This window comes from Pseudoliparis swirei, chromosome 6 (assembly GCF_029220125.1).
Source record: "Pseudoliparis swirei isolate HS2019 ecotype Mariana Trench chromosome 6, NWPU_hadal_v1, whole genome shotgun sequence".
Lineage (NCBI taxonomy): Eukaryota > Metazoa > Chordata > Actinopteri > Perciformes > Liparidae > Pseudoliparis > Pseudoliparis swirei.
Genome location: NC_079393.1, coordinates 17,762,864 through 17,884,759, shown reverse-complemented (window position 1 = coordinate 17,884,759; position 121,896 = coordinate 17,762,864). Strand labels below are relative to the sequence as shown.

The 121,896-nt window shown below is 40.9% G+C and overlaps 4 protein-coding genes across 5 annotated transcripts; 1 reads left to right on the top strand and 3 right to left on the bottom strand.

Annotated features, from left to right (window-relative positions):
- Positions 1–1,319: 1,319 nt before the first annotated feature.
- slc1a2b (solute carrier family 1 member 2b) lies at positions 1,320–30,358 on the top strand. The gene is made up of 11 exons (XM_056417571.1): positions 1,320–1,462; positions 17,941–18,080; positions 19,637–19,789; positions 20,981–21,231; positions 21,611–21,758; positions 22,370–22,496; positions 22,690–22,923; positions 23,014–23,208; positions 23,997–24,131; positions 24,295–24,483; positions 26,308–30,358. Exons 2-11 carry the CDS (start codon positions 17,951–17,953, stop codon positions 26,309–26,311), a joined length of 1,566 nt encoding a protein of 521 aa, XP_056273546.1. The 5' UTR covers positions 1,320–1,462; positions 17,941–17,950; the 3' UTR covers positions 26,312–30,358.
- A 1,289-nt stretch (positions 30,359–31,647) lies between these two features.
- Positions 31,648–46,458, bottom strand: cd44b (CD44 molecule (Indian blood group) b). The gene is made up of 8 exons (XM_056416808.1): positions 46,047–46,458; positions 37,387–37,552; positions 36,747–36,889; positions 36,576–36,635; positions 34,807–35,244; positions 33,895–33,975; positions 33,662–33,740; positions 31,648–33,487 (listed from the first exon to the last, which is right to left on the bottom strand). Exons 1-8 carry the CDS (start codon positions 46,111–46,113, stop codon positions 33,274–33,276), a joined length of 1,248 nt encoding a protein of 415 aa, XP_056272783.1. The 5' UTR covers positions 46,114–46,458; the 3' UTR covers positions 31,648–33,273.
- Positions 46,459–55,236: 8,778 nt separating this feature from the next.
- pdhx (pyruvate dehydrogenase complex component X) lies at positions 55,237–85,174 on the bottom strand. Of its 2 annotated transcripts, XM_056416056.1 has the most exons (11): positions 85,035–85,174; positions 82,297–82,380; positions 78,827–78,927; positions 70,863–71,020; positions 69,376–69,474; positions 63,966–64,146; positions 63,073–63,220; positions 61,465–61,523; positions 60,628–60,786; positions 57,056–57,120; positions 55,237–56,173 (listed from the first exon to the last, which is right to left on the bottom strand). In XM_056416056.1, the coding sequence occupies exons 1-11, from the start codon at positions 85,171–85,173 to the stop codon at positions 55,918–55,920; spliced, it is 1,449 nt and encodes a 482-aa protein (XP_056272031.1). In that variant the 5' UTR covers position 85,174; the 3' UTR covers positions 55,237–55,917. The 2 variants fall into 2 exon arrangements, with proteins under 2 accessions (XP_056272031.1, XP_056272032.1); XM_056416057.1 differs by lacking the exons at positions 55,237–56,173; positions 57,056–57,120 and adding an exon at positions 57,130–57,450.
- A 3,328-nt stretch (positions 85,175–88,502) lies between these two features.
- On the bottom strand, positions 88,503–95,787 carry ehf (ets homologous factor). The gene is made up of 9 exons (XM_056416058.1): positions 95,679–95,787; positions 93,210–93,348; positions 92,591–92,848; positions 91,585–91,629; positions 91,399–91,443; positions 91,234–91,296; positions 91,008–91,046; positions 90,728–90,923; positions 88,503–89,183 (listed from the first exon to the last, which is right to left on the bottom strand). The coding sequence occupies exons 2-9, from the start codon at positions 93,283–93,285 to the stop codon at positions 89,084–89,086; spliced, it is 822 nt and encodes a 273-aa protein (XP_056272033.1). The 5' UTR covers positions 93,286–93,348; positions 95,679–95,787; the 3' UTR covers positions 88,503–89,083.
- Between the last annotated feature and the right edge of the window lie 26,109 nt (positions 95,788–121,896).

Sequence of the window (121,896 nt, the reverse complement as noted above, 5' to 3'; positions counted from 1 at the left end):
GTCCACACAGAAGGAACACCCCGACTGGGAATTGAACCCACGGACCTCTGGCTGTGAGGCGACAGTGCTAGCAACTACACCACCGTACAGCCCTGAAAGTGTGTTCACCTCATGTAAACAACTGATTTTCAGCTGGCGCATGTGCAAAGGGGAGTCCTCAATGAAACACATTTATTTTGAGTTGATATGCACACCATCTAACCTAAATAAATCTAATAAATGAAAGTATTCATACATTTTGTGTTACACCCATTCAATCTAAATATCTTCGTTTTTTGTTTAATATATTTAAATAATAAAATATAACAAAATGTGTCACCTCAAAGAAGGGCTTGAATCGCTTTTGTGAGTGTAACCTAAATAAATCTAATAAATGAAAGTATTCATACATTTTGTGTTACACCCATTCAATATAAATATCTTCGTTTTGTAATTGATTTATTTAAATGTATCAAACAATATTTAAATGTGTCACCTCTAAGAAGGGCTTGAATCGTTTTTTTGAGTGGCGGATCTGTAGCTGTTTGGAATTCCCAGAAATGTATGAGAGGTGCGCTTCTCTGAGCCTGACCTAGTTCCAATGTCGGCGAGGTGGAAGGTGAGGAGCTTTCAGATCATCAGCTGAAACCTACCTCTTAATTCTACCTAAAAGACTGCCGTGTTGCCCGGCCTCTGGCAACCTGCTCCTGCTTTATCCCTTTTACTTTCATCTTCTCCTCTTTTCTAAAGGTCACTGTGATGATCTTGAAGTATGTCAGCGTTTTACACCTAAATGTCAAACATGGTCATCGGCCACTATTTTGATCATCAATCGATGAATGGTCATTTTAAAATCTTAAATAATTGACATTCTTGATGAATGATTATTTTCAGTTGAACCGTATAGGAATTAGACCTGCGCTACATAATGTAGCAGATTAGAAGATGCATTGAAATTAATTAATTTAATTTAATGCATCCAACAATCCCGAGCCAGTGCATCTAAATAAATGATTACATCAAATCCAACATGACCTGCAACCCTCTGCATGTAAATGCAATATTTCACACGTAATCTCTGTGGTTAAACAATCTGCAAACACCTCTTTGTGAACAGGTTGTGCATCAACTTCGTAAGTGCATGTGTGAGAGAGTGGCAGACAAGAGAGATGGGTTCGTTATTGGCCTACATCATCAACCAACGGGAGTTGGCATTCCCATGCTGTGGAGACAAAGAGGGGCGAAACGGGAGGAGGCGGGTGGGGGGGAGTAAAGCACAGAAGAGCGAGGTGAGGCACGGCTCATTCAGTGGGATCGTTCGAGCTGCGAAGCTCCTCGGATTTAACGAACAGAAAAGCCCTCCGTTTGGTCTGAGACGCGCTCCTGTCCCGGACCGCTGTGCGCTCCGCAGACCCCTCTGACACCGAGAGACCCTGCAAGGGGACACCACCGATAACTTTTTGCATCTTGCTTTTCAACAAAGGTAAGACGCTGTTTTTTATTTACATTTTTAGCTTGCACACAACAATCAATACACGCACAGTGTTCATGGTGATGAGTATATCCACGGTTTATTTGTCACTGTAGGCTATTTGTTGTTTTTCATAGGCTACAGGTTATGGTTTGATAATTGAAATAATTGCTTTAAACGAGAAACGATGCAAGCGTGTGGGTAAACCATTTCCATATAGCCTACGGTTCAACACCAGTTTGCAGACCCCCCTCTTGATAACCACATTTTCTTCCTTGTTCAATATTCCATAGATGCTCATAAATTAAGCCATAGAGGTGACAACCTGCAGTGAAAAGTCCCGGAGCGCTGAGGGTCCACAATATATCTCGCGCTGCACATGCTGCACTCACTCACATCTTTCTTTATAGCCTCACAGATTACTGCCTCAACCGTGCATGCAATACATAAAAGTGGAATTAATTTTGATGTCGATAAATGGAGTTTACCATTATTCCTGCTGTTGCATCACAGGGAATTCAAAACGGGTTATCTGTGCGTTTGACAGCAGCCCCGTGCAACACGTTGTACCAGTGCTGCAGGTACATACACATACATACGTACACACACACACACACACATACACACGTACACACCCTCTGTGTGACAAGCTAATCCTGATCTCCACGAAACCGAAGCCTGCAGACACACGGGGAACATCCTCATAGGTTCAGAAGGAAAGGAAGTCGCTTTGAAGTCCTGTCGGTGCCACTGTGACAGGGACGGTGCCCCTGTCTACATTACTGGGATTGTTATGACAAACCAGTCAACAGTTATATCCTGAGTTCAGAACGTGTCTGGCTGCATTACATCAGTTCAGGTTTGCTCTCACAGATCCAATGTACGAAGTCAATATCGAGAAAGAAAACCATCCGCATAATGATCTGCTGTAGTTTATGTCTTTTCTCCAACATTTTTTTTAATGTACCCACGAGAGATCATTATATCAAGGTGTTTTATGTCTGCCCAGAGCAAGAAAACGCTCCAAAAAAGAAGAAAAGAAACGCGTCTTCCGACCCCATCGCCACCCATCTCTTGAGCCAATCGTTGCAGCCCTTTCTCCTTTTATATTAAAACGCGAGCACTGTAGTTCGCGCTCGCACGCACGCGCACACCATTTTTCCAATCACCAGCAATGTCACCATGGAAACAAACTGTCGTTTGCGACTTCAGTTATTTCTCTTTCTTGGCTCGTCACTTACTACAGGGTGTGTGTTGTCATTTTAATAGGTTGCATAAATCAAAATAAATGAATGAAAATACCTATTTTAGATATAATTACTTGTAATACCCAAGTCTCTTATTAAGGAAACACTTCTTAGATTGTGGAGGAAAAAATCTAATCTATGTTTTAAGTCTGTGACGTCAATATGTAACTGTTACTTATAGTAACAATTAATGTTGGTTAATATTTAAAAAAATGTTGACAGTTAATGATTGAAAGTCCATTAAACAATCATGAATATGTTTACCCCATTAAGCATAAATGCATCCGAGTAATCATGCATGCAAACACGCACAATACCACACAGAGAGGTTCTCACTCCCAAAGACAAAACCCTGCAGCGAGGGTGAAACAAGTCAAAATCATATTTCTCAGATTTTGTGTTAGCCATCTGAAGATGCTGCTTTAATTAGGCTTGACATCGCTCGGGGTACACAGAGCAGAGTAGATGTTAGCATGGACATGTGTGGTAAATATAAGCTGTTCTACTGTGAGGTACAGAGACAGGTCGGGGGAGGGGAGTTGTGAAGATTTATGAGCTGTGGTTAAATAACATAGAAAGAAAAGGTATGTTGAAACCCACTGATAAAAAAAAAATAGATATGCTAACCGATAGCCTCTTCATTGACTTGCTTTACTAAGGAATTCAAATTTGCCTTTTTCTGGATTAATTAAAGAAGATAGCTGTGCTTGAGAATTAATAAGAGGAACACCCTTTGGATGGATGTGTTTGTAATACTCAGATCACTGGAAGCGCAGACCAGATGGCAAACAAGTCATCATTAAGTATTAAAGAAAGAAATTAAAATGCATTGACATTGCAGAGTAAGCTGAAAGATGAATTGTATCCTATGCGTTCACATGCACGAGGGTAGAATGTGAAATGTGGTCATGTTTTCATGAGCTATACATTTATATATGGCCAACAACTCAGAAAGCAAGCAGGCGGCAGATAGTTCCTGCCTATTCTCCTCGCTGCCTTCATATTTTGTAAATTTCTACATAATGTTCTCCAGTTCTGTTTAGCGCCTGGGAAAAACAATAAAATCCAAGAACAATGTAGAAAACACTTCAGTCTCTGCCAAATAAATTAAGATTTACACTGCCAGAAGTGTGAGATAGAGTGGGCGAGTGGCTTTTATGTGTGGGAGTGACAGAAAGATATACAAGAGATGGCGAGGACAAACAGTAAAATATAGAACTTTCTCTTCAGTTGAGATAAACGACCAAATGATGGAGTGACCGAGCGAGGTAGAAGCGGGGGTGAGGGGGGTTCTCAACTCAGTACGTAAAAAAAGCCACACAAGCAGTGTGAAGACGGAGAGCATATGTTACCTGTCTGTGACTGGCCACCTCACACCTCTCCTCTCGCTGCTGCTTGGAGAGGATGCAGAAAGAGTGAGACAGTTAGAGGGTGAGAAAAGAGATGGGAAAATAAAGGGAAGTGGTGGCAAGAAAGAAAAAGGAAGTGAAAAGAACAGTAAAGAACTGGAGAAAAAAATAGAGGGACACCAGAGTTCGGACATCCTCAGAGATGTGTGTGTGTGTGTGTGGTTGTGGGTCTCCATTCATGGAGCTTCTCTGGCAGTGTGTGGCATGGAGTGCTTGAGTAATCCTCCTGGGAACACGCACAAGCTGCCAACGTACCATCCAGCTCCTCTTTTCACTCTTTACTACTCGGACGCTCGTCTATCTCTGTCTCTTTCTCTTTCTCACTACTCTCAAACTCTTTCTCTTCGCCGTTTCTTTCATTTCATTCCTTCCTAATTGCCTTAATATCACCCAGTTGTCTTTGTCCGTGGACTTGATTTCTCTCTTATTCCTTTGCTTTTTTCAGGTCTTGAATTGTGAGTCATCTCCTCCTCATCACTTACTCCTGATGTGATGTGAATATTCCTTACATATGGGGTTCATGCTCTTTTTTCTCTTAGTTTCCTATAGAATCAGTGTTTCGGTTCTCAGAGAGCACAACAGAGTGAGGCTCTCCCATGGGTGGACCGGACAAAGAGCCCAGCTCTCCTTCTGTATGACTGCACAGGAACAGAAACCCAGGCATTCACGAGCGAGTCTGCTGCCGGGCGGCAACACGATAGATCTCCGCTAGCCACGGTCCAGGCATTTCTTCTGTTGTGCTATGAGATAGTGGCGATCATTAACCTGAAATTATAATCGGTGTTGATGCATAAGGGGTGAACCGTAACCTCAAACAGTGGTGCTTGTTTGTCATGTGGTAAAAAAAAGTGGTGAATACAGATGGAGATTCAGTTGAGGTGAGTTTATTTCATTAAAACACCAAATGTTGTCAGGAATTTGCCATAATGAGCTCATAGTGCAAGACAGACCATAACATAAAGTATCAGCTGTTTACAATTCAAGAGCTCACATACTTGCATATAAGAAATAGACAATTAAGCGTGTCAAGTTAAGAAAACAATGAGCCAAAACCTTTTTATTGTAATAGATTATGAACGTGCTTTTCAAGCAAAGCGATTGCTTTGTATTTATTGTAATATTAGAATATATGATTTTGACTCGCATCTGGTGGATACCAAGTCCACAAGATGAACACATTTCCCCCGTAACTAAGATAAGAGCTGGTCACCACAAACGGTTAATAGGGACTATTTTTTTTAAAGAGCTCTCAAATAATGATTAAATGATTCAATCTGTAGTTTTCTATCCTTCTCTTCAAAAAGAATCAACATAGTTAATATCACATAAAGACATTGACGTGTAGCTACTGTATGGGGGCCCCCAGAGGGCATTGTGTCAGTGTTTACTGTGCTACAGTGAAGGCCTCCTCCCACCCAGCCCTTCACTGCCCCTGTCCTCCTTCCCGAAAACAATCCCCCCAAACCACCCACATCCCATTGGCACCTCCTATATCGGAATTCAGGTCAGCAGGGGGAGTCACGACATTGCTTTGAAAGTGATTGGTAAAGGGAAGAAGGGCCAAACACAAGGGGGGGGGGGGGTGCTCTTGTTTGTTTTCTCTTGGCACCAAAGACCATGCCAGTGAAAACAATCAGCCCATTGTGCAGCAACAAAAGATTCACAATTAAAGCACATTCAGAGATTTGTTGAAAACAAAAAGAGGACTTCATCTGAACAATTGTCACAAGATGCGACCTGACAGATTCACACTGGTTATCAGATGGAGCTCCCTGTGTGAGCCATTGCTCTCTTCATGCCTCAGCACATGATATATAAGAACAACAGCAGTGAGATAGTTCACTTTCACTTCAATGAACGAGAGCTATATGATTGACTGTTGCAAATATGAGCCCATGTGACCTAATGTGAAAAGCATTACAAATATACTTACAAATATATTGATATAGCTAGTTTATATTTCGCTTCTTTCGAGCTTTAAAAACAAATATTGTAGTTGCTCAAGCTGCTTCTCTCCTCATATTCTGCTTTCTGGAGAAAAGCTTTTATGACAGTGGGAAGGATCAACAAATGGGGAATAAAGAACAAAGGGATGAATAGAGGAGAAACAAAAAATGTGATGATGCCTAGAGTTTTCATATGCAAAGATGTAGCTAGATATCTTTTTTTCACATTTGATCCTCCTGACCTTAGCCAAAATCTAATCTGACCAGGGATACAGAAAAGCAATAAACCCAGTGGCATTGCCCACTTCACCCACCACCCCTCCCGGTTTCACCCATCTTCCTCTTCCTTTGCCCCTTTTTACTATTCCACAAATCCTCAATTAAGTGCGTAATGGGCCTCTGAGGAAGGTTTGTGTGCTTCTTTGTCCAGCTTTGGGGGATAGGCCGGCATTAATGTTCCTCTTGAGTATGTAAATAGCCTGAGCTGTGGGAGCGCAGAGCTTATTGGTGGAGAGCTCCATCACTTTCTAACATTTTATAGAGCCCAAAAAAAAGGATGAGAACTTCAGCACCAAATACAATACCCACCCTCGAAGGAGTAAACCCAACACCCATGTCCACCTCCCCTTTATTCCGGGAAAAAAACCCTCAGCTCTCTCTCCCCCAGGACCCTTTACCCTCGCCCCTTCTACCCTCCACCACCCCCAAAATGGCCCTCACCCCTTACCCCACAGAAGCCCGACCAATCCTCCCTCTGTATGTGTGTTGCTCCCCACGGCTCGGCCTATCCCATCCCGCCGAGCCCAGATGATGGTCCCTACAGTCTGGTTTTGTTTACTTCACCCACTTGTCCAGCGGATCACAAAACAATCCCCTTCATTGCATGTTTGTTAGCCCCCTTTTCAGAAGTAGAAGAAGAGAGAGAGAAGAGGGGGGTTCACAAAAACAAAAACGAAGGAAACAATTAAATTACCCCTCCTCCCAATGAACCCTGTGTGAGCTTTTTCCCAGCTTTAGTTTCTGTGAACTAACTTGGAGGCCTGTAAAGTGGTCCATTATTCAAGGAGGGGTGGCGGGTTCCAAGAGCGGCTCGCCTCAATGGCTAACGAACACAGAGAGGGTTTTGTTAGAGGGTTTTGGCTCACCACGTTATGCACTGGTTCATTAAGAGCTGAGTCCATCTATCTATCTATCTATCCATCCATCCATCTATCTATCTATCATCTATCTATCTACTGTATCTTGCTATCTTATTTTCTATCGATCTATCAACATAATACATGATCTGTAATGTTTTTTCTTTACATTGATGAAAGACAAGTTTATGAATCAACCTTCATCTGAAAAAGAGAAAACATCATACATGTAAAAGTTTATTTCTCCATCCCACTGTCCATCTTTTTACTCTTTTTTTTTTTTACTGGCTATACTAGCCCATTGCACAGACTGTACTATTTATATCACTTTGCACACTGTAATATCTGTACAATATCTGTATACACCCGACTCCCTGTGAACATGTTCTCCCTATTGGTATTGTTTTTCTACTGTGATTCTACTGTGATTTGTGTATGTATGTTTGTGAGTTAAGTGTATAAGCTACTGGATGACCTCAATTTCCCTCGGGATTAATAAAGTATCCATCATCATCTAATGTCAAGTTGAATACATTTCGATGTATGTAGTGTATAACAACAGTTTCACGTGCCCTCTTACTGCACACTGCACAGCATCCTTTTGTCTCCAGATCCCGACATCACTGGGAATCCTTTCTCGTCTTTTAGTAGCAGAGGATTACAGCGAGCCAGGATTTTGAGGAATTTCCGTTGTCTGCTTTACATCTCGACTGAAAGGGGTTTACCATCTTCTGAGTGGGCTAAGAGGAATGTGCTCTGGGGATTTCGCTGAGACTGGGATCAAACAGGGGAACTGGGTTGAAAGTGCTTTAGCCTAGAGGTTCTCATAATGAACGACTTCCATAATTAGTTGGTGGAAAAGCGAGTGCCATTGCTCTTAATGGCATTCCAGTGCTGTGTGTGACTGAAGGCATATTAACATAGTTTGACAAAGTATGCAATATTCGTGACATGGAAAGAAAAACAATGAAGTGGGGAGCAGAAGAGGTAAAAGGCAGAGATAAGCTTTTATTGTCACTGCATTTAAGGGATATGAGAAAATGACTCATACGTACATGTGGTTCTGAAAGAACAGTGTCAGTGAAGTGGTCCTGAAAGGAAAGCAGGCTCGAGTGTTAGAGGCATGTCATCATCCTTAAGCTTACAGCACAGGCGGAAGTTTTGCTTATTTAGAGGTACTTTGTATCATTGGATGTTTTAAGACGATGTTTGCTGCAATCAAACAGTTGACCCAGAGCAGGTTTGTCATACTCAGGTGTTGTTTGTATCTCAGGTGCATAACAGATGAAGGTACTCTTTTAGTTGAGGAGGTGTGTTGTGATAGCTGTGACATGCTGTGTGCACATGTGAAAGACACACAGAAGGAAAATCAACAAAGGGAGGGAAAGACGTGCTGAAAGTAAGTAAGTAAAATGTATTTTTATCACACTTTATAGAGACAAAAGTCACAAAGTGCTTGACAGGAGTGAAATAAATTTAAATAAACACTTTGCTGATGTGCTTCCCCATTGTATGCTGGTCATCCTTGATGTGATGTGTGTTGCAGATACACAGAACAGGATGCGTGGGATAACATTACCACAGGCCATGTCTCCAGCACATAGTCTCCAATTTCTGGTTAATGCCATAAGCATGACCTGATTCATCCAGTATACCATCTGGCACATATTTAAAAAAGCACAATAATAATTCAAACCAAGCAATACTGTATGAAATGAGTTGTAACATATGTCTATGAAAGTAGGTTGGAAGAGATACGCAAGTAAAGTGTATATACAGGTACTCTCCTTTTAGTGCTTTTGTGAGGTGAACTGTGTACATTGCATATAATACTTTCATCATACTGAAACAGTTACATGACACTATGAAGGATTTTGTGAGTAATGTGTTTAAAATATATATATACAGGACTGTCTCAGAAAATTAGAATATTGTGATAAAGTTCTTTATTTTCTGTAATGCAATTAAAAAAACAAAAATGTCATGCATTCTGGATTCATTACAAATCAACTGAAATATTGCAAGCCTTTTATTCTTTTAATATTTAATATTTTTTTAATTGCATTACAGAAAATAAAGAACTTTATCACAATATTCTAATTTTCTGAGACAGTCCTGTATATATATATTGTGTGTGTGTGTGTCTGTGGTCATGTTGCTTAGCTGGTTGATGTAATGAGGTGTGTGTGTGTGTTTGTGTGTGTGTAGGAATGCCCTTCCTTCCATCACTGCGGGGTGGTGTGAGGAGAGCGGGGCACGGCCTCCGCTGCAGACTTGGCTCGGTCCCTATCGACTGCAGTGGTTCATTAGTGAGAGAACAGCCATCCTCCTTAGCCCTCGTATTGGCAAATCCAGAGAGAGACTGTAACCCCCTCACCCTGCCTTGAATACCATGGGACTGGACCAACTGAGATGTCTGACCACAGCCAGTGTGTTTGTGTGTGTGTGTGTATGCGCAAGATTGCATTTACATGTTTTGCGCTGACACAAATATGCGCAAGAGAGACGGGCTAGACAGTGAGCGCTAAGTGCACGTATCGTTGGTGTATATTTAAATGTGCGAGTGTGGCAGGTGAGTCGAGTGATGTGTGAAACGTGATTTGTGCACTAATCCCATTTCACAGAGCCAGCTGCCCAACACAGATGTTAGCGCTTCATGTATCCATGGATAACCTGACAACACGTCCATGTAGGCGACTGTATATGTGGAGACATGCTCCATCTCATTCTCCACTTTGATTGATTGATTAAATCGGACCTCCGTCCAACCCTTTCTTTTCACCATCACCTATTTTTTTAATGTGTTTGACATTCCGTTCATTTCTCTCTCTCTCCACTTTTATCTGCCACACCTTTTCTTTTCTACCCTCCCCCTTTTTACATTCCCCCTTCTCTCATACATTGTTACACATCTATCTGTATTTGGCATTCCCGGCGTTTCACCCCTCCCACTCTTCCCCATGTCTATTATATGCCTCTCTCTCTCTCTCATTCCATGTTCAGCAATGTAGCGGGTATACCATTGCGATGGTTGCAGTAGGGGGTTGGGTGATCCCGCTTTACTGGCAGATTTAATGAGCTCCTGTCGGGATCGGACTGAAGCCATCAAAAGCTGTGTGATGCGATACAGCCATCTCTGTTAAACAGATGTGCCTTTGCTTATGATAGCATCGCTTCATATGCAGCCGGCCTAAACGCATGAGCAGCTAGAGGAGAAAATGCTTTAATAGGAGTGTGTCTGCAGTAGGTGTGTAGCCCTTGACTATATGTATGATCTTTCATCTGTGCAGCCTTGAGAAACAGGTGGGGGCTGGGAGAGAGGACACCATCTTTTTGATTTCAACTTTGAAAGACACCGCTAAAAACACCATCCCAGTTAAGGCTCTTAGGACATGATGGAGGAACACCTGAGAGTAACACAAGCTGAGACATGGAGTACGAATGCCAGAGAGTTTGGAGTTACACACTTTGAATGCAAGACCAAAAAAAAGAGGAGAGGAGATCTAAAGGAGGAGAAGAAGAGACATGTGGGGATGAGTACGTGTTCGCGATTGAGTGCCCAACTGTGGATCCGGCTGTTATGTTGGTTGTTGAACGATTGGATCAAACGTACGCTCTCTGTAGATTGTATCCAAATAAATGGGACGCACCCAATTCAGCCCAATGATGCCCACTCCCCCACAACAATAGGCCGGTAGCGCATAACACGTAGTTACAGTGGGACTGGTCACATCTGAGAGACCTACGAAGCCGACAACACTCGCCTCAGGATTCACAGAGGCTCTCTCAAATGACTGCCTCATTATGGGCACAAAGAGTTGAGCCCAACAAAGTGAAACCTTAGAGGATGTTGAGTATGGCTCAATCAGGAGTTGCCAGGATGCTGATGCTCCCTGATTATGAAATACAATTTCAAAGATGTGATGGCAGCATATGAGCGTGAGTTAGTGGTTCAGTTGTACCATACAATGTAAGCAGCGTTTGGCTAATTGCAGCAAATGATGGACAGTAACTGAAAAGCAGGTTTGTGATCTACAGTAGAAAGTTTAAAGACAGACACAGACATCAGCTTAATAAGGACGGTTTGCTCCCAGAGGTCAATGTACTTTATTTTAAGGTTTTACACGCGTTAGCGTCAGGGATGCAAACCATTAGATCACTTTGGATCTGTTGTGGTAAAAGCAGCTCCTTCCACAGTCCAGGGCCTCCATCAAAAGGCGTCACCGAGTATATAAAACAGCAACTAAATCATAAAGGTGTAGAAATTAAGGGAACAATTTATAATGTGCGAGAAATTATGCTACTCACTCTAAAAAAATGAAACTTCTCCAAGATATTACTTGCATCATGTTTTTGTAACTTAATATTTCCTTTGTTCTGCTCTATTCAAGCAAAAATCTGATGACACATTTACTCACTTATTCTGCATTGGACTGTAAATGAGCAAATTGTTTGGTATTAAATCTGATCATCTTTTAGAATTAGAGTTATTTGGTATTCATTCATTATCCATTCAGCATTCATTCCAAAAACGTTGAGTTACAGCATGGAAATTAATTGAAATCTGCTCCATTCGATGTGAAGTTCCTTTGGCTCTGTGCCAGGTTTTTTTTAACACCGCTCTCTCAGTCCACAGTCCACTTGGAAGTGGTTCAACACAGCTTTCAAGTAGACCACAGAGTGACTCTGCACACCTGCATTTGTCTGGGGTCACTCTGAAATAAACCAGATGAAGACGATGAAGCGTGTGATATTGCCTGTACTATTTGATTTAGGAAGTGCGTGCCCTCGTATGAGTCGATTCAGAACCGGTTCTGATACATGAATATGTGGAGATTATGGACACACAAATACAATTATTTTCCTGAGCAGTTGTAGATGTGAAAATTCCCAACCACTAATATAAGAACATATTCTTCTATTTTTAAACGTGTGTCTTTTCGAGATGAACTGACCAAGAAACTGGAAGGTCAATTTCATTTGCGCAGTTGTTTAAGAAATGTATACTGGAAAAGCCCGGGGCCAGTTATGGTTTGATATTTGGGGTTGAATCTACACAAAGTTATAAAGCAGCTTCCCGATGAGAAAGCTTGTTGCCATGGTCTCTCTTTTCAGAGGGGATATTGTGTCTTAGCAAGCAGCACTATTCTTTGTTTTGCTACTGAACAACAGTGAGTTACACTGCTGATGGAATAAACCAGATTTGCATGAAAGTCCACACATCTCTCTATCACTATCAATCACTGAATCCATTCATCCCAACTTCCATCGAGGGGTACATAATCGAGAGGCGGAGAGTGACAAAGCTTCCCTTTCTTCAGAAGCTGGAATTTATCTCCCACTTCCTATGCGCCGCGCAACCTGAAGTGTTTGCTGAGAGCTTCATTTTGGGGGGACTTTTTCACAGCTCCTAGGCAGCCAGTGTGAGCTCATTTCTTCCCACTGCATGGCAAGTGGCTGTGAGGCCCGGAAGGGGGGGGTGCACAGATATATCCGGTGCCTGGCACTTCTCCAATTGTCTTTACCTCACAGTATATTGTGACGCTCCAGTCATGAGAATGGCCATCAGGCCGCTTGAGAGACCAGCAGGAAACGTCATTTACGTGCATGGTCCCGACAACCGGAATTAGATGAGAATAACACACAAACGGTCACTGATGCAAACCTGTGAATCATTATGTAAGCACATGTTGTGGATGGTATGACAGAAGCTCATTAATTATGCGAGATGGAACCCAGAGGAGCTCTTTTTGTAAATGTCCTGCAGTTTCTACATGCAATCAAAAGCTTAACGCAATAATACGTCTCTGTCTATGAAGTTACATTTTATCTGGTGATGTAAAAATATAGTCTCTCTATCCGTCTGCGAATCTTTCAAGCTGAATACCATTTCTCCACGGTGTGTGTGCAGGCCATGTGTTTGTGTGCGGCTGCCCGTTTGCCCTTCTCTCTAAGCCGAAGAGTGTTGCTAGGACAACCCCTCGTGGTCCTTGCTGCATCCCAGCGTCCCTCAATGCCAGCACTCAGGGAACTCCTCGCACTGGGAAGGCAGCATAAAATCGGGATAATCGCTGTCGATTATGGGATACAATGGGCTGCAGCTTCTGAAAGATTCATTCATCCCGGAAAAAGAGACTGTGGAGGGGGGAGAGAAAGGGGCGCCTTGGTCCCTCCGGTGCTCTCCCACGGTGGGCACAGGCATGACATCAGTGGCCTGAAAGAACTGGCATTCTGGACATGCCCACTGCCCTCCCCCCTCGCTATACCCTCATACCCCCTCCCATTTGAACCCCCTCCCTTCTTTTCTCGCCCCTGCCAGTTGGGATGCAGCGCTTGGCCGGGCGAGTTGGGGCCACTGCCACTGTTTGCGCGTGAAACAAAGACCCTCAGAAGGAAGAGAGAGGAAGCAGAGAGCTTCACATGGTATCAGCCAAGAGCAGGGATGGTTGCCTCAGCCTTTCCCTCACAGGCCCCTCTTTTGGCTGAGAGGTGCTGGTGTGACCCCAGTACCCCTTTCTCCCCCAGTGTTCCTCTCACTCCCCCTCGAAACCCCTTCTTCTCTGCACTACTCTCCATCCTGAAAATACTCTCATCGCTGCGAGCGCCCTTTCAATGAGTGTGACATGTCAAGGGATTTAGGATGAGTGATTTCTCATGACACAACCTTTGCCGACAGGGACGGGATTCCTCTGGCTTTTGTTGTGCAGTTGGCCATTTGTTTTAAAGAGGAAATAGTTTTCCCACACATCTGCCTAATTAGAATGTGATACTGCTCAATAGGATGTCCCATGCTGCTGGGAGACTGGACGGGAATCAGCGTGACACCATCCTTGCTTGAATCACACTGATCATTTGTGCTTTGGCGATCAGCACTTGGAGTTTTGTTGAATCGTGGGAATACGTAATCCACATGTTGGACACTGTGAGACTTGAATGTGTGGATCTTATTTTTACAGAATATTTTAAGACTTGTTGTGTGGCTTATGCTAAATAAGTATACGTGTATGCCTAATGTACATCTGACGGATTTGGAAGACTGTGACATAACCATTTACAATACCCTAAAGAGTGACATAATATGGTGTAGCAAGAGCAGCACACATTAACGCTCGTCTGCTGTCCGTCAGGATGACCTCAAAGCTCCCAAACGGCAGCATAATCATGATAACTCTTCCATCAGTCATGCCTTTGTCGTTTATTCCCCTCTCGTCAAAAGGGCTACTTCCAAAGCACTAGTCTCCTGTGCGCCATTAGCAGGCATCATCGTGATCATCTCAAGCCGGCCTCACTGTCCCATGGAGCTCGTGAGTCTGGGAGCATACTCTCTGAGGGGATTACGGTGTCCAGGGAATGGAGGGTCCCTGAGGGATTTGACTCTTAAGCTATTGACTCCTCCCTCCTCTTTTTATTTGTGATTATTTATTTCTATTTTGTGGATGTGTGTGCATGCTGTGTGTGTGTGTGTGTGTGCGTGCCTTGGTGTGTAGCTGGTTGTGGGTGGTGGTAAAGGAGTCAAGGGGTGGGGGCTGATGGGGGGTTGTAGACTTTAGGATGGGGCAATTCAGGTTCCTGTGGCTGGGTCTGTTTCCTGAGTTGGTTTGACTCGCTCCTCTCTGGATGCTTTGGAAGAACTCGTGAACAGCTGAGAGCTGCTCGCTGTCAGCAGAGCGCCGGTACTTCCAGCCACAGGCTGTGCTCGGGACATTACCTGCTGACATCTGGGAACTGTTTTAGATGGAGCAGTCGGGATCCCACTAACGATTCCTTGAGCTGATTCACTCTGAAACTCAAAGGCTGGAGATTTGATCCTGGTGAATGTACATAGAACTTAGCTCAACTCCAACAGAAATTAAGTAAGTACTTGTATCTCATTTGCCGTTCGAGGCACAACATACTTTGATTTTCTTTATTGATTCAATGCAAGCCATTCTATTTTCTGTAAAAGTCAATGGTAAACATGGCTAGCTCCTATACTTGTATTAGATAAAATATACAGGAATATCTCTTTTGGAACTGAAATACAAAAACATTTGTGTCTGTATATCTGGGTTGAAACCATCTGTTGATTAGTTAAGGCCAGCTTTAATACTTAATGGCTTAGCGGTCCTGTAATGTGATTCATTTGATATTGCCCTCGGCCAAGATTAACCGATTTATAAAATGATCCCATTAGAGACTGAGAAGAAGAAACTATTTGGATGTGTGTGTGCATGCGTGAATATTCTTTAAATCATTAAACCTACTGGACTTTTATGCTTCTAATTATTTTCTATATTCACAGTTTCTAAAAGCAGCGTCCCAGTGTAACTCGATGGATTTCAGTTTTATTCTTCATGGCATGAGAGAATTCATTCCAAACTTGTTGACGATGAAAGCAAAATCAATGTACACAAGAATTCCCCATCGAGTCAAATTATTATTTCACATAAGAAAAACACATACTGATGGTAATTTACTGTTCTCTGCTGTATTCGTACATTTTAATTTTCATCCATCACTGAGTCACACAAGCCCCCTTCTCATCTGTCCTACGCCTGATGAGAGAGGTGCTAATGAGGGGATCATGACAGAATAATTTCCGTCCTCTGTGACGTCCAACGTCTGCTTTCTCTCCATCGTAGTGCTAAAAATAATGAAAGGGAGCGAAACGGCGAAAAATTCAATTAACAGCACTCATCACTCTTGAATTACATGGTAATGGTATTTTTTCTGGGTTTTATTCCTAGGGCTTTACTAATTCATTTAGCCATTATCTGAAGTATGAAATGTATTTTCTGTATTTCACACTTCATTTTTAAATTAATAAGAGGAGACAGGACTGGTCCATCTGTGTGCCTGGAAGCTGACCAGGTGGTCTTCCTATGGCCAAGCTTACAAAGCTGCGGGAGGTGTGTGTATGTGTTTGCGTCTGTGTGGAATTATTAGTGAGTACTTACACAACAAAAATAACACCTTAAAGAGCCTCTGGTTGTGAGGACGTTTTCTAAATGCCTCTTGAGGAGTTGAGTTGTCTTGCCTTTGATTGTCAGCTTTAAAACCTGCCAGCCTCATACTTAATATCTATGCAGTGTCTGACTTCTTCGTGGACATGGGGGGGGGGGTTATAAGGTAAAAAAAAGAAAATTGTCCCCATTGAGACTTTCATTTGTGAGTTAGTTATACGCCATGAACTCCAGGGGGTGGGGTGAAAGGTCAGTCACATTATCTCTTCTTGGCTTTTCTTTGTAATTCATCACAGCAGACATGTGCATGGCCTTATTGAAGATAAATAGATACACATTTAGATATTATCTCAGACAAAAAGAACGTCAAACCGAGCAACACAATAGGATATATTATTCCTGCATATTGTTGAGGAGAGAAAGAATATAAAGCTCTTACTGAGTTACTGAACAACTGCCTAACTGGCATGTGACACACACAGCTGGCTCTCTTCTCGCTAACACACACACACACACACACACACCTCGCCCACACAGCAGGAAGCGGCACTGTGCTGCCTGTAATGATAAATCACCTTTCTTTCAACTAATTACGCCACGTGACTGAGCGCCCTCTCCCTACTATTGTATCTAAGATTTGATGTGCTTCTAAATTCACAGTCACACAGTCACGTCTGAGTTAGTGAATGTGTAGGTGATTGTGACAGGTTTCTAGCCGTCACTAGTAGGTTCTCCCTATAAGCACCACGGAATGAGCAGTCGGAGTGATATTTGGTAATATATTTTATTCTTCCAGACCACAGACAGTGTCTCTGCTCAGCACTCCCCTCCCGTCTTCAGTCCATCCAGTTCCTTCAAAGACAAAGCCTCGCAGATACACAAAACACAGATTGTCATCAGCTGGACTGATTACCCATCAGACCAGCTGATGCCAATCAGACACCGTTCCCTGAACCACCCCCCCCCCCCCCCCCGCTGCACCCACTCTGCAGCCAAGCCTAAACACACCCCGCTGCCACAGTGATGAATACATCTGAACAGGCAATAAGTTTGCTCCTTCTCTCCGGAATCAAACAGTTGTACTGTCAAGTGGGCATCTGTTTCACTTAATGGATGTCCAGATACACCCTGCTATTATACACTGAACCACTGTATTTTATTAAAAAGCATAGACAATGATGATCACATGATACATTATTTAAAGTTGTAAAGTCCCCATAATTGAACTGGGTTTGAAACTTGTACTCGGGATGCAATCGTCTTCACTGTTTGTTCTGTGTATGTGCATATGACCTTTTCAGAATGATAAAAGGTATCCTGGAAATGATTTCAGTCAGTCAAATTGCATAATGTCCACATTAAATTATTTTAAAACCTAAAAAAAAATGTATATATATGTGTTCAGATGCTATGTGTCTGAAGTACTGCCCCCAAAGGAATGCGATGTTGCGAGCAGCTTGTAGTCAGCTTCCATCTGTTGACTATCGGCTCGAGCAATCATGGACAGTGTTGGAGTGGCAGCTTGGCAACACACTTGAATGCTTAACATTTTTTTACCATGCGCTGTTGTCTTTTTAACAACATGAGACATATATTTTCAGAAACATCATGCAAGCCCCAAATTAACAGATTTCTGTATTATGGTGATCTATCATATGGTAGTCAATTTAATGCCTTGTTTTTTCTCCCGTTACCACAATAACAATGTGATACATACAGATTAACTATCCTGTTTCGCCCGTAGTGTGCTTTTGAAAGGGTCCAGCATTTTGTTCATCACAGTTTAATGTGTGCCTTTTCTCTATCACAGTGCCAACAGTATGCCGAAACAAGTTGAGGTGAGGATGCACGAGAGTCACCTGGAGCCCATCGAGGCCAGGCCTCAGTCCAAATGTGCCAAAATCTGCTCCAAGCTGTTCACGAACCTTCTGCTCACACTCACCATCCTCGGTAAGTCGCCTTGTGGTCGGCGTATCAGTGTTCTGGTAACTCAGAGCTCAATTATGCAGCCTGCTCATAACATGAGGAGGAGATGCCATCTGTGCTTGCTCAGTGTAACAGACAGTACGATGACTGGGTGTCCTGACCTTCCCCAGCTCAGAGCCACCTGTTGCTATCAAACACTCTGCAGCACTGGACATCAAGACAACATCCTCTGGTGGTGCATGAACATAATGTGATAATAGCATTGCCTCACTTTGCCACAGGGGTATTTTTAAAGAAAAGGGCACACAAGTCGATCAATGTCTGGTTCTAAGCATTGAATCAGATTTGAGTTTGATCTGCACATGGTACTTATAGTTTGCTGTGTGTGACTGCCGTGTGGTCCCTCACATGTCATGAACAAGAATAGGCTATGAGCCTGGTAAAATTGTATACATGCATGTATGCGTGTACCGTATATTTAACTTAGCTGTGTGTGCGCCTGTCTGTGTGTATCCTGCTTGCATGGATGTGTGTTTATGTGAGCATGTGTAATGTGAACATCTCACCCCACTTGGCAGGACTCTCGCAAGGCAAGTGAGCCAGCATGATCATTGATCATCTGTCACTTCGCAGATAAGAGCCTGAATGGAAACTTCCAAATGGGCCAAAGAGAAGGCAGGAAATCAAGTGCCATCCTAAACCCTTGGATGTGCAGAATCCACAGGATGCTGCAAGATTGAAGCACAGAGGACAGTTTACAATAAATGTGTGTGTCATTAAACAATTTCTCGGGCCTGTGCGATCGTTGGCAGTGGTGTGGCAGTAGAGGAAGTGCAGCCCCAAGGGGGCACGCTGGAGTGTGTGAGATGGACAGACACAGAGGACAACTACCGGACCTGTAGTTGCTACAGAGGGCTTAGAGCACACAGAGGTCATCTTGACCTTTGGAGGCAGAAATGCTGTGTGGAAGGAAAATGACTGTTTGTTGGAAGAAGTATTTCACGGGTCAGCAGTGGCTTCGTTAGGGAGAGGCTGATCTTTGGAATGACACTGATTGTAAGCTGTAGAGAGTGAACGGAGGCCAGAGGACAGGTTAGGTTGCAAAGAACCCACTGGATGGCAGAAATGTGTCGTGAGTCTCTTTTATTTGCCCTGCCACAAAGGGAAAAGAATCCTCCAAAACCATTTTGGGTTTGGTGAGATTGCAGATGTTTCAGCAGGGAATCTGACACGCTGCCTCCTCCCTACCGCTTCAGAGAGATCTGATCGTAATCCTCCATGAGCTTTACTCTCTCTCAGCAGGTTTTCATCTCCTCAGCCCACTGTAATCCCTAAGCACGACAGCCATACAGCTCCTAACAACTGAGACATTTATTATGGAGATAATCATAGCTCATTTGCCATTTCATGGATTATACCTACGATTTTCACATTAGCACATATTACACCCATGAGAAATTACTTTCATTTTTGTAATGACTTCTGACTTCTCAATATCTGACTTCATTTCCGATTGTCTTCTATTTTGCCGTGATACACTCTTCCGGTTTCACTAACTCACACTCCTCCTTCAACTTCAGGTGTGATCCTGGGATGTATATTTGGGATGTTGCTTCGTGTCGCCTCCCCGATCCACCCCGATATTGTCATGGTGATTGCTTTTCCTGGTGACATCCTGATGAGGATGCTGAAGATGTTGATCCTACCACTCATCATCTCCAGTTTAATCACAGGTGACTGATCTCTTATGGAAAATATATCTATATCTATATTAATTAGGGCTGTCAATCGATTAAAAAAAATTAACTAATTAATCGCACATTTTGAAATTGCGATTAATTCATCGCAATTAATCGCGCTTAAAAGTGTTTTCCTTCTTTTTAAAGACAAAACTTCACACAGAGCTGTGTTTTCAAAGAGGCGCCTACATATACAGTGCCAGCGAGGTATTTAATATCGTGGATGATAAATTGTTTCTTCAGTGAAACATCAGATTAGTAAAAAAAAAAAAGTATATTGAGACCCCATTGGTCCTGTCATCTTTAACACTGAACAGCAGAACCAGTGGCCTTGATAACTGACTGACATTCAAATATGTCACGTTAACCCTCTGGAGGCTGGGGGCATTTTATACATTTTACAAAATAAATTAAATTCACCGTTTAAAGTCTTTTGCATGTGACACACCCCCACGTGTTATACATCAAACATTCCAGAACAATCTCAGCTCTGAAATGAGGCTCATTGTCCTCGCGCCGTGTCCTCTGGTTCTCTGACTGACAGGCTGCTAAATGAGCCTAACCTGTGAGGTGGGCGGTCCTTTGTGATTTACTGAGTGTTCATTGGTTGTTTTTTTTACCGAAATGTTGACAGACAAACGGATTGACAAATCACGGTGAAGGTTTCGTGTGACGAGTTCTTTCCGCGCCGCGTCACCCGACACGTCGCCCTCCGTTCCTCTGTGTATCAGAGGGGGAGACGGGAGGAAGGAGCGCAGGAGGAAACCCGACTGATTCATCCACGAGTTTAAACTGATTTCTGCTCCTTATTTTCGCGGAGAAATAATTGTTTTAAAAACGGAAACAGTGTCAAACCGTACTGCCGCGGTTTAAAAAAAATAAAAATAAAAAATTGCGTTAAAATATTTTAGTGCGTTAACCCGGCCAAATTAATCGCATAGATTAACGCGTTAACGCTGACAGCCCTAATATTAATACAACGCTATTGGATATTGTGGACCTAGTCTTCATCTACACCTTCCTCTGCTGTATTACAAGAATCATGCACATGATCAAACACTATTATGCAAACACCCGATGGTCTTTACATCCAGGCTTCATATCTTGCAGTATAAAGTCAAGATTACCATTCGATAAGTCAAAGTAACTACCAGGTGAACATAATCGTGCTTGTTTTGGATGCAGGTCTGGCTGGTTTGGATGCCAAATCCAGCGGCCGCCTGGGAAGCAGAGCTATGGTCTACTACATGAGCACAACTATGATTGCTGCTGTACTGGGAGTCATCCTGGTGTTAGTCATCCACCCTGGCAACCCCAAACTGAAGGAGAATCTGGGCCAGGGAGAGAAGAATGATGACGTGTCCAGTTTGGATGCCTTCTTCGATCTGATCCGGAACCTGTTCCCAGATAACCTCGTGCAGGCTTGTTTCCAACAGGTAATTGACGATAACACGAACAAGATGATTCACACAATTTAATGCTAAGTGACAGTCAGTGCAGGTGCTAGATGCTTAGAAAGACTGGGGTATATGAAAGTCACTGTTGTGTGTTGGATGGATGGCATCACTTAATATGGTATCGAATGTGTCGGCCGAATTCAAGTTAGAGACTCACAAGCTTGTATGTCTGGAAATAGGTAGACACGGACTATCTTTATATAGCTGATGAATTGTTAATAGACGAATCCAAATGCACCTTGGGTTGTAAGGACACACCATAGAAGAAGCAGTGGCCGCGTGTCATAGAAAACATCATACCTCATTTCAGTATTGTTCATCAAACTCAGGACTAGTATGTTTTCCTCCTTTAACTCAGATCCAGACCGTCACGCAGAAGGTAGAGGTGGTAATTGTGGAGGATATCAATGCAACATCTGTCGAAGGCCTGCTGGCTAACATTACCAAGGAGCCTCAGTTCATCGTCAACAAATCCCTTCAGTTCAAGAGTGGCATGAATGTTCTGGGTACGTAATAACAGTATGTGAACTATTACTACTAAACAAAACCAAAAAGAGTCTACAGAGATGCCTCATTGAGGCTGAACTGCTGATGTTTAGCATGAATACTATTCTGCATGTTAACCGTCAAAGTTCAGCACGTTAGCTTGCTAACATTTGCCCATTAGAACTAAACATAAGCTGATGCCGATCATGTCAATAGTTTTGCAGATATTTGGTCATAGAACAATGTATACAACAGAGATTGTTGTCATGGCAATGCACCCCATAGCTTTTGAAACATTTCACCTTCAGGACAAGTCAAGAGATCACCAAAGTAAATTAGGATTTATTCTTGTGGCAAAATGAATATCTCTATCAAATGTCATTGAAAATTCATCTGGTAGTTGTTGAGAATTTTCACTTGGGGCCAAAATGTTGAACTGACTAACTCACCGATTGTTTCCCCTCGTGCCACACTGGCAATAGTTACAGTATTATATTTACAATTTTGCAGTATAAAATATTTGGGCAAAGCCACATTTTTGGACCGAACATTTCTTATCTTTCTATAATAATCCCCTCATCCGTCCACGCTGGTATTTAAAGTTTGATACATTTATTATTTTCTGTCACAGGTATGATTGGTTTCTTTATTGCATTTGGCATCTGCATGGGCAAGATGGGCGAGAGGGCCAGACTCATGCTTGAATTCTTCAACATCCTCAATGAGATTGTGATGAGACTTGTCATCTGTATCATGTGGTCAGTATCACTTAAGAATCTCATTGACTCATTTTGAAACTCAGTTATTTTTAGCCAAAAATAACTGTTAATGTCTTATTTTAAGTCATTACATGCTAAAGCATAGCTTTGTGAAACAGAAAACCAATTGCCTCCTGACAAATTATTTGTCTTCTGTATTTAAAGTAATAACTAATGCTTTTCTTTGTGTCAGGTACTCTCCCTTTGGCATTGCCTGTCTTATCTGTGGTAAGATCATCTCCATCAAGGACCTGGAGGTGGTGGGCAGACAGCTGGGCATGTACATGGTGACAGTGGTTGTTGGCCTCATAATCCACGGAGCAATCTTCCTGCCCACCATCTACTTTGTTATTGTCAGAAAAAACCCCTTCACCTTCTTCCTGGGAATCTTCCAGGCCTGGGTCACTGCCCTGGGGACAGCATCCAGGTCAGCATCAGAATACATGCACAGTTGGTTCTTGTTATTTCTCCAGTTGATACAAAGTATAACTCAGCTTCTTCTGCCTCTTCCCTCCAGTGCTGCTACCCTGCCCGTTACCTTCCGTTGTCTGGAGGAGAACTTAGGTATTGACAAAAGAGTCACTCGTTTTGTCCTCCCAGTCGGTGCCACTATCAACATGGACGGAACTGCTCTGTATGAGGCGGTTGCAGCCATCTTCATTGCCCAGATGAACGACATCTACCTCGACCCTGGTCAGATTATCACTGTCAGGTCAGGAGACTCTTATGATTTGTTTATCCTTGAGCCTCAGATGTATATTAGCAGTTGATGTCATTTACATAAGGCTATGTATTAAATGTCAACACTAGTGTTGCAAAATGATGAAATCGTTCATTATATTTCAACAACCCCCACATGAAAGTACGCTTCTTGAATGGACTTAACTTTATGTTTTTTTGTCATAACTATACAAATTGTAATTCCCCTCACTTAAAGAAAGTTTAAAAGGAGCCCTGCAGATCCCGTTTACCAAACAGGCTCTTAATAAATCAGAAAAAAACACAGCAGCAGTGGAGGGGTGGAGGGAACAGAAAATCCTCTCTGGCTCAAAGCACCAACATTAGAGAGATTGACAGTCGAGAAAATAAACCACCAGGAGGAAGTGACAGCATGTGGCGGGTTTCATGCTACGCAGGAAGACTGACACCAATCTGTAAATATCTTTCCCACATGCCTTTCTGATATCAGAGTGAGTCAAGGATGGACAACTTTCAACTTGACATTTACATAACATGCAAATCCACAAAAACCTTGAATTAAACAACCCATCTCTCACATGTAACCCTCTCACCATGTGTGATGGAGGACCCACTCTGGTGCTCTGCAGCTGCTGCTCTTATATACAAGTACCATAGAGAATGTATGTCATGTGAAGCTGTGTTCACGTGGATTGGTGTTTGAGTTGTGGCAGAGTGCGAGGTCAGTTTTTTGGGATTCAATTTAGGTGTGATAGATTTAGACAACGTGACTGACTGCTGCTTCGCTGTGATTCCCTCCAGCCTGACAGCCACCTTGGCCAGTATTGGAGCTGCCAGTATTCCCAGTGCCGGCCTGGTGACGATGCTCTTGATCCTGACCGCTGTCGGCCTGCCAACCGAAGACATCAGTCTGCTGGTTGCTGTTGATTGGCTGCTGTGAGTTTGACAAATCAAACACATATCTTGTGTTACATATTGATTCTTCTCTTTGCTTCTACATACGGTTTAGTATTTGAATGCATCTCGGAGTCCCAGCTGGTTTATTCCTCATTTGATAAAGTGAAGAAGAACATCTGTTTGTGCTTTTCTCCGTCCTCAGTGACCGATTCAGGACCTCAGTGAACGTGGTGGGTGACTCCTACGGTGCAGGCATCGTGTACCACTTGTCCAAGGCTGAGCTTGACGAGCTGGACAAACATGCGGCCAAATCCGACGGCATTGAATTGGTGTCGAAGAACCAGTCTTATTGCGACGACATGAAGAACCACCACGAAAACAATTCCAACCAGTGCGTCTTAACCTCTACCGATATCGCAACCTCTAGTGCCGCTGCTAACAATTCTGTCGTAGTAGATGAATGCAAGGTACATTTAATGCTTTCGACATAGAGACTTGTATTTAACCCTCTCTGCTGTTGCACGCTCACCCTGCATGTTGGCTTGACTTGTTTCTTTCATTGCATCTCTGTACATAATAATGTTCATACACCCACTGTGATTTTAAATGGAGCACGAGAAACAATGCATGTGGACATATGTCTTCATTTTTCTTGAAGAGCAGCTTTTGTGTTGAATGAACGTCCAAATATTTGAAAGCACTCAAGCCGGAATGTTTTCAACATGACACAAACGACACAATGTTTGGAGTTCAGTGCGTGAACATGAGGGATAGATCAGCTCCTGCTCTGTAGTTAGCCTGATCAGACGGTCACCTGTTGGGGGATTGGCTCTGATTCAAAGGCAGATCCAGTTAATCCTCATCATGACCCTGAGGAATTATTTAGCAGTCCTCCCATCTATCAAAAATTCACAATGCATCCATTTTCTTTTTTCTTGGATAATTTTAGTTCTCATTTTCCTTTTGTTCAGCTTAATATCTGATTTTGTTAAATATGCTTTATCTTCAAATGAAGGGGATTTTAATTGTTAAACAGGAAAGTGTGAAAGCTAATAAGTAGTTAAATTCCCTATATATACACTTTGAACCAAGCTGCCAGTGAGTCATTCCCAGCAATTTTTTTCTTCCATTTTGACACCAGCTATTTCTGTCCGTTGTGAAATTGAAAGCTGTGACGCAATGTGTGACAAAATGCTCTTTGAATCCCGTCTTTGAATGTGATCCGGGCTTTTAGATTAATATGTGTGGGTTCAGAGGGCTTGTTCCCTGCCACACACACACACACGCACACGCACACACCAACATGCACACAGACACACACACAGACACACCCTGGCGGAAAAGGGCTACTGTTGAGCCTATTCATTTATTAAAGAATGAAAGGTGTTGCCTAGCAACACTGGCAACCTGTCAAGTGATCTGTCTATAGTAAAAAAAGTGGTATCCTCCTATCTGGATCTCTATTTATTAAAATACATTTAAATGTGACACAAAGGCTTGCTATTTCAAGTAACCACAATGCCATTTCTTTCTGTGTTCTGGTCTGTTTAGCCTGTAAATAGTTTGACTTTTCTAACCCTGTTTTCAAAGATACAACCTAATGTAGAGTGCTTGCAAAATAGCTAAAACCTAACAAATCATTCCTTATGTAGTTTGTGTATGTTGTTTCCAAAGTAATCTGTCTATTTTGCATTAATTCATTGTATTTGTTGTATTGCCTGTTTTTGGTCATCATCTCCACTCTTAGGACGATAAGCATGATCATCAGAGCTCATTCAGGATTTCCAGTATTCTTCCATTGCTTTGTTATATTGCAAAGTAGCTATATTACCGAAGAGGCAATGTTTTAATGCCAAAGAACCAACGCTACAGCACCCAAAATTACAGAAAATACTGTCCTAAATGGTTTCCTGGCTTTACATTTATACAGTATTTAGTCATGTGTATTATCTCAAATTATTACCTCAACATGTGACAACTAGGACATAGCATTGATTGGTAAATGTGCTTTTTTGATGCAAAAGCAAGCAATAAATAATGGTCAACCATGCTTCATGCACGTTGTAAGCCTGATCGACCAATTACAATGCTTGGCTGAAACTTAGATGGGAGCACTGAATCCGTAATGCAGATCCAAAGTTTTATGAGAAGTGAACTGTGTTTTTGGTCTGTGCCTTGGATCAACTGTTTAGATCTCCCTGCTAACTGCTTACAGGTAACCTCAGCCACTAACGGCTCTGCTGCGGAGTGCACGCTTGTTGAGGAGGGACCATGGAAACATGAATAATGGCAGCACAGAGATCCCCTGCTCCTGGGCTCCACAAGCTTTCCTATCTGGTGAAAAAGTGAATGAAAAAAAAAGTCACACGAACAGAACTACTAATTGTTTTTTTTATGTAGCTTTCTTTTTTTATTAGTCCCTTTAAAAGTTTTTGTAACTGTATCTGACTGATTTATAATACTAATTCACTTAATTCACGTGAATCGATAACAGAGATATACGTTACCTATTAGAGCACAGTTATGTCCGTATAGCAGATACTTGCACAACATACTTCAAGGCTGGGGGAGGAAAGGACGAGAACACAGTTATATACACTCTGCTGAGCAATATATCCTGGTTCTACACTTATGAGATGTTATTAAGATGAGAGGAGAAGTTAAAGCATCATGACAACCAACGTAATGTTGGGACTGAACTTTCTTTAATTTCAGCCCTGTCAGTACCATCAACATGTGTGCGTAACGCCACTGCTTTTCCACATCAGCTCAGTCTCTCATCTAAAAGCATCACTTCTGGTTCTCAAACTGTCAGACGTTCAACTGCATCTGACTGCATTTGCCCAATATTACTCGTTATCCCTGAGGTCCAGCAAACCAATGAAAAGGTGGGAGGCAGGGAGAACAGTTAGGAACGGGATAACCGCACTGAGCCTCATAACCTACGAGCAGTCACAGTGGAATTATAAAGCACAAATCATGGATGCCATTTTTTTGTATCCCCTTTTGTTTTTTTGTTTTTTTCTGCTGTAAAGGAAAGGGACTTCTTTGTCCTAATGTAACCTGTTGAGTGAGATATAAATGTTGTGTGTGTGTGTGAAAGAGAGAGTGAGAGCTGAAGTTAAGAACATGACCAAGTTAAGTATAGGGACCAAACAAGCAGAAAATCAATCAACTCAGAGGCCTCCATGACGTCACTCACAACACATTATCCAGCTTTCTAATATTTATGTCCATTAATCGCAGATACTATTACCACCATTTCAGTTGAAGCCTCAAAGCTAAGAAAAGCACTGCTCTAAATATAAAGCGTCACACTTTCTCTTCCCCCCCCCCCCCCCCCCAAAAACATATTTAGTGATGCCAATGAAATTAAAAGAAGATTAGGCGCCAAAGGGATTGTTGTAAAAAATCGACAGTAATAAATAATTGACGTATCTGAATAATCTGTAGCACAGAATGAGATAATATAGAGCACAAACAGAATGATAGAGCACAAATAAATCCAATGAGGATCGTTTTCAGTCAGTGGCATAATCAAAGTCATGCACATTATTGTTTCATGTTACCACTGGTTGTATTCCAAGTTTAAATTTATTTTTAAAAAGAAAATAAGGGACAGTGGAAGCTACTCAGGCTTGTATTTTTACTCTTTTACAGGGGGAAAAAAAGTAACCCTAAAATGTGTACTTCGTCATTGTACAGCTTAAAAAAAAGCCTCATAGCAGCACAACTTTTCTAAGCATTGACCTTGAAAATGTTGACACACACACATATTTCAGATAACATTCCAGCGTTTGAATGATCCTCAACGTGCGTACTCTGCTAGCACAGACACAGTTATTACTGACAGAGGACACGTGGCGAACCACCAGAACTTAATGCTCTTTTTTTATTAAGAAACAGAGAAAGAGAAGTGCAAGGTTTGGCTGACAGATGTATTCTTGGCTTGCACAAACAGAGACAGATCCCTGATATAACCCTTTCTGGGAGGCTTGCCAGCGTCTTGTTTAGCCAGACCTAAAAGAAGGTAAACAACAATATATTTTCGCCACCAGAGCTCAAGACTGTTTCTACAAACCCTAGATGCTGCAGCTGTGTGTCCATATGGCTTCAAAGGTGTTTTTTTTAGGACAATGGACACTTCACATGCATTATGCCAGAATGTTGCCATCTATCAGGTAATATGAATATACTGTATTCCTCTCATATAACCAAACGGCTTAAAAAGACCTGCAAATATAGAAATGAAGCTGGACTACTGGCTGATAATTATTGTTAGCCTGCATGGGTGAGAGGTGAGACTTCTGTGATGTGGCTGAGATTTGATTTCTTTGTCAGCATTATGTCCTTCTCACCTGTCTTAGTTTGTTTAATGATAACCTTGCCTTGAATATGTTCACTTCAAATCCCAACAACAAATGCCATGAAGAGTAACACTAAGAAACGTAACGACACACTTAGCACAGCACTATGTCCTTTAGTTCCTGAAACACACTCAGAAGATGTCTTTCAACTTGGCTTTGTTTTAAGCTCGGCTAACAAGTATGCTTCGATCCAACAACGAGTACACACACACATTTACCATTTTGAAAGGCTCACATACAAACACACGAAAACACTCCTGGAAACTACATTTCTACTTGTAATTAGCGAGCTGCTGAGCACAGCACTGACACACATCGGGCCCTCTGAGTCTGAGCTTTCAACCTTGTGATCAGGAAAAGAAAAGAAAAAACTCCATGAAGGAGACGAGATACACTACAGTATCATCGATGGGGATTGAGTGTTGGACCACTATTATGTCCAAACTCATGGTTTTAGAAGCATGAATAAAATAAAATGATAATTATTTTATGCACCACTATCTTAAATGCATGATATTTTTAAGTGCCTCCTTGCACTTTGTGTATATATTGCAGGTAACAGATGTTTTTTGTTTATTTGTTTTGTTCCTTTTGTTTTCTGTTGGGAGGCGTTGAAATGGTAAATAGGAATATAGTTTCATTGATGTGACATTTTTAAAGTAATCCGTGAGAAAAAAATATATCATCTATGTCCTGAGTAAAATTAGATTAGACAAAATGTTTAGAGAGGAAATCGTGTAATAAATTGCTTGTTTTTCTGTTCTCTAATAGTTGTTAACGAGATGTTTTACTTACCTGTCACACAAAAATATATAAATATCTTTTTTTAAATCTAATGTAAGAGTTTTGAATGTTTGTTCATGAAGATATAAACAGTGTGCATTCATTTCCATTGTACATAAATAAATATATAATTGTTCTGTTCAGTGGCGAAGCAGACTTTTCTGGAAACTCCAGTGATCCTGAAGCAAACGCTGTTTGAGAAAGATAGAGAGAGAGAGGAAGAGAGAGACAGAAAGAGAGCGAGGGGAAGTTTTGGGTTTGAAGAAATGGGGCCAACAAGAGATATATAAAGGTTGCTGAAAAGAGAGACAAATAAAGGAAAAGGTCAAATTTGCCCTGTATGTAGGATAGAGTGAGGAATATAACAGCCTAGTTGTTGATTTGTGTGAAAGAATAAACAACATGTGATGCATTCAGATGCCGGTTACAGTATAGAGCAACATTCCTCAGGTGACTCATCTGAATCATTTTGTCTTTTCAATGAAGAAAACTGGCTTTAGTCTCAGGCTACTCTGTTTACCTGTTGCACGTGCATTTAAAGCTGCATATCGAGATCTTTCACATCATCAAAACGCCACACCTTCACACACATTTGACCGTTGACATGCTATCAACATTATGGAGGTTTATAGAAATCCCACTTGGTAAACCGCCGATACTCCACTTGCCTTTTTATTGCTTTCTACACATAAACTATATGCACTAACAAACACCTGGAGCTGAGTTAAATAGTACTTATGAAATGAGATCTGATTGACACGGTAGTTCAAACAAAGAGCCAGTATATCTTCAAGCTTGTCCTTTTCTACTGAAGTGTGTATTTTTAAAGAAACTCCTAAACAAAGCTGATAACCTGTCATACTCCTACCAACAAACTTGCTTTCCCAATCTTACTTTTATAAGCCTTTCCTCTTTCCTAAAGCTGTTGTAATTTTGATGTAAAGGCAGAGTGTATGTGTGGGGGAGATACACTACTCAGAAAAAAGACAAAAAAAGACATGAATTATTGCCTCGGTCTGTGGTATACATACAAAACTGTTTCTACATATCAATAAGTGTTGTACCCTTTGGTGTACATATACAAATATAACTAATAAATGTTGATTCATAACTAAATCTTGGTCTTTTGGCTGTGTGATTTTCTTTTTTTACTTCTTGTTACATAACTGTCACACACAGATATACAATGTTCACATCTGCTTCTGTCATTCAGTTGGTGTCACGCCAATCTAGCCTTTACTATATTCTATAAGAATTATTAGACCCAAAGCATTCATGTGTCATTTTCGAACACAGGTAAATGCAATCTCTAATAATTTTGATTACTGAGGTGGGGCTGAATAGATTAACAATCATCAAAATAAAGTATGTTGTTTCCAGGATCATGGTCGGGAGACAGACTGCAGGGCAGAAGGCTCGCATCCTGGCTGACATCGTGATGATGGGGTAAACAATAGTAAAGAACCCATAACTCGTTTTTATAAGCTATAACAAACAATAACACTGAGGATACAGGCAATACAACTTGAGTAATCAGCTGGAGGAAAGGGGAAACTGGTGGCTAGTTGTCCACATCGGTAACTGTTAACTTGTCCCAGCTCATCATCGCTTTCACGTTATCAGCTGCAGTCTTGTAGGTATAGGGTACTAAGTTATCTTTTTTTACTGTACTTTCCCTCAGAAGTACATATTGTACTTTTTAATGTACTTCATCTCAGAGGTACATATTCTACTTATTACTCAAGTACACCTCAGTGGTACATAATGTACTTTTTACTGTACTACACCTCAGAGGTACACATTGTACTCTATAATGTACAGCTTAGAGCTACATATTTAACTTTTTACTGTACATATTATAGGTACGTATTGTTTACTTTACAAAGTAAAGGTACAATTTAGAAACCTGACGTCTTTACCTAGACACAGTCATTTTGGCCGAGGTGTGTTGTACATAGTGGTGCCGGTTGTTTTCCCTACCGGTGGGCGTGGTTTTTTAGAGACGCACTATGTTACTCTAAGCATCTCTATTAGCTATTCAGCTTTAAAATAGGCTCCCGAAAACTTGCACACACAAATCATAGTATAGACTTTCATAAAAATTTCAGTATAGGAGGGCTGGCTATCGTATACAAAATTACGAAAAGAACCGCCTTCCTTGTATGACTAACTCAATTTAAGACTGTATGGAAAAATGTCATCTCTCAAAATAGTCGTCTTTATCTCAATCTATGTTTCCTGAATTAACATATTCACACATCACGACCCTGGTGCCATGGAAACCTAACTTCTTCTCATATGGAGAAATGTAACCACTCACACATCTCTGTCATGTCAATCACTCGCTTCTTTTGTCTCCACACATACAGAATAATTAGTGAGTGAACACGACGCTTTCCGGCACATCTCTTTCTATGCACATTTATTTTCATCCATGACATTACAAATCTTTTCAGCAACGTCTTTTGTTAATTTGTCATGACCATGTGAGCAAAAGCAGAAAGAAAAGAAGAAAAAAAACAAGAAATCAGTTTGCAATCGCTGGATGTAATTCTGCATTTTCATATTGAACCAGAAAGAATTAGCTGTCACACAAGGAACAATATTGATATGACACAATGAATGATATATTTCACCAAGGGGAAGGTCAGTAGAAAAACTGCAGCATTTTGTTTACATGTGGGAAATGTACAAAAACTGGCACATTGGCAAGCACAACAGCTTTATTACCCCCCCCCCCCCCCCCCTCCCCTATGTAGACGACTTTGTCACAGCCCCATTTTTATGAAGAAACCGGCTCCCTGTTATCATAGGTGCCATGTAGTTTATCATCTAAAGCTAGGCCGCTGTCACTCAATTGACGCAAATGAGCATACTTTTAGCATTTAAAAGATGATTAATTAATCCTATTCTTTCTTTCGATCTTTGATTTTTCTTAATCAATGTACACACTGTGTATATAGTATGTCTCCATCATTTTTATAATGCCACCTATCCTCAGGATAACATTCGGGACTTCATCATCATTATTATTACCAGCCCAATATAAATGCATACCATAATAATGGGCTTCAGTGGTGCATCAATTGCACAGTTTTGGATGCTATACATCAAGTTCATTCATACAATATTCACTCCACTCTGACTATTGCAAAAGATTAATTCACAAATGTGTACTTCAGAGGTACTGCTTTCTAATTAAATAACCCTAAAAAATGACACATTCCTTTTTTTTTAAAAGAGATACAAAGCCCCTTTCTACCAAACAACAAAAAGCACTTGCAGCTATTGCTAAGGCATTTCCAAAACATACACGTTATATACAGAGACCAAGAAAAGGGGACTCAAACCTGCATACATTAAGGTATTAACAGCCCCAATTGTATTGCAAATGGAAAAAACTCCAGTCCACAGGCAATGTCTGAAATATACAAAGTTACCACAATAAGTAAACAAAACAAGGAGATGAAACATGTAAAACACCAAAGGCTGTTTTGCTCAAAATTAAGATTTTTCTTTTTATCCACAGTATCTCAAATATAATAACCCAGTTCACATCATTAACTTGTCATTTCTCATTTACAGTGAAAGGCTCTACAATTTAGGATCCACCAATATAATAATTTGCCATCAATGTTCTCCCTAAATTAGACCCTCATCCAGCCTTCCTTTGAAACCCACGTCTACCCAGCCCTATCATTAACATGAAACATACAGCTCACAAACACAAAGAACTGACACGTTACACACTCACACACCTTGCTGCATCATGCATGGTTCCACACCATAAATGATGCACATGTTGGGTTGAAAGACCCCGCTGAACCGAGACAATATGGTACCTCAGTTAGACAATCTCTGGAAGTAACACACACACACACATATCCTTACGTGGTGTCCATCCAGTGCTGGCCACCTAAGCAGTTGTTCCACCCAGTGTTGGGAGCCCCAACCTGTTCCATCTCTAAACCATCTCCTTACGCCAAGCCTGCCTCTCCTCGCTCTTTTCTGCCAGCCCCTCCACTATTCTCTCACGCCAGCTGTTCTTTATCTGGCGACTCCTCTAGTGTGATGACGGTGAACTCCTCTGTGTTGCCGTTCTCCTGGATCTTCTCTTTGTTCATGAGGGTCACCATTTCCTGCTCTCTCTCCTGGGAGTGGGAGCTGGATGCTGATGCTGCAGCCCCGTTTCCCTCACCGCCGTCTTTGGACGTGATCATCAGCGTCTGCTGTTTGCCGAACCAGCTGCAAGAGTACATTCAGACACAGTTATTTATGATATATTATTGATGTTTCCATTTTGAACAATGCTAGTGAACCCAGAAAGGCAAACAGGGGGCAATGTTTCGGTCCATAACACGTTACATGACAGCTTTATTAGCACAAGGTGGAAACAAAGAATAGCAATCATATCCATACCTCTTTCTCTTGACAATAGCTGCACACACGAGAAGAATAGCAGCAATGGCCACAATCACTCCGATGATAACCAGCCAGTCTGGAGGGAGCAATGACAAGTTTTTTGTCAAAAATAATTAAGCTGAGTCATTAAGAAATAAAGATTGGATCCAAATAGGAGTGCACATTTCCCATAATGATCTTATATGACTTCAGTGTGTTATGAACGTATGTAAAGTAATGTGGCCGCTCACTCCTTGAGCCATGGTGGTCGGACTCAGGCACAGCAGACCCCAGGTCCCGTCCTTTGCCATTAGGTTGTTGTTGTTGTGGAGCTGCATGTAAATAAAACAAAGGGTAAACATTCAAATCATCTCACATACAGGTCATTCACTGACACATTTCACTTAGGAGAACCTAAACAAAACTAGATGGATTATTTAAATGTATGTGTGGCCGTTTCACGGAAATGGTCTTTGATATCATATTGCATTACATTGAAAATTCATAATCCTCTTTTTTTGAGGCTGCAGGTTTTGTGACACCAGTTATACAATCAATAGTTTTCCTTTAAATTATCTGTGTTCAACTGTTAGTTCTATTTCTGTTATTCGTCTGAAAAATGTGATATGCCATCAATACATACTTTGTTTGTTGAATACATTGGGCCCGATTGTAATTCATCCTAGGGACATATAAAGGGCAATATAACTGAGGCCTGTTTTAATGACATCACAGCTCAAGCTAACACAAGGGGGCGTCATGTGTTCCTAAAGTTACTCCAAGCAATTTCTCCCTGGGGATGAATAAAGTCAAATCTAACTATTTAATCTAAGTAAACCCAATACCTGTTACATCTGATGTCAGGATGAGCTGTTCTTTAGAAAGGTGTGCATTATGAATAAACATTAACTCAAGAATCAGCCTTTTCTATTTTAAAGATGCAGAGGTAGGAAACTGTATAAAATCAAATATTACTACAGAGTAGAATCAACTCAAATTATCTAATAAAGAGTCTATACTAAAGCTGAACGTTACAAGCACTGGGAGCTTTTTATTGCATGGCAATTATACAAGAACACATAACATGTTCAATACTTTGTTTCAACTCAACCTGTGCTTTCATTTGTAGCAGGTATGTGTTGCTTTTGCTGTGTTTTTCTTACGCTCTGTAATGGCATCGACTCTGCCGGGCTCTATTTTCCCTTTCTGTGGCTCATCGTCAGTAGGAGGTTGTGTTTCGTCTGTCTCTCCAACAGTTGGAGACGTGTCCTCCTCCTCAGAGAAGGGGGACATCATGCCAGATCCAGTGGGCTGGTCAAACTCTCTCGCAGTGAAAGTGGACCCCACATTGCTGTTCTCACTCGCTCCAACGGTGTTGTCTTCCACTGCAGGACTCTCCGTGGCAGCAGCTGGTTTGTCTAGACTCGTAGTCGTGGTGGCTGACGGGGTCATTTGGGTCACGTCCCCAAGAGCCTCTTCTCCGGTGGCTGCCGACGGGTCGCCACCCTCACTAACAGAAGCCTCCTCGGGTCGTGTTTTTGGAATAGTCTCTTCCTGGCCCTCTGCTGGTGTTGGGACCTGAGGCTGTGGTGAGGCTTCATCTGATTGGAGAGCATGCACACTTTTAGTCATTACTTTTGATATGTTTTGTAAGAACAACATTAACCGTTAGTTTGCAATATGGCGGTGTCTATCTGGATATTCGTTTTCAGTGTTGTGAAGCCTGATAACCTTCTCTTTTAGGATTCAAACTACTTTTTACTTTTTAAGAAATGTTATAATGCCACAGTAATGTTATAATAATAGTTTAATACAATGCAAACCACATGCTTACAAAAGTGCGTGTTGAGTTGAGTTTATCACCGTCTTGTGTTCAGATAACCCCGATACAGTGGAAATGTTATCCTATACAGTTCTAAAATATATATATATATGTATATATATATATATATATTTACACTACCGTTCAAAAGTTTGTAGTCACTTAGAAATGTCTTTATTTTTCAAAGAAAAGCACTGTTTTTTCAATAAAGATAACATTAATCAAAAATACACACTATACATTGTTAATGTGGTAAATGACTATTCTAGGTGGAAACGTCTGGTTTCTAATGAAATATCTCCAGAGGTGTATAGAGGCCCATTTCCATCAACGATCACTCCAGTGTTCTAATGGTACATTGTGTTTGCTAATCGCCTTAGAAGACTAATGTCTGATTAGAAAACCCTTGTGCAATTATGTTAGCACAGCTGAAAACAGTTATGCTGGTGATATAAGCTATACAACTGGCCTTCCTTTAAGCTTGAAGTTTGAAGAACAAAATTAATACTTCAAATATTAATCATTATTTCTAACCTTGTCAATGTCTTGACTATATTTTCTATTCAATTTTCAATTCATTTGATAAATAAAAGTGAGTTTTCATGGAAGACACAAAATTGTCTGGATGACCCCAAACTTTTGAACGGTAGTGTATATATATATATGTATATATATATGTGAAGTCAAATAATTGAACAATGTCTCGTCAGACAATACAATCAGAGAGAGCCATGACAGATATGACATGCTGCATGTGCTATACAAATAAACAGCACATAATTAGTCTTGTCCCGCTTGCTGCACTTAAGACCAATGATACATTTTTTAATTATTAAAAAAATCCTAGTTGTGATTTTGACATGCTTCTTAAAAGTCATGTTAAGTAACAGGACACTTTCTTTTTGTGAACGATGGACAAGGTTGAATTTCATGTTTTTAGATGTTGACGTCCCATTTCAGTTTGTCCAATGAAAAATAAAGTTACACTGCTTTCAATTTCTATTTTTTGGTTTCACCTCACTGTATAGCAGTGCTTCAACCTTTGATACACGGTGACTAATGGGCACTTAATGTCTGACAGTAGGGTGAGTATGTGTATATGGTACTAACCTGGTGCGTCTGAGTATTCCTCCACCGCGAATGCTTTCGTACAGTCCTCCTCAGGTCCAGCTGGCACGTGGGAACAGGACAGATTTGAAGACAAATAACAGTAGGCCTATACAACAGTTGAATTGTGGACTGCACTAAGAAAGTGTAACCATTTCCTGTGGACATAGTCACCTTTGTCATCATAGCAGTAAGCATCACAGAGTTCTTCAGGAGTTTCACGTGAATGAATAATGAAGCCCGTCATGTTCTTTGCACAGTTTTCATGGTGCGAGTGTCTGAGTATGGCAACGCTCATATTGCTGGTCCAGCCGTTTCTGAATGGACGCGACAACATTGTTATTTTTATAAAAAAACATATAAAATGACAATTTTGTTTTACTTTTGTTGAGACAGAATCCCAGGTTTGAACACATTTCATCATACTAAGGTTTATTGGAGGTCGACAGGGTGGCTCCCAAATGGTGGATCCATATTGTAAAACTGGAACACCATGTTCTTCTTTTCTGGTTTTAAATCTCTAGATGAAGAGCAATAATGAAGACTAAGAGCATTTCAAGTTGAAGGTCAATTGTGGTTAATAATGATGTCTGATTATGAGCAACGGATTCCCTATAACTGAAGTGAAGGCGAATATGGGTTCCATAAATGTTACATCATAAATATGATATTTCTTTCATGTCTCAGAGCTTAAATAATGCATTTTGTATTCAGCAAACATTACAATTATTTATTTTACGTCTTCAGTAAATAAAAATGTCTTCAGCACGACAATCGATGAAGGTAATTATGAAACAAAAGCTTGTGGTTTCACCTGCATGTTTCCATTTTTTTATCATAGGCCTCCTGGACTTGTTCTGGACTCGCCAAGTCGCTCTGCAGCTGCTCACACACCTTTCGAGCCGTGTCAAAGTTCAGGGAGTGGCGACTCGCTCCCTCAGCCAAAAAAACCCCGACATAGCTGCAGCTGCGGGAATTCACTGTGGGGACAGAGAAGGAGTAAAGAGGTTCAGCGTCACATAGTAGGCCGTTGCTTATGTTCTGTTTTTGCAGCACTTGAAATATTATATCCAAATATTTTCTAGCCAGTAACAGGGAACCATAGAAGGACATTTTGATTTGAGAGGACTATATAGCCTCGGATAGAATATAATATTCATGGAATATTCATGAGATATTTATGGCACACGATTTCCGCCCCGTAGAGGAAGAAATGAGGATCCTGTAAATCAAAATTATGAGATACTATTTCAGAATTATGACTTAGCATCTAAAAAAAAAACCTCAGTAGCTCAACACATATACAACAATTATATAGTGAGAAGGCATAAGGTGTAAGACTATAGTGAGAATCCATATGCAGTGGGTTACATAATGGGAATGTGCTATTCAATTTTGATTCATGCATGATTTCCTGATAGAGAAAAACACAGCCATTCACTCAATTCCAATACCATGTTTTCCATTCAGAAGATTAAAGTATTGCATTCGGACCCTGTGCTGATGAGCATGCATGCTTCATATGTATGGTAAGGAACACGTTGATCTCCAGCCTACATGTGCTGTGTCTTTTGCTTCATTATTAGAGACGACTGACTTGTCCAGATGGGTTCTTGAGACAGAGTCTTGAGACGGGCAGCAGAGGCATCGACAGTGTTCAGCTACAAGTCATACAACGTGTGCAAAGCAGAGAACGCATGGCGCCCAAAGACGAGGAAGGTTGGACAAAGGTATGCACTCAAACATACAGTCTGCTCGATGCCTTGCAAATAAATACTCAATCATGCCATAACAAGACAAAATGTAGCTACGTTCTCCAGCACAATAACGGACTTCTTTCTCAAAAGGTTTAGCCCAAACTCAATGCGCTGACAGCTGTGCAACGTTTGCCTCTCGTGTGATGCTCAGCCTGCACTCAAAAAAACGATTCAAGCCCTTCTTAGAGGTGACACATTTAAATATTGTTTGATACATTTAAATAAATCAATTACAAAACGAAGATATTTATATTGAATGGGTGTAACACAAAATGTATGAATACTTTCATTTATTAGATTTATTTAGGTTACACTCACAAAAACGATTCAAGCCCTTCTTCGAGGTGACACATTTAAATATTGTTTGATACATTTAAATAAATCAATTACAAAAATAGATATTTATATTTAATGGGTGTAACACAAAATGTATGAATACTTTCATTTATTAGATTTATTTAGGTTAGATGGTGTGCATATCAACTCAAAATGAATGTGTTTAATTGAGGACTACCCTTTGCACATGCGCCAGCTGAAAATCAGTTGTTTACATGAGGTGAACACACTTTCATGGCTGTACGGTGGTGTAGTGGCTAGCACTGTTGCCTCACAGCCAGAGGTCCGTGGGTTCAATTCCCAGTCGGGGTGTTCCTTCTGTGTGGACTTTGCATATTTTGTTAGTTAGTTAGTTTATATTTTGAGTTGGACAAACACAAATTAATTTAATATAATGAATATCGTTATTTTATTTGAGATGTATTTGATACAAATGAGTTGGACTAACTTAATTACATTTTATTGCACTAATGTGCTAAATTTGAGTTGGAGTTGCATATAATTATTGGATGGAAAACCTGCCAACAATTTAATTGAGTTCATCCAATGAGTCATTTCTTTGAGTGTGTTTGCTTGCAGTAAAGGTGGAACTTCATGGAAAAATGCAAACTACGCCTGGCAAAGGAGCAGATAAACAAGCAGCATGAGTACGTGTTAACATGAAGATCAATTTAAAAATACATAATTTCAGAACACCTGGGGATTTGCCTGATATGAGCAGGTGATCATTTGCATTGAAAATGAAAGAGAGAAACACCACCTGGTGGGAGCCATACCCCTCACACTGAATATTTACCCGTGATCTTGACTCGTGATGTTTACATGGAGGGATTTTAAAAGCATAAAATCTCCATTATGTACAATAGCATAAGATGTCCTGGGAAATGGAAGACGTCATAAACTGTATTATCAACCTGAAATGTTGAATCTGGAAACTGATATGAAAGCTTAACAGATCTTGTTCTTCAAGATAGTCAATAAAATGCAAATGAATAAATGCAGTAGATATCAAAATTGTAATTTGTATAAGCAAAAGTAATTTTAGAAGATTTCAATATCTGCACATATTTAATGTGCAACCATGGTGATGGATGCACAGGATGTGAAAGATGTCTAATGCTAAGTCACCAGACTTGCACAAGAAAATACCACATATATATATAAATAACAAACAGTCACTATGCCAACTTATTCCAGTTAACAACTTCCATTATCTGAAGCGTAATTTGGAGCGTAAATACACAGCCAGAGGATGTAGGTTTTAGCAAGAATGCGTAAGAAATTAGTCAAAACTCCAAACGATGTCTCATGCTGGGGCACTGATTTAAAATATAGTTTGCAATGTTTCTTTTTTCCACCTGCAGCTATATAATCTTGGAATTGTTAAAACGTGTAAAAACTGCTCCCTCACAATATCAAAACTACTAGACCAAATAAGATGCCTGTGCAAGATCATTAAATTGTCCTGCAATGTAAACTTCATTTGTGAAGCTTTATTGAGACTGCTTCAGAGAGAAACTTAATGAGCTCAGTGGTTTGTGTTGTTGTTGTTGTTGCCGTATTAGATTGCATGACATTGAACAGCGTGCACTCACATTGTTATCACATGCTCCATAATGACACACTGTTCAGCTATATAGCCTCAGCAAAGAGGGAGGGGCTCTGTTTAACCGCCAACTGTACAGATTTGACTTTGACTTCTTCATTGTGGCATGTGAATGCAGAAATGCATTACATTACTTATTGGTTCTAAAAGCTACGTGCCAACTACAGATATTTTTTATCTCACTGGAAATGCAACTTTAAAGTAAAGCTTTTGTTGGCGTGTTTATCCATTGGATATGTAGAAAGCTGACTTGTAAAAAAAGTACCCCCCCACCCCACCCCCAACCTTCTTTTCCACTGGCTGTTATGAGTAAACAGAGCACTAGCAGCAGTAGTAAGTTACGTTTTCTGCTGTTCGAGGCTCTTTCAGTTGCTTCTCTCTCTCCATCTATTCTCTCCCCACCCCCCCATCCACACACACACAACTGTAAGTACCTCAACACATGCTGCCACATGGCACAGTGTCCTTGAAAGAAAAGGGGTGAAAACAAGACAACTGTCCTGGCCTTGCAAACCTGCCCAGAGAGATCAAAGGGAGCACAGTTTACCATCAGTGAGCTGAAAAGGGGTCTGACTTGAATATGTGACACAAACATTAGTATGCAGATGGAACGGTCATGGGTGTCTTTATACAGTTGAGAAGCCTGCTATGCCAAAGCACCGACTCTCCCAAAGGCTCCATTGTCACCTAATAGAGTTGAAACCAAGGATACTGCAAAGTCAGAGTGTATAGAACCTAAGAGAAAGAGAGCTTTAATACCACGTCTTGCCAAAACCTCCAGCTGCTCCAAAAGTAATAGACAAGCCTGACTCTCCACTCTCGCTTTACTTTCTCTCTGTTTGTCTATTCCATGCCAGCAATAAAGTACAAATTACCCCCTGCATGCAGATGCTCAAACACATGAGCAGATCAAAAATGCACATGCACGTACACACTTGGATGCTGGCTGATTATTTCCTTTGTCGAGCAGCATGAAGCACAGCGAGAGAGCCCGGACATACAGATTCCTGATATCAAGATTACTACATAGAAAATAGCGGCTCTCCAGTTACAAAAACTCTCAAATACACCTTAGTGAAAATGTTCTCACCGAAGTTTCTCATAACATGAGGAATCCCATGCTAGAAAAAACAGTGTACTGTAAACCCTACACTCCACTACTACTGTAAAATCCTTTTAGCTATAGTTCATCAGCTGGTTTGGAGAGGGGCCATCACTGCTACAATGCTCCAGTGTCCTGCATTATCACACTTGAAGGAAGTTGCTGTCAGCAGGCATGTTTTTCCCTCCACTGGTCACAACACAAGTCCAACCGGCCAGCAGGACAGGTGAAGCATGAGCCATGGTCCAAATATGTTTGCGGACACCCACACACGCGTACACACACACCTTCCAACCAACCAACATCACCCGAGGTGACAAGAAGGGTTCTCGCTATCTGATTTTCTGGAAAATGTGCCATATCCTTTCTCACCTTCTGTCTCCCTCCACCTTCATGTGTACATCCACTTTTGAAAGCAGCTTTCTATTAAATAGAGCAGACATGTTCACTTATTTCCTTTTGCTTCTTAGACCATTTGCCTTAAATTAAAAAAAGAAGGTTTTAATGAATCCAAATACATTAACTGTTTTAGGAAATGTGACGTCCAACATGCTGTTGAAACATTCACACTTGAAGACAGATAAGCCTTTAGTGGAAAGGACACATTTCAAAACCTTCCTGACATTGTAGAAGTATCTCATTGTCTGTTTTCGTAAACATTATTTAGTGCTTTTTATGCTTAAAATCAAGGTATATCACCAGTATAATCTGCTCTTCGGCTTGATGATACAGTGAGTTTGGAAATCCCAAAGACTTTAGTGTTGGCTATATGTGGAGGGAGAGCATGTGGGGGAGTATAGATATGAGCATGACACTCACAATAAGTTTTAAAAAGTAATTAGAAGGTTTAACAGCACTCAAAGAGATGGATGAAACCGTGTAGGACCCCCGCAATATTTAAGACCAGTTTAACCGTGTCCAAGGCACTGGGTAAAGAAACAATAAGGAGTTATATGAGATATCTGCTCTAGGGTGGGTTATTTGCAGTAAAGGGTCGATTGGTAAAGAAGGCAAACACGTGTCTGAGTGTCTCAGGTGTCAGGAGATGGTGCTGAGACCTGCACAGGCACAAGAACTCTTTGTCAGGGCCCAGTCCCGGTGCTCAGGCTCCCTGACCACCCCTCACCTTGAAACATGACACGGGGGCATGCAGGAAGGGTTGTTACGCCAAAGAAGCAAACATGGCTGCATTTGTCCAGCAGTGAGTTGGGCCTCAATGCATGGATTTGAGTTGAGTTTGTGTGTGTGTATGTGTGTGTATGCATGTGTGTGTGTGTGTGTGTGTGTGTGTGGGAGAGAAAGAGAGAGAGAGTAATCGACTGGAAAGAGGAAGCAGGACTTAGAACTACTATAAACTCCAAAGATACACAAGCACTGATCGTATCCATCAGGTAAAGTTGATGAGAGTTTTGGTTGCGTGGAAAGCTCCACATATGTTGTCATTCTGATCAGCTGATCATCAATATTGAATCTCTTAGTGTTTTAGACAAGAAATGGACGATTATCAAATTATTTCATTATATCACCTAACAAGTAACATTTCACTCAGTGATGTTTATGGACGTGTTTTTAGGCAATGCATATTGAATATCTTGTTGGGGGAATAAATACCTATTACAGGGTTATCGGAACACATAACACGTCATGGTACTAGGGAAATATATATACACTACCGTTCAAAAGTTTGGGATCACTTAGAAATGACTTTATTTTTCAAAGAAAAGCACTGTTTTTTCAATAAAGATAACATTAAATTAATCAGAAATACACTCTCTACATTGTTAATGTGGTAAATGACTATTCTAGGTGGAAGTGTCTGGTTTCTAATGAAATATCTCCAGAGGTGTATAGAGGCCCTTTTACAGCAACTATCACTCCAGTGTTCTAATGGTACATTGTGTTTGCTAATCGCCTTAGAAGACTAATGTCTGATTAGAAAACCCTTGTGCAATTATGTTAGCACAGCTGAAAACAGTTATGCTGGTGATATAAGCTATACAACTGGCCTTCCTTTGAGCTTGAAGTTTGTAGAACAAAATTAATATTTCAAATATTAATCATTATTTCTAACCTTGTCAATGTCTTGACTATATTTTATATTCATTTGATAAATAAAAGTGTGATTTTTCATGGAAGACACGAAATTGTCTGGGTGATCACAAACTTTTGAACGGTAGTGTATACTAGGGATGCACCGATCTGATCGGCGCCGATCCATATCGGCCGATATTCCCATTATCGGTTTTGATCGGCGTTCTCAAAACGGCCGATCAAAACGGCCGATCAGATGACGTAACATCTGCGAGAACTATCAGACGTTTCAATCGCAGCGCATCGCAACGGAGTAAATGCGCCCGGCGAGGGCCGGCAGAGTGAGAGGTCCACAAGGGGATCCTCACGCACCGAGTGGCGTCCCCGTCCCCCGAGTTGAATCTCTGGGTCGACTCAGCCGACACTCACATGTCTGAGTCCCTATATACTGATGTTCACGGTAAACGCATTCGATCGGGAGCGCGCAAGGGTTTTGATAAAGTTAGCGGAAGGATTTAAGTGACAACATCCGGTTTTGCAAAGTTAGTGGAAAGAACCACGTGAAACAATATCCGTTTTTCAAAATAAGATGTCGACAAATCATACACGAATATATAAAAGTAAACAATGAACTGATTTTGTATCTTTATAGATCGTTTCTGAGATTTAGCTTAAATTATGCTAACATTAAAACATTTTTACTGTACCAAGGAAGAGTTTATAAAAATAAGTCAGACTTTTGTGTGTTAAGAAAAGTCCTGTATATAGATTTCCCCAAGAGTTCCAGGAAATGAATAATGCAGATGTGTTCCATACATATCTGAAATCCCCTACAATAGCAATCAAACCATTTTAATGTTTCAATTAGGACATTTTTCAAAGTAAAAGTCCTAAATGTTTAAAGAAATCGGTAATTTCTTTAATGTTTGAGGTGCTTTATACATGTATTTCCTCATAGTTCTAGGCAATAATGCTACACAATAAATAGAATGCTTCAATCGACACCATGATCGGTGATCGGTATTATCGGATCGGCAGGTACTGATTTCAGTGATCGGTGATCGGTATTATCGGTGATCGGCAGATACTGATATCAGTGATCGGTGATCGGCACCAAAAACCTGATCGGTGCATCTCTAATATATACTGTATATATATATATATATATATAGAAATAGATATATTTTTATCTGGAAAATGCTTATATACTGCATCTTATTTCAAGAAATCTTGCAAAGCAAATTTTAACTAAGCAAAAAATACCTTGTTTTCATTGTTGTTTTTTCCCTCAGTGAGAGAATATAACTCTTTACAGTCTCTTTATCAGGTGTCTCATTGGAGTCAGTAATACATCTGAACCATCATAAATTATGTTATTATTACACTGGTTGCCGAGGTCATAGAGTTATGTATGATTTCAATGGATAACATGAATGTTACAACTGAGAAAAACAGTCTATAGTCAAATTTAAAAAAATGTCACACAATTTCTGTAGAATCATGTATGCTCATAGATGCTTGCTATTGGTGGGCATATACAAGCAATCTCATAAATAACTCTCCATACATTCCAACTTAGTAAACCAGCCAGCCACAAGTCCAGGGTCCCAGCTCTTAAGGATGTGGTTCAGGCAAAAGATAGAGGTTTAAGGTTCAAAGACTACATCTGCACCAGGATGAGATCCAACCACAATAGGACCCCTCGAGCCAGACACCAATTAGTCTCAACACTCAAATATAGAGGTACATACACAAGTACACACACAAAAGCTCACACCTCCTCTGGAAGGAGGGGTGGATGGAAGTGGCTCCATCCCTTTTCCTCTGCCCACATACAGTGCACATATAAGCTGTTTCGGCAGTCTCCTATTTGCCTTTAAATACTGCTCGGATATATAGCTTAATGCTGATTGTTCTTTGGCGCAGTGCCACAGGGAGTCTTTGTGAACATCTCTCCCACCACCTCCTTAGGGAACCAGACAGACAACCCCAGACCTGTTACATTCAGGACCAACTTCGCCTCCAGAGATATACATCGCTCCGAGCAACAAATCCAACCAAAACCATACACAGAAAGCACATGAGTGAGAGACAAAGAGAAACGAGGGAGACTTCGGGGGGAGAGCGCGAGCGATTGCTGAACATCCTTTGTGTCACAGAATAAAGCATACAGCGTGGCAGCACAGACTCCAGCAAAAAAAGGGAGAAAAAGAAGAAAAAAACTCATTTCTGCTTCTACTTGAAAAAGATTGCTTGTGAAAGCTACGCTGATCATCCAAAACCCTGATAAATAAGGTTTACGTTCCAGCCTGTGAGTGTGTGTGTGAGATTGAGAGTGAGCGAGAGCGCCTGTCTCCTTTGTGTCTGACAGGAGTCTCAGACTGCCAGACGTAAGCGCGTCTGTGCTGCTGGAGCACACGCTCTCTCGCCGGCATCCACTCATCCGTTCTCCAAGCAGCAGCAGAGCACAGTCTCTTTCTCTCACTGTCTTCTCTTTACTACAACGTTCACTCAGCGTTCTCAATACAGTCTGGCCCTAAAATCCGAGTTTTTTGACAGAATAAGATACAAATGAAATCGATTTAAATACAAATATATATGAACAAAGAGCCATCCACTAGGCGTAGGCATAGTCCCCTCACCTTGAAGTTGTTCCGACCTGGAGGAGGCCAATAATCCAAAGGTGACCCCAAAGACAAGCGTCCACATCCTGGGCAAGGCGTCTGTCGATGCCTGGGTGAGTAGCTGGGAGTAAAGGTGTGTTACAGTTCTCCTGTGGTCTTGTCTTCCCTCAGCCAGGAGTGACGGGTGGTGGTGGTGGTAGTGGTAGTGGTTGTGGTGTGTGTTTTGTGTGTGTGTGTGAAAGAGAGAGAGAGAGAGAGAGCAGTAAAAAAAAAATGCAGAAAAGAGAGAGAAGAAATCTGTCAATGTGGAGGGAGTTGCTGAGAGTGTCTAGTAGCTGCTGGAGCTGACTCAGACTTTGCTCTAACTTTTCTATTCTTTGCCTGAAAGACACTGACTAGTGGCACACACGCAGAAGGGCAAGAGTGGTTCATGTGAGCACACACCCTTCTGCCTCTTCCACACTTGCCCCACCTCCCCTCCCGCCCTGCCTCAGTCTCGCTGGCTCATTCTCTTCCCTCTTCCTGTCTCTACATTTATTAATGGTTAAGAAGGTGATCTCTCTCTCTCTCTCTTTTGCTCTCTCTCTCTCTTTCTCTCTCTCTCTCTGTCTGGCTGCTTATCCTCATCTCCCTCCGTATCCCTCCCTCCCTCCATCCCCATCTCCCCCTCTTCCTCTTTTCATGTCCCTGACAGCAACAGTTTCTGAAAGCCCATCTGGTCTTTTGTTCACTCCATTTTCAATTCAACTGATTTTCTTGTCTCTGCTCCCTTGCGATCTCGGTCTTCTTCTTTTTTGCCATGTGTGTGTCAGTGTGATCTCCTGCCACCAATTGAGAGAGGTCACAGAGACACACCTCAACCTCCAAGTTTATATAGATCCAAAACCTTGACAGAGAACTCTAAAGTGGCGCACACATTTCTCCGTGTCTAACATGTGTTTTTACCATTGGCAGCAACATACATACACCTTCATCAGAGAAAACATGCTGAAGAAGCAAAAGCAAGCACCAGTTGCTACTCATTTTAAAAACCTCTGTCCATGAAGAATGGCTCAAGTTATGGTTGTGGGAATCTGTTCCAGTCACACTTTTAGCTGAGGATCCCACATGCTTGTTGTTATCTGCAATATCTCAACTACCTTCCTTTTCCACTTTCTCTCAAGAGAAACTTCCTTACACTCTAAAAATTGGTAATAACATGTCACTCCAGATTGAGACTGGAGGTTTCCAGACAACATATTTTGCAATATCTCAAATAAACCACTGTGATAATGTGTGACTGCTCATCTGTAATTTTCTGATTTCCTTAACAACCAGCCATATATAATTAGGTTCAGCATGACCATCAATGTGGTAGTCATGGGGACAGCCCTTAAATAAACAGTGACTCAGCTTTTAAGGTGAACACAGTTATTATAACACTCAGCAACTTGCCACATTAAGTAAGCATTTCCAGCTCATTTAGCCTGTGAGCAAAGGACACATAGGGCCATTTGGGATACGGGGTAAACCAACTCAAAATCTATCACCAAATATGGCAAATACTTTAAAATGTATAGCAATATTTATGGACCTCTTACAGACTTCAGCTGTAAAACACAAAAGAGTAGCCGGCATGCTATCGGTAAGGCTGTAACATTAGAGCTTTGAGCTAAATGCAAATTTCCATATTCTAACATGTTCAAAATGACGAAGTGAACATACTCATCTCAAGCAGATGGGTGTTCACCATATGCTCACCGTCTTCATTTATTGAATTGAAGGTTACATCTTGGCATTTTGAAACCAGAAATGTCCCAAGATGGTGAAGCTATATTCAACCGGACACTAAATAAGACATTTTTAGTGCGCCACAAAAGGTTACAACTAACTTTAAGTTACACGACAGAAATCATGGACAACTCCCAGACTGGATAACACCGCTGTTGAGACCTTTCCATCACAAGGTAGCCACGCCCTCAAGCACACCCTACTTTATCGCCTATTTGACTCTAAATGTTCCCATCATTTACTAAACGAACATCATGCTGTATTGAAGAAGACATGACTCTATTGATTGAGACTCATTAACTCATGTTTACTGATGTAATACATCAAGTGACTTTCTCATATACTTCTATTCAATTCTCTTTGTAACCAGAGATGTCGCCTCCTGATGGCCATTAGGAAGAATTAAAGCTTAAGGCACATCTGCATTGGCTTTGCTCTTTAGACCTGGAGGTGTCTGTTCAGGACCAAAGTCTGGGACCGACCGAGTGACCAAGAGACGGACATCGCCATCCCTTCAGCCACGCCAGTAGTATGGCTACAAATACCAGAATACACCTGAATGCAAAACCAGCCATCAGAGATCCAAACATAACATCATAATCCCCGTCAGGCAGCTGACAATGAAATAAACATGCAGGAAAAAGAACAAGTGCAATTAATTGTGGAACAATTTTGAATACAATACATTGAAAACAATGTACTCCTGATAAGGACTAGCCCCTCAACTTCCTTTCCTCACTTCCGGTTTGGGAACAAACCACTGATGAGTAAGGGTTCATTCTGAACCGAACCTGTTTAGAATCGGTTCCTTTTGTTTTTGTTCTGTTTATTCTGTTTCTTTTGCATTTCTCTTGCGTTCTTCTTTACTTTTTTCTTCTTCTGGTCCTCAGGCAGCAACATGGGCAGCAGCGCCTCAGAAAGGCAGGAAGCTAAACAAAAGCATTTCATTCGCCACTTCTATTTCATTTCACAAACTACAAAAAATTCTAGGAAAAAATACAACTAATATGAAAATCTATTGAAATACAATATTGATGAAGCATTTGAGAACAATGTAGGGAAAATGATGTGGGCCACATGCTAAGATGCAGCAGCAGCTTCATCAATTTCGTCTTCTTTCAAACTCCTCCAAAGTGATCACAACCAACTCACCCTGTGGAAGCCATTGTGATTTTATTGTGTGGAGTCGATTGTTATCTTCTGTCTTCTGCTAGCTGTCGCCATCTTTTGCCATTGCATTTTGAGTCTCCATTTAATCCAGCTTCACGTTTTGTTTGATTTGAAGAGAAAGTTTGTTTGAAAATGTTTGAATTATAAGGGGGTCAATATGTGGAGTGTATTGCGTTAGCGTGTTTAAATTTTAACCCATTATTAAACTGATTAACCATTTTTTAATCCATTATTAAATTTATTATTAGCTATTTAGCTACTACATCCACATTGAGAATCACATTGAGGGCAGGGTCATGTTTCCTACCCTGTGTTTTCATCAGGCTTCCAGCTCAGCAAATTCTACAATTTTTTTGTTGCCATTTTTTTCATTGTTTGTTTTTTTCAATAATAAAATAATAACCATCTCCATAAAATCCATTGATGAGACAATTTGTCAGATGGTTCCAGAGTCTGTGGGGTCAGAGGGCTAGAAGGTCTGTCTGGACGTCAGGCTCCACCACTCATATCTTTTGTGTTCCATCTGACCCATCTTGTGAGAGAGACCCATCGCTGGCTGACACAATAGTGCTGGAGACGCAATAAGTCCCGGAGAGAGAAGGCAGATTTATTATTTTTTTTTTCAAATTGTTGATGTTGATGATCCATACTTTTGATGGTTTGGTACTTGTATTTGCTACTTTCATTTTTTTTTTTTTGGTTATAATATACTTAAAAAAAAAGGAAAAAAGTAATAATTGTACTTTGTTTAAATTAAACAGAATACATTTTTTTTTTTTTTTTTATAAGTTTTTTTTTAAGTTCAAAATAAAGGTATAAATGTTTTTGCTTTTTAAAAAAAAAAAAAAATGTGTATGTATACATGTGTGTGTGTGTGTATATAAAAAAAAAAAAAATGAAATAATAAATTTGTGCTCTTTTTTTCACCCTGCCCAAAAAGAATCGATAAGGAATCGAATCGATAAGCAGGAATCGATAAGGTATCGGAATCGTTAAAATCTTATCAATTCTCATCCCTACTGATGAGAGCAAAAGGTCAAGTGGTTTCACAAGTGGCAATGAAGACATAGATGCTCTTTGGGTTCATGGAAAGACTACAACTTAGTAGAGATCCTTTTAGACTTTTTTCAAAGCACATATTTCAGGAGCAAATAGACAGATTGTCTTTTCTGATGACGGACTTCACACCCGCTTCCACCAAAGAAAAAAGAGAACAGAGCATCAGATAGAATCACACTTCCTACCCAACAGATACAAGTCACTTCCTGTTTTAGCTGTTGCCATAGTGAAACTTGTTTATCGTTCATCTGAAGCAATAAAGGCAAAGAAATATGCAGATTTACATCATATAAGAACTCCATGTTAGGTTGTATTTGCTTTCTTTTCTATCATAAAAACCACATTGAATTTTCTGTGTAACCTGATACAAAAACTAAGCTTGCCTTGCCTTGATTGACAAATATATGTTCCTTTATATGAAGACTATTGTAAATATGTCTAAATTAAAAGTGATATTTCAACTGAAAATAGTAAAATTGTTCCAGTAAGATCTAGACGGATAGGATGATGAAACATAGAGACAGAAACAGAGAGTAGCACCGAGACTGTGAAGACCAATGATTACCCAGCCCGGCATTGTGTCCCTGCAGGACAATGTCTGCCCTAGTTTCTCTTTCTGGAGAAACAACATTGAGACAAACTGCAAAGACGATACACACCTTTAATGAATAGTTGGGTGAATGTGTAACATCTGATTGATGTTACACATGTGATGATAAAAGCTGAACATACACACTGTCCCATATAAGGTAGACTGAATAAATAAGAAAAAGTACGATTGTCAACACTTGAGTACGTAATGCACACAACTATCAATCACTGTCAGTCTCTTGAGGTCAAATACACTTGTTTACCTTGAAATCATTATGTTCAAGGGCTTGTGTGAACATGAAGATGATACGTCTCATTTAAGTGGGAAGTGGCTTTGAAAGAAGTAAAAAACGCAAAAAGGAATAAAAACAACCAGTGAACCAAGGTCCCAGCATTATTATCTGGCTATCTTTGCTGAATGACATAAAGCATAAAAACAAAGAGAAAAACAGCTGTATACGGGGCATGACTGAGGCCTAAATTAAACCTTTGACTGTTGAGTCAGACAAAAATGTATTTCTATTCAGTTTATTTTGTATAGCTCAATATCACAAATTTGCCTCAGAGGGCTTTACAATTTGTACGACAAGTCCTTGATAGTTATTCAGTAAGGACACATACACAGACGCTCTCACCAGACGCTCTTGTGGTTGGGAATCCGTGTGGTGAAGGTCGACTAATGCATTCCTGTTCGGCAACGTGTCTTTTTCCTTCCAACCAGCACCGTCACTTCGGGCTAGAAGAGAGTGCAAGATGTCCATATACGTACAGAGCCGCGAGATGAAATGAATCATTGGCTGTCTGAATATCCAGTGGATATGAGCATTTGCACAGATGCAAAGTAAAGATGAGAACTACATGGTGTACAGTTATATTGATATTTAATCTGATCCTACGGAAGAACATGTGATCTCTTGGTATGTATTAGACAGATGTTTCTGACAACTTCCTGTTACTACTTCCTGTAACCTGAAACTACTGAGAGGCATTCAGAAGCCTATTGTCCCCGAATCGAGGGGTCTCTGAAGAGGTGAGGGGGGTCTTCAGGAGCGTGTCCTCGTTGTGTATCTGTGGCCGATAGACGAGCTCTGCCACACCCTGATGCGTCTCAGGCTGAATGAGCTCTCCAGGCATCAGGAGAGCATGACCGGACTGCTTCAAAAGGCCGGGCTTTGTGCAGCAACAACAAAGCAAGGGCCTGCCTTGTGTTTGAGTGCTGCGACAGCAGAGCCAGCGTGTTTGGAAAGCGAGTATCACAAAGTACTGTATAGCCATCTGGAATGTCTCGTGTCATCCCCCATCTGGGTGAAATGTTTGTGGATACCAATCAGGTTTATTTACCTGTGCTTTCTTTAAGATCGCTAAAACGGGATGCCTTAAGAAGCGTGGAAAAAAAGAGGCTCTCCAAGAAGTGACATAAAAGGTCTAAATGTAGTAGAACTCAGACAGAGGAAGGAAGTGGAAGTACGAGGTGGTACTTTTACAGCTGGCGTTGCGAGCGAAGTTTGCGTCCCAGTTAAAAGACGACTGAACAGAGAAGTGCTGGTAGTACGGGAACACCAGAGGAAATCCTGTCAACAATGGTTGAACAAACTTGAGCGTGAGATCATGTGGATGAGAGCAAGCTTCTCACCAACCCTGGTGATTATTCACAAAGCCTGTTCACACAGGGAAATATGTGTCTGTGTGTGTGTGTGTGTGTGTGCGTGTGCGTGTGAGAGACTCAAAAGGGACTCCTGAGGGGCAAAATAGACTAAAATGGTTCATTATTAGATGATACAATCATCAACTTATTTTTAGAAGTTGGGACATTATTCATCACTATCTTAAAGAGACAGAAGTCCTTCAAGGTCTGTTTTATTTCATTGAAAGTTTGAGGACTGTTCATGCATAAATAGTTCTACGTGTTGGTGCTGCCCATGAGGACTGGAGGGGGATGGATGGAGGCTTAGTGAAAGGGTGGGGTGCAGACTGGATGACTGTACCACACACCCCGAGCCTGTGTTATTCTTTTGTTAATCAAGAGGTGCTTCCAACCCTCAATGAATGTCTGGTCGTAACCCTTCAAACGAGGAACAAACACCTTTGTGAGACGGCGCATCTCAAGGACGTCCAAATATCAGAAATGCCCACTCGCCCACTTGGTCGCCATAGCAACTGCCTCCATCTCTCTGCACCATGCTGTGTGTCCATGAAACTGACCTACACACCAGCGTCAGCCCCCACACTATCTTCAAGACCACGCGCACACGTAATCAAAACCTCGGTGGGAACAAATCTGATTCCTTCCGTTTGCTGTCTCTCTTATCCAGATGTTAGAAAACACACCATGACACCCAACAGCCAGAGGAGTGAATGTCAGACGGCAGGTAAGCCAAGGAAATGTGAGACTCTGTTTTGCTACATTTGCAGTGCTGATATTGGAAGAGTATTGTTCAACTGCTTTGCTAAATGGTGCCAGCTGTTGTCAAGCTGGTAGCAAAATGCACGGTCGAATAAAGTAACACTATTTCACCATGAAAACACTGTCAACATAGGAATTTTAGAACAGAAAAAAAGGTTAAAGAAAAGAAAGAATAGTCTCCTTCATCCCAAATATTAGGCCTAAAGGATATTAGCAATGACACAAGGAGGCTTTGTATGGTTGCACAAGACCATGACTAACTAATCAACATTTACACAGAAAAACCACTCGTGGTTATCAGTTGGCTCCGAGCTACGTCTGACTGGTTTCCTGTTAGCTCGTTGCTGGGGTAACAGCAGGCTGTCTCATGCAAAAGTGTTGTAAAAAAAAGAAAAAAGAAAAGAAAAAAAACGTCACATAGTGTATTAAGCTCCATTTTACCATGTGTTTCTGAATGTGCTTCGATGGCAGCTTTCACATTGGTGTTGCCTTCCTCAGCAGCGGTTTTAATCTCAGCTGATCTTAGGTTGAACCGTCAACGTACTTTATCTCTTCCCAGCAGCTGGTTGTTGTGCACGCAGATAAATACTCGCACAACGCAGCGATTCAATAATGAGCATGGCTCACCACGTAAGAACACATTTATAGAAGATAACTGGAGTGATGAAAATGTAAGTTTTACAGTGGCATTACATGTTTATCAAATCACAAACAAAAAGAAAGACTTTACCGGAAAACTAAAAACTGCATGTGCAACATTACCGACTCTTCTCCACATTGTTGTATGGTGATTAGGACTCAAGTCTAAGAGGCTGAAAAGCATTTGAATGCAGCTTCCACACCCGAGCCCAGTGTGGCCTTCCTGTATGTGTCCCCACGTCTATCTGGTGCCACAACAGCCACACAACAAAGGCATCCTTGCTCTGCAGTCATAGACAAGTGGTTATTTATGTAAAAGCTGCATTTGAGGGGAAATGATTTATTTGAGTTACTATCAGAAGGCATTTTTTACGACAGTCCTGCCCGTCATTAAATATTAATGCAGTTCCTGTACCTCTTTTCTTTCATTGTTACCTGAATAATCCACAACTGAATCGAGGTCATTCATATTCAGAATTAAAATGTAGAAAACCCATCATGTGAATCAGCAGCTCATAAAGAAAAAACATCAGCCAAGTCTTTTAACCCTTGTGTTGCCTTAGGGTAATTTTGACCCGAATCAATATTACACCCTCCCCCCGCCTTTGGGTCATTTTGACCCGATTCAATGTTTCACCCTCCTGTTACCTTTATATTTACTAACATATTTTACCCTTTGGGTTCAATTTGACGCCAGCAATTAAAACCTCCAGAAAATTATTAGAATTAATATTGTTTTCCAAGTTTAAGTGTGAGGCACTTTATGTTTGTTTGTTGACTACCGAAAGAACACCGACATTAAACATTGAATGGGGTCAAAATGACCCAAAGGCGGGGGGAGGGTGTAATATTGATTCGGGTCAAAATGACCCTAAGGCAACACAAGGGTTAAGAGCAACGTCTTGACCTTTTCAAACTGCTGAACTGCACCCATATGCTCATTGAACCCGCTCGGGAAGCGGTGTCGGGTCTGATATCACACCTCCTCTCTTTCAGCAGGTTCTTCCTTTATCTCTAAAATAAATAATACCAAACCCTGATTACACACATCTAGGATAAGCTCTGCCCAACTGGTGCCATTATATATGTAAACAGCTGTTCTGCCAACGCTTACAGCAAAGATAAACATCTGCTGGCAGAGACTGACCTGCATACTAAGCCCAGCAAATTATCCTAATTGGCTTGTAAGAAATAATGATGTAATCTCTTTAGATTCTAATTCAACACCCCCCCCCCCCCCCCCGCGGCTCCAATTCAATTCAATTCAGTTTATTTGTATAGCCCAATTTCACAAATTTGTCTCGGAGTGCTTTAGAATCTGTACACATAGACATCCCTGCCCCAAAACCTCACATCGGATCAGGAAAAACTCCCAAATAACCCTTCAGGGGGAAAAAAATGGAAGAAACCTTCAGGAGAGCAACAGAGGAGGATCCCTCTCCAGGATGGACAGATGCAATATATGTCATGTGTACAGAAGGACAGATTTAGAGTTTAAATACATTCAATGAATATGACAGTGTATGAATAGTTCATACACACACACACACACACACACACAGAGGCTCTTTGACATTTCACGGTTGAACAAATTGTTTTATTTAAGGAAACCAACAACCATAATGATTTTATTTATTTTGTATGCACATGAATTTAGGAAATTTGTTTTCAGGGATGTCAAAGGTATCCGTTTAAATATGTTAAAATGTATGAACATGAACGGCTAATTAAGCTCTTGAATTCTGTAACGATAGTAAATGGTTGACGTAGTTCAGCCTTATTAGAAACTGCACTGCCATCAGTGATAAATACCATCGCTTACAGGACCACTATTACTAGTGACACAGACTAGCTGCCCTGGGGCTGAAAGAAAGAACTTAAAGTGGAAGAATACCTTCATATATACACAACACTGGTGTGATAGAACGACCGCTATTACATTATGTGGGATGCACCCCGCTCTCCAACTTCGGTTTATATTTGGCACCACTGCTCCTTCCTCTTCCTCTCTAGCAGAAGCCCAGTTTCACGGCTCCATCACAAAGCCTGGTGGTTATCCATCAGAAGCAGGCCACAAAATCTATTTTATACAATGCACCAGCCTACTTTTGTAAGCCTTAATGGAACGCACGCGCAGGAAACAACGTTTTAAGAGCTCTCGGCTTGTGAAAGCACGAGACAGGCTAATGCAGGAGTTTCTTGCATTGTTGCTTTCTTCCTTCAAGCCTCTTTCATACGGCGATCTCACTTTGTCTTTTAGGCGAGGGCCATGCGTTGCGGTTTTTCTAGGTTGCCGCGGAATTTATCGAGAAATCTCGAGGCTAATTCGTCATCAACCAGTCGTCCATCACTGGAGAGCGTCACCGTCATCAGCTGCTGGGTGCTCAGGGTCTGATCGTCCTCGCACAGTCGCAGCTCGGACCTGGAGGTCCCGATGGCCAGGATGCAAGCCTGAGGAGGGTTGATCACGGCGCTGAAGCCGCTGATACCGAACATCCCCAGGTTAGATATACTGCCAATGAGAGAGAAGGAGAACGGATGGAGGAAGGGGCGGGACAGAAGAAGAGACAGAACACACATTACATTGTTAGTCAAGCTCATCACGAGAGGAAATGCATACAAATCAACTAAGCCGCCATGACGGTCGCTCTAAAACCAGCTTCCTGATGCAAAAATTAACATCATCTGTGGGAGTCAATGACTGAAAAATCTGAGGTAAATTAACATAATTGTCTTTTAAGATCTTATTTTACAACATAGAACACTGACCAGTAAAGATTATTAGAGCAGCACCGGCCACCAAGTGAGTATCCTGAGCATCAATGACCCGAGGGCAGTTTGCCGTTTGCCTGAGTGAGAATTGAAGCTCGCGGAGATGGAAGAACGAATGGAGGAAAGACGTAGACATATATCCTCAGGAGGACAAAGAGGGCTGCATCTCCATAGGAAATCATCCCTCCTGCCTGACACAGAAACCCCATTTATGTCTAAATGACACCATTAAGTCTAACGAGTTAAAAAGCCTCCCATTCAATTCTCTGCAATTGATGTCACAGTAACTGATGGTACTTGTCACCCAAGATCACGTTCAGTTCAGGCTCGCATGAAATGTAAAATATGCATAATATATTAACCATCTGTGGAACTGGATCAAAGTCATAAGAGGGGACATTTATGAAGGCTGTGTTACCGCTGAGCTCCAAAGGAAATTGCGAGATTAAATAGAGATAAAATGGCCTCTGTTCCCACACAAAGAAAGTGAGCTTATTGAATTGAGAACAATTTACTGCGTTATACTACACATTAAAGTGGAAAGACTGGAAAACAACATTATGTTTTATAGTGTTATGACTTTTCATATGCCTCTTCTTTCACCAATGTGTCTTCAGTTTACCTGAATGAGCCTCCCTGGTACTCCTCTGGCAGTAGTTTCCCATCTCGAGCCTTCTGGGCCAGTGCCTATTGAAACATGACACACCACTCAAACACTTAGTTTGAGAGAAGGCAGAATATATGCAAGATACATACAGTCACTGTGACATATAAGACAAAGCTGGAAAACGAGGAACACAAACGCATTGACTACCACCAACTGTTCATCCACTGTGTCATATTCATTGAATGTGTTGTAACTCTGTAATGATTCCTTCTGTACACATGACATCTATTGCTTCTGTCCATCCTGGAGAGGGATCCTCCTCTGCTGCTCTCCTGAAGGTTTCGTCCTTTTTCCCCCCTGAAAGGGTTTTTTCTATTTCTTGGGAATTTTTCCTGATCCGATGTGAGGTCCTGGGACAGAGGATGTCATATGTTTACAGATTGTAAAGCCCTCTGAGCCAAATTTGTAATTTGTGATAATGGGCTACACAAAATAAACATTGAAACTGAATTGAATTGCCGTGTACAGGTTCTGTGAAGTCGTGTTCTATCAGAGCGGGGAAGAGCAACGTATCCTCATCTTCAGAGATCAGCGCCTGCCCCGACTATGCTGAGGCAACATGAATACTTGTGTCATACACAAAATAACAACAGAAGTGGCGTTAGTCACGAGACAAACAAGTCAGCGTTGGCTTCAGGAAATGAAAAAGCCGCCTCCACGTATGTCGTTTTTAGTCCCGTCCTGGCAAACAATTATGTAAATTACATAAAATTTGTACAGGTGGGTTGTAAATGAATTATAGCCTGGAACAAAAGGACAAAACACAGCAAATCTTTTAATGGAGAACAAACTTTGTTGATGGTATTGTCTCTGGAGAAGGAATGAGAAGCAGTCCTGTGATTCTCTAAACACAGTTGTATGAGCTTTTTAATCCGTTTAAAATACAGGACACCTTATCCTAAAGGATTCACAGAAAGAACAAAGCTACTGATAAAAAAAGCTGCCGTTGAACTTCTCTTTTTCCAAGCTCTGCTCTTTGTTGACACTGCTGGATGACCACCGTGTTCAACGTGAACTTTATTCAAATGGAAATGCACTTAAAGGTGAATGCGGGGACACGGCCAATACAGAGTCGAGAATGACTCACAGGATTGTGAGACACTGGGCACATTTGAGTCAAGAGCTCTAAGTGTAAAAGCAGTTTGATGCTCCACTCCATCACATCAATCGCTAGCAGCGACCTCTCTGTGCTTCATTCAAAGCACATGTTGATTTTAATTTGAGCAATAAGTACTGGCAAACGTAGAGTTGACTCAAGGCGGCAGCATCACTAAACTGAATAGCAGTGGGTGGCAGAGCTCATTTTCAGGGCTCAAGTGGACGACAATGTCCGCCATAGCAGCTGTTGGATGTGCATTTGCACGAGAGATGTCACGTCCTCCTGCAGTGATTTGATCGCTAAGAACCGTTACATTATTTGACTTGAAGTCATCAAAATAGTTTCATAAAGAAAACAACACACGTAAACAGAATGAAGCCGGCTATCTTTTCCTCTGGGACTCATCACTGAAACAAACTAATATCACTGCTCTTTCAAATAAATGCATGGCAGACAAAAAAAGCTCCCCCAAGCTTCGAAGTTACACCTGCAGTCCAACTTGCACATGCATTTTGGTATCTCAAAGATAATTGGACAGCTTGATTAAAAAACCTGATGCAAGCCAGATACTATACTGGAATAAAAAAATTGCACCTCGATTCACTAGAAAAACATATAAAGAAAGTTTTAAGCAATATATTTTCATACAATAACGAGATTTGCATAATTTGCCAGTAGATTGTTGGAAAAACAACAAAAGGTTAAACATTAACAGATAATATATGCATTGGGTAACATGAAACATATATTAGAATAAATTATGTCAGTTAAAGATCTGCAATCATGGCTCTCTATAAAACTATACAAAACAATATATAACACCATCCAAATGGACAATACAGGACATGTACAATCAAATTACCTGTTAAACTGGATAGTACGACTATCATCGAACTACATACACTGACAAAAAACACGTGAACGCTGAAAGGAGATTGGATACTAAAAACCGAAAAATAATGCACTCAAAAAGGGTTGAAGCGAAACAAATGTGCACATTCTAAATTGGCGTTGAACGGGAATGAAATACTTTCCAAACACTATACTTCTTTAACGCAACATGTCGCTGGTGACAACAGCCCGTGTGATGAAGCAAACACGTCTCGTGCAAGATCACTTTCATATGGATTTACGGCTTAACGAAAGGCAAAACTGCTGCAATCTGATTAGAAGTATGTCTAAAATAGATACGCACGCACTCACTCATCCATTACCTCTCATCAACACACTGCACATGTATTTCCTCTAAACTAGCACACAGGTTACCCTGACAAAATTGGTCCCGTCACGACTACAAATACTATCGTATATTGATGCTCGCTGTCCCATTAATGTGCCAGGTAGAGAAGCAGTCTTCAAGTTTGACAACACTGTCTTCATGTCATATCTGTCAATCATTTGTCTTCCATGTTCTGTGGCCAACTGCTATAGAATGAGACATAAATCAGGCCTAAATACGGGCCCTGAACATTTTACACTTGGTTACAGCTGGCGAGAGACATCGTGTTTATTACCCTCATCTTGAGAAATTCGTCTATTTGCTCTGTGTCCTGAAAGAGGACGGGAGTGAGACGATTCAACCAGAATGTGTCTGTACATGAGTATCACATTTTGAGAGCACATTCATGCGGTTGTGTGTAAATGCCTGTCCCCAGCTGCTGACTGAGCAGCTGACCATTGTTGCTTTGTACTGATCTGTAGCCGGTGACAGCTGAGCCACATCACACATCTAACGATCCCAAATCTATGATCTTAAGTTGTTATCTACAGTTGAGTTAATGTTTTTTTGATGAATATTTTGATTATATTTATTTATATTTGTATACTTAAAAAAAAAAAAATGAAAAAAAAAAATGAAGAAAAATCGGATGAAATTTGGTATCGGGGGACCATTTTATTAGATTTTGGGATTGATCGGGGTCAAGGTCAAGGTCAGTCAATGGGTCAAAAAAAATTCTTTACCATAGCTTTTACCATTTGTATCCAATTGTTCCAATGCAAATGCCAAAAAATTCATAATGTTCATAATTCAATGCCCAATCTTGTGATATGCGAAGGTATGCGCTCTACCGAGTGCCCGTTCTAGTTTTAACTTGACATGATCTGATGTGTATTCGAAAAGATAACTGTATGCAATAAAGTTTGAGCCAATAGGAGAGCACACCTCTACAGATGCCTCCAGAGGCGTATGTACAATCGGGCTGCAGTCAAGTCTCAACTCCCTTATATCTATTTCCACGAACAAATCAACAGCAAAACTGTGAAGTGATACGGTGAATGTCCCCGCAGCTTATAGTTACGATAAGTTACGATCTACTGCCAGCAAAGGAAGTATGGGAAACATACTCTTTGGGCTTTGGGAGGTGACCCTCACAGCCAGGTACCTCACAACATATGAAAACATAATGCTTTACAATGCACTTTTTACCTTAACATTAGCTGAGATCTCCTGGACTCCTTTGTCTGCAGCATCCTTGATGATGGGGGTAATGAGGCCTCTGTCAGTCGCCACTGCGATTGAAATGTGGACTGAATCAAGTGCACGGGGCCCGTCGCCAGACCAGGTCACGTTCACTTCTGGCATCTCCTAGGATGGAAAGTCAGAGTCAGCGCAGGTTGTGACAGATAACAGTGAGAACAAATGAGTAAATTAGAGATAAAAGGCCTTTCTGCTCTGGTTACACTGAGTCTGATACAATACTAAATATATAATTTCCGATAATATGACTGGTAGCATGCATATGAACAAATTATGATGACAGTAAAAAAAATTAACTTAGTAAATCGAAAAACATCAATATTCAATTTGGTGGCAGATGTATAGATTTGCTATCAGGCCATCAAATCTGATTAAAAATAATGTCTGAATAATCTTGATCTTAATCTGCTGTGATGGAGCCTCAATATCAAAATGTCTGTGTTAAAATCTCGCTGTATGAACACTAGTTTTATCTGCCTACAAAAACACAAATCCCAGTGCAAACCAGTTTATTAAAAAGTACAACATGTGCCTCAGATGACACTTCCTGATGTACCGAATCTGGGTCAACTGTCTGATGTTCCGCTGTTATGCGAGTCCCATGTCTCAGTTTAGTGCCGAGGCCAATCCAAAGAGGTATTCTGTGGGACGCCGTGTCCAGACTATAAGACAGCCATGTGGTGCTTTAGCATTTCATACTAACATTACCGAGAACATTTACACTATTGTGTTCCACACCCCAAGTAAAAACAACCAAGTAAAGACAAACAGGTGTACAATACTTACTTTAAGTGTAACGGCAGCTGCTTTGATAATGAAATCGTTAACTGATACTTTGATCTGTTCTGAAAAGACAGAGAAGAAACAGTTTGTGAGCCTGATTCAAGCAACTAATGGACATAACGTCACGTATGTTTTGACCTGTGAGGTGAGACACTGTTCACTTGCATTTGTCGAATGATTGTTACTACACATTTACTCAGGGGGAGGAGCACTCTCCTATAGCTTGACCTTTCCAGCTGATCAGAAACAATCCCTCTCAATGACTCAGCCCCTGGCATGCGTGTGGGACACCAGCGGGCCAGGGGGCTCGGCCTGGCATCACTGCCAACTTGTACTAGTGTCCATTAGTGCAGAACCAGACGGTTATGAATGCTGTGAGCGGGATGATTAACGAGCATACCGTGAAATCGCTCTGCTCCTGAACAATGAGAGACGGCAGAAACAACCGTGGAGAGAATCCCCGAGTACACACATGACCGAGCCAATAGCTCTGGAAAGGCCGACCCGTTTCCTCCACTACAGAGACGGATCTCAGAGAGAGTTGCTGGTTGTTTTGACAGCGAGGCTAAAGTTAAGCTAAATAAAGCAAATTACGTGATGGTGTGTTGAAGTAAATGTTTAAAAATAGGAAATTGATGCACGACTCTCGCTTCATCAACAAAAAATGTCCCAAAGTAAGCATGGATAACATTTTGGGAGTCTGTGAAAAGCAGCTGTTAAGAAAAATGTTTGGGTTGACCGAAAGGAGCAAAATGCTGAAGAATGACTGTTGAGACCCATTCACAATGTTTCCTTGCTCTGGTTGTGGTGGTTGTGGCTCACTTCACCTTAAACACACACACACACACACACACATCCTGATGGATGTGGCGCAATACGCTGCGGTTAGCTCAGTGACAGTTGCTAGGGAAGTCTTTGAGTCCGAGAAAGTAGTTTACAAAAACACGCTGAAGATACAGCGAGTATTTTGTGTATTCTACAAATACTCAAGCTCTCAACCTATCCACACACTTCCTACCTCGCTGACACTGTGTGGATGGACCGAACTCAGAGTTGTTATGTCTTTCTTCATCTTGAATACTGCCATTATATAACACCAGCAGCTGCACCAAACACACTAACAAATCAATTGGAAACACTTAGAATCCAAAAGATTTTTCTGGAAGGAACAACTATATGAATGAAAACAGCATCCATTCTTTCACAACCTTTCTGAGCCAGTTCAAGCTGGCAGATGCAGCCACTCAGTGAGTTTAATGGAAGAGATTATAAATCAGAGTAATGTGTATGACTAACTGTGTGTGTCTTATCAACCTTTAATTGTGCTATGCTGTGTGAAGACATGACAGGTCAGGGCGGGGGGGTTATTGATATGAAGCAGAGTTACATGAAACAACTGAGACGACATGTACCAGAGATTCTTTCAATGCATAAGACTGTCCTCTTTGTCAAGTGAGCAGTCATGTGAAAACCCTGAAATCCACATCTTCATAGAAACGTTTCCTTTCATATACGTGTCAGGGATGCAGTGAAGGGCAAGACACCAACATGTACAGAACATTTCTAACGTGTACACCCCCCCCCCCCCCCCTCATAGTGGTGTGATCTTACCTTTGGCCAAGTCTTTGCGGAGGTGCATGACGGCAGCCATGTCGCAGTCAACCGAGGCATACGCATGGGGGATGGTGGTCTTGGATTGCGTCAGCCTTTGAGCAATCACACGACGAACATTTGAGGCTGGGACTTCTGTGAAAGTGCCCTAAAGAAGACAAGTAGAGGAAGGGGGGAGTAATTGAACAGGGTGAGAAGGGCATTTTGAGAGAGACAGTAGGGAATGAATGGGGACAAGAGCGATGGGCAGACATACACTACCGTTCAAAAGTTTGGGATCACTTAGAAATGACTTTATTTTTCAATGAAAAGCACAGTTTTTTCAATAAAGATAACATTAAATTAATCAGAAATACACTCTCTACATTGTTAATGTGCTAAATGACTATTCTAGGTGGAAACGTCTGGTTTCTAATGAAATATCTCCATAGGTGTATAGAGGCCCTTTTACAGCAACTATCACTCCAGTGTTCTAATGGTACATTGTGTTTGCTAATCGCCTTAGAAGACTAATGTCTGATTAGAAAACCCGTGCAATTATGTTAGCACAGCTGAAAACAGTTATGCTGGTGATATAAGCTATACAACTGGCCTTCCTTTGAGCTTGAAATTTGTAGAACAAAATTAATACTTCAAATATTAATCATTATTTCTAACCTTGTCAATGTCTTGACTATATTTTATATTCATTTGATAAATAAAAGTGTGATTTTTCATGGAAGACACAAAATTGTCTGGGTGATCCCAAACTTTTGAACGGTAGTGTATCTCAGATGCCATCAATTACTGAAACGGATGGATGGCGTTGACAATGTAGAGACGCCATTGATAAGCTTGTTACAAAGACTTAATGACTTGTTAGGGGTGCGTGAGAGAGTGAGAGGAGGGCTCACCGGTGCTCCTGGTTTCCCTGGTACAGAGAGCGGAGGTATGTTGGGCCTGCTGCCTGGGGGCAGAGGGGTAGCTGCTGGGGGCGGGGCAGAAGTCGGGGCAGAAGTCGGGGCAGAAGTCGGGGCAGCCATGGCTGGGGTTGCTTTGGGGGCAGGAGAGGTCTTCAACAGATTCAATGCATCTCTGTTCAAGTAAAAGAACAGACACACGTCGGCAGGCGTCACTTTACGCAGTCATTTGACATGATCAATGGATACAATCAGTTTGTTTTGTTGAAGTGCACATGTGAACTGACTGATTCTCACCCAGTATGCCCGTTAAACAGATGAGCTATGATATTTCAAGCCTTTGGTAAACTTTTCCTTGTCATGTTTTCTTTATTCAATATTAAAGCCTTGATTTCTACTTTGAAACACTAAATCTATAGAAGTGCTGTCACTTTCTTTTACTTGGACCTTTTTAAATGAATTTGCAATTGTATGGAAAAAGAAGAGTAACTGGCATAGCTGACGACAGTACACTCATATAGTATGAACCCATATGCTCCAATTCACCAAGCGCATCAGTATCACGCTACGGTTATCTGGTTTGTATTGGTGTCAGGCTTGTAGAGAGAGGTAACTTTCGGTTATCCTCCAGTGGATGGGCGTCATGAGAATAATTTGCCAGTCACAAACAAACCCCATCAGGATAAGGCTCAGCAGGATCGGGTGTCAGGTGCAGCAAGGGACACGGTTATTCAAAACGCTGGCTTCATTATTCTTGTCACTGGCGTGATGAGCCTTGGACACAAAACGTTTTCAAACAGCATATTTTTCAAGGACGACAATAAAATAGTAAATGTTTTGGTACAGACGTCTTATGCTGCATAGTTAACCCTTGTGTTGCCTTAGGGTCATTTTGACCCGAATCAATATTACACCCTCCCCCCGCCTTTGGGTCATTTTGACCCCATTCAATGTTTAATGTCGGTGTTCTTTCGGTAGTCAACAAACAAACATAAAGTGCCTCACACTTAAACTTGGAAAACAATATTAATTCTAATAATTTTCTGGAGGTTTTAATTGCTGGCGTCAAATTGAACCCAAAGGGTAAAATATGTTAGTAAATATAAAGGTAACAGGAGGGTGAAACATTGAATCGGGTCAAAATGACCCAAAGGCGGGGGGAGGGTGTAATATTGATTCGGGTCAAAATGACCCTAAGGCAACACAAGGGTTAAACACATTTGACATCTCGGCTGAGGGGGAATTTCCCACTTACAGACCACCCCAAAGCCATCTCAAATGATTCCTTCTACCTTAAGCTTAGGAAAAGAAAAATTAGAATAGAAATGAAATCAATGATATTCCACACTGGCCAGTTTAGATATAATAGGGCACATTTTCCACATGCAGTATATTTGTAATCTGTACATTCACAGAAGTTTCATAAATGTAGAAGAGGAAGTGACAAATCGATTTGGGTCAGGATCCTGCAGAACGCTCCACTGAAGATTGATATGCAGGAAAGAGAGAAAAGGTAAAAGGGAAATTCAAAATGTACTGAAAAATCTGCCCTAGATTGTTTTTCTCCCATTCATTTTGTTCTTAGCAGCGAAAGGAGGTGGGAGGGGAACGTATCAGGTGTGCAAGAGCTCTCTGGTTCCAGTTCAGTGCACTGGGGTCCACCTACCCACACACATCCAGCCTTTTGTCTGGACCAGCTGCCTCTGACCTCAACATGTAGCCGGGAACAGTCTGGGCCTCACAGCTATGTCCCTCTCTGAGCTGTATCTTTTGATTTCCTCCAGCACACTAACTCCTCCCTCCCTCTCTCTCTCTCTCTCTCTTATTGATAGGAGTATTTGTTTGTGGAGGGACTGAGGCGACTTGGAAATCCCCCAGCTATCCTGTGAAAACCACATTGACTGTTTTAATGATAACTGCCCACCACATAAGAAACATAAAGTGCAGCACAGAGGTTATAAGTGACTTCAACTTTGAATGCTTCTAAAAAGAGAACAGAGTGAGCAAATTAACAAAACATATCTGATATTAACAAGATTGTCCAACATTACAAGCAATAAAAAGGGAGCAAATTGTTGATATGAAATATATACTGTAGTCAAGTCACCAGCAGCCTATAGTGGACACTTGACGAGTAAGCCTCGATACGTCTGTGTAGCTGGTTGGCGTGCACTTTTCACACTGACCATTTACACCCCTACAAAGGCAAACAAGCCTCTGAAAGACTGAGAGAGTGTGAGTAGAATATTAAAAAGGTAACGAGGCAGCGCACACACACAAAAGCCCACATATGAATACATGTTGTCTTCTCCTGCCACCTAGGACAGACTACAATGGGGAAAAAAGAGAGTGGTGTAGTCATGGGAGCCGCTCCACTGGAATGGCGTGTGGTCTGCTTTTTCAATCACGTTAAAAAAATATGATAAATATGAACAATCTTAAATAAAGATTCAAGAAATCTTGATGATGGCTGAAATAGAGTTCAGTGTAAAGAGGACTACGCTGTATTTTGTAATAACATTAAGATTTAGACTTTTGTAAAAGAGAAACATCAAACATACACATTTGAATAGCGAAAAGGAGGAAAAGAAAAGGGGTCCAAATAATCACTTTACCACAAAGGAAGTTGGCCGTTAGTTCTGCAGTTAAGTGTTGCAGCAAGACGTGCTTTTGAAACAATGCAAGACAATTTAGCAACATCACATTTAGCCAAATGACTGACATGCCACGACAAAGCAGTACCTCCTATTTAGCAGTCCTTTCATTTAAACAGCAATAGGTACAAGATCATACTGATACACTATGTTGTACTTGTAACATACTGGATGACTTTCTTTTGTGTATTCTGATTATGTTTTAACTTTAGCTAAAGTGCAGCTCTGGTGCTGTACATGCCTGAGTGGCTGATCAAGAAATCCTCACTTTGGTAATGAATACCTGTGTTGGTCAAGGTCAAACACAACTGCTCTTTTAGGCCAGCCCTCATTGATATTCAACATGATTTTTGAGAGTATTTCCATTCAAATAAGTGCACTGTTATGCAGTAGGAAGTGCAGAGTTAAATCAGAGAACAACAATAATTTGTGCTAAACTTGGATATTTCAAACTAACGGGCAAATCCAAAACCGCTGCTCGTAGGCTGGCGGCTTATAGTTAATGGGCTGCCTTGCTTTTACTTATGTGTATTACTTTATGCTTAATATCTGAAATCAGTTTTTTTTTGTTTTTTTACATGTTTTGCAGGGTAGTCATACAGTAAAGTGATGCGGCCTATAGTGAGGTGAAAATCATTGAAATCATTACCATCACTGGTCTTAACTTGCCTTTTGGATAACACCTCAATTCATGACAATGATGAAAGATAAATGGAGAAAAAGGTGGTAGTCGAAATGTGTTCCTCTGAACACCAATCTGTATTTAAACCTGGCCGTGGATTATGTAACATGCTATGATCTCATCCCTGGGTTGCGTGACCTATTGCTATTCATGCCCACTATAGAGGGGCCTCACCAGAGCAGAGGGTGGAAAGGGAGGGGTACCCTTCCCTGGTTTCAGTCTTATCTGATCGACCAAAGGACAAAGGAAAGGAAATGGGGTCTATTCGGTCCTCCCTTAAAGGAGCTCAGCCTATGTGAAACTATTCTCACCAACATAGAAGCAAGTCTATAGGTGCATCTATTCTGGGACATCACATTTAACATATCTAAATATCCAAAAGACATTGCTAAAGGGAAATGGCTTAATCACACCAATACAGAAATAGTTGGCCTCAATTGGCTCCTCAACATATATGTCCCATATACATTTTTCTTTTAAACTATGCTCAATAGACCACTTCCTTTCATGCCAACCATTTGTGGCCATTGGCCAAGCTCTTGTATGCCCATAGTTGTTATGAAGACAAATTGGCCAATATATTTAACATTTTGGGAAAAACATCACATCAGATCACAGATTACTGATAATGTATAATCGTCTGTGCTCCTATGTCTGGATGTTCAGAACAATGTTAAAGGATATTTTCTTTTTGTACATATTGATACCCTACATATTCCTGAGGTATCAGCAGGATTTCCCAACTAATAAACATTTGTATTTGTCAGTTTCCATTCCTGAAGTAATGTATTCAACACCCGTAAAAGCACTTCCCAAAAGGAAAAGCCACAGGAAATAAAACACTTTTCATTTCCAAACTAGGTAATGCCTTACAAGTTAAGCTTTGTGGACTTATTTTTGTCTGTGGCTAGCAAACTATTTCAACAGCACATCATTCAATTTGTTCCCTGACACATTGTTTTTTGTTCAACCTCTTGGCCGGCAGAGTCTCTCAACTATGTTCCTCTCTGAGCCGGTTAGATGGCCTCGGTACAATGTTAGGAATTTGGCAAACCGATCATGCAAATCTTGACTCCAACAAATGGTTTAAGGAGCGGTAACTGAGCCTGCATGCCAACTCAAATAATTTGGAGATAATTATAACTGCATTACAAATTTAACAATTTAAACACTATGAATCAAGATGACATTGAACACGCAAAACCCACCCGTGTTCATTAACTGGGCAGTTAATCACAGCTTGATGCCAAAAGAACAGGCAGTGTTCCCTTTTGAATATTTAAGGTGAAAAGATAATCTAAATGTGCTTAAATGAGGGCGCCTAAGTCGCTCTCTCAGTGGTAAAGAAACTTAAAAATGGGATTTATAAAATGGGTGTTTGTAAACAATATTTACAACAATGGATGCATGAGGGGAAAAGGCTTCGCTGGATTTCTCCGAGTTGTCATTTGTTAGTGTGTTTGGTTCATGAAGCTTCGCATCCCTTTTACAGTCGAAGACACGCACCTCAGAACACATATGGTCTGCGTTTCTATGGTCACCAGTGGGTCCTGGAGACTGAGTTGCTATGGCGACTAAAGTTGCTTAATGAGATTCCCCAGCAGGGTGTGAGGTGGGTAACGACAGTATTCAATCAGGACCCTATTGACAGCAGGTAACCATTTATGGCTGTTTGTGTGTGTGTCTGTGCTTGTGTGTGTGTGTGTGTGTGTGTGTCTGTTTGTGTGTGTGTGTGTTTGTGTGTTTGTGGACAGCTTTCTGGAGTGCGAATTTGTCATATAACAGGATTAAAGTACCTACATCTTAACCCCCTTAGTCACATCTTGTTTTCACTTATCTCGGCTCTCCCCCATGTTCATTGTCGTTCCCACTGCCGACGCTGTTGCTATGACCCATCTTGCGCTGACTGACATCTCTTTTCCTCAGAGCTACCTGGGCGTTATGTTGGCCACGAGGGGACCCTTCCTATTTGTGCCCTTAGACCTATTACCCTGCTAAACGATCACCAACTGCTGACAAATCTCTTCCTGTGCAAACAAATAAAGCAAACCCATTTATCCATACTCACTCTTTGGTGATAAGTCCTCTTGGTCCAGTGGGTGTGGCCAGTTTTGGGTCTATGCCATGGGAGTCCAGGATATGTCTTGCTGCAGGACTCAGACGTAACCTGGACGGGGAAGAGAGCGTATTTACGATATACTTTTGAACTCTGCACTTTTGCTTTTAAGGACAACAATTATTCCAGATGTTTTTTAAATTCCAGATCATTTTAAAATCCTATATTTACATCTAAAGTCCAACAAGTCTTTGTCCAGCTAAAATGTTATTTAAAGCATTTCAGTCCAACTTCAAGATAATACTTACCGAGTTTTCACAAAACATTTCAAAAAGGACCTATTACTTAACCCTTGTGTTGCCTTAGGGTCATTTTGACCCGATTCAATGTTTCACCCTCCTGTTACCTTTATATTTGCTAACATATTTTACCCTTTGGGTTCAATTTGACGCCAGCAATTAAAACCTCCAGAAAATTATTAGAATTAATATTGTTTTCCAAGTTTAAGTGTGAGGCACTTTATGTTTGTTTGTTGACTACCGAAAGAACACCGACATTAAACATTGAATGGGGTCAAATTAATCCTAAGGCGGGGGGAGGGTGTAATATTGATTCGGGTCAAAATGACCCTAAGGCAACACAAGGGTTAACTCAGATACCATCTAGTTGACCTGACTGCCGAACAGAGCCTATTCCTGTGTCCATCGCCTGACAATCAGACTTCACAACACATCCACTATTCACATCTTTCACCCGTCAAGTGGATGCAAAGTGCAACTCTGAAAATGTGGACGGGCTCAGCGTGAAATGTTGGTATTACAAAACGGGCCTGTGTGTTCTGTGGCAGCTCTTTTGCTTTCCAAGAGTATTCATTGTGTAACAGATATTTTGGAATATGAACAGAGGAAGATCATCCCATTCAGCCGGTTAGATGGTGGTGATGAGGGTAAGACCTGAAATTAGCATGGCTGTATGGACTGAACAATAAGAGGAAGCGTTTCTGTTAATCCTGCATGCATCTTTGTCCTTGTTATCTACGTTCTTGGCTTAGCAGTAACACAATGTGCGACATTGTGGTGGTCAACGGGACTGCATAACTACAAAGACAAAACATACGTCATTGTCACACATCGGGGTGTTTACTAACGTAGTTAATTCAAACGAGCATGACCGGATGTTAATGCTGACATCCCTATTATTATGAGAATTATTGATTGATATTGATATTATTATGATTCGTACTGTGGGTACTTCAACAACAACAAGCATTACATATAAACACAAATCAAGCTTATTCAGGGACAAAACAATACTGCATAAATCCTTTGAGAGTGCTAAATTGTAACTGTCTTCCCAGAAGATGTGATCCACCATTCTGGTCACATTATGCAATGGGGTATGTGTACAGACCTGTATTCAGTCAAGGTTTTATTAATTGGAATAATCCATAATTAATTTGTGTAATTTCAGCAGAAAAATAGAAGGACGGCAAAACTTACGGTCCTGATGTGGCTGGTTTTGGTGGAGGGACTGGAGAGGGAGCCACAGGGGGAGCAGCCTCTAAACGAGGCATCTCAACTTGCTTCCAGTCCTGCCCTTCATCCACCATGAGGGCAATTAGAGTGCCCAGGGGCACATTGCGACTTCCCTCCTCCATCTATAAAGAGTGTGAGAGACATATTTATTCAGTTACGGGAGAACTTTAGAAACACTGCAAGTAAAACTGAGTTTACTAGAATAACAGGGACGGTCTGAGGTGTTGCATGATTGTGAAGCAAAGAATATACAACAAAGAAATAGATGATGTGAAAGTGATTTTGAAGTTAATCAGTTCACCAGTGGTCATTAAAAAGGAAAACATTGTGACAGCCATTATTAGATGACCTCTTGAACAATCCCACTGCTTTCTCATTCACATCAATTTCCATTTCTCAATTTTCTCCCCTGTTAACTTAAAGAAATTATACAAAACCCAGCTGTGCTGCAATGAATCCTTGGAGTGGAATGGATGTGTTTTCATACCGCCAACTATTGATTCACTATCTTGTTGCAGAGTAATCCATTGCAAGCCTCACGCTACTCTCTACAAGCTGTGGCTGTTGTTCCTCAGTCAATACTGATCAGTTAAAATGAAAGGCCAGGCACAATATAGAGGCTTGGGATGCTCTCTTTTCAAAAGGTACCCACTTACTGAGCTGCCTCTCGAAGGTGTCGCTCGATATCATGAGAGAAGGAAGAATAAACGCAGGAACGACCACATATGTGAAAGTAGACCCTGCTGTACTTTGTAAAACACAACCACTGACCAGTCAACACGTACTAAGCTGCACATGTCTGACAATTGACCAAATGAAAACAATTAGGTACGATTTCACATGTTTACTAAGTGATGGTGATGAGCACAAAGCAATACTAACCTACAATATACTGGCTAACACAACAAGCCTAGGCTATGCCCCGAGTTGGAACACATATAAAGCCTGCACCTGAACAATAGGGCTGAGGTAAGCGTAAGACCTGTCAGGGGAATCCGGAGATCCCTCTCTTCAGTCCCAGAGGGATTTTTTAATTTAATAGGAGGTACTAGAGAAGCAATATACTTCCCACAATACCCGTGGTATCGTGACACAAGCAACCCTGTGATATGTTGTGACGACCACAATCAATATATTTGTGTGCAACAGAAGGGGAGAACAACCAAAAGCCAGATCCAGAATATATTTATTCATTGCACCGTCAAGTGCTGACACAAACACACCAGTGGCCTCATTGAGCAGCAACACATGAGCAACAGTTCTGCCAGGAAGCAGAACAGTTCAAGTGTAGAGAATCATTATACATTGTCTTGATACCAGTTTATCAACACAATATGGAAAACATAACATAACAAATTACACTGAAAATATTTTTGACAACACATCCAAATAGATTTGCACCTATCGAAGAATTAGGGAACAAATTGTATTTGTAAAAGCTATGAGAAAATAGATTTGAAAACACAGTCACTGGCAGCTTAATAGCAAGGTGCACAATACACGACCTGCCAGCTGGAGAATATAATGCCAATTTGCAGCTGACACTATCCTCAGCGCCACCCCACCACGGGGTGGTTGACCCAGAGGGAAATGTTGTCAAATATTTATCCTCCCCTACAGTCTTTTTCAATTCAATTCAATTCAGTTTATTTGTATAGCCCAATTTCACAAATTACAAATTTGTCTCGGAGTGCTTTACAATCTGTACACATAGACATCCCTGCCCCAAAACCTCACATCGGACCAGGAAAAACTCCCAAATAACCCTTCAGGGGGAAAAAAAGGGAAGAAACCTTCAGGAGAGCAACAGAGGAGGATCCCTCTCCAGGATGGACAGATGCAATAGATGTAATGTGTACAGAAGGACAGATTTAGAGTTAAAATACATTCAATGAATATGACAGAGTGTATGAATAGTTCATAGTAGGCATATTCCACGATGGAGACCTCCACGATCCATCAGGCAGATGGCGGTGGGAGGAGGAGGAGTCTCAACAGTGGGCGGAGTCTCAACAGGACAGTGGCGTAGTCAGGAGCAGGAATTCCACGACCCAGACCTCGATGATCCATCAGGCAGATAGGATCTATGCCGTATAGGGTCCGATGACCCCATGAGACGTGAAGTCAAAAGGACTCCGGGGAGAAAGCAGAGTTAGTAACGTGTGATTGAGAGATGAAAATTCATCCTTAAGGAGAGAAAAAAGAGGAGATAGGTGCTCAGTGCATCCTAAACGTCCCCCGGCAGCTATAAGCCTATAGCAGCATATCAAGGGGCTGGACCAGGGCAAACCTGATTCAGCCCTAACTATAAGCTCTGTCAAAGAGGAAGGTCTTAAGTCTACTCTTAAACGAGGTGACTGTGTCTGCCTCCCGGACTGAAGGTGGAAGCTGGTTCCATAGAAGAGGAGCTTGATAACTAAAGGCTCTGGCTCCCATTCTACTTTTTAAGACTCTAGGAACTACAAGTAGTCCCGCATTTAGTGAGCGTAGCTCTCTAGTGGGGCAATATGGTACTACAAGCTCCTTAAGATATGATGGAGCATCACCAATCAAGGCTTTGTAGGTTAAGAGAAGAATTTTAAAAGTGATTCTTGATTTTACTGGGAGCCAGTGCAGAGCAGCTAGTGCAGGAGTGATGTGATCTCTTTTCTTAGTTTTAGTGAGAACACGAGCTGCAGCATTCTGGATCAACTGGAGGGACCTAAGAGATTTATTAGAGCAGCCTGATAATAAGGAGTTGCAGTAATCCAGTCTCAAGTAACGAACGTGAACCAATTTTTCTGCATCTTTTTGAGACAAGATGTGCCTGATTTTTGAAATATTACGTAGATGAAAGAATGCAGTCCTTGAGATTTGCTTTACATGGGAGTTAAAGGACAAGTCCCGATCAAAGATAACGCCAAGATTCTTTACAGTGGTGTTGGATGCTAGGGCAATGCCGTCTACAGAAACCACATCACCAGATAATTGATCTCTGAGGTGCTCAGGGCCGATTAAAATTACTTCGGTTTTGTCTGAGTTTAACATCAAGAAGTTGCAGGTCATCCATGTTTTTATGTCTTTAAGACATGCTTGAATTTTACCGAGTTGGTTGCTCTCCTCTGGTTTTATCGATAAATATAGTTGAGTATCATCTGCATAACAATGAAAGTTTATGGAGTGTTTCCTAATAATATTGCCCAAAGGAAGCATGTATAAAGTAAATAAAATTGGTCCAAGCACAGAACCTTGTGGAACTCCGTGACTAACGTTGGTGGTTATCGAGGCGTCATCGTTTACAAATACAAACTGAGATCGATCTGATAAATAGGATTTAAACCAAATTAGTGCCGTGCCTGAAATGCCAATCGACTGCTCCAGTCTCTGTAACAGGATGTCATGGTCAATGGTGTCGAATGCAGCACTAAGGTCTAACAAGACCAGGACAGAGAGGAGTCCTTTATCTGCTGCCATTAAGAGGTCATTTGTAATTTTCACCAGTGCTGTCTCGGTGCTGTGGTGTTTTCTAAATCCTGATTGAAATTTCTCAAATAAACTATTATGATGTAGAAAGTCGCACAACTGATTTGCGACCACTTTCTCAAGGATCTTGGAGAGGAAGGGAGGTTAGAGATCGGTCTGTAGTTAGCCAACACCTCTGGATCCAGAGTGGGCTTCTTCAGGAGAGGTTTAATAACAGCCACTTTGAAGGAGTGTGGTACGTGGCCTGTTAGCAGAGACACATTGATAATATCTAATAGAGAGCCGCCAATTAAAGGCAAAACGTCTTTAAGCAGCCTCGTCGGGATAGGGTCCAAGAGACAGGTAGACGTGTTCGAAGTAGAAACCGTTGAAGATAATTGGTCACGGTTGATGGGAGAAAAGCCCTCCAAATATACACCAGGGCATACAGCGGTTTCCAAGGCCATTCCACTTGAGGACAGATTGGCACTGGTTATGGGCAAGAGAATATTAATCTTGTCCCTAATAGTTAAAATCTTTTCATTAAAGAAGTTCATAAAGTCATTTTTAGGTGTATAACTCTCAGAAAGCACGGCACTGCAGCTTGGAAGGCAATTTTTAAAAAGACATATCAGGTTGAAGACCATATAGCATTACAGAATGAGGAGCAATATAGGAAAACGGTACCCAAGAAGTGCACAGATTCTGACTGTCGGGCAAGTGCATTTCTCCCTAAAGTGGAAGTTTTTAAAACCATGAAAATATACAGTATGTGCTGCATTTTAATCACAAGCTTCATCGGTGGTTTCATTATAAAGACGCACACAACTTTAGATGCACGCACTCACACACACTAGTAAATGTGTAGTGCACTGTCGTGGTGTGGGGCTCAACACTGCCATCAAATGGTTATAAAACACACTCAACCTGTGGGAAGGATTATGAATTTATGATGCAGTGTGTCGCAAAGCTGGTTTCACTTTATGCTCAAAGAGCTTCTGTAACATGTAACCATCACAATGTTTAGCATGAAACTCCTCTACAGGGTCTGGTCAAAGCATGACACTAAACCACACACATTGGCGTTTAATGTTATATTAATATTAATATATAGTCAGATTATGATCATAGTTAGATTTCTGTTATTTCTATGGACGATCAGTGTTTGTTATATCATTGTTTCATTATCTTTCCTTAGTTATTAGGTGGCGCTATGCAGACATTTCTTTGTTTATTGTAGTTTGTTCAGTTGATTATGTCTTTTGTCTCTGAATTGCTTGATCAGTCACTATAAATGTCTCCCCTCAGTTAAGAGCGTCACTTTGTGCTTCTCAGTTCTCTTCCGTTAGTGTTTCAGTTATGTTCCGTCATGTTGACAGAAACATATACATTTTCTTTTTTTAACAAAAGAAACACGTGTCTCTCACTGGTCTACCCGCGTGGTCCAAGTCCTCACAGCCATCTTTTCTCTGATGCGTAACACAAGTGAGCTCAACACTATGAAGAGCATTCAGCGTGCTAGACTCAGTCTTTAGCCTTTTCTATGGCAACATTCTCACTGTCAAAGTCTAACCGATCACAAAAAGGGCTCTTAAGGGACCTCTCTAGAGCCCATCAGCTTTGCTAATGATTTAATAAAGTCAGACTGGACCATTTATGAGGTTTAACCTACTTATCTCAAAACTGTTATCATACAGCCAGCCATACAAGCCCCCTGAGTGTGTAAACAGCTTAGTTACCATAAACTCAGCCTGGATGAGATTGAAAATTCCTTTTAATTTCAATTACGAGTGTTGGCTGATGTAGATTGTGCTTGTGCTGCAAATCCCATGAATCATTCCAGGTGTGTTAGCGTGACGATGGGGATCGGACTGTGGTCAAACAGTTATACCTATTGCATAGTGTTTGAAGAGGTTTATTTGGCAAAAGGATGATGTATTTAGCCTAAAAATGCTTCTAAACAGAAAAAAAGAGGGAGAGATCTTCAGGCAGTGAGAAAGGTCGGTCTCTGATCAACAGAGCATGACAGATATCGCACAAAGAGGATTGGCAGCGACATGCGTCATTTAACAATGCCAGTCTGCGAGTCCAATGAAATCTCACAGAAAAAGCTGCAGCGCATGAGTAAACTCATTCCTTCTGAGCATCTTGTTTGTTTAGCTTTCTCACAATAGAACGACAACTTTCAGGTTCGAACTGTCAAGGATCTTTTTATCAAAAGGTAGTTTCTCTTCATCTATTCGATCATTTCTATTGCTCTCCACTCGGTTTTCTCGATAATGTGTCACCTTCGTCCCAACCTCTCTCCCCCATGCCCTGCTTGCCTTTCTTGAAGAAAAATATGGACTGTAATTTGAATTAATTTATCATTTGTGACAACAGTCTACAAGTCATTTACTTTTATTTGTGAAATTCTGGATCAGACAGACTTTTCACCCAATTTGTTTCCCCCTTAGAATGCTGAATGGTTAGAAAGTGATTTGTACTAAGAATTGATTTAAGACACTACAGCTGCTACTGTTGGTGTTTAAATATACTGCATGTGGCAGTGTGTGAAGATAAAGATTGGTGGGGGAAGAAAATTAATGGAACACTGAGAGGATATCTTCATCTATCTATCCATCTATTCATTTATCCATCAGTCTTTTCTGCCATGTAATTAATCATATTGATCACCAATTCATCCACACTCAACGACCTTCTGATGTGCCTGCCAATACGTTTCTAGATCAGTATTCTCCATCTAGAGATCAGCGGCGCTCATATTTATAGACATCTGAATCTAGAAAAGCTTTTGGCATCTTCAGTACGTATCTGCAACAAATGCATGCCATTTTAACACAGGCGATGATTGATTGTACCCAGGGATGATTTTTCAGATTGAAGCCCCTGGGTAAGCGTAGAGCTGAACACAGTATGATGAGATACAGTAATCTGTGTTCTCGATGCTGCTGCTCCCACCCCCAGCATCCACAAGCCAATATAAGAGGAATATATCCCCTGTTCTCTCAATCCCAAGAGCCATGGTTGAAAATTGGTCGAGGGCCATAGCAGTACTTGACCCCCATAAATAACCCCTGTGGAGCACTGGAAGGGCCACGTCTACGGCTGCATGTCCGGGAATCTGGCCACGGGCAGGTCATTATTGTCGCCTCTAAATTTGAAACTGACTCGGCGGGCCCCAATTAGACTTTTAAGACCCAATACTCTCTGACCCAGACAAAGGGGATGCCACATTGCCCGTGCCATAGAAGAGTGCACAGATCTCTGAAATATTGCCACAAGCTCCCGTTTTTTATTATTAACTACACTCGTACTCTCTTACAGGGGGGAGAGAGATAGCTCAGGGGCTTATCTAATGCAGACCATCTTTCTCTGCCAGCTTCAGCTCAAAAGCCCCTACCCCCAATTCGTGTGTGGTTGCTATGGAAACTACCTCATCCCCACAGCCGCAAAAACACGAGAATGGAGTAAGGGAATGTGGACGAATGGACGCCAGTGAAGTGAAAAGCATGGGGAAGAAAAGAGATCATATCTGATATTTTATAATTGACACTGGTCCCTACGGTAATGAATTGTTTTATTTAGCCATCTCGATGTTGCACTTGGAAGAAATAATTTAATGAACAATCCATATGCGTGACCATTTGTGATGTGTGGTTGTTGGCGCAGACTGCCTCTGTAATTGTTTTTTTGTTCAGGTTTCACAAACAAACAGAATCATCAGCTAATTAAACCCGGCTCCACTCAAGCGTCACCAGAATGCGAGCATGTCCAAAATGACACGGCGAGGGGGAGATGTTGTGTTGTGAATTAAAGGCACTCTCTGTGACACGGAGGAAGTGTTTGTGCTTCTGTGCATGCACAGGAACGAACGTAGCAACACCTCACTGCCAGTTAAACGAGGAAGATAAAAACAGAGAACATTAATCCTGCTTAAACTGCGAGGACATCCTCCCCCTTCTTCTCACTTCCCGTACTCTATGCAGATCTCTCACAGATCCGTCAAACACCACAAGAAGATAAAACATATTACTCTTTCTGTTCATGGGGACAAACAAGTGGTGGAGCACTGATGAAAGAAAATAGATCTCTCTCTCTGTCTTTGGCAGTCTATTAAAAATCCCACACACAAACGGCACAATGGGGGAGGGGGGTGAAATATTTGTCACCAAAGACGCCTTGTCAAAGCTTTGCTGTAACTGTATAGGAAGAGCAGATTTAACAGGCAGAGGCAATTAGCATTGGCAACGAGGGAACCCTGATCATTCACACAAAGTTGAACAGGAATTATGGGCCATGTGAATAGAAACTAATTTATAAAACAGACGTAACTACTGCAAACTGCTGACTTAACACACACTTAAATATACGGCGTTTTAAAAATCCCTCAACCCATGATCATGTTTATGGATGAGTATACTTGAACTGTATTCCTGTCTCTAATCATCTCCTCGAGAGGGCTGTGTGTGTTTTTGCTCACTCACCAATATCTTTGCCATGATTCCATCCTCGTTAGATTCCATGGTAACGACAGCCTTGTCGGTCTCAATCTCACAAAGGGCATCGCCGGCTGCCACCGCCTCCCCTGAAAAGGTAAAGAAACACATCCAAGAACTTTGATAAACAAAAAACAACAACATGTATTTGGCATTTGAAGCAACTAATTCCCAAACCAAATATATTCATCACTCTTAGTTAAAGTGCAAATGCATGAATCATGCAGGCTGTTCAGAACAACTGCTCTTTCACATGTGAAGAACACAAGTGTTGCTATAAAATCTAAAGAATTGCATTGATGGGGCGAACCGGTTATGCCAGAAATGATCTGCTCCGGCTTTGGCCTACGCATCAAATGAAGGGCCTAATCAATGTTTCATGGTAAAGGATATGAGATACAGAAACACAGCGTGTCTGAAAGAAGGCAAGATCTTTGCCTATCCTTAGAATTCCAGTAGAGTCCCACTGGTTCACACCATGAGAGGGTTTGAATATATTAACATCTGCTTAGGAATGAAAGAGGACGGCAATTAGGAGGCATCGGTTCAATCCTTCCATGCTTATATACAGTATATATATATATATATATATATATCCTTTTTGTCCTAAACCTGTTTAGTGAAACAACTCGAAAGGGTCTTCAGACAAATGAACCTTATTGTCTCTTTGGACAAAAAGGAGAGGAAAAGAAGAACAAAACAATTGTCATCAGTTGTACAGGAAATGCTTGTTAGAAACCACAATGTTGATGTTGAAGATGAGTGTTTTGGTTATATTGTAGCCCCCAGAGATGTCTTGCTTTTAGCCATTGCAGTCAATCAATGTCACGAAGAGTCAAGAGTAGGCGGGGTGTGATTGAATTGTTTTTGTGACATTAGGGCTGCAACAACGAATCGATAAAATCGATAAAAATCGATTATTAAAATAGTTGGCAACGAATTTCATTATCGATTCGTTGTGTCGATTACGCGCAATAATAAGTCACGGAGTATAGACAAGAGGTTGAGTAAGCAGGCAGCACAGAAACCAGAGCGGGAGGGGAGAGGAGAGAGACTGAACGCTGCGTTGTGAGAGCCAATCAGCGTCATTCACGTAGTCGGAGACATTCACGGAGCTAAGTGCGCCTCGGGTGACGTTATGAACCCAGACACCAGGGCGCTACATGTCACGACGCTGTGGCATTTCCACAAGAGGATAACGACAACGTGGTTATTCGTGGGCGATAGCGGAATGGCGGAAAAAATTTTTTTTCCGGAGAAAGGCGGAGATAGCCACACCGACGCCGCTGTGTGTAGCGCGCGCGCGAGACATTTAACGCGGGAGGCAGCGCGTGCGCTCTAATATTTTTCAACGGAGATAAGCCACGACGCCCACGACGCTGTGAGCGCGCGCCGCAGACGCAGACATTTGGCGGGCAGCGGCGTGCGCCTATCGCTTCTTTAATGAAGTATCGACACTAAAAATAGCAATCGTCAATTTTTTTTTTATGGGTACTTTAACGTGTTAGTACACAGCGCAGCAGGACAGCAGCGCAGCGGCAGGCACATCAGACTAACCTAACTTCTAAAACGCTGTCCCAAACGCTGTGTGTCGATGGCCGAACGAGACTCGAGACGTCCATCAATTATGTTTTGTTTTAGCCACACACTTTTTTTTTTTTTCCGTCTCTGCTGTAATCTCAACGGGCGGGCCAGGAAAAAAAAATAATCGGAACGCGTCTCTGATATTGTTCAGGGGGCCACATGGGGACCACTGCTCATTAGAGTAAAGCTGTCAGTCTGTTTGTGACGGTTCATCCACATGCTGACCAGTGGATCTCCAGGACCTTTCCATGACTAAACCAAATTTCCATGATTAAACATTTGAAACTTCGGTCTATACGTGACAAAGTGAGAAGATGTAGTATTTAAACTATCAATGAGAATTCCAAAGCATACCGTATATATAGCGTGTAAATTAACATTTGAATAAAACAAATTTGCATTACTTTTCCAAATATTTTGGAATTTTATTTTTTTCAATTACTTTTCTAGGCCTGCTAATAGCCATTGAAAAATTCCATGACTTTTCCAGGTTTTCCATGACCGTACGGACCCTGTTTTGAATAAAGGGTTGAAAATTAATGTTTTTTTGTTTTTTTATCCGATTAATCGATTAATCGATAAAATAATCAACCGATTAATCGATTATCAAAATAATCGTTAGTTGCAGCCCTATGTGACATATGTCCATGTGATAAGAAGCGAGGAGGACGTAAGGTAAAAGACATGAAGCCCACGGGTTATCCAGATCGGACATCTGGTCAGATTTCTATCTTTTAGCAGAATAGCATAAGAGAGTTGCATTATGGGCTTGGAGCAGAGAAAAGAAAAAGCAAGAACAGTAAAATAAAAAAAGGTACTGTAAAACTCTGAATTAATGCCCAAACAAAAAAGTGTGTTTATAGGCTTTTTTGTTTATAGGTTTAATGTAGAGGTGTGGGGAGGAAAAAGAAGGCACAGGGCGGGTCAATTAAAGGTTGGAATGGGGATGGCTGAGGGGAAGGTTGAAAGAAGGAGTATTAACATTGTTGGAGGCCCTTATGAGCAAGCAGGAGTGTTTAAAAATGTATTCACACTGAGGCTTTAACACTGTGTGACCCCAGGGGTGAAGTGTGATGTGCAACATTAAACAGGCAACCAGAAAGGCGATGGGCATAACCATAACAAATAAAATAAGAACACATGGGTATGCAGGCCAGGGCGCCATGCATCACCCGCCACTGGGCCACTTTGTGGAAAAACAGGATGCAGACGCAGAAAAGGCTGCAATGCCATTTCAATTGGCAGCAATGCAGTCAATTTACTTTCACTAAAAGAGCTTTTTCTTTACCGACGGGCTCAGATTGTCCTTACAATTCTGTGACAACATTATTGTTCAGACCCCACAGAGAAATAAATGACATTTTAGGAGTTGTAAAGATTGCACTCTGTGTTGTTCTTGCTCCTGAGAATATATCTTTCCCATTCTCCCTTACACACACACACACACACGTGTACATATCTCACCCCAAGTCACAGAAGCACATGGCAACACAGCAGAGCAGCCAATCACAATTCAGTATGCTGCCTTCTGATAAATGGTAGTGTGTCTGAGGCGCCTGGCTGAGTTGCTAAGCAGTGATGAATGGTGACTGCAGTGTTTCCTGGAGCCAATTAGCCTCCAGAGGGCCTCAGGTGCTTCCAGTGCTCAGTCCTCTGTCTTACAGAGCAACACTGATGTCATTGACTCAATGATTGGCGCTACAGTTGGTCTATCATTGTGGGGGAAATGAATACTTTTGAGAATTACATGAATGTACTAACCTGCGAAAATCTACTAACCTTCTAAACAGTAGATTTACTAGGTTTGTTAGAGAAAGTTAAGCAGAAACATGTGATAATGAGAGCTGGGAAATTAAGTCTTGTGCTTCTTTTACCTTCCTTCTTCAGCCATTTAACTATGCTTCCCTCCTCCATGGTGGGTGAGAGTGCAGGCATTTCCACTTTGACTGGGCTGACACCTACAGGAAAGAAAGAGAATAGTACAATTTACATCAGGGGTCATCACGCAGCAAAACTACGGCAGAAATAAGTCACGAAAAATCATATTCAGAGCTTTCCTTCAGCCACGCCTTTCAGCATAAACGAGTCCATGCGGAAGGCAAAATAAATCAAGAGACAATGAATAAGAGCCAGAAAGAGTAAACAAAGGAGGCAGAGAAAAGGATAGGATTGTGTTGCTTTTTAACACCATAAGCCATAGGACCCTGTATTAAGATATTAAATATTCCTTCAGTACACTTGTACACAGGTATCACCGTAAGAGCTAATCAAACTCGAAGGAACATACAATCAAAATCAATGATGAACTATCTTCAAAGTTCTTCACATTTGACAGAGCATGTTATTATTAATCCAATTGCCTTAATGAAGAAACAAACTTGTCTTAGAAGTCGGCCTCCGAACCATTCTTCCATAAGAATATTACCTCCTGTGTGGTCTCTGCTTATGTTGGGTGCTGCTGCCATCTGCTGGATATTTGACAATATCACAAAATGTGCGTATGTGTATAAGAAAGACAAGTATTAACCATTCATATTATGTTTGCTTAAATATTTACATTCAGAATCTGAGATGTAAGAATTCCATTAACTGTTAAACTAATTCATCTACCTGTATATATTATTTGTGTTTGGATGTATGAAAAACAAACTGCCTGACTCTTTTCACATTATTATTATTAAATATCAAACTTCATACTTAGCATCAGTCATTGGTCTGTGTCTGTATGTGTGTCCAATACAATGATGCATTCCTGTCATGAGTTCAAGAGCCAGTCCAACAACCGTGTGACTGCTTGCTCACTGACACATTGTGGAATGAAGCCATCATTAATGCAATCATTCACACCAGTGCTTTGTCTGCTAAGACATGTCAAACTATCTGAAGCATAAATCAACTGAAATTATAAGCAGCACATTCCAGCACATTCCATAAATCATAAATAAATGACTAAATGTTAGGAACAAAAGAAAACAGTCACATTGTGATTTGTTGTCAACGTCTCTGATGTTGTCCTCTGGTTTCTTCCAACAAGCAATTATTTCTGACCTGAATTCTTTCACTGGGCCTATTGCTGGTGATGAATACTGGAGACATGCCAAGCAGTCAGTTGATCCTGACGGGTCCTCTCTGAAAAGCTGAAGTAATAAACTGCTAAATAGTGTCACATACAACGTTATTTCTGGATGTATGAACACCGATAATTAAGTGTTGAGCGAAAAGCTTTTTTTCTATGAACGGTCTATTATTTTCCAAACCTGTGTACATTTAACAATGAACCCCTTAGTGGCTCCCCGGGCGCTTCACTGCAGCTCACTCCTCCTTAATAACTATAACTAGAATGGGCACTCGGTAGAGCGCATACCTTCGCATATCACAAGATTGGGCATTGAATTATGAACATTTTGGCATTAGTTGCATGCCAATTGGATAGAAATTGACCGTGCTATGGTAAAAAGAAGATTTTGACCTTTTCATGACCTTGACCTTTGACCCGATTGATCCCAAAATCTAATCAAATGGTCCCCGGATAATACCCAATCATCCCACCGAATTTCATGCGATTCGGTTTAATACTTTTTGTGTTATGCGAATAACACGCATACAAATAAATAAATAAATAAATAAATACACAGCGATCAAAACATTACCTTCCGCATTTTCAATGCGAAGGGAATAAAGATGGGTTGAATGCAGAGAAGAATGTCCTCAATAAAGAGATCAATAAAGGATACATTTGAGATTGTAAGTCGCTTTGGATAAAAGCGTCAGCTAAATGACATGCAATGTAATGTAATTACCTTTCCAGGGCTGTCCTCACCTGGATACATTCCTTGTCAACAAACTCATATGTGCGTTGGTAGACTAAGATGATAGTTGATTGAATCAACAGATCTGTAGAACTGATGTTCTCCACAAATAATCATTAAAAAAACACCACTTAAAATCTAAAATATGAGGGGCAGCCCAACCCACATCATGTGCCACATGTAAATAACAATAGATGCAGGTGCTGGTTTTGTACATGTGGGCTTCCTGGTATTACTGAAGCACTTGAATGGAGCCATCATTACTGTTGTTAGTAACACCTGTGATTTCCCACTGAGACAACTCAAATTAGAAGTGCTTTTCTTTGCCCAAACATGTTCTAAATAAGCTTAATTTAACTTTGCAATAAAGGAACTGGACCCACTTTTGCACGAGACAGTAACCGCAGGTGGGATCAAAGCATATTGGACCACCAGACTGACAAAAATAGAGTAAAAAAACAAAACTCGTTAAAGCCTCTCTAAAGGTCCAGGTTTGCAACACTGTTCTGCACATTTACGTGACCACAAGGAGTCTTTGTGTATTCCCTGATTTGTGCATTTCCCCATCATGTATGGACGTGTAATCTAAGGTCAAATAAAACCCTCATTAATCAGGCAGGAATGCGGCGTGCCAGTCTGCCCATTTAAAACATGTTGTATTCGTTATAGTGTGAGGAAAAACAATAACACCGTTTAAAAAATGAACGTTAATGTTAAAACGACTAACGGAGGCAGACAACGATGACAGCAAATGCCAGCGGCTACCAACAGAGAAAGATGAGAACAGCACCATGACAACTCACCGAGGATCCATGGCGACCGAAAGAAGTGCCTGACGTTCTCCTGACATGGGTGCGTGGCCAATACACATCTGTCAAAAGTACTAGATAGTCGAAAGCCAAATAAAATCCCTTGACGACCCAGACGCAAGGAGGCCGCCATGTTGTCGTCCTCCGTCGGTGAAACGTGTCCTCACTAATGCCTGACGGTAAATTAGGCCAGTGGGTAATGAGGCCACCATTTAAAAAATAGAATACAATTGAGAGCATCAGCAACTCCGAAAAACATTTTTGTTACATGTTCGTTTTATTTAATCTATTTAATTTGCGTAAAAAATATATTGTTTATTTATTTACGGATAAATGAGCTGGCTATAAAATAGGACCTCGTATGGGTCCTTCGAGGTCCTTTACGCTGTTGTTCTGTTACGTTCTAAATTGGTCGAAACCTCCATACTCAATAATCTACTGCCCTCTGCTGGTGAGAATATGAAGGGCTACTGTACAAAGAAAAAGTTAGAACCCCTGTTATACAATATGGTTAGAAACAATAATTCTGGAATATGTGTTGTCGAAAAGATGCTAGTGTAATACAAATAAAACACAATATACTATTAGGATGTGTCTTGCCCATTAACAGCTCTGATCCTTTTGCTCTCAACATGTTGATGCCAATCTGGCGGCTCATGAGCTCATCATTGCGGCAGATCACACGCACAGGCAGGCCGGTGATGTCAACCACACGCTCGGATAAAAATACACTCGGAAGAGCCACTTTATTCTCTGCTCAGGAACACAATTCTACACAAAATATTTACTTATAGCAGATAGTTGCTGACTGCTATACCAATGTCCTTATGACTGCATAATATTTTTTTGTGTGAACTTATTTTGTGTGTAGCTATTGATATAGTTGAATGTTGATATTGTTAGAGAGAGAGAAAGAGAGAGAGAGACCATGTAATGTATCCTCATTTATTGTGTCTTCTCTGGAATGAGATCTTGACTGAAGGTCAAGATGTGAAATGATTGTGATGCGATATAACTTTTCTAATTATAATTTGTTTCATGATGGGTTAAATGTGAGAAATTATATATTTGCACAAATATATTTTTCCATACACCATGTGTTTGAACTTGACATGTGTTTATACAAGAGTCATAGTGGAGACATGAGCAAGGTGTGACTTTTTCTGTGACGATGAGTGCAACAAGGAAACTATTGTGTGAGTTATTAGTCAAAAGTGAATGGGGAAACAGACATCCATGGAAAGTCAGAGCAGGAAATTGAGCAAGAAAACATCTTTGCTTTTTGATGAATACTTCCTCATGTTTCTGTCTCATCACAACCCATCTGACTCTAAACACTTCTTCACACAGTTACCAATTATGTATGTGAGCCCAGTGTCTTTATGTTCAGCCTATCTTTCATCACTTTCCAGTTCTTCCTCCAGCATCTATCTGATTGAATTAATGCACGCTATTTAAATAGTGAAATAGCCTTTGCGTTGCTCTTTGAAATCTGAAATGTTGTTTCTGACGGGAACAGATAAAGGCACTTGTAGGCTGATATCGCATATTGTTTTTAGCAAACCAAAGGCAGCCGTTATTGCATGTGTGGCTCACAGTACATGTAGGCAGACTTTGACATTGTGTTGTCGTCTTTCTAGACAGTTGTCCGCACTATTCTCATCATGTCAGTTAATGTGCAACAAAATCAGTTATTACCAAAGTGAGTCACATGGATTAAATATCTCCTCACAGCTGCATGAGTGAGTGTGTTTTTGGTTCCTTCCCAGATCTATTACAACCGGTCCGTGTGCATGTTTCCATAAGTGCCATCAGTGCCTGCCATGAGTGTCGACAATTGGAACGTGTTGAAAGTACTTGTTGTGCTGGTTTAACGGCGCTTTTCCAAATCTCATTCTCTCCCACATACAGTTGCTTCTCAAGGACTATGAGAGACACAGGCCTCAGTGAATCACACACACACACAACACTACTGTGAATGAAAAGCATTTCAATCAGATGTCAGCGGCTGTCGTGGATCTTTGTGCTGATAGTATGTAAAGCTTGGCTTTGCATTCGCAGGGCAGCGGCCTGTTAGGATAATGAAGCTCCTGTCTCCTAGGGCGGCTAGCGGTCAGTCCAAAGTATTTCCCTAACTGTATACTTATCAAACATGTCCCCATACCACAGCTCACAGCAGCATCCACATTATTAAAGAAAGAAAGTGTGGCAACCTTTAGGACTGATGAGATGCACATCTCTTTGTTTCGTGTACACAACGTCCTGGTGGACGGATATAATGAATCATTTGAGGTTACGGGTAAACGATAAGCAACCAGATGCTTTACCTCATCTGTTTGTGGCTGCTTAACAGCTACACTGTGCGGTCAATCTCTTATTTAACGTCATTATGTGAGCTTTCAAAACGTATATGAAACTTAGAACCATGCCTTTTATTGAAGTGACTCATGGACACACAGCTACGCTGAAGTTTGTGTGCATTTCAAATTAAAGGAGAACACAATGCATGATGATAAGTGCTGCTTCAGAGCAACCACCAAGTGTGATTTTATGTAACAACACAGAATCTGAATATGATGAATATGCACTTCAGTTTTGAATTGCGCTGCTCGCATGCTTCATGTACAGTTATATAACAATATGAAAATCAATGCCCATTATCTCAATCCAATCAGGAGCAGTCTCTGATTACATCGTCGCTCCGTCCGCAATTTGCTTTATTTCATTCAGTCGTCAATGGAAAACCAAATTAGCAAACTCCTCTAATCAGAGATGGTTTCCTGATGTCAATCATTCAGAAATGTAATCAGGCCTGACACGAGAAGATTACTTCTTAATTGTGACATATGGTGGAATTTCTCATCATTCATGACAATGTCGGTTAGGGACACCGATGTTGTGGGATGGGATATGGCGGTAGCGGTGGCGGTGGCGGTGTGGCGACACATTTTGAAACTGTCAGGAAGGATAACAACCGAACTTGGAGTCGATCCGTGAAGAAGAAGGGTTACAAATGGCAGACAAATCAGAGGGAAGATCAGAACACATTTGCTTGTGAACACCGGCCAAAGAATGGAGTCTCACTTTGCCCCCGCTTTTATCTGGTCGGCCATCGCGGCCCAGTCTTTTTGATATAGAACCAGCATGAAGCTGTGGACGTGCTAGCCACCAATTAACAGTGTGGCACTACCCACTGTGACGATAGCACTGCTGACCTGCACTCTCTCTGGGCGCGGGGCTTTTCACAGATTCAGTGGGAACAAGGCGAACAGCTGTGGCTCTCAGTCACACTCGGTGATATTGAACAAACACGAGCACGAATAGCTGCAGTTTGGGCGGCGTGGGGAACTCTACGTGCTGATTTCTTTGACTCAAAACAATTCAAAGTCACAGCCGTCCTCCTCTGCATTGGTGTATACCAAACATTTACATGTGCAATCCTGAAAAATGACATCCGTGGAATAAAAACAACGATAAACTTTATTTTTTATCAATCATCGTTAAATATTTACACACTTTCTTCAAAGTTCATTGAATGCAAAAATATAAAATGAACCAAATATTCTTTCATGCCGATGTGAATATGTATCACTCGTGTATGCATTGTTGTACTTCATTCCATTTATGGGATGTTGTTTGGCTATTATTTAACTTGTTGTTGTTTTTCAGTGGTCCTTCCCAAAGGACACTTCACAGTATCTGTCAAAACATACATTTGTTTACCACGTGTTTTCAATGCTCTCAACACGCGCTCCTTTGGGACGAATCGGATTCTCAATATCGTATGTTATGGAGACACACGCGTGAGAGGTTTAACTGCGGATACAATAAGCAAGTACAAAAGAAAAGGCACAGTAAAGTTAAGAGCATCTCAGTGCAGCATCACAGGAAAAGGATGAAACAAATAATCAAGGCAAACATGAAAGTAACAACAGTGTAAACAGTTCAAACTTATTTTTTTTTATCAAACACGCTTTGTGAAAACTACAATAAAACATCATATTTTCATAACAACACACACACAACATAAATTAATGAAATTGTCACATGTCTGACTCTCTCCATCCTCTTGCATTCGTTCCAAACTTGTAAACCAGCCTGCGTCCGTCTACTCGCTCTAGGATTTCTCTTTTGTAGTAATATCTGTAACGGGACAGATGAACACCGTCAGACAAATGAAAACATAATTCATCACGGGTGACCTACCATGTGGTTGGAATCGTTATCCAAGACAGCAGCGTAGTACTTTTAAATTAAGTATTAATTAAACAACTTGTGGTTATTTTCACTTCAATAACATTTATTTCTGATGAATCTGAAGCGGAAGAATTATAACTATTTATCGTGTGACATGAACAGACGTGTTTTTAGCTGAACAGGTTAAGTCTGGTGATATTCTGCAGCTTTGGATTGATGAAAACAACTGAAACCACCAATGAATCAATGATACTCAGAGTACTGTGTGTCTCTAAAGCGTAATGTAGTTTATTAATCTGTGCCATAGATGTCCTCTACCCTGAGATGCAACTAGCAATCCACGACTAAAAATAGTTCCTAACAAATAGACCACTTCCTTTGGTTTGAATAATGTTCCCTATAAATCACAGCTGTTTCCTAGTTCCTTGGCCTTTTTTTAAATTATCAAATTAGATATTTGTTAGCATTTTTTTCAAGATCAGTGTATTTTTAAATTCAGAGGTGGAAGTCAAAGAGTATTGAGAGAAAGACTAACAACACGTTGCTGGTTTTGTTCTTTTAATTGGATTTGTGGACAATAAAAAATCTAGACTTTTGCCATCTTTATTTTCTCAATCTTGTCATCATGTGTAAAATAATGTCTTCCACCACAACTTACATTACTCAGTCACATTTGTATTAAACGTATGAAGACAGAGCTATCAGTACGCCCTGGCTTAATCTATTAAGCATTTAATGTTGTCATGAAACGAATGATGGTCAATTTTGTGAGGATTTTATATTCTTCCAAAATAAGTTTGGATTCAATCACATGAATTAAAATGAAAGTTATTTTGGCTGCCATTCCTTTGCTTTTGTTATCAGAGAGCACCAATCTGTTTGGTGATGCCATCATGTTGCAAATCCTTCTGCACCTCGTTAAATAGGAAATCAGCTCTGTGGTCACGGTGACACTGAGACACTGTGGGCGCATTTTCAAATTGCCAGTGGTTTGCAGGATGATGAAATTAATCTCATTAGATTAGCTCGTTTGACTGTGAAGCTGTGACTATTGCAGGAGCTCATTTTAGTTGAGACCAAAGTGAAAACATGGAGCAGTTAAAAAATGAGTCCATTCTCCTGTAGCAGTGGGAACTAAAGGGTTGAGTTCACTGGTTTTAGATGTGTAACTCTTAATGCCGTCACCTATACGCATCTGAAGTTGCTTCAAAGTAAAAGTCTTACTTATAACTGTTTAATTAGCAAGTGCATATTAAGGTGCTTAAATTGATTGGATTGGGAACAATGCAGTGTGAAATGACCAAAAGTTATCTGTACAAAGAAACCCCCGGTGTGCATGTCGGGTGTTGTTTGTATTGAAATTGTAGGAACTTTATTCCTGAAGACAAATTCAGTTATCTGTTTCTCTTCCAATTTTTCCTCCAACATTTGATCACTTATTGTCTGGTTTCGTATTTGTATGACTACACGTGTGATAGCTGCAGGTGTACCTCATTGCCCGGCTGAGTTTCTCGTAGGTCATGCTGCTGTTATTCTTCTTCTTGCCCCATAACTGTGCCACGGCATCTGATTTGAGGAAGCGGAACACGCCCTCTGCCCGATCCTCCCACTTGATCAGCCCCGGGTTTCGCTCTGGGTTGAGCAGAATGTCCCTGATGAACTCCCACAAGTGGGTCCCTCTTGGGTCTGTGGGGTAAGCAAGCAGGTTGAATGGTAAGAAAAATAAATCATCGCATTCAAAAAGACAACGGGTAAAGATGTAGGACTTACTTTGTTTTTTGACCTGACGACTGAAAGACCTTTTGATATCTGAGAAAGATTAATCAAAACATTGTTGAATCCTTGTATCTATTTGCTTTCATAAGGTGATTAACTAATTGTGCGGCCGCGTTATAAACCGTGTTGCATTGTATTTTCATGATATTCTAATATTTAGAGATAGGATATTTGAGTTTAATTTTCTGAGACAGTCCTGTATATCTTGTAGCTTCCTCACCAGGGCTGGAAGGGGCGGGGGATGCAAGAGGGGCAACAGGAGGAATCGAGGGATCGAAGATATCTGAGTTACCAGAGAAAAATAGAGCTCATTAATTTATTTCACGATCCTTTCCAAATCAAGCATGACATTAAATAAGCCAGCCAACTGATATATTCATAGTACCTCCAGGTGGATAGCTGGCGTCTGAAAATGAACAGGAGAAGTCGGCTACGAAGGGGAAAAGAGGTCAAGAAGGCAGGAACGATTAGATTAGATTTAGATAAACAGACATGCTATCGACAGGCCTATCTGTGTGGACATTTCTGTTGTTGTCTTTCTGGACTAACACGTTGTTTGATTGACTCTTACATTCTTGTTTCAGTTCCAGTTGCCCCAATTCCACATGGTACTGACCTGCAGGGATGGGAAGGAATAAGAAAGAGGATGATCAGCACAAATCAGAGAATTTCATTTGGCTGTGTTGTGTAATATGTAAAGATTGATTATTTAACGCAACATCACGGTGAGCTGTGAACCATATCTTTGAAAGTCTTATTCAGCAGATTTCAAAAGAATGTATCAGGAATATGCAGATACTTTCACTTTTAGAGGCCAAACATGGTGGTTCTGTATTTTCACCGCAAAAAGGGCCAACAAATGTGTTCCTTCCTCAATAGCAGATGGTAAAACACGAGAATTGTGGATACAAAAACTGACATGTTCTTCAGAATAAAACAGGCAGGTACCTCCAATCTTAATTTTCATTAGCACTATTTGATAATATTATCACCATGATGCCCAGGTAACACAAACAGTTTCAAGATGATATTTCATGTGTACATATGTAGCACCTGAGCCGGTTTCTCTTAGCCTGCATCAACAATAGCAGCATTGTGCTCTCGATTGGTTCACCTTCAATTTTCCCGTAACCTGGAGGTTAAACCTGTTGTGCCTGGTCTTCTGCTGCAGTTGTTTTGAAATTCCATTAACTTAAGACATTAGGGAAACTATGATGAGCCAGATTTCACACATAATAGTTATAGTTAAAAAGCCAAAGGTGAACCCTCAGGCCTGTGAACTCCAGTTTCTTTACAATACGCCTCACACTCTAATTAAAAATCAGGGGATGCGACGGCTTGTGTCTCAGCTTCACACCCCCTCTGTGCTTTGTTCGGAGACCTACCCGGGCAGGAGAAAACAACACATCCATCATCTCCCTCTCTTCAAGCCGTCTTTTCGCCTCCTCTGCAGCCCCACGCAGTGCGACCCCTGACTGGATCTGTAATCCCTCCTCAGCAAGACTCAACTGGAATCTCTTTTATTGTGACTAATCATCCCCCTCCCTTCAGTGCCCCTATCACACCCTGAGACGCACCGCTCCACTTGAGCTCTGTGATGCTGTGGAAGAGGATTGGTCCCACGCTGCCGGCAGCATGGATGAAGTCCTCGTAGCTCAGGCTGCAGAGCTGATGGCCGTCAATGTCAAAGTTTTGGAAGGGGATGGTGGAGGTATCGATCTGGTGTATGTCCATGAGCTGCTGCAGCCACTCCCACACCTGGAACTTACTCCAGAACTGAGGCTGGGAGTCACGGGTCCACAGGCGACTCATGTAACCAGACGTTACCATCGAAACTGCAGGCAGACATTCAACATTTTAATTCATACATCAGTCAATTAATTTGCAGAGCAGTTTACTGAAAGAGCCGTTGAGCTACTTCTCGGCCTGGAATCTCTAAATCACACCTTAGGATCTGGGCTCGCCATGAGAGCAAAAAATCAGTTGTTAATTGTTGAATGATTTTCATTTGGTATTGTTGAGTCATAACTAGTGAGAGAACTGGATTGCTGAACACAAAATCCTTCCGAATGCTTCAGCTGAACCAATAAGCATATCTTCTCTGGGTATTTTAAGATTGTACAATTTAACCAACTGATTATCGTCAGTGAGGAGCGCATGCTTTGTGAGTGTGTTCGTGGTCGTCACAAGCCTCACCATCAGGGTAGGAGTTCCTCGGGCTCCAGGCAGCAGTCAGCAGGCTGTCCAGGGTGGTGGATGGAGTTACGCTCATATTGTAGCTGAGACGCTCTGATGTACCATGGCCCAGAGGGTGAGGGCGCAGAGGAGGTCTTTACTGTACAGATCAATTGAAAATGAAAAAATTAACTTACGGCTTTCTGGCGTCCAACGAGAGACACAAAAGAAAGTGCTTCAAATGTTCTAAATCCAACATTTAGATTTCAACAAAACATTCTGGTAATGACGATAATATAGTTGTGTAATGTATTTGCATCGACTCATTATCCTCCGAGACTGGAGGCCATTCCTCCGCTGGATTCAGATTCCCTACGTAAACAGGAGAGCTTCACAGGAAACGGTGCATGCATTTTATCAGTCAAACATATCTCATTGGCATCGGCCTCATGGTTTACTCCTCACACTGTATCATAGTTGTATGACGTTTAATGCAAACAGAATCATTTGAAATGTTTTCCTCCGGATTGCAACAAACTTCATTTAATGTATTTACATAGCCATGCTTACTATACCATTTATGGTCACTAAACAGTAACCACGTGGATCATTTGTACAGGGAGCTCATTCAGACACATATTTACGTCAGGTGAATTTTAGTGGCCGTAGTAATTATGACGGGATCAAAGGAGGAAGTGTAAAAGAAAGTCATGGGTTGGAGGATGATGGTGTTGATGAATGGCCAAACAAACGATGAGTTTTACCCCTTCAGAGTTTCGTATAGGCTGTACTCCCTTTCACATTTTCAGTTAGTGCTGCACGCGTTATAAAAAGGCATGTTTCATTCTTAACCACCACATTTGCATCCCAAAGCTAAACTCAGAATTACAACAGCTCCACTGTCTTGACCAGCGGGAGGATAGTCGTGTAGCACATGCCCGATAGCTGAGTCACCACTGACACTGTTCTCTTGTAATGATCGGTTTTATGTTACTATTGATTCTCAATGTTTGGGTCTTGAGATATGACATTCCAGACTGTTGTTAGTTTCATGTTTAATACTGCTGCCAAAATAGTTGACTGCACTGCATTCATTCATTGTGTCACATGTGCCAACATCTGAACAATGCTTTATGCCTGTGAGAAGTCAACTATATGTGTTTTAAACTATATATATATATATATAGTCGTCAAGATCTCAAAGGTCAACATCCGTTTCAGATGGGGACACAACAAAACTGATTCTTTGCACAGTGACCCACACTGAACCCGTTTCCTGGTAGATCTTTGTCACACTTTTATGGCATGTTGTAAACAATATTACACCAAGCCATGACACACATTTTAACAGTAGATAATGTGATGCTAGCCAAACAGAAATTGTATATACAGACAAGCTACTTATTACGGCAATCCTTTTTCCACAACCTAAGGCCAATAACCCTGAAGGAGGTATGTGACACTTGCCAACATGCACAGGTAGATCAGCTCCTCAGCTGGCAATCTGCCAAGTCGGCTCAAACACCCAACGCTGTGTGTTAACCCTGTCTACACTGCCAGGCATGTAACGTAGCAGCAGCATAGGAAAGAGACAAATACCTATTCACAGTTATGGATCAATATCCCATTAGCTGAGACAGAGTGAAAAACCACTCCACTGCATATGCCATGGGGTTGACGTGAGGAGATCTCCATGTCAGACTGCTGCTTTCGTTTCAGTGAGTGTTGCCTTATCATAGCATTGGATGGAACTAGATAAGTCCATTTACAGTTTTAATTATCTCAGTTCTAAGAGTTATTTTAATTTGACCTATCAACTCTGAATTTGAAATTTTGAAAGTAACCTTGAATGAAAAGTGAGGTGGATGCCATTGCATCATGAAACCTTTCTGCGATATAGCAATAGCTGAAGTAGAGTAAGGAAGGACAGTGTGAACGTGTGAACGTGCTGAAAACAGTGTGTGTACAGGAGAATATATCAAAGTTAAGGCATTATTTTGTCCTGACATTACACCAAACTTTTTACAGTGATTGTTATTTGCTAGATACATATTAAAGTGAGGGTAGATGGTTGAGTTTGAAATTATTTATGTTCTCACATTTTCCTCACTAAAATGTCAAACGCTGTTAAGTGTAGATTACAGAGATAATCAACGGTTACCATCTTGCAACAACACAAGATATATAAAATAAACTGAATTGAACTGAAGATACATGTGAGATAGGAGGTTTGAACCCACTGGGATCCAATAAATATATCAAAATTATATATAAAAAGCAATTTAGAAAATGTCCCCTTCTATTTTTTCATAATGTCTACACCTGTACATGAATAGAATAGGTTAAATGGAACCATGTTAGAAAAATAAATATATAACTTCACAAGGAAAATGTATTAAACACACTCAGCTATATAGACCATACCTCAGTTTAATATACAGTCATTATGAAAAGCACTGCTGGTTGCCCAGTGCCAAAATAGAAACTTACCCGGGAAATAGAATGGTCAGATCAGGCCTGACGTAGATCCTCTCAATGCTTATTTCGGTTGACTCCAATAATCTAGAGGACGAGTGTTTACGAGTTGAGTCCTTTTGCTCCACAAATCTTTGAATAAACAGATGAAAGCAAGCAGACTCACTCGGTGCTGCCCGACGTTTTTTTAATCCTCCTAACTTCCTTATCCAGCACCAATTAGCTACCTGGCCGGTGTTATACCGGGCAGGTATTTGCATAATGCACACCCACACACACACACACACACACACACCTCACGTTACTTTTACATTTCCTACTGGCACTGTTCCCTCCCACAAACCAGCACTCTCTAGCAGAAAAGCACACACTCGTGAGGCTACACCTACAGAGGCATGGATCCAGGTACTCACTAGCCCACGGAGAGAACGTTCGATTGCTAGAAGTCATTGTTCATATTGTTGCTTAAAATAGTGTTTAACCTTCCGAGAACATTTCCCCCGTGTTATTATGTTGCACTACATTTGTTTCACTTATTTCATCATGATGAATGAGGTGCTGACAATTTAGGTAAGAGGCCTTGGGAGAATGCTTTTCTTTTTCCTTTATGAAAGTCGTGTTGGAAAGCCATTAGTGTGTGTGTGTGTGTGTGTGTCTGCTTGACAAAAATGCGGTAGAGAAATGCCTTGTCAGGCTTACGCATTTACAAATGCTTTCAATTGGGTTTCTACCTATCTAGTGAACTTGATGATGAAATTTATACTTTGCATCTGTTTGTTAGAAATAACCACTGTTTAGGACAAGTTTATTTTAGTTTAACTTAAAGCTATGGATCACCTTACCTCCTCACAATCACACAGACTTTGATTAACTCTTAAAATAGTTTCTACAAGCATGCGGTGATCCACAGGTGTCTGAGTGGAGAACGACAGACGACAATTAGCTTTGATGTGCGTACCACACATCCCTGTGAGCAAAGTGGAGAATCGAGAGCGGCTTCATTATGTGTGCATTCTTTTCCAGGGTTCACACAGTCTGCGCTGAACTCAATTTCCTTTCAGGTATTGTGCTGTCTGTGTGACATACACACGACGTGCTGACTTCCCATAGCATAGAGGGCAAGTTGTATCGAGCTAAGTCAATGTTAATGTTCAACTGTCCAGAAGATAAAATCATGTTTCTATTCAAATCCACCTTTGCACATTGCACGACGAACAAACAAAGAGAAAGTGAATGTGTGTCCTGTTTTTTTCTTTTTTTCTTTTCAGTTCGCACCAGTCAAATGCATAACAGGTCTTTCAAATCAAAACCGAGTAGATATAAAATATCTCAGAACATCTTTCTGACTGAACTCTGTCACCCTTCATATAGTTGCTCTACTCTGACATTGATCACAGGGAGTTCAAACATTCTATTTTTGCTACACGCCAATTAGGGTTTTGGCAAATTGTGAAATCTTTGATATGATATCTAAATCTGATCTGTACCCTTGTACCACTACTCTTGGGACCAGAGACACTAACAGTATCATGTTGATAATTGAAGAGGAGGGATGAACTGCATGAGAAAGTATGTCAGGTTTCTCTCAGAGCTGGAGTGGTGCGGAGGAAACAAGAGACACTGAACAAATAAACTCGATTAATTTGCTCTTGTATAATATGGATCCATCGGGAGTAATACTACAAAATCACTTCCAGTCTTAATATGTAATCACATTACATAGACATTTTACCAAGTATTTAGGGGCAGTGAGCAGCCGAGTGGCATCTTGGGCTTCAGTGTCATGCTCAAGGACACTCTGACACACAGACAGTAGAAAGGGGATTGAACCGCAACCCTCGTTGTTTATGTACGCCGCTCGACCCACTGAGCCACAGCTGGCCAAAGATCCCGCGATCAACATTCTGCCTCAGCTCTGTGCTCTCCACAGTTCCCACTGAGCTCACTTTGGAAGCTCTCACTCTCTCTGAGAGTGTGTGTGTGTGTCTTGGACTCGTGCCCACAGCTCAGCCTCAGAGGTAATGAGGGAATTCAGTGTTAGCGTGATTATCTCCGAGAGCTCCCCTCATCCCCCCCATGCACGCCAGATCTCTTCAGTCCTAATGGTAAAACTGCGACTATGACACCGTCCTGCCTGCGCCGGTTACGGATAAATCGCCTGGAGCCCTTTCTGCTATACAGCCTGCTGCCTATTTGTAACACAGGTGCTATTTTCTGGATTTTTTTTTCTGCAACAGTTTCCCAACCTCTTTTTAAAGGGTAATAGCCTCCAGGGTGTAATTTGGGACCTAAGCCGATCTTGGTGCCTTCTCGATGTGAATGCCTGACCAGATTTTATTGCAGTAAGATTAATACGTCTATCAGCAGTGAACTGAAGTCACACATTTCTCATTATAGCCATTGGCTTGACCTGCTTCTCAACTTCTTCTTCTTTTTTTGTTCTTTCTCCATCACCCTTTTTTCCTTTTTTTATTTCATGGCTCCTATGTTCTGCTTTTTCAGGGTGGAAGTGGGTCGACTTATTCAATTCAGTTTATTTGTATAGCCCAATTTCACAAATTACAAATTTGTCTCGGAGTGCTTTACAATCTGTACACATAGACATCCCTGCCCCAAAACCTCACATCGGACCAGGAAAAACTCCCAAATAACCCTTCAGGGGGAAAAAAAGGGAAGAAACCTGGAGGAGAGCAACAGAGGAGGATCCCTCTCCAGGATGGACAGATGCAATAGATGTAATGTGTACAGAAGGACAGATTTAGAGTTAAAATACATTCAATGAATATGACAGAGTGTATGAATAGTTCATAGTAGGCATATTCCACGATGGAGACTCCACGATCCATCAGGCAGATGGCGGTGGGGAGGAGGAGCATACAGTCATTATGAAAAGCACTGCTGGTTGCCCAGTGCCAAAATAGAAACTTACCCGGGAAATAGAATGGTCAGATCAGGCCTGACGTAGATCCTCTCTCAATGCTTATTTCGGTTGACTCCAATAATCTAGAGGACGAGTGTTTACGAGTTGAGTCCTTTTGCTCCACAAATCTTTGAATAAACAGATGAAAGCATGCAGACTCACTCGGTGCTGCCCGACGTTTTTTTAATCCTCCTAACTTCCTTATCCAGCACCAATTAGCTACCTGGCCGGTGTTATACCGGGCAGGTATTTGCACACCCACACACACACACACACACACACACACCTCACGTTACTTTACATTTCCTACTGGCACTGTTCCTCCCACAAACCAGCACTCTCTAGCAGAAAAGCACACACTCGTGAGGCTACACCTACAGAGGCATGGATCCAGGTACTCACTAGCCCACGGAGAGAACGTTCGATTGCTAGAAGTCATTGTTCATATTGTTGCTTAAAATAGTGTTTAACCTTCCGAGAACATTTCCCCCGTGTTATTATGTTGCACTACATTTGTTTCACTTATTTCATCATGATGAATGAGGTGCTGACAATTTAGGTAAGAGGCCTTGGGAGAATGCTTTTCTTTTTCCTTTATGAAAGTCGTGTTGGAAAGCCATTAGTGTGTGTGTGTGTGTGTGTCTGCTTGACAAAAATGCGGTAGAGAAATGCCTTGTCAGGCTTACGCATTTACAAATGCTTTCAATTGGGTTTCTACCTATCTAGTGAACTTGATGATGAAATTTATACTTTGCATCTGTTTGTTAGAAATAACCACTGTTTAGGACAAGTTTATTTTAGTTTAACTTAAAGCTATGGATCACCTTACCTCCTCACAATCACACAGACTTTGATTAACTCTTAAAATAGTTTCTACAAGCATGCGGTGATCCACAGGTGTCTGAGTGGAGAACGACAGACGACAATTAGCTTTGATGTGCGTACCACACATCCCTGTGAGCAAAGTGGAGAATCGAGAGCGGCTTCATTATGTGTGCATTCTTTTCCAGGGTTCACACAGTCTGCGCTGAACTCAATTTCCTTTCAGGTATTGTGCTGTCTGTGTGACATACACACGACGTGCTGACTTCCCATAGCATAGAGGGCAAGTTGTATCGAGCTAAGTCAATGTTAATGTTCAACTGTCCAGAAGATAAAATCATGTTTCTATTCAAATCCACCTTTGCACATTGCACGACGAACAAACAAAGAGAAAGTGAATGTGTGTCCTGTTTTTTTCTTTTTTTCTTTTCAGTTCGCACCAGTCAAATGCATAACAGGTCTTTCAAATCAAAACCGAGTAGATATAAAATATAGTATCCCCGCAGCAGTAAATATGTCAGAACATCTTTCTGACTGAACTCTGTCACCCTTCATATAGTTGCTCTACTCTGACATTGATCACAGGGAGTTCAAACATTCTATTTTTGCTACACGCCAATTAGGGTTTTGGCAAATTGTGAAATCTTTGATATGATATCTAAATCTGATCTGTACCCTTGTACCACTACTCTTGGGACCAGAGACACTAACAGTATCATGTTGATAATTGAAGAGGAGGGATGAACTGCATGAGAAAGTATGTCAGGTTTCTCTCAGAGCTGGAGTGGTGCGGAGGGAAACAAGAGACACTGAACAAATAAACTCGATTAATTTGCTCTTGTATAATATGGATCCATCGGGAGTAATACTACAAAATCACTTCCAGTCTTAATATGTAATCACATTACATAGACATTTTACCAAGTATTTAGGGGCAGTGAGCAGCCGAGTGGCATCTTGGGCTTCAGTGTCATGCTCAAGGACACTCTGACACACAGACAGTAGAAAGGGGATTGAACCGCAACCCTCGTTGTTTATGTACGCCGCTCGACCCACTGAGCCACAGCTGGCCAAAGATCCCCGCGATCAACATTCTGCCTCAGCTCTGTGCTCTCCACAGTTCCCACTGAGCTCACTTTGGAAGCTCTCACTCTCTCTGAGAGTGTGTGTGTGTGTCTTGGACTCGTGCCCACAGCTCAGCCTCAGAGGTAATGAGGGAATTCAGTGTTAGCGTGATTATCTCCGAGAGCTCCCCTCATCCCCCCCATGCACGCCAGATCTCTTCAGTCCTAATGGTAAAACTGCGACTATGACACCGTCCTGCCTGCGCCGGTTACGGATAAGTCGCCTGGAGCCCTTTCTGCTATACAGCCTGCTGCCTATTTGTAACACAGGTGCTATTTTCTGGATTTTTTTTTCTGCAACAGTTTCCCAACCTCTTTTTAAAGGGTAATAGCCTCCAGGGTGTAATTTGGGACCTAAGCCGATCTTGGTGCCTTCTCGATGTGAATGCCTGACCAGATTTTATTGCAGTAAGATTAATACGTCTATCAGCAGTGAACTGAAGTCACACATTTCTCATTATAGCCATTGGCTTGACCTGCTTCTCAACTTCTTCTTCTTTTTTTGTTCTTTCTCCATCACCCTTTTTTCCTTTTTTTATTTCATGGCTCCTATGTTCTGCTTTTTCAGGGTGGAAGTGGGTCGACTTATGCAGAAGTCCACTGGGGGAATAGCAAAAGGGAGAAAGAGAGTGGGAGAGATCAAAGTCTGTCATATCAACTGTGTCAGTCAGCCTACACTCAAAAAAACGATTCAAGCCCTTCTTAGAGGTGACACATTTAAATATTGTTTGATACATTTAAATAAATCAATTACAAAACGAAGATATTTATTTTTAATGGGTGTAACACAAAATGTATGAATACTTTCATTTATTAGATTTATTTAGGTTACACTCACAAAAACGATTCAAGCCCTTCTTCGAGGTGACACATTTAAATATTGTTTGATACATTTAAATAAATCATTTACAAAAATAGATATTTATATTTAATGGGTGGAACACAAAATGTATGAATTCTTTCATTTATCAGATTTATTTAGTTTAGATGGTGTGCATATCAACTCAAAATAAATGTGTTTCATTGAGGACTACCCTTTGCACATGCGCCAGCTGAAAATCAGTTGTTTACAAGGTGAAGACACTTTCAGGGCTGTACAGTGGTGTAGTGGCTTGCACCGTCGCCTCAAAGCCAAAGATCTGTGGGTTCAATTCCCAGTCGGGGCGTTCCTTCTGTGTGGAGTTTGCATATTTTCTTAGTTAGTTAGTTAGTTTATATTTTGAGTTGGACAAACACAAATTAATTTAATTTAATGAATATCGTTATTTTATTTTAGATGTATTTGATACAAATGAGTTGGACTAACTTAATTACATTGTATTGCACTGATGTGCTAAATTTGAGTTGGAGTTGCATATAATTATTGGATGGAAAACCTGCCAACAATTTAATTGAGTTCATCCAATGAGTCATTTCTTTGAGTGTACCAACATCGTGAGAGGTACTGAAGACATCCTCCCAGATACAAGAAAATGTCACCAAAATGTTGACATTATAGACAATGTCATTTATTTTTAAAAAGAGAGTCAAGTAGAGGCGTATGTCAACCGTCAAAGTTGTACACTACTGATCCAGTTATAAAGAGGCTCATTACTGGCTTGGTGGTACTGTGAAATAGAAATGCTTTATTCTGAGGGTGCAGGCAAAACTTTGCCTTTGACAGGAAAGGCTGTCAAAGTTGTCAGAAGAAACAGACAAGACAGGAGGAGGGTACAGTTTGCATGCTCTAATGAACAGGAACTTATTAGCGGGAGTGTGTCTATTACTGTCCCACTTGCCTCCCCTCTTTCATTCGCTGCTTATCACGCCGTTAGTGTCTGCTTTAATACTTCACATTTTGATTAGCATATGATCCAAGGGGAAAGACGGAAAAATCATTTTATCAGTGTCAATTACTGCTACAAATGACAATTCCCCCGCCTAAATTGTAATTTCCCATTTCTTCCCTGTCAAATAACACTGTCTGTGTAATTACAGTATGAGAAGTGCAACAGAAAAATGAATTATTCACAATCCTCTCCCTTTCTTGTTCTTTTGAACTCCGCCATGTCTATTTGCATGTCACCTGACTGGCTGTATTAATCACGATGCATGGAGAACAGAGATTGTGCACATCTCACAATTTATATAGAGGGCATGATGGGAGTGATGTAAAAATACCTTTTCCACCTGCACAGTGTGCAGGAGCTCGACGAGGTAGAGTGTGGGTCTCAACTCCGCCCATAGGTGACACTGTTGTCTCATATACTGCTGGGAGTCCCTGAAAGCAAGGTTATACGATGAGTGAACAACAGAGACGGCTGCTGACTACGATGCCAATGGATGGCGCTACCTATATAGGTTACAATGACCTACATACTATATCTCTTCCAAATCCTGAGGGAAAAATCACAGAGGTGTAAGAAAGATGCACGAGAGAGGACGAGAGACGAGAGACAAGGAGGGTCGTGCATGAGTGATTTGTTGTGACACAGGTATACTGTACTTTGGCTTCGCCACAGCAGCCCTGTGTGTACCACCAACACTGTCAAGCTCCTCTGCATCAACGACTGCTTGTCTCTCAGTTTCCCCACAACTGAAGCTCCAGCATGAATGTACAGTGTCGTATAACAGGGACATGTAGTAGAACTGCTCATAACTAAAATCATGGTATATTTTCTAAGAATGCCCTTCTGATTTGAATATTATGTTAGTTTTAACAATGGATAACAGCCATAGAAAGCGGTTATGTGTATGACAAACCCACAGGGAGTTACCACTTGACTTGCATTAGCTCTACAGAGTGGAGCCTTTAGAGACTGATTGTTTTGATTTCATATTCCCGACAATAATGTTTCGGTTCCCTCGCACCGCTCTCGTCAATCAAATATGGAGGCAGCTGTTTTCAGTGAAAAACTTGACTCTAAAAACTAAGTGGGTGCAACTAGACAGTTTAGGGCTCAGCTCGCCAGTGAGCTAGTGGAGCATTTATCACTTAAATAACGAAACATCATTACCAGGAATTGGTCCAGAGCAAAACGAAAAGTGAATATTTAATTATTTGTCAGGTTGCCAGAAAATTTACTCCAAATAAATACTAATGTTGAACGGCTGGATGAGTAAATAAGTAACAAATAAGTTCAGATTGACGATACAATATAATAATTGGCCTATGATGTCTTTGCAGCTTCTATCCACCTACTAGCAGCCCTAACTCCTACGATTTATATTGTGTTGTTTTTCAAATCAGTACAACAATCAAACAACAACAGGTTATGGGTGTTTGTGCCGGACTGTTTCTTTCCTGCGATCCAGCAGACATTACAGGAAGTCACTGCGCTGGCCTCATATGAAAGGGGATCCATCTTCATATCGCACAGTGAGCACCAACCAGGAGTGCATCACTGATTTCATCGGTGTCTTTTCAACTGGTTAAAATGCAGTTACAAAATCAACAGGTTACAAAACACAAACTTGGTTGAAAATGTTGACAATTTAGACGATGTTGATTACTTCGCCAAAGTCATGTTACACTGCTTGGCAAAATGCGGTTTGAAAGCATTTAATGTTTCATATAAAACATCATAAATATGGAGCTATATAGAATGTGTGCTGCCAATGAGATGCTCCCAGGACATCGTCATATGAACAGGGTACATACATAAATGTAAAGTAAGATGTGTATTTACTGCGGGAACACGCTTGCGCGGGTACTTTAGTTAAAGCTGCTTCCAGAACTTTGAAAGAAGTACCGGTCCCGTATGGGGTCAGATTAGTCTCAATAATTGCAAATGCACACAGAGAGACTCACAAATTAAAACACGAAGATTCACTACAGATACTGCTATCTTGTAGCGTTAGCATGTTGTTACTGCACATGCACCAGCAGTAAGCATATGTCTAAGTTAATGTGGGCTAACTTTATTATGATTAAATATGGTCTAAATGTGATCAACCAACATTTTCAAATAGTCCGTGAAAAAAACATTCCCTTTTTTTATTTTCAGGAATAAACAATACATTCGTTTGAAAATGTATATGATTTGTTCAGTTGTAGGTTGCAAGAGAGATAATATTGGTAATTGTGAGCCTATTTCTCCAAAGACATATTATTCTCATTGGCGAAATTTATAAAAAAATTGAAATTGAATATCTGCTAAAACAGTTACTATTACTGGTTCTGCATTTAAACTTCAGTACCTCATCCCATACAAATCATTGCAAAGGGCAACACAAAAATGATAACATCATGACCAAAGGATTGTCAAAACACATATTCACGAAGACTCATACCAGTCCATTAGCTTTGAGACCAACAGAAGACCATCAATGGAACAATATCAAACTGCAAATAAAATGTGCTTTTGAAAAAACTTTTATCAGGAAAAAACCCAAAAAACATACTGCTGCCCGCTTCATAATGAATATTGTTTGGTCAATAGTTGTGGTAGAAATGCCTGAACATCAAATAGATTGACTGAGATATATGGTTGTATTTGAACTGTAAGCTTTCACTCTCATGAAAACTTCCTGAAGTTAATAACACAAAACAGGATTGGCATTTTGAAATTTGGAGTTGACATGGGGTTATACAGGATGCATCTCATCTTTTTCCACCCCTCATAAAATAACACCCTTGTGTGTTACAGGTTGTCGGCAATCAAGACCTGAATGCAATGTGACGAGCAGCTGCATCTGGGCGGATCAGTTGTTGAACCATGACATCACTTGAGTACCAGCTCTGAAGGTTGAGCCACACTGTCAGCTGACCTCCTGCGTACACAGGGGCCTGATATTCTGGCCGAGTGAATTAGCTGCAATGCCTTGAGAGCTGTCAAGCTTTCCCTGAAATTACTGAATACCCCTCGCTGCGTGCATATGATTCTGGTAGTATGATAATTCAGGGAAGCCTCATGTTGGAGGACAGATTAATCAAGTTTGACCCTCTCCTGCTGAGTGAAAGCTGTTGTTAAATTCAAGGATCATTTTGCAGTTAGTTTGTTCAGCTCTTTACAATATGAACACATTGAAATAACAGAAATCCAAAAGCAGAGGGTTCACATGATAATGAGGTAGTGTGAAGTATTTCTAGTTTGTGTAGCGATCATCTACGGAAAGATGATAAAACTGGAATGTAATAATAAAACAATGACAAACTCTTCACCACTAAACTTCTGCCAGGAACTGCCCCTTAAAACCTCTCGGGTCACTGAGTACTTGGACTCTTAATTTAGCATATGACTAAGACTTGGGGTCAATCTTGACACTCAAACCAATTTATGAACTATAAGATATTTGTTAAGGTATAAGGTTATATAAGGTTTTATGGCCCAACTCATTCGGCTTTATGACAGTCGACGTTCTCACAGACATACAATTGTGAATAATGACTGAAAGTCTTGATGCAAAATATCATTAAATAATATTTTAGTCCTCGTTTATAAATAAACTCACCTTTTTTGTAAACAATTCACAAATTGACACTTGTATCTGTTTTGTTTGCATTTGTTCTAATCATGTTCTGTAATCATACACAACTCATCTTACATTTCCTTTAGTGTGTCTTTCTATATTCACTGTGCAAGTTTGAAGTTGACCAAATCTTCAACAGTGGAAAACATCAAGTTCATATTTAATAAGTACATCTACATCCATCATAACAATCCCTGTTTACAATTATTTTAGTTTCCTGCCATACAAAAAGGATGTTAATTGGTAAACAATATAATTTCTAAATGTAAATAAGCCAGGATATTATAAAATAATTTTGGACTGAAATATCTTAGATCTTAAGATATTAAAATATATACTGCTTCATAAGACAAACTTTAATTAATTAATAATATTATAATAAAAACATAATTAATAAATGAGTCACAGATGGTTCTCCATGCACTATGACCTAATTATCCTGGAATTTCTTTTTACAAAATAGAAAAGATCATTTTCATATAGGGCTGGACTTGGTTTCCGTCATTATCTGCAAAGACTGAGGAGCTATGCAATTACAGTGACCACTTACGCTGACCATCACCTCATCAGTATACACTTTATGCTGACCTATTGCCAGACACAAGCAGTCAACGATGGATGATAGATTAAGAGACAGAGAGAAAGTGATGAGGGGAGGGATACAAAGAAGTGTTTTTCCAGGACATAACACATTGGATTCGTAAAAGTGAGTAATGTCTAAGCCCTCCAGCCTGCCTTTGCAATGCCTTTCCATCTCTCTCTCTCTCTCTCTCTCTCTCGCTCTCTCTCTCTCTCTCAAATTAATAGGTTCTCAGTGGAAATCTGGATTGTAATTTGAAAGCTTTTATGAACAACTTTGACAGTCTAAAAGTGGCACATTATGCCACCTGCAGAGGGAACAAATGGCGTGCAAGAAAGAGAATGTGAAAAACGGTATATGAATAAATGACGGAGGGAGAGCAACACTTAGGCTAGCATTCCTGAAACTGAATGTGTAACTAATTACGTGTGAGCATTGTGACAGGGAGGCTGTTGAGGGCGGTAATGGGATCCCTGCTGCTTAATGAACATGTCACAAGCTTGAGCGGAAGGAAAGAGACGATGCTTGATGGCCAGTAGGTATCCTGCGGATGTTGTGCGGTTTGCATGTGTTTTTGTATGTTGTGTACCATTGTGTGTATGCATGCCTCCGAGAAATATTTTAGCATATACAAGACCCGCAAAATATTTTATAGTCAGTTATTGTTCCCATGATTCTCTTTTGTGCCACAACACTGACTGACATGTGTGGTTTTGAGTAAAATATCGACAACTAATGGATAGACTGCCATGACAGATGTGCAATGTCCCACTCATAACTGTGACGGCGTCCTGGCATTTGTATTGTCCTACTATCAGGTCACATCTTGTTGTATGACCAACTATCTACCTGCAAAACGAATGATACCTTCATTAGGCTCTAGATAGTCTTAAAACATAAATGCCAGAGCAGCCTATTACTCATCAATAATAGAAAAAAGGTTTCTCTTCAGCACTGTAGCCAGGCTGACAGAGAGTCACAGCTCTGTGGAGCCGAGCATTCCTATAAACCTTAGTGGTAATGACTTTATGAACTTCTTTAATGAAAAGATTTTAACTATTAGGGACAAGATTAATAATAACCAGTGCCAATCTGTTCTCAAGTGGAAATTTTCTCCTATCAACCGTGACCAATTATCTTCAACGGTTTCTACCTGTCTCTTGGACCCCATCCATTAGATATTATCAATGTGTCTCTCACACTCCTTCAAGGTGGCTGTTATTAAACCTCTCCTGAAGAAGCCCACTCTGGATCCAGAGGATCTCTAACCTCCCTTCCTCTCCAAGATCCTCGACTTTCTACATCATAATAGTTTATTTGAGAAATTTCAATCAGGCACTGGTGAAAATTACAAATGACCTCTTAATGGCAGCAGATAAAGGACTCCTCTCTGTCCTGGTCTTGTTAGACCTTAGTGCTGCATTCGACACCATTGACCATGACATCCTGTTACAGAGACTGGCACTAATTTGGTTTAAAATCAGATCGATCTCAGTTTGTATTAATCACGGAGTTCCACAAGGTTCTGTGCTTGGACCAATTTTATTTACCTTATACATGCTTCCTTTGGGCAATATTATCAGGAAACACTCCATAAACTTTCATTGTTATGCAGATGACACTCAACTATATTTATCGATAAAACCAGAGGAGAGCAACCAACTCTGTAAAGACATAAAACATGGATGACCTGCAACTTGATGTTAAACTCAGACAAATCAGAGATCAATTATCTGGTGATGTGGATTCCATCCAACACCACTGTAAAGAATCTGGACTGCATTCTTTCATCGAGACTGGATTACTGCAACTCCTTATTAGCAGGCTGCTCTAATAAATCTAGTTGATCCAGAATGCTGCGAGATCACATCACTCCTGCACTAGCTGCTCTGCACTGGCTCCCAGTAAAATCAAGAATCACTTTTAAAATTCTTCTCTTAACCTACAAAGCCTTGATTGGTGATGCTCCATCATATCTACTACTTGTAGTTCCTAGAGTCTTAAAAGTAGACAGTCCGGGAGGCAGACACAGTCACAGTAGACTTAAGACCTTCTTATAGTTAGGGCTGAATCAGGTTTGCCAGGATGCACTGAGTACCTATCTCCTCTTTTAGGATGAATTTTCATCTCTCAATCAAACTCTGCTTTCTCCCGGAAGTCCTTCTGCCTGATGGAAATTCCTGCTCATGACTACGCCACTGTCCTGTTGAGACTCCTCCTCCCCACCGCCATCTGCCTGATGGATCGTGGAACTATTCATACACTCTGTCATATTCATTGAATGTATTTTAACTCTAAATCTGTCCTTCTGTACACATTACATCTATTGCATCTGTCCATCCTAGGAGAGGATCCTCCTCTGTTGCTCTCAGGTTTCTTCCTTTTTCCCCTCAAGGGTTATTTGGGAGTTTTTCCTGGTCCGATGTGAGGTTTTGGGGCAGGGATGTCTATGTGTACAGATTGTAGAGACAAATTTGTAATTTGTGAAATTGGGCTATACAAATAAACTGAATTGAATTGAATTGAATTACGGCTGTGTATCGCGATATAAGAGTGTGTGTTCATTATCATAACACTAAACATCACTATGGTAGCATAATATTTCTCATTTTTGGAAAATAATTCAAATTGAGAGAGAAGCAGACAGAAGTGTCTATAGTATGTTTTGGATATTACCATGATGTCAACTGGTCAGCAACAAAAGCATGTTAAAAAGAGAAACCACCTAAAGACCATAAAGAGAAAAGAACATGAATGGCATTCAGGAACAATTTTATAGAGTAAGTCTATATTTACTGATACAATCATTAAACGCTGTCAAGCAGCTTGTGGACGACTCCGGTGACTTGCAGTGATTGCACAGGCCCACTGGGTTGAGGCTGGATGTCTAGAGAAGGATGACATTTGTGCCAAATTAAATGATTAGGTTGGCTCATTACAGTCCTGCACCAGCCACAGACACCAATTTCTTTTTTAGGATTCGATTACTTGTTTGCTGTCAGGATCTAATGAGAATTTCAACAGATATATGAAAAATGTTTTTGAAAAAAGATTACCAACCCTGCCTTTAATCATTACTTGCATGAAATCTGAAAAACAGGCCTGATAATGAAGAAAGTCTAAAATGATAACTCTTGAGTCCATAAAGCATAACCAGTTACTTGTTGGACAATGTTCAGAGGTCATGCTATGCTTTGATTGGCCTGTCTGCCTTCAAGGGGGTGGTGGGAATCAGCAAAGGATCAATTGACACCCAAATCTACAGTCGTCCCCCCCGGCTTTCATAATTTACAAGCAAAGTATGTTATGCTCACGTAGACAACAGTTCCCTACTCTGAATAAGGAAAAGAAATAAGCAAACCTTAATGTTTTCCTGAAAATGATAAAAACTGTAAAAACATCTGCAATTGAATACCAATGTTTACAGTAATAATCACACATTTTATTGAATCCATGCAGTTATCCAAATCAAGCCATTTATTTTCTCTTCATCGTCATTCCAGAGAAGAATTGCTCTTAATTAAAATGTCCAAAGTTTTCTAAAGTTTGAATAAGTCCTCTTATTTTATATCTATATATTGATTATTAAGTCCAGGCACGTGCACAGATAGAGCCCTAGTGGTGCTCAAGCACCAGCCCGTTTGCCCTGGATGAGAAAAGTGCCCTTTTTGCTGGAGACAAATTTTTTTCATTCATCAGTATTTAAGAATAAAAGTTACTCTCTCTGTCATAAACTCCCCCCAAATATGATTTGATATCCGACGGGACATTTATTTGAGTTCTTGTGAGAATTTTGCCCCGACGTGCTCCGCGACGCTCACCCACACACACAGGTCATGATGGTGTTTGTCCCCTAACGTTGTTTTGTGATAAATCAACCAGAACATTAGCGCTGCTGAAAACATGACGTCATAACTGGTGGACGTTTCCTAAAAAAAACCCACACAAACTCAGAAATCCATGATTTCAAAGCCTTGCAGCTGTTTACTGACGTCATGTTTGAGTGAGAGAGAGAGAGAGAATCTTTTTTGTGTTGTATAAATGCTGTTTAGACCATTTTGAAAGTATGTTTATAAATGTCACGGGAATTCACAGCCAGAAAATAGGAGCTAAACTATTCTAACAATGCGAGCTCTCGGTGTCATGCTATCCTTGTGCCTCATTGTTTTATCTCTTTGTTTTGGCTGTTCCAGTCTGACAACGATTAATCTTGTAGAAAACGGACAACACGGTTCAGCTAAAATAGTTTTAATTTACAGTAAAGTAACAACACAAGTGATCCAAACTATAGTTTCTCCTCTTCATCACTTTCAAGAACACATTTTCGCTGCTTCTGAATTTCCTCTTGGCTGTTGATGTCTATCAATATCGCTCATTTTGAAAATGAGGTCAGAGGGCAATACGCATCCGTATCAGACCAGCGAGGAGGGCAATACGTGGCTGGCATGACGGCCATTATCCAATCAGAACACTTGTAGCCTACTGTTGTTGCCATATAATAATTCAACTTTATTCATAAAGAAAATGTAAGCTAGCTGTCTCATCCTGCCCAGAGGAAATGCAGGTCGAGGACAGCATCATTGGTGTAATGCTGCTTATGCTTCAACTCTGTCAGAATTTTGTTTTTGGCAATGGGTGCCCTTTTTTTTAGGTTTGAGCACCTGCCCCCCAAAATGTCTGTGCACGTGCCTGATTAAGTCCTCTCATAGATATTGATTAAGTCCTCTCCTTATACATATATGTATATAAAAGAGGACTTATTTAAACTTTAGAATATATATATATATATATATATATATATATACATACCATGTAGAGAAGCAATACAATGAAGTCATAATCACTTTCTCGAGACGACAGCGACAAGAAAAAGATTAATGCTGTGGAAAAGGGAGGGGACGTATTATTCACCATTTTCCTCTCACTCACTTCCTTTCAGCCTGCGTCCTTCTGAACAGTTGAAAAGTCTGAGATATTATTGGAGCTAGTCAGAGTCGAATGAAGGAAGCGCTGAGGTGAGACAGCAGAAATGACCTCCCTCCCCAGCCGGCCCTCTCTCATTAAGCCTCTGTCCACATGTTCTCTGACAGAGGTGCAGATATAAAGGCGGAGGGAGATGGCGGTGGTTGCTGTCATAGTGCTTTGACTATTACCTTAATGAAATGAAGGTTACAATAGAGGGTGATTAAGACTTAATATGATTATCAAAAAAATCTGCTGTTGTCCATGTCCTGGCAGTTAGAGTTAACAACATGTGCTTTCACCAAAACTATTATACAAAATCCCCTCACAAAATGATGAGACATAACACGGTACAATTTACAGTATATTCAATCCTCAATCAGGCTTCGGTCTGGTTGTGTGGGTGTTGTGTCTGCCTGCGCAGAAAATGGATCACAACTTCCTGGGAGTTGGGGTTGGATGTCCAGAGAAGGATGACAGTTGAGAAATGATTAAGTGTGTGCCCTGGCAGATCTCCTAAATACAGGTTTGCTGCCAGGTAGTCAGCAACCTCATGCCTACAGTAAAAACACTGCTATATGTTCCCTTTATCGCACCCATCATATCCACAGTTAGATCTAATCTTAACTTCCTCATTCCTTCCTCGAAGAAGTGTTTCCTCATTCCCCTTGAGTTGTGTGTGTCTTCCCTCTCTGCAGATGCTCTCTGATGCTCAGGAAATAATAAGCAGAGTGAGACTAAAAACGTAAAAGGGCTGCATCTGAGATTTGAAAAATGATCAGAGAGGTTAGATAAAAGAAGTGTGTGGAAGTTTGCTACTGGGAAGCTTCTAGGCTGACAGGAGGAGTCAGAAACCCACTTCAAACTATTAGTTTGTGTTTATTCTGTAATTTATTTACTTGCTACTACATAACAGCTAAATGTGTTTTGCTTGACATAAGTTTGAGAGTAGATAGAGACACATTCATGCTTACACAAATAAATGTGTGCACCAGTAAACTATCGCCTCCTCAGTATCTGTCACCTCGGAGGATGATCACCAGGTTTAACAAATCAATGACAGCCTTCTCTGCCTGTTCTCATTGTCCCCGCTGGCATCCCACGTCTCCCCCTGTCCCCTTGCATTATCTCTTCACACATGGCACTCAGAGCCTACGGATGGACAAGATGGCTTAAAAGGTTCATTAGGATTTATTTTTGTTCATTTTGTGGTCTGCCTATGGAGCATTATAGTGACTCCACAGCAGGTCTGACCTTGCGGTTCAAACGCTCTAACAGCCCGTAAACAGAGACAAGGACTGCAGATGACAACCTGCCACTGCCGGGGCTCCGTCATCTGCAGCTCACCAAGCCCTGTAAATAGGTGTCTGGGGTGTCATTGTCTCTGAGGGCTGCCTCGTGGGGAGGTGTATAATATAACCAAGACTATAAACCTGAATGTAAGTGGCACAGCCTTGCCTGTGGCACATGCTACAACTTTTGAGAAGCAGCCGAATGCAGGCTGAGAGAGAGAGAGAGAGAGAGATGAAATGGGGCCCTTATGACATTAAGAGATGAAGGCAGTACATCAGCATTAATGCCAGACTGATGCATTCGCTGCACATACTCCATGCATGCTAATATTTTATCATTGGACCTGTTGTTCACCTCTGGTGTTACTGCATGGTAGATTATTTATATATATGATCATATGGGCATTATTTGCATTTAAAAAGAGGTTTAAATTGAGTTTATACCACTGATTGATTCTGTTAACCTAGACCTCAGTGTTCTTGATCATGAGTCTCCAACCACTGAGCTATTTTCTCTCTTTGAGGTTCCCTTAGTTGAAGGTTGTGCTTCACCGCAGTCAGAGTACTTTCCATTCTCGCAGTCTGGCAAAAATAATGATGTTAGATGTGTTTACTGTTTGGGGAGAGATTGCCTGCCTTGCTTTATATTTGGTAAAAGGCTTGTTTTCCCAGCAGCGATAAGTGTGTGCAGCAGTTTGATCCGAGGAGAAGAATAGCCAAGAGCCATCTGCCAAAACCAGAACCTCGTATGAAGCTTCGGTGCTTGTATGCATGTTGTCTTAATTTATTTTTAACGTAATATTGCCGATGTCTTGACCCTCGCAACCAGATGTAAGCATTCAAGTAGCTGGGAAAATAGTAAAAAAGGGAACGGAGGCTATTCACAGTCCTCCTGCTGATTTATGAATGCAAATGCTTTCAAAGGGCTGCTGGAGGGATTTAACGAGCTGTGTGTTCTGTGTTTCTGCAGAAGGTGAATGACCCTTCAAATCTCCTTTTTCCATTATGTGAAATGGTGATGGCGAAGGGGTAAAGGGGGAGAACACGATGCACTGCATTGTACAGCTGGTGACCGATCTTGTTATCTTTCAACGGCCGTATTGTTAACCATTGCATGGCTGTTTGTATTGGTGGTTCTTACCCCATATCTACCTAATGACCACTTCCCTGTAAAGGGTCCCTCTGACAGCTATTATCCCTGATCCGATCATCGATGACAGGGGAAGGGGATGGATGTAACATGACAGCCGCTGTGCTTTCTGACGTCCGACTCGTGTCTCAAGGGGAGACTCACAAGCCCCACTCACACAAAGAATCCACACAGCAACAAAAGTAATCAGGTCTCTTCAGCATCAAACGCATGGATTACGTTCTCTTTTCTGGCGAGCTGCATATTTACTCATTCATGTGCACGCTCCATGAAGAGCAGAACACCAGTTGTGTGGAAGATAACATCCAGGTCAGATGAAAGCCTGCATGCCACATGTTCCATGACATTTGGATGTGAAGGTTCTATTGTGAGGCGGCTAAAGCCATTACCCGACCCAAGGGCTGCTTGCAAGGCAGCCTTTTTTATTTATTGTGAAATTGTTTATTTTTCTTTGAAGGAATCAAAGAGTTTAGTGCTCACGTGCATGTGTGTGTATTATAGAATTGAAATATAAATAATAATACTTTGTTTTATAGCACCTTAAAAAGGTACTCAAGGAACTTTACATGGTAAAGACAAACAATATAAGCAACAGCCAAACAAGAAAGATGACAATAGTAAGAAACAAAATAAATACATAGTATTACAGGCTAAATGCAGATTTAAATGAATGGGTTTTAAGTGGAGCTTTTGAAGGACTGGGGTGATGTGATCTGTGGTGTGGGAGTGGGAGAGGAGGTGGGCAGCTGAATTCTGGGTGTGTTGTAGTTTGTTGATGATTTTGGTGGATGTGCCGTACGTGTACAGGATGCCGCTGCAGACGTCCAGTCGAAGAGCGAGGTGCGTGGACAGGCAATGTTTTTAAGATGAACAAGTGCTTAAGTCAGACTTTGTATAATAGCCATTACAGAACACAATACGACATTGGTTGCAATGCAGTTTTCTATTCCATTTTTAAAACAATCAGAATGCTCAACAAATGATTTTAGCATTGGAGTAGACAAATTCAACCGTGTATCTTAACATGAGGGTTAACTATGTACATTAGTTATTCAACATGTATTGTAAAATGAAATGCCAGGAATGTATTTCAAGGCAGGAAGTAATGCGATCTTCATACAGTATTGTGCAGTAAATAAGTGTTGATTTAATTCAATTTAAATTCAATTTAAATTAAAATCACAAATTTGCTTCGGAGGGCTTTACAATCTGTGAACATAGGACATCCTCTGTCCCAGGACCCTCACATCGGCTCAGGAAAATGGTGTCGGTTTGTATGCCTTTTGAAACTGAGAGTAAGTGTTACTATATTTATAATGTATCATTAACTATGGTCTGTTCCTAATCTTGATAACATGGTCTTAGTTGCAATAAATAAACCATTCCTTATAACTTGTATTAGTTATGTGAAGACTTTAAATCAATATATATGATATAATATTATATATTTTGCACATATGCATAGTAAATTGAGAAAGAAATGTCATCTGAAATGTTTTTTTACCAATGCATATTAATGTAAATTCAACAAGCTGGAGGAATTATGCCACCCTTGAGAGTACAGCTGGAGATGTTTGTGTATAAAGTTTTCTTTTTACAGCTGGCAAAGTGTTGCTCTGCTGTCGCGAGCCATGTCTCCACCGCCAGAGTCTTCTGACTCTGTCCTCTGTCAAAGTGGTTCTGTATTTAATGCCATTCTCTCTAGGCAGGTAATCTGCCACTCTGTCCTGTTGTTTTAGGGCCGCAGAGCACGACAGTGTGCTGTGTGCTTTGTGCTCAACAGAGTGCAGAAGTTGTGTTAAACGGCAATCTGGTGCAATCTCATGGTTTGAGGGTCCGACGTTTCTACTCCTTTCTTGGCTTTGTAGTTTGAGATGTGGCCATTTTTAGCCATAGTTGTTTGAATATTTAATGGATCTGTGCTCAATACATCTTCTATTAGTCTATATTATTTTAATGCACGAGCAAAATCACTTTGCAGAACTCAAAAACACACACAATTACCCTGGAGGATCAATTAGTTTCTCTGTTACTGTTTGTTGTGTGCTAGGTGTGTGACTTCTCAGGACATTTCAGGAATGTGTATCTGTATAACCTGCTGCATTCATGTGATGATGATGCACATAGCATGAAAATCTCCTTGAAAAGCAAAATGTTATCCTTTCATCCAATATTTGTGTTAGTAGTTGTTTTTCTGTTTACTGCCACTAAACTCTTGTTTTCAATTCACTTTCCTCAAATGCCAGACCTCACACAGTTATTGTATTGATGTTTGCTGTGTGTGTGTGTGTGTGTGTGGAATGGATAAATGCATAGCTCTCTATCCACCTCGTAACGTGTTCACTACGTTTCAGCCCACGCCTGTAAGCAGTGGTCTGACTGGAGAACATAGAAGTTGTTATCGTAAAAAGGTAACCTAGTTTGGGAAAATTCTTAAAATCTAATTGAGTAAGAAGAAATCGATTATGAATACTATGTAACTCACCAGTGAGAAGGCAATAACAGACTGATTGGCCACTGTTTGCACACTGATCTGGAGCTTGTTTTGTCTTCTTGCCTAATAGCATGCTATTATGTAGAACTGTGTTAACGATCCGGGAATAACAACAATTATTTGGATGACAACAAAGCAAACTAAAACCAAATGAGCAGAGGTAAGGTGGGAACAACGATTCTTTCTCAGAATGGCATGCTTCTGCATCTAGTGTGATGGTCATTAGCCAGAGAGTACAGGTTGTGGCTGATTGGCTGAGTTTGGCTCGGCTGACTTTACAGCAACACTTATCTGATTGCCAAGGAGATGGTTCTATCAATGGGGCAGAAACCTGTAAGTAACATGTGTGTGCTGAGTGGCATCTCTGCTGGTTAGGCGGCTGGATGAAGGGAGAACGATAAGAATAGGTGTGAGATAAAAGTATATGATCTTAATCTGGGTATACAGTGTACAATAATATGCATCTGAAGTGTTGTTAATGACCTTGAGAGTGAAGTTGTGCTTGACACCCACTCAACATACAGACAAACAGACATACAGACACACACACACACACACACACACACACACACACACACACACACACACACAATAAAAATACATCAGGCCGCATTGAACAGACTCCTTGTAAATCATTGCAAGGGTACATTCATATGAAACATTAAACACTGCTTGGCTATAGCTTTGGGTCCCTATTCACTTGCACTTGAATGTGACCCCAATTACATTAAGTAAACTGCTGATTCAAACTACAGACTTTTACCACACTATAAACAATAGTGATAGTAAGCCAGATTGAGCGGGGCGTAGCGAAGAAAAAGATTTTCCTCATGAGATGTTCATGTGATACAGCAACTCTCTGATGGCACATGATTAAATCATGTCACATGTCTGTTTCGGTTGTCTGAGTGATTCATTTGCATTAAATAAACATGAATGTTGGCGAGCATGTTTCATGTCAGCTGCATGTAGTAATATAGCATCTGATATAAACACACTGGATACTTAATTTATTGTATCCTACAACGCATGATATTTAATTTGTCAGCTATGAACATTCAGTTGTACCAATAAAATCAATTATTAACCGAACATTTCTTCCACATCTGACAGCCGGCTTCCTCCGCATAAAACATGTAAGGGTTACATAAGTAACAAAGAATTGCAAACTTTAAAAAAACGAAGGAGTCACAAGACTCGAATGATTTATTATTGTGTCTCTCTGTGTGGCATTGAAGGCTGTGTGATGTATTAAATTTTTCTTCTCACGGACAAATCCATTGTCTGCTAATGTGGACGACTGTGCATGGGTCGTACGGGACGGCTCAAGTGCTGTCAAGCTGTCCTTTATGTCACACATCAGCGGCCGCTCTGCCTTTAGTGTTACAAGCGTGACACAAATGCTTTTTGGATGGTTAATATATTATAATACTCACAGATAAAAGTGCAGTGCAGAATTGGCTGCACATGAAATATGATTTGCTTATTATGGTATCAAGACTGGAGAAGAGTATGTCATTACAGGTCCTGCATCCCATCTACATGCTGGGGAAACATTGTATCTTTGTCAGTTTTTATAGGTAAGGTGCAATCGGCTGAGATAAGTGATTATAACACATCGTGCCACTCTGGGGATATAAAGTGAACACATCACATTTTATTGAATATCCTAGACTTTATTTGAGGTTATGCTATTAATCATGATGGGATTATAGAAGTGAATTTTGGGAGAGTATACTCTTTCTAATATTCAGTTATTAAGGGACCTTCAGGAAGAAAAAGTCAATATCGGTGTGAAAACCGCTTCTGATTCCCCCGGCAATCTGAAGCTACCTCTCTCTTAGAAACACTGTTCTTTTTCTCACCTTGTTTTTCCTGAAGTGCAAACGCAGCATTACTTGGCCATCACTTTCTTTGTCCCTCTCACCCACCTTCTTCATTGCCCCTTCTCCGTCACTCCCACTGCACATACCTGATGCCTCCATCTGGTGTCCTCGAACCTGTACCTGCCCTTGACCAGCAAAGTTGCTACTCACAATCTATCTTATGTCAGAAATGTCTTCCACTTGCCGAATCATTGGTGCAACACACATGTATAGCAACAACAACACCATTAGTGGTCTCCAGTCAACATGTGCACTTCACAAGGCTGCAAGGACCTCCACAGGGAGTTATGCATTGTGTGTGTCTGTGTGCTTTTTCATTCCCTGCATATCCCCTGAGAAAAAGCATTCGCTCTATCTAAGAACACAACACTGAGGGCTGGTCACACCTCATTAATCAACCAGGAATCCTTGTTTTTTGCTGCCATACACCTGTATCCTTTGTAACAATCTCCACAAACCTATCAACACTTAAAGAAGATACAAGGACTGGTCTGTCTGGTGTGTCTATTCTCTCTCTCACACACACACACACACACACTCACAAACACACACACACAAGCAAACAAACAAACAAACAAATATACACACAGTGTGCAGAAGTAAGGTGGAATTAAAGCTGCAAACAGCGATGTACGGGTCCTCGAACAGTTTGCCCCCCCCCCCCCAAAAACTATTAAAACTGTCCTGAGCATCGTTAACATCGTTAATATGGTCCCAGAAAAGGGATTTATATAGAATTACAGCACGTCGGTGCAAACAAACTTCGATGGGACAGAAAACATTGGGTTGTTGACGTATTGAGCCTCGAGTTCAGCGTTTTGGCCGTCGCCATCTTGGTTTTGGTGTTGTTAGTTTCACATGCTAATTGTGATACTTAAGATTTCAGACAAATAATTACACTAAATTGCATTTTAATTCCTAAATAACATCAGCGAATAAAATGTGAGGATCTGTAATAATAAATATAAATGGTCCATATATTATATTACATATATATATATATATATATATATATATATATATATAGCGTTAGATAAATATTAATAAAAGTGAAATGCACCTCTAGTTGGGGTACAGTATTTAATTAATCTATTTAATTAAATTAAGTATTTAAAGAGGAAAAAGATTCCTGTGTGACTGTCCTACAATTATATGTTCTCCCATTAGATTATTTAAAAGCAGGATTTTATTGCTGGAGTGGGTTGAGCTCAACCTTATTCTCGCACGTGGCATTGCCAATGAGCATTTGGAGGTCTTCCCACAGAACCCTCTTCTGTCAGACCACAACTTCATAACTTTTGAGTTTATGTTACTGGAGTGTACAGTTTCTACACCAGATGTCTAACTGACAGTTCTGTAGCTAAATTTAAAGAAGCGATTCCTTCTGCATTTGATTCAACACCACGTCGTAATGTGACGGAGGACTCTGGTGCTAACTTTAGTCCATACCAGATTGATCATCTTGTTGATAGTGCCACAGGCTCACTGAGAATGACACTGGACTCGATAGCCCCTCTGAAGAAGTAGACAGTGAAGCAGAGGAGGTTTTCTCCCTGGTATAACCCTCAGACCCGCAAACTAAAGCAAACATCACAAAAGCTTGTAAGCATATGGCTTTCCACCCATTTGGAATAATCACGATTAGTTTGGCGAGAGTCTTAAAACATATAAGAAGGCCCTCCGTAATGCCAGAGCAGCCTATTACTCAACAGTAATAGAGAAAAATAAGAACAACCCCAGGTTTCTCTTTAGCACTGTAGCCAGGCTGACAGAGAGTCACAGCTCTGTGGAGCCGAGTATTCCTATAGACCTCAGTGGTAATGACTTCATGAACTTCTTTAATGAAAAGATTTTAACTATTAGGGACAAGATTAATAATCTCTTGCCCTCAACCAGTGCCGATCTGTCCTCAAGTGGAGTGGCTTTGGGAACGTCTGTATGCCCTGGTGTATACTTGGATGGCTTTTCTACCATCAACCTTGACCAATTGTCTTCAACGGCTTCCTCTTCTAAACTGTCTACCTGTCTCCTGGACCCCATCCCGACAAGGTTGCTTGAATCATTCATATCATTTGTGATATTGGGCTGTACAAAATAAACTGAATTGAAATGAATTTACAGTATATTCCAACCTCGTTAATAAAGATTAATAAAATAAAATGTAAAAAATGAAATACCCCACAAAAAAACAAGGCTTATATTCTCTCAATAATGCCAATCATTTAAATATCCTGAAATAGTACTTGACAGAACTTACTTTTGAGTTCTTTTGCAGAATATCTGTTACATTAAACTGTTCCTTTTCCTTCCTGAGGTTTCCAATTAGCTGTCTTCTTTATCTTCATGTTTCTGACAGTGTACAACATGTTTTACCGTTTCCTCTTGTCCACAATAGTCGTATTTGCCTGTTTCATGTTTTTCCTTATTTTTGTAGCGTACTGTTAAGTGTGTCCAAATCTAAGTCTTGATATAACGGTTTCCTCTCTCCTTTTTAATCCTGCACTCATCTGTAAACCCGTCGTCCTTTCCTGTCATCCACCCATTGCTTCTGCCACCTTTCCTTCAACCTTTTTTGAAATAATGCTTTTGGTTTCTGATTTCCTGATGTTCACTGCAGCATTTGTGCAGCTATTTCTTGCCACTTCTTTTGCTGCTTAATTTAATTTCCTTTCACACCAATATGTGATGGAACCCATAGGAACACTACTATCAGACGCATCATTTTAGATCTGTATAATGTTTGTTGTATTTTAATAAGGATGTCTGGTCTATTGTCTAAATGACTGTTATGTAAGTCTGAACAATGAATAGAACCACCGATAGCGTAAAGTTAGAGATGGTTGAGCCAGACTTAATTACTATGCTTTTACTCAATAATAATAATAATAATAAAGCCAGCTTGCTCGGCCGAGAACATTCGCCCGCCAGTCAGTTTTTTTTTTCCTTCTTGGTGTGCGAGATGAAGAAAATTACTCTTTTCATATACTTCACCAAGTCCAGTGGAGTTACAACAGAATGATTAATGAGGAAGCATGTCAAATGTGTAGGGGGCGCTATTCAGGCGATTTTTAATGACCTGACCAAAAACCCACGATGATTATTTGTTTCCATCAGCTTTGACACGTGTAAAGTTTCATGAGTTTTTTTAGCATCCCAAGCCACTAAACAAGGAGTAATACACCATAGTATAAGACATTTAGTTTCCTTTTGCCAGTATGTGGCAATATGACAACATGAATATACACATGGATCATGTTTCTCTATGTGAAGCGTAGACCATGGCATGTATATTGTGGCAGCTGTCTCCAATTTGGCCTCGGCTGCTGGTGATTGGCAATCAGTCAGCAGCTGAGGCGTCCTCATAAAAGCTCTCAGTTGAGAGTGGAGGGGAGGAGAGTGAGCAAAGGCGCAGTGTTGCGGTCTGCTCGGTGCGTCTGGTAAATAAAGCATGTTGTCGAACGGAACCTCTTTGGTCATGGCTGATCCTTGGTGCTTTTGGGGGAAACCCACGGGTGATGGCCAGAGAAGCGTCACACTGGCATATTGTATTGT

Bases quoted from the DNA above. Each gene is read 5' to 3' on its own strand.
- slc1a2b (XM_056417571.1), top strand. From the start codon at position 17,951: ATGCCGAAACAAGTTGAGGTGAGGATGCACGAGAGTCACCTGGAGCCC. The intron at 21,759-22,369 runs GTACGTAATAAC...TTTCTGTCACAG, and splicing joins GAGTGGCATGAATGTTCTGG to GTATGATTGGTTTCTTTATT. The intron at 24,132-24,294 runs GTGAGTTTGACA...CTCCGTCCTCAG, and splicing joins GTTGCTGTTGATTGGCTGCT to TGACCGATTCAGGACCTCAG.
- cd44b (XM_056416808.1), bottom strand. From the start codon at position 46,113: ATGTGGACGCTTGTCTTTGGGGTCACCTTTGGATTATTGGCCTCCTCC. The intron at 36,890-37,386 runs GTGAAACCACAA...GCGTCCATTCAG, and splicing joins AAAAAAATGGAAACATGCAG to AAACGGCTGGACCAGCAATA. The intron at 35,245-36,575 runs GTTAGTACCATA...CTCTCCAATCAG, and splicing joins GGAATACTCAGACGCACCAG to ATGAAGCCTCACCACAGCCT.
- pdhx (XM_056416056.1), bottom strand. From the start codon at position 85,173: ATGGCGGCCTCCTTGCGTCTGGGTCGTCAAGGGATTTTATTTGGCTTT. The intron at 69,475-70,862 runs GTAAGTTTTGCC...TTCCCCGTCCAG, and splicing joins AAACCAGCCACATCAGGACC to GTTACGTCTGAGTCCTGCAG. The intron at 61,524-63,072 runs GTAAGATCACAC...CTGTCTTTTCAG, and splicing joins CCGCAAAGACTTGGCCAAAG to AACAGATCAAAGTATCAGTT.
- ehf (XM_056416058.1), bottom strand. From the start codon at position 93,285: ATGAGCGTAACTCCATCCACCACCCTGGACAGCCTGCTGACTGCTGCC. The intron at 91,444-91,584 runs GTAAGAGTCAAT...TCCCCTTCGTAG, and splicing joins ACTGGAACTGAAACAAGAAT to CCGACTTCTCCTGTTCATTT. The intron at 89,184-90,727 runs GTACACCTGCAG...GTCCCGTTACAG, and splicing joins AAACTCAGCCGGGCAATGAG to ATATTACTACAAAAGAGAAA.